This window comes from Numenius arquata, chromosome 4 (assembly GCF_964106895.1).
Source record: "Numenius arquata chromosome 4, bNumArq3.hap1.1, whole genome shotgun sequence".
NCBI classification, from domain to species: Eukaryota; Metazoa; Chordata; class Aves; order Charadriiformes; family Scolopacidae; genus Numenius; species Numenius arquata.
The window spans coordinates 3,860,853-4,005,031 of record NC_133579.1 but is presented as its reverse complement, the minus strand read 5'-3'; the positions used below and the strand labels follow the sequence as shown (position 1 = coordinate 4,005,031).

Below are 144,179 nucleotides of genomic sequence, written 5' to 3'. Positions count from 1 at the left end.
GGGTTTGTGCTTTATCTTGCACAGATTTTTTAAGGCACGATTTCACAGATACGGGTCATTTTTTTTTTTTTTTAAGCATTAAACAATACTTCGTGCTATGGCAGGTTAACGTAACAAGACAGGTTCACTTTATACTAAATTATAAAATAAATCTGTCCTCAGTCTTCACCTGGAGTTGTCATTTCCCTTGCTCTCTCTGTGTATAAATCGCAAAGTGGTAGCCTAAGGTAAGGCGTTTGAAGAGTTTCTGGGCTTATAAATGGTCTATATTATATTTTATATACGTGGGCAGCAGCTATAGTCTCAGCTTTTAGGCGTGATGGGAAGGCAATGGTTTCCTGCATCAGGGAGCCGCAGCTCCCGTCTGCAAGCAGGTACACAAAGCTCCCTTTAACGGGCTTAGAGGAGCGGTGAGATGAAACATGCCCACTGATGGTTAACAGATCTGTCCCTCAAGACTGCTTTTCACCGAACATGGCATTTGTTTACACTCGGCTAAAGCTTTTAGCATTTTCGGGCCTATAAGAGGATTTGGCTGGTAGCCCTGCTGCTGATTGTCATATTCCCTAGCTAGAAATGTCAGTTACCACTTCTCTTTCTTCTTCCGTTCATTAAACTTTTTGTATGTTTTCTCTGTCGTTCCCAGGAATTAGTGATGACATGTGCCATTTGCATATTACTGTAGTTCTTCCAGGGGATGTAAGTGCACACAGAGCTCACAGCTTTTAACCCACTAGGGATTCGGGGGACCAGGGAGCGACACAATATCATCTGAATATTATTTGTAGCATCTTGTGGGTAGAAAAACCTAGTGAAAAAACAAGAGCTGTTCAGCGGGAACTGAATATGCACACAGACTGCTTTTCTTTCATGACCTACCACTGAGCTTTTTCTCTGCAGACGACAGGAAGGTATTTCTGGAAATCCATCACAGTATAACTAACTGGAAAGGTCTTGCAGCCAAAATTGTTTAACCCACCCTTTTATTATCGTGTGGCGCTGAGTCCTCAGCGTGCCCACGCAGCTGATGTCTCAGATTTGCCACCGAAGAACCCTCACGGGGTCGTTGCTACGTGCTGCCTGCCTGAGAAGCAACCACGGGCTTTCTCCGTTCCTCTCCTCTGTGAACATACAGGGGAGAAACGCTCTCCCCCTTTCCTTAGGGAAATGGCAATATATCCCTTCACCATATACAGAATACTCTGCCAAGCAGGGCTGAGGCTCAAGCCCACAGAATTAAAGCTTCAGTCATGGTCTGATGATGTAGCCCAGCTGCTGCTGATTCACGTTTGGTGGTTTCCACCCCAGATTGCTCTCTCCAGCCATTTTTTTCCCCCTGGTTCATTCACAAACCCAAAGTTCACTGGCAACTGGTTACACCAGCAGAACTGAGGAGACAATAGCCTCAGGGAGAAAGGTAGGAGCAAGCAGCTGGGCATCAGTAGCAGATGACTTAATTTGCCTACCATGGTTGTCTTTGGCTTGTTGCAAGAGTGAACCGGAGGGGTTTAATTACACTGGAGTAATTTCACATACATCTACTGAGTTAAAAGTTATGAGCTTGTCCTAGCTCATGAGCTAAGGTCCCTTTGGTGTCTAGAGAAGAGACAAACGCTTCCAGAAGGAAGTCCATCTGTCTTAGGTGCTTTCAGAGCAGCTCATTTGACTCTGTCTCCCTGGGGGACGGTGGAAGCACAGATTAGGGCAACCAGGCTATATGGATTGGTCTGGGACACCCAGGGATCCAAGAAAGCTTTCAAGCCATTATCTTGTCCAGATTTTAATAACGCTACTGAATACCCTGCAAGGGGCTCATCTAGGATGTGTCTTCTTCCTTGATATGAGTCTTAGATCCACTTATTAATTTCAAACCTGCAGCGGGACAGAAGAAGACTTTCTGTCCATTGGGCTCCCCGACACATTTGCCGTTCTGAATATTAATCCCATGTTTAGAGCCAAGCCAGATCTATCTATCAAGCCATCTATCCCAGATAGCTAGATTAGACTATCTTTCTAACCTCAGATGGTTAAAATCTAGGGAAAGTAATTGTACTTTTAAAGGATAAACATTCCACACTGGCTTTATCTGAGTTAGCTCAGAGACATGTAGCAAGTAGCTGCAGCGGCAGGGAGCTCCACTCAGGCTGAAAAACCTGCCTTATTAAAAGTTCTGTCAAATACTCAAGCAAGCACTCCATTCAAGCAGGACTGTATCCACGGCAGTATCCAGTAGCTCCTCAAAACCTAAGGCTGTATCCCACAGGTTACCTACGTAGTAATGAAAAGTGCACGATCTTACTCCCTTGTCAGCCCCAAACGAGACTCCAGGTACCCTTTGACAAAGACTCTGCCCTAGAAAGGCTGTCGTTTATTAAAAGACCTGCAGAAATCTCAGCTCAATTTGTGGCCAGTGCTTGGCTTTTATGTATGATGAATTAGAAAGTGGGATGGTTCCTCCTCACACTACAGGTTTCATTTTACTCTCCTTTGTGAGGAATTCCTTCCTTTCAAACTCCAGACCTGGAAAGCATTTCAAAGCCTGTCCTGTTCATGCGATAGTTTAGTAAGTCCTCAAGAAGCGGTGAATTTAAGAAGTGACATGGTTCCCCACTTTCAATTCCTGAAGCATATCTCAGGGCCACTCAGGTTGTTTCCATTTTGCACCACTTCTGGAGTTTCAAAGATGACTTATTTGATCTTAGCTGGTAAAACAATGTAGTTTCAACCAGACCAGCTGAACATTTTCTGTGTCGGCATGAATACTACCAAGGGAAAATCCTCCTGACAAAATCTTTATTGAAAATGTCCTACAGAAAATTGCACAAATTGCAAGTCGATGCTTACTTATTCCAAACACACCTGGGGTTTTGGAGGTTATTTTTTCAGTGAAGTAGTCCCTTTAAAAAATGTTTATAACTATTTTTTTAATTGCAAACTGTAATGTGCATGCAAGGCTGTACATCCTCCTGTTATCCTCTGGACAGTCCAGTGAAATCTCTGCTAGACACCACACGTAACACAGCACAGCTGCTGTCGGATTCGGTTTCATTAGCCCCTTCCTGCGGCTCTGTGCCGTTGCTGGGACTCTCAGATATACTCCTTCCCTTCTTTCAGTTTACTCTCCCCTCATTTATTCTCAATAGAGTCATATACTGCAAAGTTCGTCAGCTCCAGTTCCTTTTCTGAAGAGTTTTCAAAAGAACTGCTGCTCTCCAAGCATGCACAGATGAACATATCCGGTTTCACAAAAGTATACATAAATTGATCGGAAAGAGGGAAGTTTCAGGCAATGGCCCCAGGGCCAGCAGGTAGCAGGGCTGCATCTGTGGCTTGCACATCAGCAAATTATTTACACCCCCTGAAAGTGCAATGAGAGCATTGATGGAAAGGGAAGGAACCACCATAATTTTGGAGCAAGGACACGACTGACGTGAAAATTCAAAAATGAGGGCATATGCTGAAACTGGCCACATTCTGCTCTCTGAGATGGTCCGCAAAGGCATTGAGCTTACAGGTTTCACGGAGTGCAGTTTGCCTTGCTGTGTATCCTACAGTAAGCTGTTTGCAGAGATTTGCTACCTTCAACTAAGTATGTTGTTGTACTCTACCTGTTTAGAACAGAGGCTTTTCAGTGCAGATGGTCTTTCTTCGTGATTATACATTATTAACCCAGTGAAAGTGGGTGGCTTGTCAATGCTGTATGATAAGAACAGTAATGCTGCTGATTTAATAGGAGCTTACAGCTGCCTAGGAATTTTCTCCTTTTACATTTCACCTTTCAAGCTGGATTAGACTCCTGAAAGAGTGTTTTGGTTTGTTCTTTAGTGTTTTATTTTTCCTTTTCCCATTCATTTACAAAACATGACCTATTAATTTTGAAGTGCACAAAAAATTTTTGATTTTATAAAACATATTAACACTTTTTTTTTTTTTTTTTTTAAATACCCGTAGCTGGTAAGTATTTCTTGGATAAAGATTTGAGTTTGGCACACAAATAGTTCCATGGTCTGAAATCTTCCAGCATTTCAACAGCCTGGAAAAAGGCCATTTTCTTTTGTCCAGATTATCACAGTTAAGTTTATGTGGCTTTTGTAGAAAGCACAAAGTGGTTGTTTTCCTAACTATCTGCCTCTCAGTTTTCTCCTGTCCCTGTGCATGCTTGTGTAAGTAACCTGAGATGAGTGTTCAGTCTCTGAGGCTACAACCATTCTAGCAAATTAAAAAGTGGCAAGGAGTGTTCCCAGGCACTGGGCTTCAATTGCCTCTACTCCTAAGTTTTTTAAAAATGGTCCCAGGGATGATTTTGGCTCACGTTCTCCCGGACAACACCCAGGCATGGTGTGAAGGTGAGCAAGGGACAGAAAGTCTTCCCAGTGGGTGACCTGGATGCAGAGACCTGGCTTTGGAGGGCAAGAAAGTACGATGTGAACTCAAGTGTCAGTTGTGCCCACTGCCCGAGAGCGGTTCCGAGCATGTCTAGATTATCAGCTGGGACACAATTTAGGTGATATTAGTGGACCTCTAACTCTTTGATATATGAAGGACCTATAAAATACCCCTCTCATTTCAAAGAAACTGCTAATGGACCCACAGAAACTTTGATGTAGCAAGACACTTAACCAAGTAAGTAGTTCTCTGACAGTCAGCAGCGTAACTCATACGCTTGAGGTCGGCTCCATCCTTGTCACATCGCTGGGATGGAGCCTAAAGTATGTGAGCTTTGAGTTATCTGGCCTCACTGAATTTGGATCTTCGCAGGGTGGTCTCTTGTTACATTGTGAAAAGTATCTGAGGCAAAACAAGACAAATTCAGCGCAAATTCAGAAAGGAGACCTTTTTTAGTACAACCACTCTCTTTATCTGTACTGAAATATTCAGTTTCTGGCTGCTTGTACATTACTCTAGCTCAATCTTGCATAGTGTAGAAAAAAAAAAAAAAAAGGCTTCAGGTGATGCCTCATCACCTGTCTCAGCAGACTGATGGCAACACTCATGATGTCATCCAAATTAGCATCTTCAAAATGGCACTGTTTAGGTACAAGGCCCATATAGATAAAGTCTAACATGGCTGACTTGAAACTGGCAGGTGTCATTCACATCCTAAATGACAAAACAGAAAAGTTAGTGCATTTGTCACTGATGAAAAGAGAGGAAGTTTGTTTCACTTAATTTTAATCATCCAAAAGCTAGATCTTGGATTTAACCAAGCGTTGGTTTTCTTTGAGAGAGAAACTGCATGAAAGGGAAGTAGCTCAAAACTTGTGTCTTAAAACACAGGGTTTCTGAATGCACCTTGAGTTTGTTGTGCACTAAGGACCCAGCTTTTACATTGCTAGAAGAGAATCTTACTTTAAATCCTTCCATCAGGATTTGGATGTCTTTCTGAAAAATAGATGCTGTTTCAGTTAGATATAATGGGCCTGGGGTTATTCAGTGGAATGGTTAGGTCTGTTTCCATATTAGAGGAACTTATCAGTACCTCTGGATTTGAAAGCTACTGGTCAATGAAATTTTGCAAACAGATGACTTGCACTGAATGAAAGAAGCAAGACACGTAAGTAGGCATCCTATACACACAGAGAGCTTTGCATGTTTGTATCTACCAGAATCCAAAGCCACATTCAAGCATCAGTATTTGACATGGCATCATTTGGTATTGGACAGCCTTTGTGCCAAACAGTAAAAAAGACAATGTCATTTTTAATGCGGGTGTTGTCTGCCTTCATTGCTGCTTGTTTGTGTGAGCAGAAACTTTTCCATAACACAAAGGGATTCCCAGGTCGATAGCTGAGCTTTGATCATCCTTTATTCTCATGAAACTCTGGATGTGTTGACAACTCTAACAGACTCAGTGTAGCCAAGCACTCACTCCAATAACTGAGCAATACAGCTCTGACCAAGAAGTAGGCATCTTCCTCTAGGATGGATTAGAAAGGCATCTGAGAAAGCTGAGAGAAGATTAGAAAATATAAACATTTTTTTACCACCTTTACCGTTCTTTATCAACAATGACAAACCTGCAAAAAGTGAACTGCAAACTTTGAGTCCCCAGAAGTGGAGAAACAAAATCCAGGGAAATAAAATCTGTAAAACCTACAGGGAATTCTGTTGACAGGGGCCAAAGGCAAAAGGTTGTTATGAAGGGAGGGCAGACAAAATACCTATGTCAAGAAAATGCAGCAAAGAAAAGAAGAGTCTGGCTCTTTATTCAGACCAGAGGAAGCCCTGAACATTGTGGGCTAATGTGGCATCCTTGTGAGTACCAGGCTGGTGGTGTTTTTCCATGGTATGTGCCTGCAACAGTTCCCATAACACCAGTTACAACAGGAACGGACTGGGTAGGAGGCACAGAGAGTGCTGGGAGTACCTGTCAGAGTAACAGGATAATCAGTCCATCCTGATATAGCAACAATTACACAGCAAATAGTCTGGGTGTGAAAGAATAGCCCTGCCAGAGCTGTAGAGCTTGATTATAAATAGCGGGGCACAGGAACTTCTAGTTTGCTGATGACACCAAACTAAGTGGGGCAATGGACACTTGGGAAGGGAGAACCACCCTACAGGAAGATCTGGATAAGCTGGAAGAGTGGGCTAACAAGAACTTATGAAGTTCAAGAAGGACAAGTGTAAGGTCTTCCACCTGGGAAAACATAATCCAGAAGTGCAGTACAGGATGGGATCTATGTGTCTGGGAAGCAGCTCTGTGGAAAGGGACCTGGGGATCCTGGTGGACAACAAGCTCAATAGCAGTGACCAGTGAGCTGCTGTGGCAAAGAAAGCCAACAGAATGCTGGGTGCATCAACAAGGGCACCACCAGCAGAGACAAAGAAGGCATTATCCCACTCTACTCAGATCTGGTGAGGCCATACCTGGAATACTGTGTTCAGTTTTGGTCCCCACTATATAAAAAAGGTGTGGACAGGCTGGAGAGGGTTCAGAGAAGGACCACCAAGATAACTGAAAGAATGGGAAGCCTGTTGTATAAGGAAAGGCTGAGACAATTGGGTTTGTTCAGCCTTGACAAAAGGCGCCTTAGGGGAGGACTTATCACAATGTTCTAATATTTAAAGGGTGGCTACAAAGAAGGTGGAGACTCCCTTTTTACAAGGAGTCGAACGGAAAAAACAAGGGCTAATGGGTACAAGTTACTCCAGGGGAGATTCCAATTGGACACAAGAGGGAAATTTTTCACAATGAGAACAGTCAGCCATTGGAATAATCTCCCCAGGGAAGCGGTGGATTCCCCATCATTGGACACTTCTAAAATTCAGCTGGACAGGGTGCTGGGCCATCTTGTCTAGATCGGGCTTTTGCCAAGAAGGGTTGGAGCAGATAGGATCATCTGAGGTCCCTTCCAACCTGGGATTCTATGATTCTATGATACTTATTAAAAACATTTTACCTCTCCTTCTGCTTTGGATTAAAAAACAGCAACTCTTTGGAAAAAAAGACCAACAACTCAGTCAGACAAGGATTTTCGAAGTCCGGAGAGCACAACAACCTCAAAGTGGAAAACACGAGAGTTAATTGCTGCTTCTCTTCTCCTACCCCTTCCCCTCGAACAATTTGTCATATCTGATTGAGGCTGGCTGATTTTATAGTGCAGATGACAGGTCTAGGCAGGCAGCACTGCTTGTACAGTAGGACTAGGAGGGAAGCCCAGGCAAATCTGTGCCAGCTCATGAAGTTAAAACAATTTTGCATATAAAAAGGAAACCATAACTAATTAACACCAGGCAGGTGGTCTAGCTGGAAAACTCAAATCCAAACTAGGTCACAAGGGAGTATGAGACTTGGCAGATGAAACTGTAACTGAAATCATCTTCTCAGACCAGCCAAGTGAGAGCAGAGCCAACTACCCTTATGAAAAAATATGCTTGTGCCAGTCATTTCTGGGAAAAACAAGCCAAGGACAAATGACTGCAGCTCTCAGAATGAGCACGATTGCATTTAGTCTTCAGGGCTTTGTTTCTAAAAGGCTTTTTTGTTAAATGCCAATCTTATTTGGTCAGATTCACAGTGAGATCAAAATCAGCAGGGAAGACGATTGCAGGGGGTGTGTGTGTGTGGTGGTACCAAATATTAAAACAAAGAGGAGGGTGTGAAAATTTATGTTAAATTGAGGTGGGGCTTGGAGGAAGCAATAGACCCTTCTGGGTTACAAAAGGGAAAGCAGATACCAGCAAAGTACAGAGCTGGCTACGTATCAACCACAGTATCGGGGATTGCGGCTCTTACCAAAAAGCCGGAGGGGGGTTGGGGGGGGAAGGTTTTGTTTGGAGGAAAGAAATGGAGAAAGTGAGATTTGTGAGGTGAAAGGCTCTGCTCTTATACTGAAAGTAAGGCCTGATCAAATACAAGTACAGCGTCTTAAAACTTACCATGAGTAGCGTTTGGGCTTTGGGAAACTGAACACCCAGATCACGTTTTCAATTGGTGGCCCGTAGGGATACGGAAATTATTCCCTCCCCTCAGACTCCTGAAATGTAATCTTTTGACATACCTAAATGCAAGAGCAGGCTGATGGGGACTTACCCGCACGCTAGAGAAATAGTTGATAGATTTGGATTTTAAAAAGCTTATGAAAGCTTGCAAATGTGTAATGTAACAGTATGTACAAAGCCCCAGCTTTTTCAGGTAGGTTATTCCACTCACCTCACTGTACTCGTGGTCAGAGTATGTGTAGTTCTCCATGTGAAAAACTTCAGCTGTGCATTTAATGCATACTAAAAATACAGCCTGTAAGGTCAATTGACTGTATTTTAATGGAGTCCTTTGGCAAGCAATTCAGTGAAGAGCTAATTGTAATCAGCGAGCAGGAAAAGTAGCTCTTTAGGTTTAATCAGCCTCATGGTACCATTTATACCTACTACCATAAACACTATTATGGTAATTCTATAACAATTCATGCTCATACTTTACTGAGATTATGATTGTTCTCCTTTACACTGCTCACACACAGTCGCTCACATATGTATAGCATTATACACACGTCTAAACTACAAAGGGCCAAGCTCTTAGCTGGTGTAACCCCTACTGATGCCAGGCAGAGACCACCAAATCCCCTCCTTGCAAATATTTTTCAGCCCTATTTAAATATGTACAAGGCAGGACATAAAATACTAAGGGACTACAGTTTGCTTGTAAAGAAAGTTTGGGGCACAGAATTATGTCTTCTGCCAAATCAAACTGGAGTACTTGAAGACCTAACTGTCCCTGTTTCTCCATTGCCAGCTCACTGGACCTTCTCCCAACCTTCAGCTCCTCGTTATGCAGGAAACTCAGGGTAAACACGGCCAGATGAGCTTCAAAACTCATCAAGGTGGTTTGAGCTGATCGACTAACCTGTCAGGGTGAGTAACATCTTCTGGCACCACAAGGTTTGCAAGGTAAATGTGTCACACATATAAAAGAAATGTGTCCAATCATAACAACGAGTTCTTCCCTTAGGGAGATAGAAAGGAGAAGTGGTTTATCACAAAAAGTAGAGAAAACAGCAGCATGGAGGGGAAAAACCCCCAAGATTGGGAGGACGTGAAAAGGCTAAAGTTAATGCAAGAAGTTGGAGTGGCAGCATGATAATATATTTTATAGCACTTAACGCATAAGAAGAGCTGTCAAGCTTCTGCACCAGGCTGGGAATAGACAATGCAGGAGCTAGCATCCATTTCATCAAGACAAAAGGAGAGTTTAATCCCCCTTTCATATCATGTTTTTACTAATTAACCGCTCCCAAGATATTACCCTGCTAACTTCTTTTCCTATGTCCCTGCAAAAGTCCTCAGTTTGTAAAAAATAACCTATTAAAAAAGAGCAATCTGACAGCTGTGCAGTCAGCATATCTTTGCACAGAATCACAGAATGGTAGGGGTTGGAAAGGACCTCTGGAGATCATCTAGAACCAACCCCCTGTCAGAGCAGGGTCACCCAGAGCAGGTCCCACAGGAACGTGTTCAGGCAGGTTTGGAATGTCTCCGGAGAAGGAGACTCCACCACCTCTCTGAGCAGCCTGTTCCAGGGCTCTGCCACCCTCACAGGAAAGAAGTTTTTCTGCATGTTCAGATGGAACTTCTTATATTCCAGCTTGTGTCCGTTGCTCCTTGTTCTGTCACCAAGGCACCACTGAGAAGAGCCTGAACCCATCCTCTTGACACCCGCCCTTTAGATATTGATCGGCATTGATGAGGTCCCCCCTCAGTCTTCTCTTCTTCAGGCTGAAGAGCCACAGGTGTCTCAGCCTTTCCTCATCAGAGGGGTGTTCCAGTCCCCTTGATCACCTTTGTAGCCTCCACTGGACTCTCACCAGCAGTTCCCTGTTCTTCTTGAACTGGGGGAGCACAGAACTGGACACAGTGCTCCAAATGCTTTCCATGTTCTACTTTAAGCAAAATACTATCCCTCCAATAGGCAAAAATCAACTCTGAATGGGAGATAAACCAGCTGAATACCATTGTTTCACAGCTCCATACCATCACTGACCTGCTGCAGGAAATTATCTACTCAAATCATTTGGGAGCCTTCTATAGTTTGGGCACAGAAGAATGATGGACTAATTTATACAGTCATCATAATCTCTATAGAAACACTTCTCATTGTCTTGAGGGAAACATCTGAATCTGTAAGAACCTTTATTGCTTATATTAAAACTATTCTCTTGGACAATTATCATACCTGTTGACTTGGGCATTCAGTTGAAACTGAGCTATTAAAAAAACACCCTGAGGTGATCTTTGTAAAACTTTTAATTATTGAGTTAAATAAAACATCAGTTGTCTTTTAATGAAATATGTCACTGCATTCAGCCTTTCCCTTGGGTTTACCAGGTGTGTTCAAATAGACACTTAGAGACAGCTCTGTTATTATCATTATTACATTTATAGTGCCAGATAAGTGCCTGTTGTATTCTAGAGAGAGACAGATAGTAGTCTGAGTGTTCTTGGACTATTTAGCAATGTAAATGAAAATCACAGGAAAAGAGGCTCTAGGAGAATGAAATAGAAGAAGGTCAGTGTGTGACTCCCATAGAGCAAAGCTGATAGTCTACATTGCAAACTAACATTGTGTGGCTGCAGAAAAACCCAGGCACTTTAATAATAATGTTAATTAATGTGATCAAAAAGGGTGACATCGCCGAATCCTGTTCTCTGACCAATTTCATAAAGGTGCCAGACCTGAAGTACTCCCAAAATACGGGAAAGCAGTGCCCAGGGCCGGACTGTTCCTCTGCCAGGATACAACTGCTGTTCATATGGCGCTGAGCCCAGGCACACTGAGAATCCCATCATGGCTTTGTTGTGCACAAAGTTCAAGGGAAGAGAGTGTCCAGAACAGCCTGGGAATCACATTATGGAACTTCAGGAGGTTTGCCCGGAGGCCTTAGATGCTCCCATCCCTGTTAGGGCACTGGAGACGGCCCCCGCTTTGCGAAGCAGGAGTGGTCCTCGGCAGGATGAAGTGCTTCACTGACCTAAAGCTTCTTCTCTGTCTTTAATGAGCAGCACGGTGACAGGGTAACGTCGTTGCTATCAGAGCACTGCTGTTTTGTAACCACTTAAAGTTAAAACAATGGTTTCCCTGCGAGGGAAGAAATATACGCTTAGATGATACATATGCTACTGCTGGACTTGACCCAAAGCACACTTTGGGTGAAATCAGAGTCATCCCTTTGGCCTCCCTGGGATTTGGATGATGCCAGTTTGGCTCCCTGACCACCAGGCACAGTTTGTCCTGTTCATGCAGATTATACTGTTACTCTTTTCAACTTGATTAGCTATGCAAAAAAAAAAAAAAAAAAAAAGCAGAGGCTTGAAGGTTATTCTCTTTAAGAAGAGAAATCGATGGTGGAGTCAGGTAGCTTTTATGCAGTTCTCTCTGGCTACAAGCCCTGTGGTCTTGAACCCAGATGGTATTAAGCAACGGCAGACGACTTTGGGTTTAGCAGCAAAAATTTTAGGGCAGCTTTTGCACAAAAGCTCTTTTTCCTCTTGATGACTCTATGGGATCAGGCCATTCAATGTCCTTTCTGCTTTTGAGCTTCCTGCCACTGTGTCTGCACAACCTTTTCTACAAGGAGCAGAAGCGCACACACACACACTCACAAATACATATACTATATATATATAGTACATATATATTTATATGCTATCCAACTATATCCCACTTAATGTAGGGCCAAAGCCCTTCTGCCCAAATTCTTTAGATTTTTGAGCAGAATCTTACACCCCTTTGAGTGGAGGCACAGGCTTGTGTTCTGCTTTGGGAGATCGCTATCATTTCATCTACTACGTACTCCCACAGAGGCACTTAATATTTTTTTTCCAGCCTTTTTAAATGAAGGGTGGCAGCTTAGTCCACTTCTTTCAGTGAACTCGTGCCCAGCCCGTTTCAGACCGCCTGTTTCCCTGTAGCCGTTTCTCAGACTGCATGATTCTCTCTATACATTGCTCTTTCATTCGGTATCGGATTTTCTGCACGTTTTGTGTATTTTATGCACTATGAAAATCAATAAAACAGATTGAATAATGAAATGTTAATGAATAACAACTGAGGGACTGCAGCTGTTTCATTTTAAGATGCTTTTAATCTCCATTACCACAGCCAACAGCATGCTCTTGAACGACAATAGTTACCCAGAGAGACGTACTGCCCTCCTCACTAACGATAAAAAACGATGAAAAACCTACTCAGCCGCAGCGTTGCTCTGAGTGGTGCGAGTCCGTTCAGGGAACCTCCTCCACCAAAATCAAGGAATGTCTGTGCAGGATCAAATGCCCAGATACGTGGAATCGTTCCACAAGGCAATTGAACCAGCCCAGCCCAGGCTCTTTCCATGTCTGCTTATCTGCCGAGGGACAGACGGGAAAGTTAAGGCAAAGCGGCACGAGGTGGGAAGTCCCTGCACATAAATTACAGCTCGCTAATCCCTTCCACAGATGCTCTCATTTAGGTGTAAAATGGTTTAAGGTTATTGAAGTTCCATGCCACCTTGGCAGGATTTATTTACATTTCCTGTAGGAGGCTGTGGTTTGATGTTACAAAATGGTCAACAGCGATACCAGCTTGAGAGAAATTTCCCCAGTCAAAAAAAAAAAAACAAAACATGGGTCGAAAAATTTATTTTAACTGATTTTGCATCCAGATCAGTTCACTGATCTTATTCACAATGCAGTCACGCAGATAGCATGCTAGCAGCTCTCCTTTTTTCAGATACAGTTTGTTCTGGATACATTGAAGTTTTATGTCCATGTTTTACTTTAAGCAGTTAAGGGTAGTCCCATTGTAATCAATCTCACTCAATTCCGCACTACTTAGTAACGCAGTAATTGCAAAAGTAATTTCAAGTGAATGCCCTAATTAGCTAAATATGTACATGCACAGTTAAGGCAGAAACAAAAGAATGTCCGTTCACAAGTTTTCCTCATCAGCCTGTATTTATGCAAACCCTTTAAGCACTTGCACAGTTGCAGTGAAACCCTAATGCAGAATCAGTGAATAACGTGAAGGCAGTGGAGTCTCCCTGGTTAATGAGGTAGAGTTCAAGAAGTACCTCAGAAAACACCTGGGATGGCAAGTCTCTGTGATCAGTCTTCTAGCTCAGAGACCGATGTTGAGATAAGAAAATTAGGGACAGGAAGAGTTGGAACCACAGTGTGGGTGAGTGTGTATGAAGTGGAAGGAAAGCGTGTGAGATACCAGTTTGGAGTGGTAGCACTTGAAACCCCTCCAGGAGCTCCAGGAAATGGGTCAGGGTTTGTCAATCTCAGGAATTAGACCTGGAGGTGATCCCTTCACATAAGGATGGACTGGAGCTTCCTCCTGTAGTAGGGAAAACCTCATTAACTCTACAGCAACACAGCAGGAACTACTGAGCTGGTACTGCCGGACCAAACAAGAGGCAATGACCTTTATTCTGCACTCTGCTGTGGTTGGACACACTGGATAAGTAATGGGAGATCTGCCATTAAGGTACACAGGACTATTCAGGAGTATTCATCTCCATTGCTAAAGAATGAGTCAACACAATTCCAGTGCATTTGAAAATGCTTGAAACTATTTAAAAATTCCCTGTCCCTAAACCTATTATCTGTTTAGGATTATTTCAATGTTAGTCAGTAACATTCTTTGAGTAATAGACTACTGTCCAGCTCCCTGGCAAAACTCACCTTGATCTGTATTATCATTTAGGCTCCACCTGAAAACATCATTAATTTAAATAAGCAATAGAGACTGAAATAAAATTCCATACATGCTTAACTCTCCAATGTGGTTTTGAAAAACCTTTCTTCTTTAGCCAGTCTTATGTTACATGGTGGATGGTCTTTGCTTTGACCACCTCATAAAAAAAGGCTCATAAATAGTTTTCATGTGTTATTTAAACTAGCGGTACTCCCTCAGGCACCATGCTTTTATTTTTAAAAATCCTTTGTGTATTCCTAAAGCATTTCTAAACCAGTAGCAGAGGTAAATGTGTATTTTAACCCAGGAAAGCCATGTTCTGTCGATATCAGGCCACAAATTTTCTTACTCCATACTGATAAGAATAAAACACTTCTAGCAACTTCCATCTGATTTATGGGCTTTCCTTCTAAAAATCATCAATTTCTAAGCATGAGTGAAAATAGCTGAAGTGATTTTTCTTGACTAGATGATTTCCAAAACCTCATTCCTGGTGTGCTACCACAGGCACAAGCAAGGGACCAAGAGCCTTACTTCTGCTTGGGAACGCTCTGAAGGAAGGACACAAGAAAGCACCACCTGGGATGGGCGAGAGCTTGCCTGGAGAAGAGTGGGACTAGTAGAGGTGTGGTGGGCAGTGACCATAGGCAGATAGAGCAGGTGGGTAGATGGGAACATAAAATTTCACCTGGTGTAAGAAATGGTTTGTTTTCCCCAGCGGACAAGTATAGATACCAGTAGAATTGAGTTCTACTGCAAGCAGAAGAACCTGGACTCACAAAGTGTAGGAAACAAAATATATACAACACTATTAATTTAACAAAATCAAATGTAAAGTAGGATTTAAACCAAAAAGATTAGAAACTACATAGGCAGAAGAGGCATTAGACAATTGGATCAACCCTGATATTCTGGAAAATAGACTACAGTGGTTCTTCCACGTTCCAGTTTTGCTCCCCGTTTATTCTTCAACAGGGAAAGAAAAACCCAACAAAACTCTCCTTGGCTCACAGCCTGAGCATATCCTTCCTGGCAATTTATAACATGTGAGCTTCTTTGTATGATCATGAATTAGGGCAGAAATGACCTCATCCCGAGCGAGACAGGTGTCCTCATCCCGGCCTCCTTGAAAGATCCAGGCTGTGGTGCCCACACAAAGATGCTGACAATAAAACCAAGAGAGAGAAGGCAGGATTTCTAAGCTGAATCTTTTCCTTGGACACTGCTGCTGCAGTGGGATCTCCTTCAGCACACGGAGCTCAGCTGGTAGAAGGGGTAAGGTCTTCCCTTTTGCTCCTGGAATTTGTAATCTCTGCCATCACCTGACAGGCCTTTAAAGGTTCACATTTCTTTAATGGATAAATCCTCGTTAAACCATTTTACATCCTTCAGAAGAACTGGCAAAGCACTAGCTCTAGCTTAGATAAATCATTAAGACTCACTTACAGCCTTAGAAGTAACTGACTTGTTAAATACTAAATTTTAGAACAAATGGTAAAGAAAAATCTTTACATGTTGCTTTTAACAGTTGTTTAATCAAACGCTTATATTGTCAAGACTTTCTTTCCATTTAGCCTCACAATTTTAAAAAAAATAATACTGAGGAAAACAAAATTGCCAACTCCCCTACTCCTTGCCCAGCCATCCCAATTACTGGGTAGCTAATGAGGCATGAAAAATATGAGGAAGAAAAAGAGATTTACCAAGAGTTGAGGATTATATTTATAAGGGAGAGAGAAAAGTGGTGTCAAAGCTGGTCTAATAAGATTGGAATTGAAGCAGTTTTTTCTGTATAACTATTTCTTCCTCCCTCTCTCCCACTCAGATTGTTCACTTCAGACAAAAGCAAACCTTTCACATTACTCATACCATTTATCTGGCACAGCAGTTGTAGGATTCAATTCCAGTTCAAATTTCACAAAATGTGAAAGGCTGCTGGGCTGTAATTACCTGGCACACACCTTAACGGTAGCCAAAGTGGGAGCCATGGCCAGGGGCAGAGGTGAGTTATGAGCTTTGCTTGTAGGATGATTTCTCCTCTGAATATCTTACCAAATTCAACGAGAGATGAGGTTCCTCCCTGCAGAGCCACCAGCCTTGAATTCAGAGGGGTGGGAGAGCAGGAAGTCTCATCTCATGATGAGTGAAGACCATGAGTGAAGATCCTTGATTCAGGATAGGGTCATACGTGGCCACGCTGCAGTCATAGAATCATAGACTGGTTAGAGTTGGAAGGGATCTGAAAGATCATCTAGTTCCAACCCCCCTGCCACAGGCAGGGACACCTCCCACCAGACCAGGTTGCTCAAAGCCCCATCCAGCCTGGCCTTGAACACCTCCAGGGATGGGGCAGCCACAGCTTCTCTGGGCAACCTGTGCCAGGGTCTCACCACCCTCACAGCAATGAATTTCTTCCTAAATATCTCATCTAAATCTCCCCTCTTTCAGTTTAAAACTATTTCCCTTTGTCCTATCGCTCCACTCCCTGGTGAAGAGTCCCTTCCCATCTCTCCTGGAGCCCCTTTAGGTACTGGAAGGGGCTCTAAGGTCTCCCTGGAGCCTTCTCTTCTACAGGCTGAACCCCCCCAACTCTCTCAGTTGGATGAGCCCAACTGCTCCTGCCATGGAACACTACCTGCTCTCCTTACCACTCTGGAGAGAGGTGGATTAAGCCCCAGCCAAAATATTACAAGATATTTCAGTTAATGTGAACTCTAAAATTGACCACAGGTGATGGTACGGCATGCAACATGCTCTCTAGGGCAAATCAGTTCCCCTAGCCTGGGTGATCCTTTCTCCCACACTGCTGCCTGTCTTTTAGTTCCTGGAAGCAAGTGATGATTGCTGTCTTTCCATCAGTTATGTTATTCAACCGAAACCATCTGTTTGTTTTATGCTTTTTGATCCGATCCTATCCTATCCTATCCTATCCTATCCTATCCTTTCATTTTTGAAGATCCAGAATGGTCGTTATTTATTGAGCATCCTCAACAACTCTTAAATGTAGAAATAGTAGACCATTTGCAGACTGATGCAGTCAGCATCTGGCAAGCTGAAATGTTGTGGCAAAGTTGCAGAGACCACGAGCTAGGTTTGTGGGCAGAGGCTTTTACCATTATCCTATTTGGTGTTTTTTTTTTTTTTTTTGGTCTTTGGTCTTTTTCAGCAGCTGTGGCAATTAGTGTTACTAGGACATGTTTCTTTTAGGATTTACTGTCTGTGCTACAAAGCTGAGGGTTTGGGGAGTTCTGGCAGAACAAAATGTTGGTGCTGATGGATAAATAAAATGACACAGTTACATGGGTTCAGCTTTTGGCTAAGTAATTTCAAATCATAGCTTTGCCTTTTGATTTATACTTGTTTGCCTTCCTTTTTGCAGCAAAGAAAACTACAAACCACTGTAGGTTTACAAGAATATGTAAGGATGTCAGAGTTGGTTATAGTCTGACAGCTAGGGCTCCAGAATTTACTTTTTCATGGGCTATATCTCTAACAGCAAGATTAAACTGTGCTTTGGAGAACCAGTGATTAATTTTATATATACACTTAACGCAATTGTTTCCTCCTAGCATTGTTTAGACAGGTTTAAATTTGCATGATGTTATTGTTAAGGAGTATTGTAATGACTTTGGAACAAAGTCTTTCTTCTAGCCATAGACATAAATACATGGTGTTATGTTTATTTTACCCAGGCCACCTTTGGGAAACACCGAACATGCAGATGAATCAGAAAATTCTCTTACAAGTGAACTTATAAAAAGAGTGAGATGTGAGGGTCTGACACGTGATTCAGTGACTTGACTTGAATTTAATGAACAGGAATCCAACCTGCGCAGCAGAGCCAGTGTGCCATGACAAGCCATAGCTCTGCCGTTTCACAGCTCACATTCTTACAGCCTTACTACACCCACTGTGAATGTTGGGAATTAATACTATGTAATATCAAAAGACCAAGACCAGTGGAGCTGAGGAATGTACTCTGCAGATACATGAAATAGGGCTGTTTATGGAATAGCTTGAAGCTGGCCATGGCAGAGCACTCCCTGAACATACTGTGTTTTGAGGAGGTCTACTGGGTTTGGGTGGCAAGGTTTTGGTTGCAGGGGGGCTATAGGGGTGGCTTCTGTGAGAAGCTGCTGGAAGCTTCCCCCATGTCTGATAGAGCCAACGCCAGCCAGCTCCAAGATGGTCCCACCACTGGCCAAGGCTGAGCCCATCAACAACAGAGGTAGCGCCTCTGGGATAACGTATTTAAGAAAGGGGTGAGGGAGGGGAACTCAACCACGCAATTACAGTGGGAGAGATGAGTGAGAATATGTGAGAGAAACAACTCTGCAGACATCAAGGTCAGTGAAGAAGATGGAGGAGGAGGTGCTCCAGGTGCTGGAGCAGAGATTCCCCTGCAGCCTCTGGTGAGAACCATGATGAGGCAGGCTGTCTCCCTAGCCCATGGAGGTTAACGAAGGAGCAGATATCCACCTGCAGCCCATGGAGGACCCTAAACTGGAGCAGGTGGATGTACTTAAAGGAGACTGCGACCCTATAGAGGGCCTGTGCTGGAGCAGGCTCCTGATGGGACCTGTGGAGAGAAGAGCCCACGTTGGAGCAGGTTTGCTAGCAGGACTTGTGACCCTATGGGGTCGCAAGTGGATCATACTGGAGCAGTCTGTTCCTGAAGGACTGCACCCCGTGGAAAGGACCTACGCTGGAGCAGTTCATGGAGGACTGTCTCCTGTGGGAGGGACCCCACACTGAATCAGGTAAAGAGTGTGAGGAGTTCTCCCCCTGAGGAGGAAGGAGCGGCAGAGACAATGTGTGATGAGCTGACCACAGTCCCCATTCCCTGTCTCCCTGTGTCACTCGGGGGGAGGAGGTAGGGAATTCATGAGTGAAGTTGAGCCTGGGAAGAAGGAAGGGGAGAGAGGAAGGTGTTTTAAGATTTGGTTTTATTTCTCATTACCCTATTCTGATTTGATTGGTAATAAATTAAATTAATTTTTCCCAAGTCGAGTCTATTTTGCCCATGACAGTAGTTGCTGAGTGATCTCCATGTCCTTATCTCAACCCATGAGCCTTTTGAAATATTTTCTCTCCCCGGTCCAGATGAGAAGGGGAGTGATAGAGCAGCTTTGGTGGGCACCTGACGTCCCGACAGGATCAATCCACCATAGGCTGTTAATGAATAAGGTCTTCTGATATAACAGAAGAAGAAGGTGATTGGTGCCTAAAATACTGATTTCTGCATAAATGTACGTTCACAACAGAGTCTATCTGAAGATGGGTGGGAAGGACACATGGTGGCCCTGGGTCCATTTGGGAACTCCTCATACCCACACTGATACTAATTGTGCAAATGATGCTGGAAGTGACATCTGAGTGGCTGGGAATGGAAACACACAGGTTAGGGATCTAGGACATACTCATTACATGCGTTTAAGCATGTTCATGTACTAGTTCAGCCAGAAACTTACTGCATCTTAGTCAGCTTTCCTCACTTAGTTACCCTCTTGTAGAGTAAAAGCAATGTCATTTGGTTATTTAGGTGGATTAGTAAATCAAAGGGCCAAAATCCAAATCTTAGTCTCTGTACAGAAACGTGGGAATAATTGGATTTAATCTCAGCCTGCAGCTGTCCCTCATTTTCGATTCAAAGTAGGATTGAAGGGGGTCTACTTTCCATTTCCAGTTAGGAGTGGATTAAATTATTTTTTTCCATTTCTGAGAGCCAAAATCTCCCTATGTCTTATGACTCTGAATGAATATAAATCCCTGAATCTCGCCTACAAGTCTAATAAAGTCTAATATGAGACTGATTTGAAAGCAGCATTCATAGCTCATCTTCAGATTTATGTTCTACAATGAAGCATTTACAATAGTCTATTCTTCCTTTACGTAACAGCTAGGTCATCATTTCAAATAAGATTTTTATTTCTACAAAATTATTGGCAATTAGTTTGTCATCTGGATAGTAAAACCATCTGTCCAGATCTATTCCCACCAGGAAACTGAGGGTTTAGAAATCCCATGTACTTCCACACTTTAGAACGATACCACAAATATTCAGCAGAAAGCCACTGTCTAAGAATTAAACCGGTGACTTGTGGAACAGACTCCTTTTGCCAGCATGTTTTCAAAATTACTAGAATGGTTTTAGAAACCTGACCAGAGACAACATAATGGTTCAAAGCCCTGCCAGAGACCTACACAAGGTTTGAACATCAGTCTATATTTGGTACAGATGAAAGAGTAATTAGAAGCCTGTGGAAAATATTAGTATCTCAACTGTAATTTTTTCTGCACATTTCAGGTACAGTATTCTCCATCTCCTAGCAGAAGGAATTGCATTATATACTATCATGGAAGTATTAAATAGCTTCTGTCTCAGATGTCAATGTTTAAAACATTGGGGATCATTGAATATGGAGGAGGACATTGGTCGCAGTAGGAAGAAGTTAAAATGGCAGGAACAGGATCATAGAAGATCAGTTCTTCACAGACAAATGTGGGAGAAAAGGTGGCTAAAAAAAAAAAAAAAAAAAAAAAAGGAAAAAAGAGAATAAAAGGGAGCATGAGGCCGGTATCTTCTCTCATCACCCAGCAGCCCAGCTCAGGACTTGGACTGCTCAGCAGGAAGGAGGAAATAACATCAAACCACATTCCTAAGCAAAACAAGGTTGGAGAAGCAAATGAAAGTCTTCAGAAAAAAGCTCTGGCTCGGGGTTACCATAGCAATCATCAGGTTGGTCTTGTTTCTATTCCTAGTGGAAAAAATATTAAGCAAAAATGCCAATAAGCTTTCAGGGTCTGCTACAGTTACAGATCTGCATCAATGCCCGTAAGTTTTATAGAAACCAATGGTTGTCCCAATGTCTGGGATTTGTAATAGTTTATGTTCAGATTTTGATGGAAATTTAGTCTTTGACTTCAATGGAAGTAAATTTACAGCCAACATACATGAATTCCAAGTCTGCTTATCTGTAAAAAAGAAAATGACAAAAAATAGTTCGGAAACTGAACTTCTTAGCCTGTTTTCTGTGTTAAGCAAGAACAGCCGATGGTAACAAAAGCACCTTCAGTCCCAAGAAGATATTAACATTGGCTCTGTTACCTGCTCTACACACCCACTTCCTCTTTGGGTCTTCTGCAGAAAAATGCCCAAAGACCCTCAGCAAAATCCTCAGACCTGCTGGTTCACACAGTGACCGCAGCGATGGAGAGAGGAATCACGTGGCAAGATTCTTGCTTTCCACAAGAGCAAGTATTTGAGAAAAGCTGGACCAAAAGATTTACAGAAGGGTGGATTTCAGCTGGATTGTAAGAACACAGAAAAAAAGGATCACTAATGTTCACAAGAAACTCACTTCTTTTTTTCCATGCAATTGCCATTTAAAAGGGATATTGCAACCTTGATTATTTCTGTTTTTATTTTATTTTGCTGAGCTTTCCTTGTCTTCTAAAGAACTAAGTATATAGTTCAGGGGTTGGTTTTTTTCCAACTTCTGTTCAAAAACTTTGTGTCTTAAAAAAGAAGCTCCAGGAAGGCTGTTACCGGGGATAAATTTGGGCCTTTTAAAATGCATTTCAAACTCTCACTTTATAAGAAAGCGGGAGCAGTCCTAGAGGATCTACCTACCATGTAATGGAGATATTACTGGACTAACCTCCTGTGACCTCAAATTAATGACAAGTACCAAATGGCATGTAAGTAGACCTCTGATATCTATGACAGAGATGCTCTACTGAATGTTCAGTGAGTCACATATAAATAATGACTGCATAGATAGATTTAGGAGCTGGAACACGAATTTAATGCAAGGTTAATAATCCCTTCTGGAATTATAGAGTTTATTGAGGTAAAAGGGAATGTCGTGATTTTGTCTCTATTCCGTTTTTCATCTTTGTACCAAGAATTGCTTTTGTTTAATCTGGAGAGGAGGGAAAAGAAGTATCATTGATCCTTCCTGCTGAATCTGTCTACCCAATGGATTTTGCTGGACAGCAAAGGGCATGACTGCAATTCAGTGGTGTAAGCACACAGCCCAGAGGTGGGAGCTCTGAGTTAAGTGCCACCTCCCAGGACCTTCTGTTTTTCCCATTAAGCAGCTATACAGAGGCAAAGCATTCTTGCTCTGCAAACACCATCCCCGTGTGCTTCTCTGAGGGCCTGAATTGCTCACTCACTCACTGGCTCCCTCTCTCCCATCTTCCTCCACTCCCAAAAAAATCCTCTGACTCTCCAAGAGTATTAGAATAATGGAATCATAGAATGGTTTGGGTTGGAAGGGACCTTAAAGACCATCCAGTTCCAACCCCTTGCCATGGGCAGGGACACCTCCCACCAGACCAGGTTGCTCAAAGCCCGATCCACCCTGGCCTTGAACACCTCCGGGGATGGGGCAGCCTCGCAGGAGTACAACATGTAGGCCTGGATAGGGTTGAAAGTGGGCTTGGATTAATCTAAGTCACTTGTATCCTGTGTGAGTGGTCACTAATCACTAAGTGTCTGCAGAGCAGGTGAGCAGCGGGAGCCATGTAGGACATGGTGGACCTCCCACCATGTGCCTCAGCGTGGGCAGCCTCTGTTCCTGCACAGGAAAGGTCTCCCAGCCATCAGTCAAGGCAGTGGGATGTGGTGTCCAAGCTCAGCGTGAGAACACCATTTCGTGCACAGCTCTGGTGCTGGTAGCTGGCTTCAGCAGCTCCTCATCGAGGCTCCAGGCTCACTCCATGGAGAGCATGCCCCGTTTGATGGCCAGCCACAGTGACACTTAGCCTTTTTGGGCTGAGGCACTAGCAACATGCCTGGACCATTCTGTGGCAGAGCCAAGACATGAAACTTGCTTTCCTAAACATTAAGTTAATTCACTCCATGTTGGACAACTCATCATTCTTCCCCACTCCTGGCTTTGGACTATTTTTCCCCAGGTTTATTATCTCACATTTTTCAAATCAAATTTCTTTTTTTCTTTCTTTCTTTGGATTATTTTTCCCCAGATTTATTATCTCACATTTTTCAAATAGAATTTCTCTTTTTTTCCTTTCCCTTCTTTCCTTTCCCTTCTTTCCTTTCCCTTCTTTCCTTTCCCTTCTTTCCTTTCCCTTCTTTCCTTTCCCTTCTTTCCTTTCCCTTCTTTCCTTTCCCTTCTTTCCTTTCCCTTCTTTCCTTTCCCTTCTTTCCTTTCCCTTCTTTCCTTTCCCTTCTTTCCTTTCCCTTCTTTCCTTTCCCTTCTTTCCTTTCCCTTCTTTCCTTTCCCTTCTTTTTCCCCAGATTTATTATCTCACATTTTTCAAATTTCTCTTTATTTCTTTTTCTTTCCTTCTTTTCCTTCCTTCCTTTCTTTCCTCTCTCCACCTCCTCCATATTGTATCTCCTGTCTCTGCAGTCCCAGCTACTGAGTTAAACACAATCTCTAGATCCCATCTCACTTCCATGTCAAATATCAAACGAATTGGCACTGAAGAAAATGAAGCAGACCAGGGCTTCCCCTGCAGATGTTTCACTTTGGAAAATAATGCTGCTTCTATACATAAGGCTGGAAACAGCACAGCGTCAAAGGCCAGCCCTTTGGGGAGTAGCAGTCAGCATTCCACCCAGAAGATTTCAAAGAGTGGGTGAGAAACAAAACCCAAGCCACAAATACCTCTTCCCAGCAAAACAACTGCCAGTGATGGTGAAGCAATGGAAAGGGCAGATCGCTAAAAACACACTTACTTGTGCCTTGGGCTGACTTCCACAAGGTGTTAGTTGGCAACATCATATGGCTTCCACGAGAGCTGGCAGGGCTGGATTTTCCTTTGGATAAATCCAAGTCTTTTGTTTTCCTTCTGCTGTTATTCTAACACCATTAGCAGGAAGTAATAGCCACTTAAAAACCAGAAATGGCAATGTAGAATATTAGTAGAGAACAAAAAATATGGTTTTCCCCAGTGTATCAGAATGTGAAAGTTTATTTGCGCTAAGATAAAACAAAACGCTGACAAACAGCTATAAAGAAGGACGATTTGGGTAAGACAAGTAACTTTTATTTATACCATACCATACCATACCATAGAATCCCAGGTTGGAAGGGACCTCAACAATCTTCTCTCTCCTGGCTCTGCTGGAGAACCAGAATAAGGGGTGTTCTCTATTGCAAACCATTTGCTTTAAAGTCAGTCAGTCAACAAGCTCAATGAAGAAGCATTTTAATTCCGCTGTCACAACTGAGCTTGGCAACGTGTACACGTGTGTCTGTGTGTGTCTAGGTTCACAGTCACAGTCTGTATGTGTCTAGGTGTGTGTCACAGTTAGTAGGCTGTGGAGGGACTCCAGGACATGTACCCTATAGGTCTCCATGTCCTCTCACGTTCCTGGCAGATGGTGAGAGGCTAAGTTGCCACTATGCAGAGGCAATGGGGGCAGGGCAAGAGGTTCCGGAGGAGCCAGAAGAGGGACTGCAACCAGCCTCCCCTTGATTTACACCATCTTCATCTTAGGTCCATCTTGAGTTACAGCACATCCTTGTCCTCCTTGTCGTGGCCAAGCTGGGCATCCAGACCATGAAGCTGGTGGGACAGGGTAGCCGAGAGACTGTGGGGCCTCTCACCAGTCCCTTGTTCCATCACAACCCTGGGCAGCTGCTGGGAGGCCACCTGTGAGAGCTGGGTGCTCCAATCAGTGATGGTCCCCGGTTACCTACAGGTCCTCTTTGGAGCCTTTCAACCTTCATATCTCTCCCTCTTGTTTAACCTGGGAGATGACTGTTTCCCCTGATTTTTCCCTTTTTCTTCTAGCCCTTTGCCAGCACAAGAGAGCTGGACAGTTTTGTTAGAGCCAGCCCCTGGCCAAATGAAAGGGTTATCACTGAATTACACTGAAAGGGTTATTGAGCATTGGAATGGGCTGCCCAGGGAAGTGGTTGAGGCACCACCCCTGGAGGTGTTCAAAAGACAGGTTGACATGGTGTTGGGGGACATGGTTTAGTGATGGTTTTTTTTCCTTTTTTTTTGCCAGAGTTAGGTTGATGGTTGGACTAGATGACCTTGAAGGTGCCTTCCAACCTAGATGATTCTGTGACAAAAGCAGCAGCTTTGCCATTGACAAAGAAGAGAGGAAGACTGGAGCAGGACTGTTCCTCTCCCCTGGGATACGACACAAAGAAACACGCCTCTTGACAGCCATCCCCTACTCATGTTGCAGGGCAGAATTCAAGAATCACAACACTGAGAGAAGCAGAAATTTGAAGGAAAAGGCAAAAGAGAATTTATAAAAAAATTTTATTGGCTTGCATTGCAAGCATTTTGAGGCAAAGATACCACTCACTGAGCATGCTTTCCAGTCATGAAAGACATAAATAATAATAATTACTATTATTAATTTTACTTTCTTGGTACTACTTCAAAGTTATATAGCTCTAATGATTTTGATGTAATTTATTCTTAGAACTAAAGCTATTACAGCTGAGCATCATTAGCTGTGAGCATCTAAGAATTGGAAACAATGGAGTACTGACATGTTCCAAAAAGCAAACCCCAAGCTACCTACATCATCACAGAATCATAGAATAGTTTGGGTTGGAAGGGACCTTAAAGATGATCCAGTTCCAACCCCCTGCCACGGGCAGGGACACCTCCCACCAGACCAGGTTGCTCAAAGCCCCATCCAGCCTGGTCTTGAACACCTCCAGGGATGGGGCAGCCACAGCTTCTCTGGGCAACCTGTTCCAGGGTCTCACCACCCTCACAGCAAAGAATTTCTTCCTCAGATCTCATCTAAATCTCCCCTCTTTCAGTTTAAAACCATTATGCCTCATCCTATGGCTCCACCTCCTGATCAAGAGTCCCTCCCCATCTCTCCTGGAGCCCCTTTAGGGACTGGAAGGGGCTCTAAGGTCTCCCTGGAGCCTTCTCTTCTCCAGGCTGAACAACCCCAACTCGCTCAGCCTGTCCTCACAGCAGAGGTGCTCCAGCTCTCTGATCATCTTCGTGGCCCTCTGCTGGACTTACTCCTACAGGTCCTTGTCCTTCAGCCCCCGAGCTGAATGCATATAATATGGTGCCCTTCGCTCTACAGGAATCCCTGCTTTCTTAGAAGATTTCAATTTAAGGAGGGTCTTCATATGGAGTCCCTTAAAAAAGAACTAATTTTCTGAGCATTGAGAGGCTCAGAAAAGAAAGCTGTTGACTTCAGAGGGGATTTTGGTGCCTACTGCAGCCACTGGTGCTGCACTGAAAACATATAGACATAATTGAACTCTGAGCATCCAACGTCCATGGCGGTGCCAGACACACAGCAGCACTTCCTGGGCTGGTCTTGGTTTTGCTTCCAGCTGTTAGGTTGTCAGCTTTAAAAGAAAGCGATGGAAATATAAACAAAAAGCTCAATATCATCTTCACGTTATAAGTAGAAGTTTGTAAAGCCGTAACTGTGATTTGCCACTGTAAAGTCAATGCTTTAATGGATTACAGCAGAATAATATATTGCATCTGGCTTCTTTTGCCTCAAAACAGCAATTGTACTGTACATATAATCATTTTAAGATGCAAAAGCTTAAACTAAACGAGGGCCCCGAGGCAACATTTTTTAATACGAGTACGTGTATTCCTGTATCAAAGGAGCTGATTCACGGTGTAGAATATTTAGGCTACATAACCTCCATCGCTAATGTCAGATCATGTTTAGCTACAGGCCTGCCAGGGTTCTGGAAGCAAAGGTTTGGAGCAAAGGAACGCTTACCATTTCACATGCTTGGTTTCAGACTAATCTGAGGCCAGAAGCAATGATGAAAGAGGATCACAGAATCATAGAATAATGGTTAGAGCTGGAAGGGACAAAACAACTGCTGCCCACCTAACTGAGCCTTTTGTAAACTAGATGCACGTATTTTCTCTCCTATTTAAGGTCTCAGCTGGGCTGTTGTGTGAACAGTGAACAACTTCTGCCTTGTGACAGCAAAGAGATGAGAGATGTCTCCTTGTTCCCAACCCAGAGGGCAGAAACAGTATAGACTTGCATACAAGACAACTGTTTAATACGTTCACAAATCAATTTTATTAATTTAAAACAAAATTAATGAAGAAAAATTCTGTACACAATTGTGGACACAACACACTTTTTGTACAATAGGGCCCAGATAAACTGTTTTTTTCAGTCCGCGAGTGACTAAAAATTAAAATTAAAAAAAAAAAAAAAAAGACAACCAACCCCCCATCACTGTCTACTTTGCTTGAGGAAAAAAAAAAAGCTAATTATAGTCTCAATTCTAAAAACTACCCACAACGTGCTTTATGTAGGTATGTGAGTACTCTGTGAATTCCAGCACTCATCCTGGGTAAAGTAAAGCACATGTGCAAGTCTCGGTGAGATAAAAACCTCTCTGTTGGTAATAAAGCAATCCACAAATATTGAATTCTAGCAGCAATATGATTCCTCCAATAGAGAAGAGTGTTGTTGTGTAGCTACATTGGTGCTTTGTAGCTCTGCAGGTAGCTGTTTCAAGGCTGGTGTTTATAGCAAAAGAAAGCAAGAAGAAAAGCTGGAGAATGAACCAACAAAGCTGAGGCTTCTTTTTAATGAAGAGATTGAAATCAGGTAAAGGGAATTGGTACAATTCAAGCCGAAAGTCAGACTAACAGTTTATCTGACCGAGTAGCTCATGGCCTTCAGGATTAGAAAAGTCACAAGTCACAGACAGACACAGTCTAGGTTTTTCCTGTAAATGGGTACAGACAAAAGCAAATTTTAACTCCTTGGTGATAACTATTTCAGTATTTCCATTGCCGGCAATGGATGTTATATCTTAGGAAAATCTGACTCCTGGTGGAAGAGGATTAAAAAACTTAAATGTATATGAGTATTCTTGTTCAATTTCTCCAAAATATTCCCATTTCTAAAAATAATGATGATGATAGTTTCCTTCGTTTTTGGATGAGACAAAAACTATTCGGTACCAAGATTCCAGTTTAAGTCATGTCTTAAAATATATTTGTGTTCTCTCTCTATTTCTTTAGGGAATTAATCTGCTAATTCATTTTTCAATACTTTAAAAAAAGGGTTAATATGTTAACTTTAAAAGAGGAAACAGAAGACAGCAAAGAACTCCTCTTCAGTTGTGTTTTATCTATATTTCCTTCGTGGGGGGAAAGAAATCAATCTTTTCATAATCAGACCACGTGAGAGAAGAAAAAGGTAGAGAAACAGCTGAGAAGAACAAAACCCAATTCTTATTGACACTTGACATCCATGCTTTTGGTCTTGACAAATTTATCTAAAAAAAATCCATTATCTACATATTTATATCCAACGCATTGATAAGGCACCGCACAACAGTTTGTGCACATGTGGCCTCATTCTTCACCAACAAGGCATTACTATCTTTCAATAGCATTTACCTTAACAATATGTAAAAGAATCATTCATTATTACAAATTTACACAAAAAATTCTTCCTGTACATGATTGTCTCAGTGATGTACCTATTAGTTTAAATTAGACATATTTTAAACTACTCTGTAATGTGCTAAAATCAAAAGTCGCTGCTGTACCATACGGCAAAGGCTTATAATAGCCTTTAATCCTATTATACATATCCTCAGTTATATGATGTCGAAATATAGTCTGTTCATAAATAAGTAAAGATGTACAGAGTACCCTGGGTATGAGAAACCAAAAAGTAAACCTTCTTTACAAGAAAATTACTCCACTGGTATTTTGAAAAATCTCAGTCTTCGTTGTGCAATCAAGTTTGCTGTGTTGAAGAAACGGTGTGTGTCACATTGAAGAGTCCAAAAACTACAAAGCATTTGCAGGTCCTTTTTTTCTTTTTTCTTCACAGGTATGAACCTTTTATTTCTTTTTTCTTTCTTTTTATTTTTTTTTCCCCTTCTCTATTTCTTTTTTTTTTTTTTTTTTTCTTTTTGGTAGCAAAGACGGTAAAGATGAGTTGTTCAGACATTTGCATGGCTTATTTTCGTTGGACTCGCAGTACCCGAGTCAACAGCTGTTCTGAAGAAAAAGACATGCTCCTCCGTTTACTGAAAGGGCAAGGGTTAAGACCAATTGCAGCTGTACGTCAACATGTTGAAATCACAAAGTTCCGTAGTCCAATGCTGACACAAGACACAGGCATCCCGGCCACGGGCAGAAGGAGCCTTTGGGGTTTCAAAGTGCTGCTGAGCTGCTACAAGTACTCCAGTTCCAAGGCATGGTGAAGGGCCATAAGGTCAGAGTGGCTCGAGATCCTCCAAAATGGCATAGCATGCTGCGAACAGCACAGACAACATGTAAAAATAACCCCAAGCATTCTGGTATTTAGACCCACCCATTGTCTTTCGCAAGGGCAAGGGGAACGCTGCGAGGAGAGAAAAATTGCTCTGAAAACCTCGAGCCCCCTTCACGTTTATCTCTGGTTTCTCTGACCCACCCCCTCAGCACAAATTCTTAATCATGGCAACCAATCTATTTACCAACACGAGCAACAGCACCCAGGTCAGGAGATAACAAGGAAGGGAGGGGTTTTCTCATCTCTTTGTAAGAAAAACAGATTTCAGCACGTTGCAGAAGGAAATATGGCTTCCAGGAAAAAAAAAAAAATTAAGAAAAAATAACCTATACATGAAGCACATGGGTAGGCTGAGGTAGGGAATAGAACTCGATTAAAAAACAAAAAATAAAGGAAGTGAAGGTAATATTTATTACCAAAACATGTTTGTTCCTAGTGGAACTATCCCTGGCAGGTGAGTTAAGAACATAGCCATGGTGATTCAGAATAGCTTATGTGTTGCTCACATCACTTTGAAAGGAAACTTATCCCAGCGGTTTGTATAACATCGCTCATTCTTAGCACTGATCTTAAAACATCTTTTCCATATGGGACAATTTTAAAATAAATACATATTTTTTTCCTATTAGCTGTAATAAAATCTGTCTGGAGCGCAAATACGTTTGCAAAGAACCTGAATAAACCAAAAACACAAATACCAGGAAAAAGCACACATTACCTCATCCATGAAGGGTAAAAATCTGATTAAGAACTATACCCTAAACCAGGGATTATAGCGTCAGCAAGAAATTTTGCATAAATAAATAAATAAAAAGATAAACATCAGCTTTCATCAGGAAACTATTCTATAAATCCCATGGGAAAACAGCTTAAATTCAACAATGTTCTGAAGGCTAACATGATCATGATCACCTTTTCATTGGGTCAGCTTATGCCCTGGCATCTTTAGGAGGCAAACCACAAGCAATTTATTATCACAACAGCTTCAGAGTTCCTCAAGCATTTTTATCTGCCACTTCTCAGAGAGGCTTTCTTCATCCTCCTTCAGCACTTCCTGAGTAAATTCCTAATTCTACTGAAATCGGTGGCAAAACTCCATCTCTTCTGATTATCACTTCTATGCTGACCTCCTCTTTTTCATTCAGGTCTTCTCCTCAAATTTTGCTAGAGGACAATTTGGAAAACAACGTGAAACTCTGTTTCCAGCTGCATGTTTACTGTAGACCCTGTAATTTTACCTTACAACTATCTCAGAAGGCAAACACTTCAGAATAGCTCCTGTCTGCCACCGTGAGAAAAGCACCCATAAGTAGCTGGAGAGCATTTGGTGAGCACCTGGACAATATATTGTTCTTTAGTTCTAACCAAAAGAAATCTGTTTGGCTTTGGGTTTTTTTTTCCCCTAAAAGCAGTCTAGGATGTTACTCAAAGCATAGAGAGGGGTGATGATTGGAAGGTCTGCTTAGATGTGACACTACTGATCTGAATTAAAATGCAATATGGATGCATCAACAGATGCCTACATTCAGAGCATGCCTAGATTTTAGAGCAAGGAAATTTCCTCAGGAAGAAAATAAAATGTTCCACAAGAAAGCACCACTGGAAGAGTTTCTGTTCTGCTTCGCTTTACTCTAGATTGTTACAAAGCTTTGAGAAAACAGCTGACCAAATCTCAGCTTGAAGACAAATGCATGAGCCATAGCTGCTTGTGGAGAGAACAAAACAAACAAACAAAGCAATTCAAGGAGTTGAGATGCTGTTGGAAAGAATGCTAATCGTATTTCCAAAACGCCTTTACAGATCAAACCTTTCTTTAAGAAGGAAGTGTTAAACACTGACTGTGACACCTACTATTTCTACATCTTCAATCTAGACTTCCATCGTACTGTCTTTACCCTCCACCAGCAACAGAAACTAGATGCAATTAGCTCGCTCAGTTACAACTCCACCTCCCAGTGTCTTCCCTGCTGCGTTATACGGACAGTCTGTCCTCTGCGATCTGTCAGGTCAGACACTGCCACTTTCCAACTCAAATCTTTCCTAAAGATTCATTTCTTGCACCACGTCCAGGAAACAAAACCAGCGAGAGCAAAATGAAATAAAAATCCCTAATCATGCTGTTCTCCAGACTCTCCAAAAGCTTCTGTGCACCTATCTCTCACTTAGGCTGCGAGATCTTCCTGGAAGAATTCACAACATCTGACAGGGGCATGACATGATGGGCAAAGGGGCACGGGTTTGTGCTTGCAGCAGGTCTGTGCAGTGTTTGCCAGGTGCCTCCTTTTCTCGCGTGGCTGCCGTTGTCCTCTTCTCTCACAAGCCCCCTGGCCAGGTAGGACCTATCTGCTCCCCTCGCCCCGCGCAAGCCATAGCTCCCTGCTTCTCTCCATCAGCTTGGCACCAGCTCTGCCTCGACCACGGGGTCAGGGAGGTGTAAATTAGCATGCCTCATTTACAGGTATTCACAGGTGTGGCGTAGTGAAGGGTTTGGTGGACACCGGCTTTCGGCTGGTGTCTCTGCAGAAGCCAAGAGTCAATGACATGGGCGCCCTCCAAGGTCATACAGCAAACTACAGAATCACAGAATCTTCTTGGTTGGAAGGGACCTTTGAGATCATCGAGTCCAACCACAAAAAAAAAACAACAAAAAAACAAAAAAACAACCAACCAACCAAACAAACAAACAAAAAAAATGGCTAATGAATAGGGAGAATTGTAGGAATAAATTCTTGGCTTCCAGCTCCCGCTTGGTGCAGCTCCAGCATTATACTGCTTCCCTGGTAACAACCTCAGCATCACAGAGCGTACACACACCAGGCAGGCAGGGCAGTTAAAGACCCTGATTGATTTAACAGGAGGCTCAGCTTCTGCTAAATCAAATCACAGCAGCTCTTGCTAGATGCCCACATGCAATATCAAGTTTTGGATTACCCTCAGCTGTTTATGGTCAGATTTTAAACCAAAACTTTAAGTGGTCATTATTTTGGCTATATCTTTCTATTTGAAACTTGCTTAAAGTGTCCTCCGCTTTATTTCTGTCTGTCTGTCTGTGAAAGGAGCGTACCTCCATCTACCCCGTGTAGTTACAGGAGCGAGGTGTGGAATGATTCCAGAGAGCCCCCATGAAAACAAAGCGGTTATGTAAACCTCAGGATTATAATTATTTTCGGTTCTCCTGCCTATAGGTCAAAAAATAGACCTCCGTTTGAGTAAATTTCCCAAGAAATCAAGCGCGCCAGGAAGGCGGCGGCTGTCGCTCTCTGCACAGCCAAACACGGCCCATCCTGATCTCTATCAGTCTGACCCTACGGCACAGCCTCCCCGGCTAAGAGGAGGGGAAACAACCCCGATATAGATCTATCTCCATATATCTATATGTATACATTGGTTTATGCATATACAGCCTCACACACGTATGTGTCCATACCTACGCATGTGTGCTCAGGGGACATATACGGTAATTTTCACCCTACCTAAGACAATAAATGATTTTACAGAACTCATTTAAAGCAACAAAATTATCATACAAAACCTTCTGCATTATTCCTGTGTTAACATGCCCCATTTAGCCACAACTACTCAGCCCTGTCAAAAGTGGCAACACACCCAGGAGACAGAACTACATTTTTTTCTTTACTGAATGACCGGGCAAGAGTTTCTTTGTGTATATATTCATTAAATATTGCGTTTAGAAAGTCAGCCCTGCCAACACTTAGCACATGTGTCATGGGCAACACGTGTCTTCTATTCTGAGCACACAGGAAAATGCTAATATCTCATTTGCTGCCGTGGGAGAAGAGATGACAAATGCCAACCGCTAATAAACAGGCGGTGCAACCAGATGCATTAGTATCTAATGAAACTATAAGAAAGCTTTTCTTACTGTATATTGGAGGAATATGCATCTAGACTGATAGTAAAACAATGGTTTTCTGTACTATTTCAATATCTTCCATGTAAATATGAAGCTTTTGCCTTTTAAAAAAGGTTAATTGTTTTGTAGAAGATGCTTTTTTATGATTTAATTTTTATGATATTTTGAAATTAAATATGGTGGCAAAAGTTTGAATTTGGCTTTGGTGTAAACAGCATGAAAAGTGAAGTTGTTATTTTAGAAAATCTAACAATTATAATAGTATTAAATAACCTAAAATATTAAGGTATTTTATTTCTGAAATAGAAGAAATATTGTTTTTCAGCATGTATTTACTAAAAGAACAAAACGTCAACTATTTTATTCAATAAAATAAAGTGTTTCTGTTAATACACATGCAAAACAAAGCTATTTCTTGATGGCAACACCGAAAAGCGCAGACTATCCTCCTTCCCTTAAATGAATACTTATTTATACAAAAACCTTACTCCTGAGATTTGTGATGGATTTGAATAGAAAACTCATCGGTTTCTGTCATCTTCCACGGTATTTTTGTTGTCCTCCTGCCAGATTTGCTAAGCGGTTGTCTCTACTTCCTACCCCAAACCTGACCAGCACAGTGTGACTGTGAGCTTAAAAGCAGTGGCATATTGGATACCCATTTATATTCTATTTATTGCTCCACAAAGATTTATGATTTTTCCTCCCAATTTCCCTCCGAGGCAGCATGACCATTTTGGAGACAAAAGGGAGAAGCCGATTTGCCCAGGCTCTGCCGAATCACCTGATGTAAAATCCAGCTCCTCGGTGCAGAGAGCCTCCTCCTTTGTCTCCTCTCGCAAATTAGAAATCCTTTGGAGGATTCTCCTAAGTAGAAAAACTCAGGAGTTGGGGTTTTTTTGGTTTTTGGTTTGTTTTTTGTTTTTTTTTTTTTTTCCCTGCTTTATGAGTATTTCCCGACTGCTTCTCCAAAGGCAAAAGGCACAAGATGAGCTCAAACAAAACTAAACACAAAACAAAACACAAAACCAAACCAAAATGCCAAGACAATGGAGTCTCTGGCAGGAAACTTATTCTGCAAAAAGCTGTGTCACCGCGATGGTACTGGGAGGCGGGGGCTCGGACCCACAGCGACACCGGCAGCCGCCCCCCAGCACCCCCTCAGCTCTCCCACCCCTTTCCCTCTCCCTTCCTCTTCCTCTTTTCCTGGGGAAGCTGATCCAAAGGCAGCAACCCCCGCGTGAACCCGCGGCGTCACGGTCACCCTCATCCGGGAGGGCAGGGTCATTCCTCCGTCTGCAAACGCAAAGCTCCCGAGAATTTTAACTGTCTTATAAAATATTTTGCTGGAAGTGACAGCGAAACAAAGGTGCTGAGACCATGGCTTGTCCCGTGCTACGTGAAACGCAAGAGCTTGTGGTTTCCTCAGGGTATTGTATTTATTTTTTTATCAATCAAAAGAGGCATTTTATGAAAAAACAGTCTATCCTAAAAATGCTTCTCAAAAGAGCAGTGATCTTTTAAATGGTATTAAAAAGCTGCTATTATTGAATTTTTACCACGATGACAACAATAAAAAGATTTTAAATGTGTCCCTTATTTTTCCTACTGCTGTGTTGACTCAGGCTTTTTCGTGAATGGCATAAATGAAAACCTTGTTTGATGATTAGGCAATTGATAAATTATTGGTAAATTATTTTTAATAGCAAACCTTAACTTTCTTACCTCCTAACCTGGAAGTTCAGCTTTTTTTTTCACCAAATGAACACAGAATAAAAAAAAAATCCCCCAAATTAAATAGGTTTGAATTTATATGCTCACTTAAAAATACTCATTATTGTTAACATGTTATCAGTGAAGTGTCTATTTAAAGTAGAGTGTACTGTTTACACTCTAAGGAGTGTAAAGGAACGTACATATGCTAAGGGCTTCACCAAAGGCCAAACCACCTCAGCACAGGGCTGTCAAGGGTTAAGATAAAAGCTGCCCCTGCCCTGAGGATATCACAAACCGATGGGAAGGAAGGCGGGAGGGGACCAGCTAAGGAGGTTCAGGGGACAAAGCAAGGCGATGGAGTACATCCTGGGACAGCTATGCCACTTTGGATTGATGGGCGTGGGGTGGTTTTGTGGGGGCAGATCTTCTCCTGGCTTGTCTGCAGCCTCTCCGGAGAAGGTCTGGGCTTTTACTATTTTCTAATACCCTTTATTCCTTAGGGCGTACGTCTTTTAATTGAAGGACAATATACACTAGGGTGCATTCCCATGCTCGCTCCTCCTAATAACCCTTAAAAACCACCTGGGGGGCAGAGAACCAAACAGGCACCATCTGAGTTGGGAGCAGCTCCTCGTACCACGAGGCACTTGTGCGGTTCTTGCTCTTGTGGGACGCGAGGGCCAAAAGTTAAGGCAAAACCCTGCCTTCACAGTGGGAAACGGCGACTTCTTTTTTGGTGGAGGAAGAAGCAGGACAAGAATCGCAGAAGCATTTTCCTTAATCAAATTAATAGTTTCTGCAGAAAGGCAGGGCTGCTGGTCTACTTATTGACTCCTCTGGCATGGCTGCAGCAGATAATTTAATCCAGAGCATCTAACATGCTTTGGATCTGAAAATTCCTTCCACCGACAAAGAATACACAGAAGTAATGGCACAAAGGAACTTTCTATACTGCTACTCCTCTTAGCGACTGGAAAGGCTTTCTCTTATGCTTTTCTGAATCATGTTTCCTGTTGAAAAAAGCACTGAATTAGATAATGTTACCGAAAGGACCACTCCTGCCATTATCATATACAACGCTATTTCACCGAGCAACAGAAAAGGAACAAAGAGAAGATTTTTTTTTTTTTTTTTTTCCTTTTCCCCCTGATCTTAAATGCAGCTTTTAAAATGTAATCATTTACAGCGGGAAAACATTTCTCCACAAAGATGAAAGGCATTTCTGAAGGAGAAAGGAGTAAACTGTTCCCCCTCAGTCCGCCAAAGGGATATCTGAAATGGAGACTCTGCGAAGCGCTGGGGACGAGCCGGGAACCTGCCCGCGATGCTTCGGGGGCGCAAAACCCGGATTTCATCAAGCAAAACCAGCCAACGGTTGTTAAAACGCCATACGGATTAATTAGTTTCACTTCTCCAAGTCAGAAAGTTACAATGGAAACCGATAGAAAAGTACCACAGGTAGTTTCGTGGCAAAAAAAAAAAAAAAAAAGAAAAAAAAAAAAAGAAAAAGAAAGCAGCTGTGTAAAAGCAATTTACCTGTAAAAGGAAGGAAGAACAGAAATGCCTATTTTCCTATTCTTTCTCCTATTGTTCAAATAGCCAGTATTATGCCTCATTCCCCTAAGCGAAGAGTCTGTATCTATCTCACTGAATTTCACTGAATTTCACTGAATTTTTAGAGTTGGAAGGGACCATAAAGATCATCCAGTCCAACTCCCCTGCCGAAGCAGGATTGCCCAGAGCATGTCAGAGCATGTAATTATCTATCTGCTACTAAGTACTAAGTACTATCTGCTGTACTTGGGTAGAACGGCAAGGCTAGGAATACCGCCTATTATTTTTCAGTGGGAAGTACTGACTTTTATGGAGTTTGCTCCACAGTGGGGGGGCGTGGGGGTGGGGTGGGGTGGAAAGGGGAATTTTTCCCTTCTTCCCTGAGGAAAGCAAAAAATAATAAAGACATAGTCAAATAATATCCTCTGCTCAGGTAACTGAGGTTATGAATGCAGGACAAGCCACAAGAAAACTGGAATTTCTGTACACCTACTCCAGTTCTTTTCAAGGTGTGACATATACGTATTTCATACAGTGAAATAGCACGCTGCCTTTGATCAGCAAGAATTGCCATTTTTTTGCTTATATTCATAACATCCTATGTGGTATTTTGGGGATGCCAATGAAAACAGAACTATTCGCTCTTGGCACAAAAGCCGGGGTCCGTTTTCTGGCTCCTTTTTGAAATACATCAAACATACAGAGCTGGCTTAACGTGTCTTTTGGAGAACAGCAGGGCACATCGTTATCTACAGGTTTATGCAGCTTTCTACTAGATATGGTCAAAACACATTTCATAAAGCAAAGATACAAAACCCAAATGTCAATGCACATGCCAAAGAAAAGACAATTTCGCTTTTTGGACTCTTGAAATCAACCCACACTGAAAAAGAGCCATTACCTTTTTTGCGCCTTGTTCTTCTTCAACACCATCCCCTATAACAACATACACTACTTTTCTTCCAAATCTTTGAATTATTCGCTCAAAACAACTTTCCTTTCCTGAAAGAAAAAAAGATCAGACTGTTAGGACAGGTGGTGATGGGATGACGCAAAATAAATCACTTTTTAGCCCCGATGTCTCCCATACTACTATAAATAATTAGAGGTACCAGGAGAGAAGAGCCTCTCCCGCTGGGCGGTACATCGAGGTATATCGACTGCAGCTTTACTCCTGCCACAGCAGTTGACAGGCAACCTTAAAATCTGCTCCGTGAGATCCTTTAGTACATACGCCATGGTGGACACAGCGGACTAGAGGTCCACAGTATCACCTTTCTTGTCTCCTGCCCTAATCTGAGACAGGTTTCGGGGGGAATTTCCCCTACCAGGAGAATTCTCTACCAGCTGTTTGCAGCCAGCATCCCGGACTGAGCAAATTGATTGAATCTGAGTTGAAATTCTAGCTTTTTCTCCACAACCTGTGACAAGATTAATCACAGCTCCTGAAACAGTAGTATCCTGCCTTAGAAGGTCACCCAAAAGATTTAGATTTAAACGCCTGTAATCCAATACATGGGCAAGGTCCTTGATCCTGCACTGGGATCCATTAATGTGGCTCATTACTTCACTGCACAGACCTTGGGAAATGATCCCAGTGCTCCAGTACTATACGTAGGTACCGATACTGGGAAGCTTCAGGTACCAGTACTGGGAAGTCAGAGGGCAAGCAAATGCTCAGAGCTGAGTTTTCTATGTACCCATTCTATAAGATCACTTTGGTCTGGTCATGGTACATGCTTACCCGTGTGAATATAGCAACTGACAAGAAAAACTGTGTTTTTCAAAATAGTTATTTCAGCTACAGAACAATACCAGCGTAAGAACAAATAGGTGGGAAATTAAGAAAAGGTTTCTAGCCAGCACAGAAGCCAAACTACTCAGTGACACCTTTTAGCAGTAACACCAGGAATAAGAAACACCCAACACTATGTTGAAATGGTGCTTCAAAATGATAAATTTTGTCATGTTACAAAAAAATCTCATGGTTTCCTGTGACAGTCATAGAATCATAGAATTGTCTGGGTTGGAAGGGACCTTTCAGATCATCTAGTCCAACCATCAACCTAACTCTGACAAAAAAACCATCACTAAACCATGTCACTAAGCTCTATGTCAACCCGTCTTTTAAATGGATGGTGCCTCCACCACTTCCCTGGGCAGCCCATTCCAATGCTTGATAACCCTCTCAGAGTAAAAATGTTTCCTGAACATAGTTTTGCAAAAGTACCCTGCTGTCCTGTGTACGTGAAGTCATAAGGGAATATTTATTAAAATATGTTCTAATTAAAATGTGCATTTAAAGTATTGTAATTTAGACTTTTAATTTACTTTACAGTTTTGACAGACGGTACCATAACATTTCTATCCAGGAAACTGTCTTAAATCTTTTATGGTAATACTTTCAGATTTGTACATAAAATTCTTAACCAAGTTTGGTTTTTTTTTTTTAAAAAAATACAAAACCAAACAAAAATAACCCACCATTTTTTCTCGGCCATTTGAGCTTCCTGCATTATAGATACTTAAGAACACATGAAAAATGTTTTCATGTAGCCCACAATTTTGAGGGAATCTGAGATAGAACAGATACGTCATAATCACATTACAAACTACAAGCACCATTGCCATCTGGTCCTGTGTACTTCTACATACTCAGAATAACATCTTTTATATTGAACCAGAAAACAGAAATAAACATTGGCCTGGCTGAAGCTTATTACAGTCAGCATGAATGAACTTAAATAATTACATTCTGCAGCAAAACATTCTTGCTTCTGGTAAATTGTTTACCAAAATTTGCTCCAGAGCCCATTGAGTGAAATGGAGCCAGACCTTACCTTTACAGAATTTCTTCTGCTGATCTGGGGAGACTTCAGCGTTCTGTACTTACAGTCTCCTAAAAAGCCTTTTCAGCTGCTACATAGCCTCACAGTTTTGAGAAATGATGATAAAAAACCAATTATATTTCCTCCTTACAGAGGCTGCTTCAGTGTTAACAGAGCGGTATGAAGCTTCCTGTGCTAGATCATGACAAGCATCTGAAAAGCGCTTTTAGAATGCTTCAGCATGAAAAGCGTTTCATGATTTCAGACACAACTGATCTCTATATTTGCTACAGTGAATGCACATAAGAAATAAATACAGACTACAATATCTTTTTATTTCGAATTACAGCTTCAAATGTATCAGAATATTATAAAAATAGCTCACCTATTTTAGTTGCACTGTAGATATTCTCTATGGGAAATACAACCCCTAGTCCATACAACAAGACTTTTGCCAGAGCTGGAATTAGCTGAGTAGTTGTTACGAGAATGTTCACACAGTTTGTCCTGTGGAAGAGAAGACACAAGCATGAGGAAAACCATATCCCTCCCGTCAAACCCCCTCACCATTATTATTGCCACGTATGAAGAAAAGCGTATTTCTTTTTTTCCACCTTAAAGCAGAGCGAGGTAGAGTGGCATGGTCAGACCAGAACAAGGAGTGAGAAGAAGGTCCTCCAGGTTCAGCATTTCACCCACCAGACCAGGCAGCATCTTCTAGATCATCATCAGACATTCTGAAGTTTCCCAACCACCCCGTGCCCTTCGTACTCACCTCGAATGAATAAGGGTGAGTGCTTTCAGTGCAAGTGTTAACCAAGAATCCGTCAAAGCTTCGATTTCTGCTCTTAGTTGTAACCAAGCTTCTCTTTTTGCTGGACCAAGGAGACCTGTGGAGCAGATAAGGGCATGTCTGCACCGAAATTAAGTAACATTCCGTCATTTTCCTTTGCTTTCATTAGCTCAGAGCCAATTTTCCCCACGCTGCCAACTAACCACTGCCGTGTTACGAAAGGAACAGAAACCAAAAGCTCTTCCCTTTCACTACTCCTCATCTACCGTTAAATACTTCAGAGCCACTTGCCTCCGACGTTATTTTTGTAGGTGTTATATATTTCTTTTACTCGTCTGTAGCGGAAGGCCAATTTTCGCATCCAGTCCACTCCTCCGCGCACCCCCGTCGCCAGGCACAGGTTCGCGCTGGTGGCGGCGGCAGGAAAGCCGTCCGTCCCGAAGTTATAGGTGCTGGTCAGAGAAAAGCAAAAAAAACCCAGGGTCAACAACAGGCAACATTCCCCCACCCAGCTACTCACTTCGCTGGGCTTGCAAAGGCTAAGACAGCTAAAAAGGCAGGCGTTACGGCACTTCATCGCTTTCCCGGGAAGGAACTGGCAAAGCAACGTTTTATCTCCTTAATTTCTCTTGTACCTTAAATCTTGACCGTTGTCGTCGGAAGACACGTCGTCGATGTGAACCTGGTCGCATTCCTAAGGCGACAAGAAAGACTTTGTAATTTTCTCGATCTTGCAAATCTCGGAAGTAAAGCTATAGAGAGCTACGAGCAATCTGCTCATCAGGGATATTTTTAATTGTGGAAATCAGTAGATGGCAGTCTTGTTAAAACAACTATTTTACCTATTCCTTGTGCTCATTTCTTAGAATAAATGCACACCATCATTAGCTACTACTGTTAAACGGCTTTCCAAAAACACATTTTTGTGTTTAGAAAGGAAAGTGGTTAAAAACAATTAGCATATGTGTTCCATAAACGTTCTTGTAGCCTTTCAGGTACCTTAAAACATCACGCTGCTCAAAGCTGATTCAGTCAGTGCATAAGTGTAACTGAAACCAGACATTTTGGTAAATGTAACATATTAGAAAAATTAAACCTGATGCTAACCGCCAATGAAATTATGACCTCTGATTGCTGTTGAGCCACACACCAACACAGCCTGAGGCCAGTGTTTCAGAGGAGCGCAGACGAAAAATCTGTTCCTAGTTTGCCATTCATTTGAGAGTTGTGAGTTTCCTTCTCTCTCTTTGGTCTTAGTGCATGAAAGCAGCATGCAAAGATGAAGAAAACCCCAACAGAAATAGCCGAATCAAACCATCTTTCTTTCAGCGACTTGTGCGCAAACTAACACGGCACATTCATAATTAGCTTTGTCCATCGCTAAATTAAAAATCGTAATGCATATTGTTTATCCACCAAAAAAAAAAAACCATTAAGACATTACTATTAACAATTTAACTCTTGGCAGGAAAACAAATAAACCTCTGGCACTCTACATCAATCTCAATTCAACGCTTGAAACAATAATGGATTTCAATTATTTTAATAATTTCCTCTTCTCTCTCTCTTAATGCGAAGTCCTATAACAAACACCATCTATTTAAAACATGAAAATACTGCAATCCTTTATTTTTGTGTTACTGCTTTCCTCTGAACAAATTTTTCTCTCTCCATGGATTTGTGAGGAAGGGAGGGAAGATAGAAGTGGAAAGAAACTCAAACCAGCTGTTCCCTAACAGAATTAAAATCATGACCCTCAACCCTTTTTCTAAAACATCTATTTTCCAGCCAACCCTCTCCCAGCAAGCAGCAAGCTCCAAGGAGGAAAAGACTTTGACCCTGTAACCTTCTCCTCCTCTCCTGAGGTCAACAACCTCAGATAAGAAAAAAGCTGAAGAAGTCTATTTGGCCTCACATGATGGCTGTGGATTCTAGATTTTTAAAAACACAGGTCTACGAAAAATACCTTCAGAAACATTTCAAACGCCTCGAAGAACAAGGTGTGGTTGTACCAGGACTTTGCACTTGTACAACATATACTTAGTCTTACTGTAATATGTTCTCTTTTGTATTTTAGGCATAGGTAGCTTGTGCTAGAGAGAGAGGTAAGAGCGACAACCAGCACAGGAAAGAAAATACTACATTTGCTCATATTTAACCACCATACAGTGAATTTCCTCCTCAGGCAGACAAATGTATTAGATGTACAGACACAGCTGAAGCTACAAGTGTGAACATATGTTGCCAGGCTTTGAAAATCAACTTGGCTAAAAAAAAAAAAAAAAAAAAAAAGCCAGAACCTTCTTCGGCGAGTTATCAAATTCACAGAAATTAAGCTTTTTTTTTTTGTTTAAAAATGAAAGGAACTGTCCATCCAAATGCCTACAAAGTTAACAGTTCAAATATGAACCGAGTGTAAGCTAATGAAGGGACAACCTCCTGAATCCATGAGTTTGCTGTTGTAGTTACTCTTCCACTGCTCAGTGACTTCTCAAAGTCTCCATGGACAGAAAACTTAAGCTTGAGTTGTCAACGTAGCAGTGAAAATTATTAAGTCAATAACCTCCTCCTCCTCCAGCTTGGAAACTATGAATGACAACTGGAACGAGTTGCTGGAGAAGAGGATTCAAAACAGAAATCTAGGAAAAAGAAACGATTTTTTTAGTAACCGCAAAACTAAAGGAAGGAGTAGACGATCAGCTTCTCACAGGAGCGGTTGAAAGAAGGAATAACTCAACAGATTTCCAAATTCAGCTCTCTCAGGCAAAAGATAGAGGCAGGAAAGACGACACCACCGCATCTTAGACCCCACAGTTAGAGAGGACCTAAGGACTTGGAATTTTAATTTACGCTGCAAGGTCTTGGGACCATCGCAAGCCCTGGGACGTCACAGGCATTATCCCCTTTTGTCTAACCATCTGCTTGGTAGGTAAAAAGTGAAAGCTGAAATGATACATAAGAAACAGAAATCATGGTATCAAAAGAAAGAGGGATTTTGGAGAGAAAAACCCAGAAAAGAAATCAGAGACTAAAAATTGGTGGGGTAAAGGTACAGAAACAGCATCAAGAAAGGAAGCAAAGTGAAGAAAAGGTCGCAAACGTCACAAATGTCAGGTGAAATACAAAGTATCAAGGAAAGAGATAGCGTTCTCTTTTGTCAGGAATAAAAGAAGAAAAAAGTCAGGAAGGGAATGAAGCAAAATTAAAGCAGAAGAGATACATGTTATAATTTGGAAAGGATTAAAGACCCATGTGATTGACGCTCTGTTACAACCAAAGGAAGGTCACAAACAGTGCACGACTGCTTTGTTCCTGCTGAGTGGCAGGACGCAGCTTTGAGGCTAAATGTGAGCTTTGAGCGCCAGGTATTTTTTCCCGCTGTCTCGCTGACTGGGGCTGGGGGCTCATGAGTGATGGGTGCGTTTTTCAACCCCCGGACACGGGAAGGAAAAACACGCATTTAGCCATTGCTCTTTTAGCAGTAAAGTCACTTCGGAACACCTCTTCAAAGAAGCCAATTACCTGCCCACCGTTAATTGATCTGGTCCAACCTCCCTTCGGAACGTTTGTTTTCACCTGCTTGCTTTGTGTGGAGCGTTTTGTCCTTGAGCAAAGCCTACCCGAGGCACTGTTCAGTCCCCTAATCAGTTATAAGCAAGCAACCCACACATTCAACATTTTAAAACAGCAGTTTACTCAATATGCACCATAATCAGGGATGTGCTAAAGTCACGTTTACCACTGACCAACAAAGTATGTGCTTCCAGCCAGTACATTTTTGCAAATATGTATTTTAATAAAAATACAAAGACTCATAAAATCCTCAGGTATTTCCCAAAAAAAGCTTCTGCGACAGGAGGGACCTTAGAGCTAAACAGCTGTTCAGAAAAAAAATAAATAAATGAAAATACTGATTTGTTTGCAGGCTTACCATTTCAAACTTTTACAGATATATTTGACACTTTTGTAAAATTTTCATAAGAAATACAATGCTAGTATTCTCCTCCTAATTCCTCTGGCAAAGTGATACCTGAAATTAATATTGAAAGTCTCCATAGAAACACTATAAATACATGTTATTTATTCAGATGCATTTTATTACGATAGAACCACTTTAGCAGTCCGCTCCAAAACAGAACATTAAAATTGTTGGATTCTCTTTTAAAATAGGCTGAATTGGCAAGTAAGAAGCAAAATATCCTGTGGCTTATGTACAAAGATTATGCAGCAAGCTGTGTTTTGCTCCTAAAGGTGTTGACCTTGCACCTTCAGTGTATCCAGTTTGAAATCTTCACGAGGGACTACAAGTGATGACATGTTTGCACTGGAGGTTTGGATTTCAGTCAGACAGGCTGAGATGCAGCTCTGCACTTTGGGATCAATCCCTGGAAAAGCAAAATGCACTTGGTATAGTTCAGGGATAATACTTTCAGAAGGGCAAAGCATCTTAGGCGTCTAAACCCTACCGACACATCAGTCTTCTAAACTGCTTTGATTTTAATGAAACCCTTGCCATGGTGCTTAATTCGTATTTCAAAATTAGATTTGGGCTACTAAAACATACAGAAACTTTAAAAAGATCTTATTCACAGTGCCACACACGTGTTCTGTGTATGAGGGCCAGAGGTGGGATCGGACAGGTATTCACAAAGGGTAATTGAGCCTAGGGAAGGGATGCTGCTGTGATTCAGGTCTCTGCTGCAGACCCCTTGCATCCCTGGCCAGCAATCACAGGGCAAGCTGGTCAGAAACCTGGAGCAGTTGTTTTTTTTGTGGTCAGTTTTCCGTGGGATCAGCACACGAGCTTGACAGCCGCTGTGGGAAACAGCAGGAGAAGCGGGGCTGGGCGGTGGGAGCGGGACTGGTCCTGCTGGCAGCTGCCCCAGGCAGCACCCTCAGAGCTACGGCAAATCAGTGCCGTCTGGAAGCTGGGGAGGCTTGCTCGAAGGTCTTCACGGAGAATTAAATTTTAAGTGAGAATTCGAGGCAGAGAGAAAATTCATCTTCTGCAAAGGGGGAGCATTTTCAGTTCAGGAACAGCAGCACGAAAGACAGCAAGCTGTGAAATGCAGGAGAATTTAAAAGCCTGTGGGAGGGAGACCCCAGCAAAAGCTGCTGTCAAGTGAGAGAAAGGAGACACCTTTCCTATACACCTTTAAAGTGCAAGTTTGGGTGAGGGAGGCTGCTGGATAGTTGATATAAAACACTTGCAACGTGCTCAAAGCAAGCTCAAAGATACGACGTTAAATGGTGATACTGTGGGTTGTCCGTGGGCTTACCAATTAGCCTAAGGGAAAATGAGTGTCAGCACGTAAGGCAGCAAATCTACCCCATAGTAGTTTAAGAAGTTTCTGTCCATGCTGCCCTTTGCTGTCCTCTGGCACAGCCGGCTTGCATGGATCCATGTGCTTGTGTCCCTCAGACCTTTCAGTGCCACCACTGGTAGCAGAGCTTGAGACAGATCTCCTGCAGCAGCTCAGTTAAACCAACAGACGTTGCACGGAGTAACTGGGATTTGTTTCTAACATTCCCTTCCATCAGCTCTGCTTTGGGGCTTTGAAGCAGCAGCAGATACGTGCTCGCAGGAGCTCTGTAAAACTGCTGCAATCATTTGCTAAGTGAAAATATGTCTCCAGTGAAATGCCGTAAGCCAAAGAAAAACAACAATTGAAAATGAATGACTAGATGAGTCTAGCCTAAGACTTGTACATGGAAACCTTGTGTCTTCTCCCTCCCCTGTTCCCAAAGCATTTGCTAACTCCTTCCTGCTAACTTTTCCGCCTTCTCTTTTCTGTTTTGGTATGACGAGCCAAAAACTCCCAGAGATGCTCCATAGTCATCATTCACAGCTCTTAAAATGCCTGGACCTATGTAGTCTTCTGGAATCCTTCCTTTAAACTAACTTAGGATCTTTAGAAAGATTCATATGCAAAGCATTAAGTTATGGCAGAAACGCTCTGCAAATATTTATATTACTTTGCTCCTCCGCTACCACCCGTCAAGTCATGCACTTCTGCCATAATTATGTAAAATATGCCTTACTACTCAATTTACTGTAGGAAAATTATTAATAATAAAAGAGATTAAGGCTGTTACAAGAGTTCTTCTTATCTGTGCCAACACTACATGCCAAGTGGAGTGACATAACGGCTGATCATCTACATTTCTGTGTTACAAAACTAACAAAAATAAATCTAATAATTCTGCTGTCTTTGAATAGGCACTGAGTGTAAGATAACTCTGGACAAGTTTGCACATTATGAAAAGGAATAACCTGAAAAATATTATGAACATAGCCTCAGAGGATGCCGAAGTATTACAGTCCCAAATTTGCTGATTATAGCTAAAATACATTTCCACATTTGGTTAATCTTCTTAATTTACCGTGAGAAAACTAACACCATGCTGTCAACTAATTGTTTCAATACCTTAGTCTGCAAAGTCAAATGAGAGAGAGAAGGGGGGAGGGGGGGGGGAAACCCCAACAACCACCCTTCAGAACAAGCTATTTTCATTTTGCCTTTACATCAGCGTGCCCATTGAGACAGCCTGGAAGCTGGCCAACTCGCAGGAAATGATTGCTGGGATTCTCTGTTCCTCTCCTATCTGTCATTAAGCAATTATATCCACTGCTTCATTTTCCCTACTGAACAGTAGAGAAATTTGGTCATCTACATGTGAGAACAGATCTGGCAAAACAAGTTAAAGCCGCAATCCTTTATAAATGTGATGGATCAGAAAAAAAAAAAGTAATTAAAAATAAAAAAAATCCTCTAGTGTACATTGCTGAGTTTTTATGCAGCTTTTTATGATAGTAGTATTTCTGTTTATGGCTTTTCCAGAAATAAGATATATATCCTTTCAGATTATTATCCGCTCCACAAATACTCATCACTTCTCTAAGCCATCACAACGTGCTTCTTTGGGAAACACAGGCTTACAGATTGTCAGAGAATGTTTTTCCAAGCATATTCCAAAGCTAGCTTGTGAACGACCATTTTTCTTTATAAATCAGGTTGTTTTCTACAACTTTTAACTTATAGCTGTGATTATCTTCCTGCAAAATAAAAAGCAGGTTGCTCAAACTAGTCTCTGTTCTAACTGTAGAAAAATAACATGCAAGGATCCCAACATTATTTAATAGTAGTCATTAAACTTGACAAGTAAATCTCTGTTTTTTACTTGACTAGAGGGCTTGCAAAATCTCTTAATACGCATACAGGTTAGAAAATTGACATTACATACAACAACACACCTATATCCCGTATGTGTGTGTGTATGGCCTGTGCCAAATGCTCCTCTACTCTACTTGCTAAATGTACAAAAGCCTCCGCGTTTCCTTTCAAGCCCGGGCAATAAAGGCTGAAGCTCTGAACTTCCTACCCCGTCATCGCTCCGTGGCTGTTACCTTACAGCCCAAACCCATGTGAAAAAGCAGAGACCACGGTTCGCAGGTTCTCAATACTGGCACTCAGCTGGCAGGACCTGTCATCTCCGTCTAGCCTGCACTTTGTGACCCTAACATTTTCTCTTCTTTCCCACCACAATTATTTGGCGCTGAAGAAGAAGAGAAAAAAAAAAAAAAAAAAAAAAAAAAGGTGCAGATTACCTGTGGGTCAGGCACAGGATATGAAGAACAAAGAGAGTTCTTGAAATCCACTTCATTCTGCCTGACAATTTGTGGATGAACAGTCAAGGAATTAAATCAGGCTGTGAAGGCTTTCAAAACACTCCCATTTTAAACTTAAGACTATAAAAAGAGAAGCTTATAGTGTTAAAAAAAAAAGAAAAAAAAAAAACAAAACCCAAAAAACCAAAGCCCACCTTTAAAATTGCACACCAAAACAAAAAAATAAATTTAAGGCTATTAGCTATATAAACTATTAGCTATTATAAGCACTGAGGACTAAGAACTAAAATTATTTAACAAACTCCTTTTCACAGCCAATGACTTAGGAGTGCTCTCCCGCAAGGAACGCGCAATCCTTTTAGAACACACAATGGATGCCATTCTTTTCCAATAGAAAAAGTGATTAAAATCCTATTTTGCTTGCTCGCACGAACAAGTGCATTTGGATTAAATACGATACTCCTAAAGTAAACAGTGTTTGCTCCAAAATAAATATAGATCTTACTCTGCAGCTTGTGTTTACTGAAGTAGCCACACTAAAATCAAGGTTTACATTTTCATCTCAGCTGCACCTTGTAACTGGAAGAATCCAATTTAAAATAAAACACGACCTACAGAAGTATCTATATAGCAACTATAACATGACAGTTACATTCCCACAGCGAAAGAAAACTCTTAATTTTTCTAGTTCTCTTTTCCTCACAAGTGTCATGAAGCAGATATTTCAAGAACCGATAGTGTCTCGGGATAAATTACTCGATACATTGAAATCTTTCTGTTGAAAAGGAAGACCGAAATGTAAAATCATACCTCTAGCACACGGTCAGCAGAGCCCAGGACGATCACAGTAAGTGCCGTCCTCCAAACCCCAGAGCTTTCTCGCTTGCTTTAGGGTGTAGATTTGTTGTTCGGGTCCCAGTTGAGAGATACTCCCTATCGTTCTGAATACGCGCGTTACATTCCAGTTGTTCAAAAAAGATAAAACATAATAAAACTACTCTATTTCTGTAATGTAAGATCTTACTCGGGGAAGCGTTTCGGAGTGCCTCTCTAACAACCAACTCTTGCTACAATGCTGACAAAATCATTTGTTATTCTATTTCTGTATATTTTGCAAGAACGGAGAAGGGAAGAAGAGGGTGTCAGAGAACGAATTTTACCCGTAGATAGAAATGGCTAAATATGACTCAAGTTTATGCGTTTGAAGAGTCTGTGTCACTCCTGGAAAGCACAGTGTTAAGTTCAAAATGTCAAATTCGCTTTATTTTACAAGTTCAGCACTTCGCACTGTAAATACCTCCTTTACGACATGATTCATGTTATCTGCGGATATATACTTTTGTAAAAAGGAAAAAATTCTATGACTAATGAAAGCCAGTGAAAATAAAATATGAATGTGTTTAAAGAAGTAACAAAAGCCACGAACCTGGTCAACATGTCATGAATTATTCCCAAATGTATTAACTTGAAAGTATACTTTTAGGAACATATACCTTTTATTGAAACTATGTACTAAAGGTTCAAATATATTTAATTTTTAAACAACGTCAAAATTAAACTTATGAAAAGAATGACTTCTCCATAAAAGCCTGAAAAGAATGTCTCATATCTCAGGAAATGAGGGTGCTCTTGTGGTTCACATGGAAATTTTCACAAAAAAGACGTAAAGGTCTCTCTTTCAGTCCTGCACAACCAACTCATTTAAATTTGCCGTGCCTTGGTGCTGTTGGTCACCTCCTAAAATCCATGTGTCTGAACGAAAGCTACAATCCTTTGGGCTGGAGAGTCTCCAATCCTTGTAATTATCTGCTAATGGGACAAAGACTGGGATTATAGTTCCCTCTGCTCACCTTGCCAGTACAGACCGCTAAAACTTTTGCTCCAGCCTGAAGACCTTTGCACAACACTTCTTCTGCCACCTCACAGACTTATGGTTAGATGAAGGGAGAAGCAAGAAAGAGAAAGTGATGCTACGAGCCTGGCAGGCTCCCATCTATTTCAACTGAGCCGTACGTGTGCGAAGACCATACAGGGTCTATTTTCAGTGGCACCTAGTATGAAGGTACCCATCGCTGGCCACATGAAAGAAGTTAAGTGGTTAATAAGTTGTATAAGCCTATAGGAATGATCTTCTCAAGTAAGCTAAGGAGGTATTTGTTATTCTTCATAGCTCCAACACTGACGGAGCCCAGCAGCACATTCCACAAGAGCCAGGCATCATGCATTTCGGATGGGTCGGAGCTTTGAGCTGGGTTTTGCACACACCAGCAAAGCCACAGTTTCTGCCTATGAATAAAGACTTTGTTTTGCATTTCTGTTCATTTACCTACAGCTACACGTGGGATGTAATTTAGCCCCGCATTCATGAAGTGGAACCTCATGAGCTTTCTGCAAGTCAACCCGTGGTTGTAGCATCACGCAGACGAGAAACTATTTCCAGTCATTCCCTCACACATATGAGGAAAAATTCCTTACCAAGATTTGCGTTTCCTTTCCTTTCTTTCCTTCCTTCCTGCAGTGAAACTGAGCTGTTCCTGGATTGCTACTGTGGAAAACTAAATGCAAATAGATGGGCTTTGTGTCTCAGCCTGAATGTGCTAAGAACGGCTGCGATGCCTGCTGGAAGGGAGTCCACAATTGTTCATTGACTCCTACTCTTCCTAGGACTTAAAGTACCTTAAAAATTAGGTTTACACCTACAAATAAATGTAGGGCTGTAAAAAAAAACCAACCTCTACTGAAGTTTTTGGAATAATCACATTTGGATTTCCCCAAACTCTCTGCTGCTAAAGGTGAATGATCAGAAGTTGAATCATGGGCTCCTCATAAAGCGTACCGAGCCACAGTCTGGTCGGGAGGCTCCCATTACAGACATTGCAAACATCAAGAGGACGTGCATTCTTATTTCAGCCAAATGAGAAAAGGCACTTTTGAATAGATATTCCTCTGTAGGGCCCTGGGTGATTCAACTCTGGGTGACCAGGGATTAGTTCAGCTGCCATCCTTGCGGTATTTGGGAGTGGGAGGGAGATAATTCAGCCAGCTCCGTCTGAAGTTTTCCTCTCCCTGCAATCATCCCTTATATCTCACCAGCAATAAGGCTTATTCAACAGCCTTTCCTGTAATTGCTTATTTTCTTGAGTTTGATGGCCCAGAAATCTATTTTCAGTATGTTCTACAGTCCCTTCTACCTGTTTTTGTAATAAGTGACTACAGTTGTTTCTTATTCAGCATCCAGCTAACCAGTTAGGAAGGAAAGGGCCAAAGGTTCGCCAAGACTTTCCAGGATCCATCCTGCAATCACAGCCTCATCAGACCAACTCCGCACAAGTCAGAGAGGTGCCTCAAGGAAAACAGCTATTCCCCACAGCAGCAGAACCAGACCTAGCGGTCCAAACATGAACTTCTGTCTGTTGTTCATTGCTAAATGAAGATCACCTGGCAAAACCCATCACTTTATGAATAGCTGAACTGACACGATCTCAATTTTTGTGTTACCAGCAATAAATATTCACACGACCAACGTGAATGATTACATTCAACAATCACCAAGAGCTGATTCTGCTTTCATTTTCTGCATCTTTAACTACTGCAGTCTTTTGAAAACTATTTACAAAACAAAAAGTATTTCTTTCATAGATTGTTTTTTAAATATTTCTAGCGAGGAAGCACTTCTTAGAATATTAAAGAATGCACATGCTATTTTTCTGCTTTGAGAGAATGTGAAACGCAATGTCCTTAAGAAATTTATTTTCTTTGGCATCATCTTAGTCAATATTTACTTTTGGGACAATAAACCCACCCCTTTACCTCAGGAGAGGCTAACCTCCACCTATCAACAACACTGTTGCTCTGTACTGGATAATTATGATTTTTTTTTTCCTGATGTTGACACAGGCTGATTTTTTTCCTTGCTGGTACATCATTGGTGATCCCAGCACAACAAAGGAAATTCACGCTTAATGCTACACCGAGGTCTTGCAATGCTCTGAGACAAGCTCACAAATGAAATGTTTTAAATAGAAGTGGGGTAATTGTGCATGAGGGAAACAAAGAGCAGGAAGCGCTCAAAGCTGCAGTGTTTACCTCTTAAACAGCTGCACCTATTGCTTAAAAAAAGTCCCAGCCAAAATAGTAACAAACCCCTCCATCCTCCAACAACTTTCCCTGTGAACGATCGAACAATTAAAACCCATAAAGTTGCTGTATGGTTTGGGAAGGATCGTTAAATTCTATTTAACTTTACTCCTCATCTCCAATGGAAGATAATACCAGCTCTAACAGCGGTGCTGCAGACTTAATCAATGGTTTAATCTTTCAAGCACGCAGAAAGCTTATCACAAACCAAACCTAAATGCAGTAACTGTTAATACCAGCTAAGTTCATTAATATATTAATGCATTCTCCCTCACGCTTTCCTTCTAACAATATTATTTCAAAAAACATAACGATGTAAAAAATAGACAATTGATACTAAGACATAATAAAAATGATAAATATTATAATTATAAAGAAGAGTTATAAAACAATATCATAATCTAATCAAAGGAGAAAAAAGGATCAAAAGGAGAAATTTTTTCTCCTTTCTCCTAAATTATTTTAATTCATACCTACCAATACTTTATGTTATCTCAAGGACAATGGTATAACTTTGAAGTAATTTTACTCATTTCTGAAGCATTATTTCATACCCCTGCAACTGAAAGCCTAGAAGTCTCACTTGCTTTACAGAGAAGAGAAATGGGAGCTACTAAACGATACACACAATCACAAGTAACTTGTTTTGGAACAGCAGTACTCAGAGGGGCATGACTCTGATTTACTGTTGTTCTGATTTCTTCTTTTTCATGGGTTACCCCATCATTCTGTAAACATAATTTGTCACCAACACCATCCAGAGTCCTCTGTAACTACTTTTTGCCTTTCTTTCAGATCTGTTATCCCTGCTGAGAGAATCTACTAAAGAAGAATTTTTCATACTGACACCAACTGTAGTCTTGCTGTGAATAACCACATTCCCATAAAAATCATTCCATTTATTGCAAAGTTGTTGGCAGACCATAGGAATAATAGTCAACTCAGGAAACCTTTTATCCTGAAATCACATAGCTTAACCCTTCGCGTGACCACATGAAGTTTATACATAAAAGCTATATTACCACACTGCTGATTTAATGCTTTAGTGAAAGCATTTTTGTTGTTGGCAAGTTTTGAAAACTATTTTTCCACAGTACTTCTTTTTACTAAAAAGAAAAGAAAAAAATAGACTGAACTGAAATCAATCAAGTAGTATCTGGGGTTTTTGTCTTAATATACAATGTTGTATTTAAAATTACAGACTCTTTCCCAATACATGAAATAATACGTTAGCATAGATTCTTAAGTGTGGTTTTGATTATAAACTAAAAATTTGCACTCAAATGAAACTTTTTTTCTCTCTTTTTTCCCTACCTCCCTATAGTAGGGAAAGACGTATGAATTTATAATATAATGGAACAATTAGAAAAAAAACCCTGTTTGCTTTATGATTTTTTGTAGAAGATATTTCTGTTAGTCATTAAATTTGCTTTGTTAAACACCAAACTAGTGAAGATTAGATTCAGGAAAGAGACATTAGTTTTGTTAGTCAGTTCTCTTTGACAGTTTGGAAGTCAGAGGTTGCTTGTATTCAAATTTCTGTCTGAATTTATTAAAGTGATGGAACAAAAAAAAAAAAAAAAAGGCGCATGCTTTCACTGCCTTTTTTATTCTGTTCATCAGCCCTTATTTGTAGGAAGTATGGGTTGATTTATGTTTTATTCATTTGACCAAGGCCATAATGGGAGTTTTGGACTTGTAAACACACCTTTAAGAAAAATATACATATTTTGTTCCAATAAATGAATCGAAATATTTGACTTGTGTTTTTACACTTTTCAGTCAGCGAAAAATCTTAGGAAATCTCTTACTTGAGTTATAACTGCTGCTACAATCGTCTGTCCCCCCTTGCCTACTGATGTTAGGGAAGGCGTTATTCCCCCGTGTATCCATATTTCACATTTGCAAGGCGAGTTATACAAACACGCAGCAGAAAAAGCAGAGATCTTTCAACGGATTGATTTTCTACAGCTCAGAAAGTAACATTTGCTTAGATATAGCTGATCTTTCTTGTGGCAATAAGGTTTCGGCTGAGCTCGGTACTCATGTCAGCAGCCTGTACTCTGCCTGTGAAGATGTAAGAACTATTGTCTCCCGACTGCACAATACCACAGGTAACGTTCAGAAAGTGCCTGGACTGCCCTGTTCTGACTGGACAAGGATCTTGGGGAAAAAAAAAATAATAAAAAAAAAATACTCCATTCCTTCAATACCTCATTGTTTCTTTTGTTAAGCTTTTCATTTATATTTTTTTAAATCCTCATTAAAACCTCACGCTTTAACAGCACAGGCTGAGATCTCTTTAGCCCACTACAGAATCACCCGGCTTCTTGGCCATAAAGAAAAATTTTAAAAACGCAATTAACGGCAGTCAAATTTTATTTTAAAACACAGAAAAATAAAAGCGATCCTGCAATGAGTAAAGGGAATAATCCCCTCCCCCTTTCTTTAAAGTTTCATTAGACCATTGAACAGGATGAAATTCAGATAGAGGCCTTATTGTAACCACGCTGAAACAGTAGAAATCTCCCGAGACCATGAAACTCAAACATTTTGGGAACCAACTTCAAGCACTCCTTTCGTGCTTTTAAAACAAAATGAATGAAAGACACTTCTTAATTTTTCTCCCGGTAGCAACATTTTAAAAAGATTCCTACCAAAAAACCCAGCATAGATCTCTTTAAAATATATGTGCATGCATATTTTCTCAAAAAAAAAAAAAAAAATTAAACTACAGTAGTAGCAGTCACACGTAACTACACCAGCACAAACTGCATGATGGCTCTCAAGATACCAAACAACTGCACTGATAACACTCTTAAATTCGTGATAAAATTAAATCTAGGCTGAAGAGGTTCACAGAAACTAATTACCATGCTAATGTGCTCTCATCCTGCAAAATGGCAAGTAAGGATGATGCTTAGCTTTGCCTAGCTTTCCTAAAATAGAAGGTACATCAGAGACTACTTTCAGAGACTAATCTACTCAAAACACCAACCCACATAATGCAAATCCGAGGTTTGCCCTTTAAGATGGTACCCAAATCAACAAGAAGAGAATTTTTTTTAATGGTGACTATTATGTCTCCTTTGTTTGATCTTCTTGGTTTTGCACTGGACATGCCCAGTGAGGGAAAATCACAGAATCACAGAATATTTTTGGTTGGATGGGATCTTTGAGATCATCGAGTCCAACCAACAAAAAAAAAACCAAACAACAACAACAACAACAAAAAAAACCCACCCAAAAAATCCCACCACCAAAACCAAAACCAAACCAAAACAAACACCCACAACCCCACCCCACACCCACCCACAAACAGACACAAACCAACAGTCTCGGGCACTAGAGCATGCCCTGAAGTGCCACGTCTACACGTTCCTTGAATACCTCCAGGGATGGCGACTCCACCACCTCCCTGGGCAGGCTGGTCCAGTGCCTGACCACTCTCTCAGTAAAGTAATTCTTCCTAATATCTAATCTAAACCTCCCCTGCCACAACTGCAGACCATTTCCTCTGGTCCTGTCATTATTCCCTTGGGAGAAGAGGCCAACACCCACCTCTCTACACCCTCCTTTCAGGTAGTTTTAGAGGGCAATGAGGTCTCCCCTCAGCCTCCTCTTCTCCAAACTAAACATGCCCAGTTCCCTCAGCCTCTCCTCATATGACTTGTTCTCCAGACCCCTCACCAGCTTGGTGGCTCTCCTCTGGACACGCTCCAGCAGCTCAATGTCCTTCCTGTAGTGAGGGGCCCAGAACTGAACACAGCACTCAAGGGGAGGCCTCACCAGGGCCGAGTACAGAGGCACAATCACTGCCCTACTCCTGCTGGCCACGCTATTCCTGATACAGGCCAGGATGCCGTTGGCCTTCTTGGCCACCTGGGCACACTGCTGGCTCATGTTAAGCCGGCTGTCCACCAACACCCCCAGGTCTTTTTCTGCTGGGCAGCTTTCCAGCCACTCTTCCCCAAGCCTGTAGCGTTGCCTGGTGTTGTTATGACCAAAATGCAGGACCCGGCACTTGGCCTTATTAAACCTCATCCCATTGGCCTTGGCCCATTGATCCAACCTGTCCAGGTCCCTCTGTAGAGCCTGCTGACCCCAAGCAGATCAACACTCCCACCTAGTTTGGTCTCATCTGCAAACTTACTGAGGGTGCACTCAATCCCCTTATCCAGATCATCAATAAAGATATTAAGACTGGCCCCAAAACTGAACCCTGAGGGACACCACTGGTGACCGGCCGCCAACTGGATTTCACCCCATTAACTACAACTCTCTGGTCACGGCCATCCAGCCAGTTTTTTACCCAGTGAAGAGTACAAAAAGAATGGTTTGCCTCAAAGTGGTGGGAACAGCACAAAATAACTGCATTACGTGAACAGAAAGGGTGGGCTGGGAAAGATATTTGAGTGTAAATTAATGTTGATTTTAGCTGGAATAACTTGCACTCTTCAGCACTTGCAGCTGCACCGGGGACTTGACTGGCTGTATGAGATTTTACACATCTGTCAGCTTAATCAGAGACCAAAACACAGAATCTACTGCTCAGGAATGTTACTTGAATTTGTGGAACTTTTTAGATTTTTAGGTTATAAACTAATAATGGATTACTTAGGAAACTTGTGAATGTGTTATGAATGAGTCATAACTACAGTATTGACATCTGCAGTAGTAGATGGGCTTTAGTTCAGCGGTATTCATAATATTTAAAGAAAATGTAAAAATCACTTTGTTCACGTCAGTTCCACGAAATATTACAAACTGAAGAGAAGTCTTTCTACACAAGAATAAATGGAAAGCAATACATTAATGAATAGCAACACTAACTGCTTTTACCATTAGTATCAACTATTTACTCATTCATTTGGCATCACTGTTTTATTATTTCAGACTTTTGGGATAATTTAAAGAGTAAAAAGAGCCTATTCAAATCTGAACTGACAATTCTGGCACTAAGAGGCCTTCAGGATGAATCACATCATTACCTGTTTTTGGATCTAACATGCTGAACCATCAAGCAGTGTATCATATCTGTGCTTAGGGCACTATCTGTGCTGGCGGAAGAGCTCTGTGATACATACTGGGGACTTTGCAGCCCCTCAAAAGTAAAAACTCATTAAGGGCAGGTGTTTATATGTATCCGCAATACATCATAAATCAGTGTTTTGAAATCTGCTAACGGATTGACAGTAAAAGCATGAAAATACACTGCAAACTTCTCAGTCTCTTAAATTTCTAACAGTGAGTTTTGCATCTCTCAGTTTCCATCAAGCCTTAGACAGGTTTTTAGAACAACTATACTAGTTTATTATTGGTTACAAGAGCATTTTCAAAGCACTGCCTCATGTCATTCATTTTTTATTTCCTGGGAAGGACACAAGAACTTTAATTTTGTCACTGGAAGGAACACCTTTGAATGTGCAATTTGGGAGAACACGTAGACAAAGCATGTCTTGTTATCTGATAGAAATGACTTTAGGGTACCATCTCTGAGATGGGTTTAACACCTTACAAGTCAGCTTGCTGTCTACCGCAAACCTTTTTTCACTAGCATGTGTGCCACCGACAAATGGGATACCATCCAGAGAGACCTGGACAGGCTTGAGGAATGGGCCAATGTGAACCTCATGAAGTTCAATAAAGCCAATTGCAGGGTCCTGCACCTGGGTCATGGCAATCCCAGGCACAAATACAGGTTGGGCGGAGAATGGACTGAGAGCAGCCCTGAGGAGGACTTGGGGATACCAGTGGATAAAAAAACTGGACACGAGCCAGCAATGCGCAGGCCAGAAAGCCAACCATAGGCTGGGTTGTATCAAAAGCGGCATGGCCAGCAGGTTGAAAGAGGTGATTCTGCCCCTCTACTCTGCTCTGGTGAGAACCCACCTGGAGCACCGCGTCCAGCTCCGGAGTCCTCAGCACAGGAAGGACATGGACATGTTGGAACAGGTCCAGAGGAGGCCATGAAAATTATCAGAGGGCTGGAGCACCTCTCCTTATGAAGACAGGCTGAGGGAGTTGGCGTTGTTCATCCTGAAGAAGAGAAGGCTCTGGGGAAACCTTATTGTGCTTATTGTGGTATTTCAATATATAAAGGGGGTATATAAGCAAGATAGGAACAGACTTCTTACCACGCCCCGTAGCCATAGAACAAGGGGTAAGAGGCAACGGTTTTAAACTGAAAGAGGGGAGATTTAGATTAGACATTAGGAAGAAATTCTTTGCTGTGAGGGTGGTGAGACACTGGAACAGGTTGCCCAGAGAAGCTGTGGCTGCCCCATCCCTGGAGGGGTTCAAGGCCAGGCTGGATGGGACTTGGAGCAACCTGGTCTGGTGGGAGGTGTCCCTGCCCGTGGCAGGGGGTTGGAACTGGATGATCTTTAAGGTCCCTTCCAACCCAAACCATTCCATGATTCTATGAAATGTTCTTTACTATACTGTACTTTGATTGTCAATGTATTTATTGCTTCACAAAGCATGCCTGCCTACACTTTAGCTCGCTCATACTACAGCAAAATCTAGGTATCCCAAATAGAATTCCCAGTACCAAACAGTAGATTATGTGGATCATACTGGTTACAAGCTCATAAGTACAAACACCTGAAACACTGCAGTGATTAGTGGTGACTGACAGCCTTCTGCTCTAAGTATTTTTTTTCTTTTTTTTCCCCCTGTGCTTTTAAAAAACAGACTTTACTTGAAATGTATGAATAACTCAAACTGGAACAATTACAACTTACAAAAATAATCTAGAATAAAAAACAGTAGAAAACAAATTAGCAAATACAATGGAAAACTGGAAAGTTTGCTCGGATGACTATTTGCAATGGTTTTTTGTCCTTTTTTTAAAAGTTGTTTGAATACACACATTTTCTAATTGTGTCAGCAGAGAGAGAGCAGTCATGTCAGAATGTTCCTGAAGACGAAGACGTTAAAGAGAGCAAGCTGAAGCATTGTTAGAAAGCCAACTGCAACTGTACACAATAACAGCTACCACAACCACCAGACTTGGCTGTCTCTCTTCCCTCTTGAGCGCTTTATGACAGAATTATCATCTTTGTATCTGTAGATACCATCCTTATCATCATCATCATCCATATCTGCAGATGAGGAGACTAAGGCACACTGATTAGGAATTACAAAGTAGTGGCAATTAGAAAAATGGACTTTGTGTCACTTCATTCTGCTTAAATATATATGTAAAATATTTGTACTAGACAACTGATTAGTATATAATGCCAGCAAAGGCTTACCCTGTAAATGTTCCGAGCTTGGAGCATGGCTTCAGACAGAAAATGATCTTGATCTGTTTTTTCTTGAGCTTGAGCAAGCTTTTCTCTCTGGTGATCGTGTATTCACAGTCCTCCTTCTCCACCTCCTTGGTCTGCCTGGTGATGCCTCTGCATCTCCCCCAACTCCCACCAGTGACCGGACCTCCACACAACTTAGTTCAGTTTAAATCCAGGTAACATCCTACCCGTCACGCCTGCCCAAAGCTGGCCCTACAACGTTTCCACAAGGTGCGAGAGAATAAAAGATGGGCTTCCACAGGGCTAATAGTGGCCAACCCGCTCTCCCAGCTGGCTCTGGAGCTTGCTCAAAGCCGGCACTTAAGGGCTGGCTTCCATCCAAGCAGTTCACTTGTCAGATTACTTGACTCCAGGACCAGATGTGCTAAAATGCTTTTGGAAAGAGGGAGCGCTTTACCCCACAGTGGTCATGGTTCTTTGAGATGTGCAATAACCTGCACACAACAAGCCTGCTGAATGTTATTATTCAATAATGTGTATTATCATAATGCCCGCGATCCCAAATCATGCTTCAGAGTGCTACTGTGCTCAAAGTTACCAGCCTAAGTCTGTGGCGTATTAAAGTATCAAGGTCTGAGGGGAAATAGTTTCCCTTCTCTCTTTCAGATTAAAGAAACAGAACATATGGCTGCCTTGCTTCAAAGGCATTCCTACAGGGCACTGCGTGGTACGCTGGGGACATAGCTGTGTGCACCGTCACTGGAGGACCTGGGAGGAAAGTCACTTAGCCTCCTGCGGTGTTACCCAGACCTACAAAGGAGAAAATTTCTCAGGCTGATGAAAAGAAGAATATGTTCCTGTCATGAAGAAAAGGTCTCCTTGAGGCCTAGAAGTGATTTATACGGTGCATTTGCTTCCAGCAGCGGGGAGGCAGCCGTGCATCACCTGTAAGAACGGAAGGCAAAGGCCAAAGAGGGACTAAACGCTGAAGCTTTGCTTTGTGATCAGGCTTCACGGTTGCCGTGCTGGGGTTTTGTGGTCCCTTTCCTCAGCCCTGAGCTCTCCCTACACTCTCCAATCCCCCTGGGGCACCTCTTCTCGGAGCAATCCCCGTAGTGCCCGGTGTTAGTACAGAAGGTATCACCACCTGCTTTAGCGCCACGAGAGCCTGCATCGCAACGAGGGCTTTAGAGGGGTCCTTTACGTTTCTTTAGGGAGCAGAAGGGTTCTGCATCCCGCTGGGTGTCAGACATCCCACTCACATTTCAAGCAGTAAAAGCTGCCGTCCACGCAGCCTTGAGGGAGAAGTAGCATTGATAAATACTGATAAATAAAGAGTCTGATGACCGGGAGCTACAAACAAGGAAAAGCAGGCACATCACACAGTAAATTAGGCAGGAAACAATCTACAAAAGCAGTTTTCATAAAAAAAAAAAAAAACAACAAAAAACCCCTGGCAGTTAATTTCTCCCTATCAACTTCTAGATCTGAGTAAATCCAAGCTAGCAGTCACAGACTTGTAGGAGCCCTGGAAGGATTTACTGCCATATGGGCAGAGGCAGGAGGTTTAACATGGCAAACACGGAGCACGGGAGTCCAAGGATGTAAATGCTGTTTATTCTTCGCTTTAAACTGTGAAAAGATGCGTCTAGGTCAGTCAGTATCCGTCTGCTTTATGAGAGCTGGGTGTGTTCCCTTATGTGTAATGTGTAGAATTTGTAAAATGGATTAATCTAACCTTATTTAATGGAGTGAAGAGGCAGGAGAGTCACAGCAACGCAGATGGCTGCTGCCGTATATTTTTTTTCCCCAAAGAACCAAAGTTACTGCTTTACAGTAATACCTTATAGCACTCCCTCATCTTGTTAAGAGAAATACTTCAACTAACATAGCTGAAAAACTCATACCATGCTGGCACTCGTGATAAAGTACTCCCATACACATAACTTCAATTTGTATATAGAGACGCCACAAACAGAAGTGAACTGTGAAGCCATGAGTGTGCATTATATATCCTTCACTGATGGAAGAAAAATAAACACTAATCATCATTACTGTGCCCTTATGCATTATTGCGCTTCTTGGAGGTGTCAAAATTAATTTTTTATAGTATCATAATATATAAAACCTTATTTTGAACCTCCTCCCAAAAGCCCACACCAAAAACCTGAAATAAACAAACAGTAATGAAAAGCCTAAAAGAAAAAAAAAAAAAAGAAATAAAACTACAAATTGATTTAATTACTTCAATAGAATTCCACAAAGACCAAAAAAAAAAAAAAAAGGTATCTTATTCATCAAAAAGCATTAGGTAAGATTTTTTTTTTAAGAAAAGGCTTCATAAGTGACATTTTCAGTGTCAGTAAATATCAGGAACAGGTCTGATGAGATGGTACCATTTTAGAATAGAGAATCTTTGAAAAAGATGTTCGTAATCATTCCCTACCAGCAATTATTCCTCTAACATACCTAGTTATAATATGCACCTGATACGCCAAAGAAATGAATAAATTAATCTTTTAAAAGGGTCAGTATAAATATGTAAATATATACTGCCTTTAAAGATGCAGATTGGTAGATGTCACGTTTCAGTCCTATCATCAAGTTGCTAATTTCCCTAAAGCACTGGAGCGTACATCCTAAAATGCCTAATACATGTAATTGCTCCATATATACTATTAAAATATTATGCCTTATTATCCCTATCACAACATAATCAGCATGTAAAATCACACATTCTCTTCTGATGAGATAACTCTGGTTCTCTTGAGAGCACTACATCAACGTAGTTACTTCCTCCTGCATGCAATTAAAATTCTACTATAGAACAGAGCGTGAGATATTTAAATGAAAATTGCCAACCGAAAACCTAAACTTCCTATTTTGAAGCTCAGATGCAGATTTTGGAACCTAAATGTTGAGAATACTGCAGTATTTTCTACTGTTTGGCCTCGTATGCTTCTATAATTTCATTATGATATTACTATTAATGCAAGAAAACATCGTTTACGATGGTACTTAGATCAAATTATATATTAGTAAACATTAATATTTTCCTTTCAGTATGTTAAAAAACTTTTCATACCCCTTTAACATGCTGTTTAAAAAAATATTCCTTCAAGATCTGAAATTATTTGCTATTATATCAATTTGGAATTAATTACTCCAAGAAAATCTGTGGAAAGTGAAAGAAATAGGCCACCTCTTCTGCTTTTACTCAAAGCAATTAACTAAGAATTAGTACAGACTGAGGGTGCAGTAAGTAATTGCAAATCTAGATGCAGCTCACCCATTCACAAACAGAATACAGATTTCAGAGCTAGATGGTGAGATCTGACTGAATTTTTTCATCGAGTTTGAAAAACACCAATTGCAAATACCATTATCATTAGTACATAAAGAGCAACATATAGGAAATTAGATGATTCATTTACCTGGCTGTATCCCCTACGAAATTAGGATGGGTAAACTAGTTTGCAACTGACACGTGTTGGCATTGATTCACTTTATACAGACTGAAAAATGACTGCTGAAGTTTAGAATTTAAGCTAATAACATTAAATAAATCTCTGGGTTGAACTTTGAAAAGCCAGTTAGGTCATACCCAAATCAAGCAGTGCTTCGGCGATCACTGCTGCAGCTCTGCCCTTTGCATTCAAAATGTTAAATCAGTCTTTAGCAGTTTATAAGAGGACAAAATACTTCTTTCCCCTTAACTCGGATAATAAGAGAGCTGTTCTGATTAGAGCGCGTCAGATGAGAAGAGGATTTTTATTAAAAAACATTAACTTGTGGTATCTGGAAAAATGTGCATCATAGGCCAAAGTTATGACAGATGATTGCCTGCCCGTAAACCCAGCCCCTCTATATGCCAGGAAGGGTTCCCTTTGAGCCTGGGTGAGCTGGAGAGCATCAGCTTTCAGGTTCCCACTTTGAATTATGCCTAGACCCAAATACATGTCTACACAGCGGGTTAGACCTGTTCCAAATCCAGCTTTGCCTGTCTTCATGCTATTTCTGGGCAAGGATGCTCAAGCTCTGTGGCTCGCTGGCAATGTCGCCTACAAACTTCTCCATTCCTAACAGCCCAGATGCTTATGCACATGAATTGGAAAGCTTGAGGCCTGAGCAGGGTCACCACTAGATCTTCCAGACTCAGTCCTTCATCAGCAAGAACAGATGCTTTGCGCCTGAGGCACAGCCAAGCCAAATTGCCCGCAGTTTTCATGGAAGTCTGCCAAGCTGTAGGGCAGCCTGAACTTCCAAACCACCAAGCAAGGATTTTGAGTTTCTGAGACGGATGCGAGGAATCTGTCTCAAGGTCACAGGCCTTGGGAACCAAGCAGGCCCTGCTAATAATGGTGACGCTCACAAGAAGGACAAACTGCAGCTCCAGAAGACAGGAGATTTAGATTAGATCTTAGGAAGAAATTCTTTGTTGTGAGGGTGGTGAGACCCTGGAACAGGTTGCCCAGAGAAGCTGTGGCTGCCCCATCCCTGGAGGGGTTCAAGGCCAGGCTGGATGGGGCTTTGAGCAACCTGGTCTGGTGGGAGGTGTCCCTGCCCAGGGCAGGGGGTTGGAACTTGATGATCTTGAAAGGTGCCTTCCAACCCGAACCATTCTATGATTCTGTGATCTGTGTACCCGGACATGAACACAACCGCTCACTCCTAAGTGCTTCTGTGTGTGAAGAAGACGGACCAGGGCATAGACACAGACTAATACACTTGAGTTTGGAGACGCAAAATAAAGTGGCTTGTTGTGGGGGAAACATAAAGAACCAAGCTCATCCAGTGAGCTCCTCTGCTTCCATGAACCACCTGGATCAGGATTTTTCTCATACACAACTTTGAAGCTCTTCAGTGAATAAATTGCTATGCTGTACTGTTAAGGCTGTACCATGCTAATTAGCAGAAGATAATCTACTGTCCATAAGATGCAGTAGATTATCTTCCATTAAAGTCGGTGATGCTGACAATCATGTAGGAAAGTGTAGCTACAAGTCTACCAGGTTATCTGGTTATGCACAGCAAATGAAAACACACTGAACTTTATTGAATATGCTGGGAAGATACAGTAGTACTTTCTCTTTCTGCTATGGATAAAATGAAATATAACCAGAAATCAGAAACAGATTTGGAAAACGACTAGCATTGTTTTATTTTCCTACAAATCTGAAAAATCAGTCCTATACATGCAACTCACTAATGGTGTTTCTTATACGCAAAACAATCATATCTTTACACACAGCTACCTTAATGAAAGAAAGCACTACTTTAAAATATAAAGAAATCATCTTTTTTATTGTAAGTATAAAAAATAAATACTCCACTAAGGAACGGAAGAAAAAATAAAGCACATTTTAAATAATTTCATTACATTCTAAGATGCCAAATCATCTGTGAGTGGTTTCTTTTTAGATGAAAAGAAATCAAAATATAGGACAGATGTTGGACAAACCACATTTGAGGTCTATCACACACTGGCATTTTTCAAATTATTTTGGCTCATCTATTAAATAAGGTGTATTTTGCTTGATTTTGAAAAGGGAAACATCAGGAAATATTTAAAGGCCAATTGCTGCCAATTAACTTTGATCAGCAAAAGTTGCATTTGAATCTTTTAGATTCTTTTGCCTGTCTGGAATAACACACTATTCTAAAATCTAGCAAAACAACAACTTGATGATTAATGTGTGTTGGCAGCCCCACCACAAGCTTGCTTAACAGTTGGATTTTAAATAAACAGCTGTCTTCATTACGATGGGAAAGAAATCTGACTGTTTTCATGTTTTCATGTTATTAAAATATGATCAGAAATTGCTTTTTTCTCCTTTTCAGATGAAACAGCCAGGCATTATGGTGACAGTCTCTTTCAGCAGTTGGGATAGTTTTAGAACGATCTCACAAGCGTCGCCAAACCGTAGCCTACGTGGGCTGAAAAAGCCCTTGGCACGTCGACGCCAGCTCCTCGCTGCCGGGGAGAGGCAGAGAAACCCTCACACTTAAAATAAATGGAACCTGCCACTGGGGAAGGCAGAGGACCCCCAGTAACAGGCCACTGAGATGTTGATGGTTGGACCAGGTGATCTGAAAGGTCCCTCCCAGCCTCAGCAATTCTATGATTCTGTACAACATTAATGATGTCCTTCAGGTTTAAGGTAATACTTGCCCATGGTGGGATGCAAGTGAAAAATCTGTACCAGCCATGAACTGTTTATAGGAGCGGAAGTTTAACATTTAATGGCCTATGCAGAATTCTAACATTTATAGGTGTTTTTGGTGTATACGCTTCTAAGACTTGTCCACTGTGGTCATAAATACAAAGATCCGTGAGGACAAAACCCTACCATTTAAACTATTGCAACCTTTGAATGCCAGTGCAGACGTTCAGTGTAGATACCGTTATATATCCTAACGACTAAATTATACAGATGTTTTCTAACTGTTTCCATATTAAAACTGTGAAACCAAAAATAACAGTCAATAATAGCCCAATAACACATAAAAAGAGACAACTATTAAATCACCTCTATGCGTTTTCAAAGAATCAACACTTACTTCTAAATCGTTAAAGAAGAGATGCGTGTCCGCCAAATTGAAAATCATCTCTTCCATTCGGAGTCCCAGAGACACAGAGGTGGGTGGATCCTTAAAGAAGAAATGAAGCGAGTACACTGTCAATACCATGCCTAACACACACCAGACTACAGTCTGGAAGAACTGCTTTTCAAGAGAGATTACTTGATGCGCTAAACGCAACATCCACTTGTTCAGTTTAACTTCAGCAACTCTCTAATCCTGTACTACAACGCTTACCAGTAACACTCGAAAATATGACCTTAACTCGACTGTTACCATGATTCTGGAGGGGGGACCTCTGCGGTCAGCCTCCCGCATCCCTGGCATGGGCTCTCTGCCCTCCGTGCAGAAAGGGCAGATCCGTTTCACCTCAAAACTCCTCCAGATTTTACAACTGTTTACAAGTTTTACGATCGACCCGGGGCACGATAATGCTATTGTTACTCGAAATAAACTCCCACTGGTCACAAGTGAAAGGATTCAGTCCTGGGAATACCTAGTGACTTTAAAGCAAATCACCGTTAATGTTTTATTTGTAAATGGCAATTATATTTAAAACCACTCCTTGATTCTCCACAAAACCATGCTTTAATTACGCTTTCAGTTGGGCCCACCCATGCAGAGTGAACAAATCTATTGTTTGTTATTAATACATAACACACTTTAACTTCTCTACAGAAATTACCATAACAACTTATTCCTTACTGAGCTAATAAACTCAAAAAGCATGTTCAGCATTGTGGTTACTAAATGCATTACAGATGTTTGTCTTGTTTTGATTTTTTTTTGGTGTTTTATATATTTTCTATCTGAAAAATGGAAAAGAATGCCTAATACATATACTTGATATAGAGTTTCTCGTTTATAATGCCAAGTATATCGAAGCGCCCAGAACCATGAGTCTGAAAGAAAATGTTACATTATCTCATGACATCCCCTATTAACAATGTTAGTTTGTTAGGAATTATATTTTAAATAGAACTGCAGAAGTGACAACCCATATTTTACTTAAAATAAGTTAATATTCTAAACCTGATGACAACCCAAAGTTAAAAAACAAGAGATGCAGTCCCTAGTTTCTTTTTCCACCTCTCAATCAAATTAATAGGTGTTTCAACATGATCTCTGAACTTTCAAACATTTTTCTATAACCACTGGTTAAAAGGCATAATGTGTCAGTAGCAGAGCTGGAAAAGAGTGGTGATTTGGCAGCTCGTTTGCCTTTTGGAAATGCCAAAACCCAAGTAAAACTAACCAGAAAAAGAATTTTGGAAAGAAGCATTTAGAAACAAAGCTACATAGAACAGACAAAACATCTATTCTTGCACTCACATACATTAAGAGTGAAGTTTTCTAGTGTCAAAAAAAAAAAAAAAAGCCCTTATAAATGGGAAAGAAAAATTGCATCATGCTATTTTGATGAACTTTGCTCTTAAAAATAAGCCTTATATTTAAACTGGCACTGCCAAAATAAAAAAAAAAAAATAAAAAAAAAAAGACTATTTGGCTCCTTAATTCAAATGGAAAGACTTTAAAATATGAACAAAAGTATTTTATCTCTCTGTTTTAATATTCCTCTATCTGCAAACCTAGGTCTGGATTTTACTTTTGCAGGCATGTGAGGTGGAAAGCAGGTGATGTTTTCTCTCTCGCTAGGCCTGAGGCTACTTTTCCCTCTGACATTCCTTCTTATCTCTGTGCCCAGTTACCACCCCACCATCCTTCATAGCTCAGCACCCTGGGTTTGGTTTTTTTTTACAACTAGACAAGGATTTCTCTTGTCCCTGAGCACTGACACAAATCTGCTCTGCTTATTAAAAGGAGTTAGATGGACTAAGGATCTAAGATGCAAATTAAGATCACTGGCTACATCTTGACTATCAACTGCTAACGTAACAGCGTAGAACTAATCCCGTTTCGACCTTCCACTCATAAAGAGGAACGCCATTTTGAAAAGCAGAATAAATCGTCAGACAGAATGATGATGTTGGTTATGAACCCATATAGCCAATTTTAAAAAAATGCCCATGAATATATATTTTAAGTTTCGATGTACGCAGGACTTAAATTAAACATTTTTATTAAACTTTTTATCACACTTCTGAGTCTGAAAAAAATGGCTTTTTGTAAATCTTTCTGTGAACCATTTCACTCCAAGGTATGTTTAAATGGCAGACAAAACAGAATGGTGATTTCTCTAAAGTAATATTAATATAATGTTATTTATTAGGTTAATTTAATTAGGAGAAAAACAAATAAGAAAATCATTGGCACCTACTGAAAATGTCAGATTAAATACCATAAAAGCTAAGAGAAGAAACAAAACAGGTTGCTTTTCAAAGAAACCTTAATTCCTTGATTAAACGCAATCTTTTTCTGTAGAAAGTTCTGCTTAGCATAAAAATTTTGTTAAGCTGCAGCTCTGGATACCCACATATTTAACAGAAGCAAAAGCCTTATCTGCATTAGGGTTTTAAATGTCTCTGCAGTCACAGTCTCGCAACTGCTGCAGTAAAAAGCACAAGAGCCCTGGTTTGAGGCTCAGCAGCAGATTGAACTCTGATGTCAGACATTAAAGGGGGGGGCTGAAAACTTTAAAAAAAAAAAAAAGACAAGGCTAGAATAAGGTGGTTTTTTTTTTTTAAAAATAATCCTATACTGAACCTTCTTTGGCAATTTTAAGCCACTAATCGCTAACTAATTATTGTGAGGTGTCATACAATGAGGAGGGAAGCTAACAATCTGTTCTTGTTGATTGGGATTTGCAGGTTCAGGTGGGGTGTCTTTTCAGGTATGGTCAAAATCAGGTACAAATCTCTGGGGGAGGCACAATTTAAGCTAAAGAAAAGAAATACCAATGTCAAACTGCTTCAGCAGGCCTCTTGTTTTGAATACTGGTCTTGGAGCCAAAACATTGTCTGTATGTCATTTCTAAATTCTACCCTCTTGATTTCTTTGTTTTGTGGAGAAACAAGAAGCTGAAAAACAGGAAAGTTCACTTTGGGTACAAGGCTTATTTTCCACTTAAGCCTACAGGTCACAAATGAAGGGTTAAGTGAAACCAGGCTTTGTTTTTCTCAATCTCTAAAATATATTAAACCACATTAAAATAGCTTATAATTTAAAGGAAAATTCCTTTAAAGCCTCTGAATATAAATGCTTTCACGGGGAATAGAAACGTACATAAAGACCACAGTATTCTAGTGCCAATGCTGAGATGTATTTCCACCTGCGCCAAGATACTAAAGAAGGGCTCCAACTTTTTCCAAATTCCAAAACTTAATCGGTTGACATGTGGCACAAAACACAAGTTTTGAGGTGTCAGAAGCCCTAGCGTTAATTAAATAACTGATAACTTTATATTTGACCAATAGAACTCTGTATATATTAAAAAAAAAAATTCCAAAAGTGAATCGAAATGTTTTGTTTTGTTTCGTTTTCTTCTCTTCTGGAAGGACAAATCACATTCCTGCACTAGTTTCATGCGTTTCCATGAAACTCACAAAATTCAAATCACCCTTAAATAAAAAGGTGGCAGCTTATACTATGACTGCGCAAACTGAAAACCAAAGGTATTATTTTGTTCCAACAAAGCTGAAGGACAAAAGCAGGGAGAAAGCAGAGCACAATAGCAGCAAAGGGAGAGCAGGTGATAAAAACAGAGGAGAAAGTAAGAATACGCAGAAAAGGGTGGCAAAGGCAAGAAGTTATGAGGAACGAGGTAGAGAATAAGGAAAAGAAAATCAATCCCTTCAGCAGCAGGGCTGCTCATCATTCATAGTCACTCACCATGAAACTCACTCAGGCATTAGGAAAAGAGCTGAACGCCCAGTTGCCAAATCCCCTATTATTTAATTAGAATATTTTTGTTTGTTTGAGGATCCAGCTTTTGTATTTTAACGATTATGTGAGCAGCTTAAAACCAACATTTAAAAGGGCATTTCTAGCCCTCACCACAGTGGAGAAACATATGAGAACGTGATGTTGGATCACTCAAAAAGCAGAACACAGGTGAAAAGAACAAAAATTCCCCTCGACAATTTTTTTCTTTTCATATTGACTTATGATCTGTATTTCTGATTTTAAAGGCCAGAAATCATCAGGAAACACTGGTTTTTTTTTTTTAAAAAAAAACAAAACCAAACACCTCCCATTGCTGTAAATAAACCCTACAATTCTCATATGACAGATACATGTTTTAGCATGTTTGCTTTGAACATTTGACACGATGTTCCTCTAATGTCTATGGAAATTGCCAACTGTTGTCTGAAGCTGTGAACAAGCCACGAGAAATTGTGATGTGAATGAGACTTCAAGAAAACAAACATGTGAGAGGGCACGCTTCCACGAGTGTTTCCACTAGACCAGGTTTCATGAGCAACCTGGTCTGGTGGGAGGTGTCCCTGCCCATGGTAGGGGAGTTGGAACTGGATGATCTTTAAGGTCCCTTCCAACCCAAACCATTCTACGATTCTATGACTGCACCTGAGAGCCAAGGAGATGCACATTGCTACCCCTCACCAAAAAGATGTAATCATTATCGGCACCATGAACACTAAAGCCGTCATCCCTCGTAACATCACGAGTTGGTTGACATCTAGCAACGCGTAAGTGTCCTGCCACATGCCATGGAACCAGAGCCAGCTGGGCAAAAGGTACATCTTAAGTAAATGGTGCCAACAGGGATGGAGCTGCAGCCAGGAGTCACACGTCTCCTCCCAGCGTACGTATTTCTATCTCTCTGCAGCTGGACACTCGCCACTTCCCTCAACCTCAAGCATCCAGCAAGAAAGGTGTTTATGTTCAGGCCTCAATTAATGAAACCACTATAGGGAACGAGTAACAAATGGAAAAAATACACTCTCACAATGTCCCCGTTTGAAATAAAACCGAACCAATTTTCTGTTCTGTAACTTTACATCCTAGCTAGGCCTCCTCTAACTCTCTGAAATTAACGGCATATTGTGGAGAAAACTGCTCGTTCTCAGAATGATAAGCCCAATGTTTGTGCTCCATGCCAAGGAACGGTGTGCAGGGAGGCCCTTGCTTATACTTATTGCTGTAACAACCAAGGGCAGCCAATTTCATTATTTGCCCCCTTAGAGGGTCGGAAACGGAAAAAACGTAGAGGGGTCACATCGGTGGGGAGGAGTGGACAGGAGAGGTGACCCAAACCTGACCAACTGGGGTATTCCATCCCATCTGCCCCACGCTCAGTATAAAGGCTGAGGGATCAAAGGGTCAGCCCCTTCCTGCGATGGCCGACGTCCAGAGAGGACTCTGTCTGTTCATCTGCCTTTGATCCCGATCCGTGTGTTCCTGACTCCAGAGCTGGAATCCAGTTCCCATCTATCACTGAGCCCAGTCTGGGACTTCCCCAGTGCCTGCCGGTGACGTGACTGTCATCCTGGGAGCTTGATACGGTTTTGTATATATTGTATCTATTTCATTATTTTCTTTTTTATTTTTATTTTAATAGTAATTCTTCATTAAAGTAGTTTAGTTCATTCTAAACTTCTGAATCTCCTTATCTCTTTCTCCTCCTCTCTCCTCTTTTTTTGGGGGGAAGAAGGAGGGGGAAGGGCCATCTGTCAGTCCGGTTTTGGTAAATTTGGCCGAAACCACGACACACAAGTACTGCTACGGCAGTGACTAATTAGGTTTTTCCAGCACGGCTCTGCTGCCCAAAAGCAAGTGGTGAGATTCTGTTGGCACTGAGGCTTTTTCTGAGCACTGGGATTTGTTCTCATTCTGAACTGAACTGTCACAGGTTTGGTGCTTTTGGGATGCCATGCAAAAGCTGGGACTGGCCTAAGGAAAGGCAAATAACTTTTGGTAAATGTTTAGTACCCTATAAAGCTGTTGTCTATATGTATCTATACAATAACTGTTGAAACATTTTAAGTTCTAGTGTCTTTTTACTATCTGAATTTAAACTAATAGCACCTAGGAAACCAAGGCTGCTGAATTCACTTGCTTTTCTGAAACATATTGAAAAAACCTAATTATATTCCTCAAATAGGGAAGCTTCTATTACAGCCAACACTTCTGAAAATGCACCGCACCTGAATAAGCAAGAAAGGTGGCAAAGCAGCACGGCTTTAGATATTTATAATGCAAAAAGCTATTAGGAGAAATTCAGAACCTGACCCAGGCAAGGAGTAAATCAGTAGTAGCTTTGCCCTTCACTCAACTGGGTGTAGGGTAAAACCTTTCAGCGATAAATATAAGCTTTACAAGAAGACAGAATGATTACACGAAGCCAAACAAAACTGCCGGTTCTTCTTTATATGTAGAATTTTTTAAGTTTACCAAAAAAACACGTTCTAGTTATACCTCACACGAGGTGAACATGAAATGGTGTAACAGCTGTTAGCACAAGCTGAGACATTAGCATTCAGACACAATCCTGGAAAAACACAGTTTGATCTCACAAGGGCGTTCCATTCATAAACTATTCCTATTCACCTAAGACCGTGTTCCCCTTCTGAGAATTACCAAGGAAACCCACAGTCTGTAGACATATTCATCGGTCTAGTTATGATTTATAGACTCTGCATAATAAAAGGTTTGGGTCATAGGCAGACGTTCAAAAAACATCAGTCAATATGTGGATTAAAAAAAAATTAAGGTAAAAAAATTCGAGACTAATCTGTCTGTGTCCAAAAGTGCTCTTCCTCTTGCCTTCTCAATACTGAGCACAGTCCACTGCCAGTCGCTCAGAACTAAAATGTTATTTTAGCAATCACTCCTGGAAGTTCTTCACTCTCCGAGGGGAGCTAAACCTTTGCAGATTTTGATGATATCAACAGGTTTCAGGCACTCTGTACCTACAATCCAAACCTCAAGCGGTCAAGGTATTACTCCCAACACTACTTAATTATCTACTGAATATAAGAGCTGAGTAAATACAAAGAATGAACATGTGAAACAGCTTTACTCCTTGATTTTTTTTATGTCTTGAAACACCAGTACCAATTTGCCTCTAGAAAACCAACTAATGTTCTGGTCTTTCTTGTATATCAACCATAGAACAGCAAATATTACTGAAAATTTCCATCAGTTTCTTGACACTTACCCTTCCATATCTGTTAGCGTAGGACCCTGTAAGCAAGGAATGGAAAATGATGATTGTCTCATCCAAATCCCAAATGAATACTCTCTGTAAAAAGAGAATCAAATCAATGTGTTCCTCTGTGAAGCTGATACTTGAAATGGAAAGTTAAAATTTGAATCAGTACAGCGCACAAATGAGAAAATTGTATTGAAATGGTTATATATTAAAACCATAGTTTCCTTGCCATTTATTTTCAGAACTAACAAGTTTTTTCCAGAATAGGGTAATACAATCTGTTAGCTTTTTACTACAATTGCTATTATATCAAATTATTCTATTAGAATAGAGTTATAGTTATTGTCAAATACACACAGAAAATGAGGTTGTACAATGTACTATTTTAAAGCCAGATGTGAGGTAGAAACTGAAATAAATGCAGAGAAGCCTCTGAAAATTAAATCTCTGGGGTCTGAATTCCGTATTTCTGCAAGTCTTACAAAATGAAGCTCATATAACTGCTCTTGAAAATTACCTCTAAAAAAAAATATAGCAAATTGCTGCTAAGCACTTAAATCCCCTCAATCTATGTTAATTTTTAATGGATTTTAGGCACCTGAAGAATGAAAATTATGAACTTTGATGCAGGCTGTGTAAGAATTTATGGCATCAGAGAATAATTCTTTCACTTACAGCCAATGGAAAATATGTGTTTTAAATTTGTCCTCTGACCACACACAAAATGATATTTCAATGAAAAATAAAGTGTTCAAATACAAGTATTTTAAATCCTGGTGAGACTGTATTTCCCATGACGACAAATGGGCCAGGCTTCTGGAAAGGAAAAGTGTGGACACCCGTAGCTGTGGTGTGTCACTGGAGATGTGTTCTCAACGTAAAGCATGGGCCACTGGGAGGAATTTGAACACAGCACGAGAGAACAAAACCCATTATTGTGTTGGAAGTGTCTCCTGGCCAAAAGCAAACCTTTCTTTGACTTGGGAAAAGCTTGATTTTTTTTTTTTTTTTTTTTTTCCTTAAATTAAAAGGAGAAAAAAACTCCCAGTATTTTTCAGAGGCTGTAGGCACTCTTCATGAACAAGACCCTTTAGAAGAAAAATTCTGTCTTGTACTAAAATACTGTCAGAAAAAAAAAAAGAAAGGGAGCTCCAGTGCCACTTTATTTTTGATGTGTAAATTATACTTCTCCGCGCAAAGTAATGGTAAAAATAAGAGTCTGCAGCAGGTCAAAGACATCTAATATAATGTACCTCAAGATCAGAGTCAGGTGGTGGTGAAGGATTATTGTTTCTCCTGCCACGTCCACGTGATTTCCCATCTGAGCTACGACGCAATCTATCTGAATCTGAATCTTTAATGGGTGTTGATGGACTGTGGATTGTACTGTATTCTGCTGTAGTAAAGAAATGACATTTTTACCTTTCAGCTTGAACTTCAAAATGTTCAACTTACTTTCTTGTTACACGTGACACTAAAACCCAGATGTCCACTAGAGAGTCCTAATTAAATAATTAAATCTACAATGATAAGTGGCAATACTGATACATAAATCAATTCAATCAAGTTCAAATTATATGTAAAAACAGAGAGGGAAATTATCTCAGTAAATAAATAAAAAACAAGTAAAAAAAAAAAATCTTCATTCCTTCAAATCATAAAGAAGATCATAACACTTCACAGACAAGATTAAACTTTAAATGAACAATTTTAAAGAATAACAGATTTTTTTTTTTAAAGAACATTGATTTAATTCTAAGCTTTCAAACATGCTTTAAGACAACCATTATGGTGACTGGTAAGAAAAAAACACCCAGGTGTGAAAATAATAACATAGAGAAATTGAAAACTTTTCCAAATTGCCTGGTTGCAGACACTGCTTTTGGATTGCTACTTTTGAGCCAGATGAATAGAATTCTTTCTAAATATGGCATAAAATAGAGTCCTTATTTTCCCAGGGCAAGTTTAATAAATAAGTTTTAAATATGCATCAACTATGAGATGAAATTTACAGTATTCTTCAAAGGCCTACTCAACACTGAACTTTTCCAATGAGTAACTTCAAGAAAGGACACAATTCTTTATGAACAGTATTGTACACTAATTATTATGCTCCAGTAACATTTATTTAATAAAATATTTACTGTTGTTGAACAGGTAAAAAAGAATGATGATTTACATATGTAAGAACAACAAAGTTTTCCTGAAAACATGCCAGATGGAAGATGTTTTGCTATTCTTAACATCCATAGTCTCAGTAACAGTGAAGCTCTTGAACATTAACAAAGCAGACACCCAGCATAAATTATCCTTCCTAACTCATTTAATCAGAAGTACCATGCAGCAGAAATGCAACAACATATTTTAAAATCTCTTTTCAAGACTGCCTTTCACAGTCTTAAGTTCACAGAGAAAATACTTTTATTTTGATAGTTATCGTTAACTTTTTTTTTCCTAAAAAAACCTATTTTTGTGAAGGCAGCTGAAATTTTCAGCATACTATATATTTATTAATTTCACTTCTCAGTTAACATTAGCTACTCTTTAGCGTTCAGTAGATGTGGATATTTGTATCAATATTAATTTCCTTTTTAATCAGCCTACACCATGGCACTCCCATTTGAACAGACAGGTATACTTCTCACACAAGTGATTCCTTCTCCTAAAAAAACATCCTGTCGAGGCCAAAGGTCAGATTAAGGAGGAGACTGGACATCTGTGTAACACCACATATTCACAATTACTCAAAATAACAACAGTTACTTGTGCTGAATGAAAGGAAAAGGTCTTGAAACTCTCACGTTCAGCCTTCAAATCTACACTTCATGAAAATTAGTATATATCATATATTTCACATTATACTTTTAACTAAGTATCTCAGGCTACATTAAACAAAGCAGAATAACAAGTTAAGATGTAACTCAAGGTAAAACAAAGCGTCTCAGAAGAGACTCGACCTACATCTGAAAGAGTGATTCTGTGTATGTGCCAAAAAACAAAAAAATCCATCCATGTCAGTCTCCATAAGTGAAGACAGAGGTTTAAATGTTGAGGATAATCTACATTCCGATAAAATATATTTTTTCCTACGACAACGTACACTTCAGAATATTTATTTAAACTATTTAGTCTTTGAATGCTGATTGCTCTTTCACCTCAACATAAATAAGAAATCATAAATCAACTAGTACAAATTTTCCTAACCTTTTAAACTTAAATGAGTTTATCTGCTACACATTCTTTTTATTACTAAAATACTTAATAAAAAAGAAAAATAAAAGAAAGAAAACAGTGCACAAAAGCTTTGAAATAAATTGTAACCCAGTAAAATAAACAGACCAGAATTTCTTCAACAGGTATATCAGCCAATGATGTTCTAAATATGCTCTCTAAAATTCACATGTAATGAAAAATTGCATTTCCTATTGACTAATTTAAATTAAGGATGCTCTTGGTGTCAGATAATATTTTTAGGAGTTTGGCTTTAGGCCCCAGTTTTTTAAATTCTTCTCACAGATTTGATATGCCTAAAAAAATATAAGTATTAAACTTGGGGTAGCAATAATAATGCTAAATAAAATAGGGAATGGCTAGCATGGAAAAAGTATAAGCAAAACTTCACAAGGCTGCGCCTCAGGGTGGAGGCTGATTTCAATCTTCTCTTCAGAGGTGAGAGTCATCCCTCTGGATGGGCCAGACCCCCACCGGACAGAACGACTCCCAGCCCGACCTCGGGACCCCAAGGTGGGCTGGGCACACCTTAGCCCACCCTTCTTGGGACCACTGTACCTGCCCCATTTCCAAGAGAGATTTGTCCACCTTGCTCTTATGGATCTCTCCGGGAAATCTACTCTGCTGGTTTAACAGCCGTGCCGTTAGAAACAGAACATACAACTGCAGCATCCATTGCAGCAATGTAAATTCAATCTGTGAAAGCGGGGGAAAAAGTTATTCCCTTCATCGTATTAGTGTGCATTTGAAGACTGTTCTCAGGTCCCCTTTGTTGTTAGGTGAACCCTTCCCTGATGATCCTCTTTTCCAGGTTCTGATTATCGGTCTCTATAGTATCTCCAAACTGGACACAGTAATCCAAAGCAAAGTCAAGCAAAGCTTTACTTCCCATGTACCCTTCCCCGGACACCCGGAGACAATTTGCATTTTCTGCAATATTTTCAATAAATCTTAGTTTCAGGATCCCTAGATCATCTTCCAAGGAGAAAGTGACATCTGATGGGTCGTTTCTCAAAGACCTGGCCAAATATTGCACATGAACTGGAGACAAAACATTGCCAATAGCCGGAGCTTCTGACGGAAAGCTTCTTCTACTCAGGAGACCCGTCTGTTACGAACAGGGTGACCGACGGCAGTAACCAATGGGGGGAAATGTGACATCGCATGCAAGAAACTTATTCCACATATGAAAAGGCAAACCATGGCATGTACGCTTTGGATTAAGGCTGTTCAAGAGGGCAGCCTCCATGTGCAGGGCCAAGTTACCAGCTCACTATCCAATGGTCGTTCTCAGGTCCTCATAAGGAAACCCAGTTAAAGAATCCAGTGTCCAGCTGAGCCCTGAGCCTGGACAAGCCCAAGCCTTGACAAATTACGGAGCAAGAAAAACAACAGCGGTTGAGGGTACTCGGTGTGCTGCTAATATTTGGAGTACTGAGAGCAGTCCATGGGCAAAGGTAGAGCCTGGAAGGAGCTGCCAACATTCCCCATCCCACATTTGTGCAGTTCATCATTCCTGCCTAAATGTATACCTCACACCTGCTCCTATTCAGATCACATCTCCATTTTTTGAGTTCTCACCCTGTCTCCAAAGAACTCACAGCCCCTCTCACCATGGTGTCATCTACATATTTAATAGGCAAACACATTCTGTTCCGTCATCTAAATGATTAATGAAAATACGGTCTGGTGCTGGGCCCAAGGCAGACACTGAGGAATGCTGCTGTAGCCATCATTCTATTTTAACACCGAGCTCTCACTGACTTCTCTTTGGACATGGTTTCCTAAACAGCTTTGTATCATTCTGCTGTAGTTTCTGTGGGGCTGCTTTAAGCCCAGTTGGCTCATAAGATTGTTAAAAGATTTAACCGTCAGGGCAGCAAAAGTCTTGCTGAAGCCGAGCTATATAACACCTTACATAGCAGAGAGCTACGAAAATGGTCAGAGGGCTGGAGCCCCTCTGCCGTGAGGACAGGATGAGAGAGTTGGGGATGTTCAGCCTGGAGAAGAGAAGGCTCCGGGGAGACCTTAGAGCCCCTTCCAGTCCCTAAAGGGGCTCCAGGAGAGATGGGGAGGGACTCAGACAAGGGATAAGAGGTAACAGTTTTAAACTGAAAGAGGGGAGATTTAGATTAGACATCAGGAAGAAATTCTTTGCTGTGAGGGCGGTGAGACCCTGGAACAGGTTGCCCAGAGAAGCTGTGGCTGCCCCATTCCTGGAGGGGTTCAAGGCCAGGCTGGATGGGGCTTTGAGCAACCTGGTCTGGTGGGAGGTGTCCCTGCCCATGGCAGGGGGGTTGGAACTGGATGATCTTTAAGGTCCCTTCCAACTCTAACCATTCTATGATTATCGTTATAACCATTATCCTACATTCATTGATAGGAGGAGGTTAATTTGTTCAACCTCAGCTGACTTCATAGCACCAGGCATATTGTCATATTAGCCATTATGTTTCTAAGGCACGGAATTTAATTTTATCTTATCCTGTTCTTGAGCATCACCAACACAGGGAAGTGTGGCAGAAAACCCAGCCCTCCACAAAATCATGAGTGGAAAAGGGGGTGAGGATCAGCTCTCCACTGCCTGTCTCCAGCACTAAAAGCAAGATCAAAGACCAAAGGAAGCTGGCAGCAGCCAGGTGAAACACCAGGCGTTCAGATAAAAGCCAGGAGAATTGTGGCACATTTTGCCAAAAAACACTAGGCCCCCAAAAGATTACAAGGGTTCAAGAGGAGCCTGAAGACATCCCTGAAGAGAAGCATTCAGGGGTGCTACAGCCGTGTCGCACAAGCAAGTTGGGTCTGTGGGATCTAACAAGTGGTGGCAACAACCCCAGGCTTCACTGACTGCTTCTGGGAGGTCATTTCATTGTAGGTCCAGCCCGACCTGGTCTCCTGAGCATCCTCAATAGGGGCTGGAGGAATTAGGAGCTGCCCTGGAGGACACCTTCCAGGTTGGTTTTGTCTGGGAGGACTCCAGCCGGGTGCTCCAGGACCGCTCTGTTGAGCCAAAGCTCCGCATCAAACCAGACTCCTGCTCAAATTAAAATGCTAATGTAGGCACACCCTAATCACACAAACAACAGCAGCTTTGGAAATCTCCCGAGATGAAAATATCTGGAAGTTGGAAAAGTTCTTAGGGCAAGTCTTATACAAGCTCAGCCTGTCCCAGCTTCTCCTGGGGCGTCTGCCGGTGGCAGCTGCGGCAGGTGGGGTATGGGGCCAATTGATCCATCTGTCTGGACCACTACAGCCATTTCTGTGCATTGCATATGCCTTCACAAAATTATATTAATAACGTAGCAACAGTTATTCTTCTGCATCCATTAAAGGACACATAATTTTAGCGCTCTCCACTGTGGCACCTCTCCGCACTCTGCCCCAGGCAGGCACGAAACCTCGCAGCTTGTTTCTGCTTCACGCACTCAAGAGTTTCCTCTTCCAAACCTTGACCAAGACCCGATCTTGACTTCTCCAGTCTGTCAGAAAAACATTTTAAACCCAGATTCTGTAAATGTACGCCTCCTTTTCCAGGTGTGACTGGTAGCCCTGGCAGTAACCCCTGTAGGGTATGGTGACACCAAGCCAGACAAAAACTACACATAACTGTGAGGAATAAAAGATGTTTACATCCTGGTTTACCTAAAATACATGAACCATACTGCAGCAGACTTTTCCCCATGCTTCAAAGCACCGTATTATTGCAACTTGACATGGTATTTCCTAAGCATATACTTCCCTCTTATATGTCATCATGGGCAATTTTGATGGTTTTGTCACACAGGAAAATTTTCCATCATCTCATAAATAAGAATATTTTGATTATTTATGAATAGACAACACAGCCACAGAGACTCCATTTGCAGCACCAAATCCAGTAATTCCTGTCTGTTTGTTATGGAAATCCCCGCTAAGTAATTCCTGCATTTTCTTGCTATTGATTTCAACGTACTATAGAGCAATATAGACAAATCTGGGGTAAACTAGCTATTCCAGAGATCCCCAAATCAAGTCTAGGTAAATCTGACTGGCAAGTGTGTGGACGGAGCTTTGCTGTTGACAAAGACATTGCAAATTTCATCAGACTTTTTCCCTACTACACTGAAAGGGTATGCAAAGAAGAGTAAAGGCACATTATCAAAGTAATCGTATCTCATGTCACAATGTAAATCACATGGACAAGATGGGTCTAGGAGAGCTTGTATAGTCAAATGTCTCTGCAAGGAGGTATGTACAAGTATTCTTCATTTAGATTGTGCCCAGATAATTGGGTTCCCCTCAAATCTTACACTTAATTTTGAATAAAGACCTTAAATCCTCATGCCAGTGTTACTGCAACTCCTGTATACCAAATAAAAATGTAAGGTACAGGTAGTTTGAATATGTCAGTCTCATGCTATGATTTTCTTACTTTTGCATAAATAAAGCTGACTTTTGCATAAAGCTAAACACAACATTTCATGAGCACTATACAAACTTCTTCCCATACTGCTCACATAAAATTGGACCAGGATTAAACAATGCAGCAATATCACATAGATATTTGGGGATTTGGGTTGGGTTTTTTTTTTTATTTCTCTAGAAAAAAATATGCCTATGACATCAGTAGTAAGTAAAAGTACCAAGTAACTGTTGCAAGAAATACAATAACGCCTGCTGGCAGGATAATAAAAGGACGTCTTTAGTGCTGTTTTGACAAAACGTCAAAACCTTCATCTGAAAACAAATGTAATGTTTGTCTTCTGAGGACTACAAGTATACTACTATAAACTTGACAGAAACCTTCAACAGTCTGTTAAAAATATTGACAAAAATGACTACTTATTTCAAGCCTTTGGTGACTTTTTGATTTAGGATTGTATATTCAGAATAATGACAAAATATCATATTAACTGTTTATCTTATACATAACAATATACATTAACTATGTATGACAACAACTATATTATCAAGACCTGCAGTGGTCCAGATATTTTTCTCCAACTTTCAATGCTGAAGAAATAAAGGTGAAGCAATCCCGTAACAGGCAGGTAGTACCTCTCTCCATTGTAGGCACTTCTTCCTTACCCGTTATTTACGCTTTCAAACAATTTGAAATTATTGAAACATTTCACAATTAGTTGAAAATACTGAAACAACGTGAAATCCGACTAGAACCAATGATGACCATCCTATTCATCTGTTTTAAAAAGTCTATTGAAAAGTGCATCATGTTTTTAGCCTCAACGTATCTTGTGACAGTGAGTCAGACTACATACTACATATTGTTGGATGCGATGCAAAAGAGCTAAAAGTTGTACATTGCTAATGTAAAAACAGGAGAACAACCATCATCAGAAAAGCAAAACCAGTGCTGTACTTTGCCATTCATTATTGCATCCAATCTCATTCCCGTTTTTACAGAATTTTCATTGAGCTTCCTTTCTACATAACAATATACTCTAGATTTATTCTTCATTTATATTTACGAGAAAAAGCATACAATAGAACACCAGTAACGTACTGCGAATACAGCAGTATTCATTTCCATATAGGCATTAGTAAAAAGTTGCCTATGTAGTTTTTTTGCTCTGTTTCCCTTTCCTGCCTCTAATTTATTGTTATGAAATATGATAAGGAGAAACTGTAAAAGGAGCTTTCCCCTTTTGCAATACTAAATGTGACATAGTGTTCAAGGAAAAAGAAATTTAGTCTTTAAGAGCAAAATGGTGACCCATGGCTGAGAACAATTTCTGTTGGCTAGCACAGCCCTTGTGGGCTGCATTTAATCTGCATTGTGAAGTATGTGAGTAATATGAAAAAAAACCTTCCAGTAATATTCCAAACATACTTATTGCAGAAACCAAGAAAACTGAAAGAGATCAAATCTCAAGAACAATACTAGTCTCTCTTTGAGAGAAACACTGTTTAATAAATTATAAATACAGCATCATACAAACCAGAAGGATAAATTCAGCTTTGATGACTGAATTTCTAAACAAAAGTTTGCACATAAAGAATTTTTTGTTACCAGCTGTGATGATGGAGTTGAAATATCGCAAGAGAAAATTATTAAAGCTTTGGAAAAAGTAGTCATTTTCTACATTAACTCCTAGAAATACATATTATTAATGTTGCTTTAATTATTTTAGAACATCAGGGTAGGGCTTTGATTGGAGAAACAACTCCATCTGTCCAGGATAAATTTCAACACTGGCCAACAGCAGGTGACTAAGTGACAGAGCATGAAAAGGACAGACACACACACACAGTGCTAATTCATCCACTGTCTCCAGTGATCTTTTGTGTCAAGAATTTCTTGAATTGATGGTGGAGTCTTTGTAAATCCAATCTTTTGAGTTTGTTGCAGCGATGCTCGAACTGGCATCAACTTTGTGCATCCACAACATCCTGCAGCAAGGAGCTGCGCAGCTTACCTATATGCGACATAAAGAAATACTTCCTTTTGTTCACTCTGAACCTACTTCAATGAATTTGAATATTGGAAGGGAGGGTGAATCTTTGCTCACTAATCTACTTTTAGTATTTTTTAGCATTTTAATTACTATTACTTCTCTTAGATACTGCAGCTCAGACAAAAAGTCAGCAACTCGCTGTTCGTACCTGGGACAATCTACTCATGTATGGACTCAAGGTTCATCCCAGAAGGAACAGAATATTCTATTGTTATTCTGGTGAAAATCATTTTCGTCCATAAAGCAAAAGTTAGGATTCTACAAGTGAAAAAAAAAAAACCCTTTGAAAATTCTTATTTTTGAATTGAAACAAAATTTTCAATGAAATCTGATGTAAAGCGAACATTAAAAATTTGAAACATCATACTGAGATTAATTGTCTTGTTTAGTAATTTTCTGATTATGTCACTGGCAAAAATACAGCCTTCTGTTCACAAGAAAATAACATTAATTGTATGTCTGATTTATGGAGACAGGGTCTATCAACCTCTGCGCAACAAAAAGGTTTTGCCACGACTGAGGTACAAGAAATTTTTCAGATCCCCAAAAGAAAGAGAAAGAAGAAACACTGAGCATGGAAAATCTCAGGTTCTTCTGCAAGAATCCCTGGACATTCCTGGATTGCATGGCAAAAAATTGCATATTTAACTAGGAACTGTGGGAAACCATAGAAGGATTATTTTTTATTTGGACAAGGAATTAAACATATTTTAAGTGAAATTAACTGAGCTTTCTGAGTCTGCAAAACTCTACTAAAAATGTCACAAGAGCACATAATTACTTTCTCTCTTTTCACATGTTTCTTACCAGGCTCTTCTGTTTCACTTACTGGCCCAAATTCACAGGAACCACCTATGTCTGTCAAATTATTCTGGTGCCTCTGCAAAGTCTGAAGGCTCTTCTGTGCTTGTCCTGGCACAGTTGGGAACCGCACAGATTACACGGGGTTTTTTTTAAACGCAGAAGATGTCTAGGGATATCAGCATCCAGTAAGAACAGCTGCAATTCAGCAGCTGGAGCCCATCCTGCCAAAGGGGGACAGTAGCCTCATGTGATGGCTCTGTGCTGCTCCCCACCATCTCTCATATGCAGAGTTCCAGCTGCGGCAGTAGCCTAACTTGACCAGATGTGGCAAAAGGTCCTACAGAAAGTAGACTAATTGTAATTAAAATCTGGTTGGTTTGCTCCTTTGTTCTGTGTTTTTGACTCAACTGTGAGTTTCCTTCTCTCTAATACGCCTTTCACTTGTCCCCACTCCAGCAGAATTCCCTTCCTCCAATGCTGATCCCTGTTTTCTTTGACCCCAAACTTGCTTTTGTCTTCTGAGCATTCTGAGCTCAGCTGAGGCTTCGCAATAAGCCTCAGAAAGAAGAAAGCGAACAAATTTACACTGTCCAAGGGGAAATGGCAGGCACAGCACTGGATTCACTGGCTGGTCCTCACTTCCCTTCTACCAGGGCTGAAGGTTTGTGAGGCAGCGAAAGGATCTCACCTAATTCTAGCCTAGGAACCCAACGCTGGTCTCATACCCGTGGAGAGGCTTCAGTTGGGATTAAGACTGTAGTTAAACCAAACTCTAAATAGAGGTACTCATCTCTCCCCACTCAACACAGAAAGAGCCTAAACGGGCTTGATCTTAACTTAAATTAAGTTACAGTACCTGAAGGGGGCTCCAGGAGAGATGGGGAGAGACTCTTGATCAGGGAGGGGAGCCACAGGATGAGGGGTAATGGTTTCAAACTGAAAGAGGGGAAATTTAGATGAGATCTGAGGAAGAAATTCTTTGCTGTGAGGGTGCCGAGACACTGGAACAGGTTGCCCAGAGAAGATGTGGATGCCCTGTCCCTGGAGGGGTTCAAGGCCAGGCTGGATGGGGCTTTGAGCAACCTGGTCTGGTGGGAGGTGTCCCCTTCCATGGCAGGGGGTTGGAACTGGACGATCTTCAAGGTTCCTTCCAACCCAAACCAAACCCAACCAAATTCTATGATTCTATGAAATGCTTGAAGACAAATGCGTAAGGATAAATGGAGAAATCCGGGTCTAGTCCTACACTTTCTGCCAACTGCGACCGTGTGGGTGAAGGGGAACAAAAAATGGATTCCATTATCTTCTCCTAATAGAGGGTGGCCCACAGTAGATCCTTCCCTAAACATGTCCCTGCCTGTGATACAGGCAGCCAGAAACTTTTCCAGACTTGTTAAACCAGTAATATAAGTATCTCTGGGAAAGAGGCGGCAGTCCCAGCAATGCCAGAGGAGGTGTGCACATGCCCAAGGAACGGCTATGTCTAAGCAAGCAGTGGCAGAGCACCCATGGATGTACAGCTTTCCATACAGGAAAGCATAAACTAGAAGAGGGCTCAGGTGGAAGAGCCATCCATGAGAAAGCCCACCAAAATTCTTTCCAATTTTTAGACAAAACTTTCTTAACGGGAGTGTGGAGGATTTGACGGAGAAAAGAAAGACTTCTTAAAAAGGAAATGAAAGAAAAGTTCTGACCAGGTTTATAGAACACAGAAAACTATTTAAATAGGGTGACAGCCTTTAAGCCACTAAGTTTGAGCTTGGGAAAATCATACCTTGTCTGTCCGTATATGTGTTTATTGCTTTTAGGAAGTACCAATTACTTTAAAAAAATATATGCAAAGATTTTACAAAAGATCAATATCCAGATGATACAAAGATTCAATTTTAGTATCTGGATAAAAGCTAAAACTTGATCACATTTGTTTTTGGGGGAGCCTACTGCTTCCAACTTAAAAAAAAGCAAACAAACCCACAAAAAAACAAAACCAAAAAATTAAAACCAAAGAAAAGCAGGGTAATTACGCAGACTCCTATCCACATCCATATATTCTAAAAGCTGCAGACTCCAATATGCACTCTTATACTTAGAAAGATTCCTTTCTCAAATACATTGCACACACATGTGATTTCGTGTATATAAACACACACCCCAGCTGTGTTTTCTTCCCTTCTTACTTTCAGCAAATGTACCAAAAGAGACAACACTCCGTACATTTTTTTCAGGTACACACTCATGCAGAAAGGCACCAGAATCCTAGCAAATTATATTAAAGCTCACATTGCACATGCGAGATCAGTCCCACCGAGTACTTCAGGAAAACAAAAAACAACTCTCCCTAAAAAAAACTCCAAAACAAAACCTCCTGATAACATTGCCAAACCCTCACTGCTCCTTATCGCGTTACTGAGAAACACATCTGCAGCCTTGGGCTTTCTCTCTGACAGATTTCAAACTTCTGCCATCTACTAACTACTGACAGGCTTGAACTGTTAAAAAATGTATATTTTTTTTATTTTTTAATAATGGGAAAAGTATTTTTCACCTCTCATTTCCAAAACCAGCTGGAGCAGTTTGGCATAAACGTTCGAAAAATATCTCAACTAGTAAAGGTCTGCCAAATTCCAGCAAGAAAGGTGAAATGACTGGGAAAAAGGACAAGCCACTGAAAATCTTTTATGAAAATGGAAACGCTTGTGCAATTTCAACTCCCCATTACAAGCATTATTACGTCCTCTGAAAGTGAAAAACACAAAAGCTCTCTTGCAAGTGGACAGTTGCGCTATGGTCTGAAGGCCTCTTGATTTCAGTCTTACTTAGGAAAAATCAAAGGAGTTTATCTTAATGAAGAGAGAGCTTAAAAGCATCAGGTTCTGGTTTAGCATTAAAGACTTCCCCATACCCTGCAATTTTTAACACAAGCATTTTAGAAATAAATAAAAACAACTAGTATTTCACACAAGCTTTAAAACTTTTACTGATCCTGTTTTTTCTTTAGTCTATTTGCTGTTAGAATCTGCGCAAGACGTGCCGCAGACTCGGGATTAAGAAATAATAAAAAAAAAATAATCGACGACTACACACACACACAAAAAAAACCCCAATTCAACCCCCTTTCAACTTACAAAAACGTGCCTCATAGGGACCATAAAATCCATGTAATTACCTGCTGCAGGATCTGTAACCGCTTGACTGGTGATGCCAGATGGTGGTTCCTGAAGCTGGTATGTTGCATTTGTGGAGGGTGTCGTTGGGCTGGTGTTGCTGTTTGTCATGTAATGGGAAGGATACGGTGAGCTATTATAATACTGTGCATATTGGCCCTGGCCAAAACTGGGATAAGAGGGATATTCCTGCAAGACAAAAAAAAAAAAAAAAGCAACTGAATAGTCCGTCAAAGTTTTGCTACTTTTTAGTTTAAATTCCAAAATATAACTACAAACACATGTCAGACTTTCAGCACGTATGCTTCCTGGACTGGACATTGTAGGACCTAAAACTGCGAGGCAGTAAAACAATATCTAGATTACACCTAATTTAGTACGTCTTCTCATACAAATAGTTTATTAGACACACTGCTGAAGATGTGTGAATAAGAACATCAACCCCAGACAATTAGTTCTACTATTGGAAGATGACAAATTGAAGAAAAACATTTATAAACATTAGTTTAACTTGAAAGGATGCTAATTTCTTTCAAAAAGCTCTTTAAGGGCTACATTTTTGCTGTGGATGAGAATTCTAACTTTGCCAATAAGTTTCCCCAACTCATATTTACAAATGTACCTGCTGTGAACTATTAAATCCAGTAGAATTTGTGAGTGAATTATTTCCTGCATATATTCCTGATGATGTTGTAAAACTGCTGCCTGAAATGAAATGAAAAATTACGTGAATTACTAAAACATAGTATCGGAAAATAACTTCCATCATGTGATTATATCATAGGGATATGGCATATTTGTAATATTTCCCATATGTTGACCGATCTGGCTGTCATCAGCTCCATAACATGTTAATATATGGAAAGTGATAATTCATCGTTCCTACACTCTGTGTTTCATTATTGCAATAACAAGGAAAACTTGTAATTTAGACAGGAATTTGGAGCCACCTCAGGTCTGATCGAATATTAGGCTATCCCACCCCTCTGAATAACCCCTGCTGTTGTGGGAGCGAGGGGGTTTCTTTACGTTTGGTTTTTGTTGAACAATAACGGTGAGCCTTGTCCCGAGAGATGCCATCTCTCCTCACTGAAGCCCACTAGCTCCTTTCCTCCTGCCACCCTCCAGAACCGGGTCCTCTCCCCTCCCTGAGCCTCAGCCCCTCGCAGGAACAGCAAAAGCCCTAATTCCCTGCTCCGAAGAGCTCAGCCCCACTGCGAGGCCATTAGGATCCGTAAATCGATCATAGACAGCCCTGGGCTGCAAACCTCCTTCTTTTTGATAAGTCTACTGGGTGTGACACAAGGGAAAAAAAGTAGCTCCCTGAGAAGGGAGACCCAAGATTGAATTTAGCCCCGAGACTGAATTACTGCCTTCACCTCCCTCCTCCCCTCAGGAGCCACCCAAAATAGACAGATGGGGCTCCGGTTGAATACCTAACCTGAGAAGCTGTTCCACTAAAAGGGCAGCAACCCCCCCTTTCAGCTGCTCTGCCCTCGCTGCTTATAACCCGGGAGTGACACCGCCACCAGCCGAGACATATGGATGCAGGGGGTGAAGCTACATGGGCCACCAGAAAGTCTGTAATGAGGCAACCTATTGAACTCCTCCAGCGGGAGGGCAACAGCCAGCCAGGAGCCCCCATTAGAGCCTGCGGGTTGTTTACAGCCTCCCAAACCCTTCACGGATATCCCCAGACCTTGGGAGTTAAAAAAAAAACCAAGCTTGCAGGTGAGCCAAGGAGGGATGGAAACCAACAGGGGAGCCAGGCGTAGAGATGCACCCACCCTCTGATGTACCCGACACAACCCAGTTAACCACCAAACCCTCGGCAGCGGTTTCTCCTTGGGAAAAGCGACGTTCCTTCCAACTCCAAGCAGCCAGGAATGCAGGCAGGGCTGCATGCTTGGTACAACCCCTAAAGGGCATTTGTGACCTATTTACTTTTTTTAAACAAATAAAAAAAAACCAAAAAAAAACCCCCACCAACCCACCCCCACCACCCAATAGGTATCCTAGCTATAAGAAGTCAGAAAGAAAGATATTTAAACGCTTTGATTGCAAAAGTTACCAAAAAGACACACAAGTTCAGCCTCAAAGTAGATGTAAAGTACATCCAACAGCAGCGGGAGTAAAAGATGAGGCTTAAACTTAACGTGGGATAATGACTGTAAACATTTCTCTTGTATTTGCTATTAGTGCAAAACAGTGGTTGTTGATAGATGCTACTAATCCTGTGAACTAAAATCAGATTACTTCAGCAGAAGAGTTGACATCCAAGTTTAGCAGATAGTACAGATAAACAGTACTAATGAGAAAAACATGCTGTTTTAAATTTAATTTAAAATTGGAAAACAGATGTTATTTTTTATTATAACAAACCCCAGAGCCAAAATACAGCTGAAAAATATTTTAAATTGCAAAACTTTGAAATGCTATTTTATTTCTAAGAGTGCTTTGGCTGGAAGAATGTAAGTCACTGTGTCTCTTTCTATTTCTGTAGTTATTTCTGGGCGATGCAGTAACGCATTCAAACACAAGTTTTATAGGTGCATGGTTTGAACCATTTTGAAAAGATCTAAAAGGCCTCTCGTGGTTATAAGAAAAAAAAAAAAAAAATCCAAAACTTTTTTTTTTTTTTTTTTGAGGGATACGTTATCTTTCCACCAAAAGTTTGGCAAATAATTTGCAAGAGCAAATGAGAAAAGTAATTCCGTGGCAGCCAGCATCTCTCCCTCCCAGACAAAGACACACACATTCTAACGCCCGGATCCCTCCCTTTCATCTCCTGGTCAGCGCTGGCTCCTACGGAGGAGGGGTAGGGGTCTCCCAGACCGTAACAAACACGAAGCAGGTTTCTCAGAAACGGCTCCGTGGGCCACCCAGAACTACTGGCCTAAAGTTGTTTTTAAAATACTCCCAATTTTGCCATTTGTTTTTTAAATAAGCGGCCGCGGCGCAGGGCAGAGCTGCCGCTCCCGCCTTAGCTGAACTAACACGAAAATAAGAATCTCCACAAAGTGCGCGCCTGAGATTTACTGCCCCGAGCTGGCCGGCTACGTAGCTTTAAAATGTGATAAAAGCTGTAAATTGCAGGTCAAAGGTCTATTTTTGCAAAGAGGGCCGACCCCACATTAAAGCTGGGAATCCCGGTCAGCGTCGGAAGCTGGCTGGTCCCTGCTGGGAGCAGGGCTCGGGCTCCAGGCGCGGGGCTCGCCCCGGGATGCCGTCCTCCCCCGGGTATTGGCCACAGAGGTCCATTTGCCTTCGTGGCGGCTCAGCCTCCTTGCCATGGGCTACGTCCATCATCGGGGTACAATGTCTGTGGCAGAAGTTTAGTGTGGCTCTCCTGGGAAAGCCAAAGACGGCCAGATGGGCTATTTAAGCTCAAGGTTTCTTCCGTTTGCTTACAGCATTTAAAAATCCTTGGCAGAGTCCTCCTTGTTGTCCTAGTAACTGCTTAGCCATCCAGCACAATATTTTTATACTGTATAATAATAACTGAATACCTTAACGTTTACTTTTTTTATGGACGAATTCCCAAACCAATTGGTTAGTATATTCTCAAACATCACAGTCCTTGGTAACTAAAACAATGCTGGTGCTCATCACAGGTCTAGCACCCTTCCATCTATGAAGCAACTTACAGGAAAAACAGCTTGAGGAACATCCTCAGTAGAGTAAGGGTGGGGGACAGTGGGGAGACACGGTGGCAGAACCACCTGGGTCCTCTTCCCACCCTCTCCCCTCCTCACCCCCCCGTTATAGGGATGATAAATCTGCAACAAACAAAAATCCAATTACCAACATAACTTTAGCAAGGAGTTGCAGGAGTTGCAGGCAGCGATTTTCCTCATCATTTTTGAAAGCTGGCAGTCTCCCCCCTCCGCTATTGTTCGGTAACTAATCAGGCTGTAATTTTAGCGGGGTCGGGAAAAGCACTGGGTTTAATTGGCTGCACACGCACGGCCAAGGCAGCGCCTTGACGTCGGCATCGCAGGGAGACATTTGCCCCCGGGGAGAGGAACCAGAATAACTCCCCAGCTTTTGGGCGCGAGGTAACCCCAACCAGGGAGCAACTGCAAGGCCACTAGGAAATCCCCATTACTGCAGGCAAGAACTCCAGTGGGGCCCCGAGAACGCCGTCATGTAACGCTGGGCTGCAGAGTAGGTTGTGGGATCCATCATCTCCGTTTAGCAGCTCAGCAGCCGCATACAGGAGACGAAGAACGGCTATCACAGGCTACGACAAGGCTGGAGATGCATCTGCCCATGTACTGCCGGAGAGGAAAGGGAGAATAAACTCATTTCCCCCTGGGGAGGTTTCTGCACAAACAACTGAACAGCAGCAGCACTACCCCCGTCTTCTGCCAAGAGAATCAATTTTGTCCTTAAATAATAGTTGAAACTATGAATAGGTTCTCTTTCCAAAATTAAATGAGGAAAGGGAAACAAATGTTCCTCTTTACTTTTAACATCTGTCCAATCAAAAGGAAGAATTAAGTCAATTTAAAGTTGTTTCAAATTCGCAAGTTAGCCTAATGAAAACATTAAAAGGACATATATCCTCATACTGTCAACGTTCAACTGCAAAAAAGACCTGTTCAGCAACGTGGTTCTTTTCTACTTAGCTTCTAACAACTCCACCAATATTGTAATTAGAAATATTCTCCTAATTTCCACTCTTATAGTCTGTAAGGTTTCTGTAGGGGATCAGTCCTTTCCTCATCCACACACCATGCTGTTTATGAACCCAAGAGAAATGACACGGACACCACTGGCAGCCCCAGGCTCTCCTACTCTGACCTTGGGCTCTTCCACCCAAGCCGGACAGTCATTGACCTGGTGCCTTCCACGGGTGGGCAGCTCTCAGCCCAGAGTCGACCCCCTCCTCCCTCGGCCCTGCAGATAACCAACGCCTCTGACCCACAGCTTCACAACTGGGTCATCTTTGACACGTTTCTCTGGCAGAATATTTTTAGATCCCTGCCTTTCAATGCATACAGCTGAAATGCTTTCCAAGATCTTGCCGTTCCATCTCTTGACATCCCCCACCCTTTCATGTCCTTGACAATTCTGATCTTATACACATCGTGCGTACGGCAGAAGACAAAGCAATACCCTTTATGGCAGACCTCTGTGTTGTCCTTGACTGAGTCCTGGCTTTGCTCTACTAATGCCAGAATTCACTGCTTACTCTTAAAAGTTTCCAACAAGCACTCTCTCGCATCATCCCGTGCTGCTCCCCCTTCCCTCCCTCCATCGAATGAGTTTCCCATAGACATCTGCAAAACTACTTCATTGTCCGCCCTAAAATCCCTTTTTATTGACATCCCTCTGCTCTGTATCTTAACAAAAACCCCCACTTTTAGAGCTGGTAGATAACCAATATGGGGTGACGACTGTTTATTACGCCTAAACTGCATCAGCTTTACTGTTATGTGTGTTTTATTTTACCCTCTAACTTCTATGGGGACTATATTTTAATTTAGCTGTATCACTTAGCCCAACAGGATCCTGATACATAACTGTGACGTGAAGGCACTACTGCAATAGAAATTATAAGGCAACACAGACATGATTTTTCAGTAACTCCATTTCCTAGTGACCGTGAATTATCAGTTCCTCAAGAGCTGGAATGTTGATCCAGGAGTTCCTCGTAGCTGCTGCTGGCAAGTGTTTTGAGCTCTCTCCTACAGAAGACGTAGGATGGGGTTTTTTTTGGGGGGGGGAAGGAGGGGGAGGGGAGGATATGTGTATTTGTTTTTTTTTAGTGTGGCTACCTGCAGAAAGCAAACCCAGTAACCTGCTTATGTTTATATTTGGTTATATTTACCCTGATGAGCCGAAGATCACCGGTATTCAGCAAGGAGATGAAAGTTTGCAAACTACTCTTATACTGTCTTCTTCTTACTTGTCAGAGCACACTACAAGTAAGCAATACTTCAGATGTCAGATGGTCATTTCTGCCCTACGGAGCTACTCAACACACGGTTCAAAAGAGGATAAAAAAAAAAAAAAAAAAAAGAAAAAAATCCCAACTATCTCTTGTGTCTGGGCAAAGGACTGGATCCATATACCCTTAAAGCTGTGGAACAAAAGCAGAACCTCCTTCACTCGGTCTCTGAAAGCACTTCGGCCTCAAGACATTTCATGGAGCGTTTACACGCTGGGGCGGAGTTTAAATGGAGCATGATGACAATAATAAAGAGGGGCGCTAAACTTGTAAAAAACGTGGTCCAATTCCGTGAGCGAGCACTTATTTCAACAATTCTAAAATCTGCAACACACCTGATGTCAACTGTCAAATTCAGGGGTGAAAGGTCCTGCAAGCAGACAGCCAAAATTAGCTGTTTGTCGTAAACAAAGATTTTTTAAAAAAATAACGCTTAAAGTGGTGGAAATCCAGAATCAGGCATACCCAGCGACTTCCCAATACAGGAGGGGAGAAAGGAACTGGGAGAACAAGGTGGAAAGATATTAAATAAACTAAAGGGGCAAGCAAGGCTACAAAATATAATTGATAATAATAGCCCGCGCATACAAAGACTTACAGCTTTTAAATAGACTTCAAAGAAACAGACTTCAATCATTACTTAGCTACCTCCACAGCTGCAGTCGGTATTTTTATCTTCTTCTCCCTCCCCGAACACACTCAGGTGTCAAATTATATCTGGCACTTCCTAAATTCATAATCCGGACACGTTTTCCAGGACTCCCTTTGTCGCATTCACTATTTGTTAAACTACGGCTGTTTGGAGACATATTTTTAGGGTAATAACACTACAACACTTCACCATCTGAAAATTAATGAAGTCACTTAAGCACGGGATCTTCCAAACTGCCGAGAGCTGACCCGTCGCTGCTCTCACCAAAGGCAATCATCATTTCAGCCCCAACTGCAATAACATCGGAGGTAAGCGCTCCAGCAAACACCCATTTTTATCCTAGGAATGTAAAGAAATAAGGGGGGGAAAAAACCCCACCCCGCAGCGTCATCTATATCTAATTAATGGTAATATCTGTTTATACAGACCTTGCATCTGGTAGCTATAGGGAGCCTGTCCGGGTTGAGGTGTGCTAAAGCTGGCACCGTAGCTTAGGAATCCTGTCTGTCCGGGTGACTGCGACTGTGCCAATCCACCTTCTGTCTTGATGCCTGCCCACAATGCACCTAAATCAGTCAGTGACAGCAAATCTATTTGTTCATATTCAAACAGGGATGGAAAATAAAGATCACTTCATTAACAGCATTTTTTAACGTACACCTCCTATTGCAAGCGTGAGAGAACGAGTACCGAGAGCACGCAGAAACGCACGGGGTAAGGGCACTCTAAAAGCACAAATAGCACTGAAGTTCACTGGGGAGAGCTTAAACTCAAAACTGTGCTTCCAATAACTGCAAAAGAAATTTATACACGAACAGGAAGTTGCATTATTCCTTTTTTTCCTTTCCTGCCAGAGGATAACTTTTCCATATATTCATGACATTTCACAGAGGTAGATTAGCAACTTTATATGATTTTAATGAAGCATAGCGTAGCCAAGCTCTCCTGCCATCCACCCATTAATGACATAACTGAGATTTGCATTGTGTAATATTCCTACGTGAAAATTTCATGGCTCTGAGTGCAATGGGAATTAAAGTGGATAAAGAGAACTAGCAGCATTAAGCGTAATGATGATTTTCAAAGCTAATTAAACACTATAGGAGGCATTTAGTCCTTTTAACAAACAAACACCTAATAGACAGGAACTATTCCTGAAGGAATCTCCCAAACTGGGAAGGACATAGCAGAGAGTCATTAATCTGCACTGACAGGGAAATCCATTACACATCACATTACCCTCTCATTTCCAAATTTAGTAATAAAAGAATCCCAAGGCCAACTAAACGAACGACGTGCATCCCAGCTTCGGTGATTCTTCCCCCAATTTGTAAGGCAGCAAGCAAGTAAATGTCAGCAAGTGAAACACTGAGGAAACGCACACAATTCAGCCTCTGTCTCTTAGTTTTAATTATAAGGTTGTCCCAACATGAACTACCATTTAAAAATAATTATAGCCAAACCAATGGAAAAGTAATACAATACTCTAAGGTTTCACTGTGGCATTCGGTGATACCTCATTGTTCAGAAACCACCCTTATTTGAACTGAATTAACTAAGTGTGAATTAGTAACATTCCTTTGAAAATGACTGTTAATCTAAGTCCTTTTCCTGGTTGGATTTTTTTTCAATAAAGCAATATTCAAAAACATTTGAAGGTAGGAGAGAGCTGAGAAGTTACTGTGTTTGCAAAACTTTGGTATCTCCCCATATACAAATGGCAGCGTACTTTTTTTTCTGCCACTTAAATCATTATTTTTCAACTGCTGTCATTAATTACCCTTAATTCCTTCTGCCAGACCTGCTAACTGCCAGACTAAGCCTGTTTGCTTGTTTTCCCCTGGTGCTTACTTGCTTCTTCTGTTTCATGTTACAATTAAACAACCCCAATGACGAATCTGACACCTCGTTTCCAAGGGGAAACTCCTGCTATGGATGTTTTGGCATCAACCATCTCTATTTGTTGCCTGTTCAAGGACTTCTGAAATGCCAAATAAATACCGCTTAGAGAAAATTTAACTAAATCAAGCATAAAATTTCTAGTCCAGCTCTAAGGGCCTGATTCAACTCCCCATCTCCGACGAAGCGGGAGGAGTTGATCAAAGGCAGCGGCAGGAGGATGCCACTTGAGTGAAGACAACTTGGCACGGACGTGCCCTTTTGCAAACCTCCACGCTATGACGAGCCTTTCATCTCCTAGGACTTATTCTTCCCACCTGCTCTCATCTAAGGAGGCCTTCACTCATCAAACCTTGATGCTCCCTTCGTCTCCCAAGACTAATGGATGCAAAGCGGGAAGGGACGGTGAGAGAACATGAGGGGGTCTGCCAGTATCTGGAAAGAAAAGAAGGTAGTAAGCGAAGCCTTTGCGAGATGCTGGTACTGGAGCAGGCAGGAAGAGGGAGCTTCAGGAAATTCTGCAGCCTCCTCGGGGGCTTTGCAGATGAACCAGAGCCAGGAGCCCCTGGGAGGCAGCTGCCAGTGGCATTCCCCTCCACCCCCCTTCCTGCCTGCTCCGCTGCACCACGGTGGAGCTGGGGGAGTGTAAAAATGAAGAAGCTGGAGGTGCCTTCGAGGCAGAACCTTCCCAAACTCGGCCCTATGGAGAAAACTTGAGGGAATGTTAATATGTGAATTCATGAATACTTTTCCCCTCAGTAAGCCCCAGAGTGTGTCCAGAGAAGGGCAACGGAGCTGGTGAGGGGTCTGGAGCACAAGTCTTGTGAGGAGCGGCCGAGGGAGCTGGGGGTATTCAGCCTGGAGAAAAGGAGGCTGAGGGGAGACCTTCTCGCTCTCTACAACTCCCTGAAAGGAGGGTGTAGCCAGGGGGGGGTCGGTCTCTTCTCCCAAGGAACAGGTGATGGGACAAGAGGAAACAGCCTCAAGTTGTGCCAGAGGAGGTTCAGATTGGATATTAGGAAAAAATTTTTACATGGAAAGGGTTATTAAGCCTTGGAACAGGCTGCCCAGGGAGGTGGTGGAGTCACCATCCCTGGAGATATTTAAAAGCCGGGCAGACATAGTGCTTAGAGACATGGTTTAGTGATGATTTTTGTCAGTGTTGGGTTGATGGTTGGACTCGATGATCTGAATGGTCCCTCCAAACCCCAGCAATTCTGTGATTCTGTAAGTATCCTGTCTTCATACCTGCTGGAAGCTCTCTGCCCGGAGGAGAGACAGGCAAGGCAGGTGGTACATGGGGTCTAAGCTGCAGACCCAAGAGGAGAATTCTGGCTCTAAGCAAGGCTTCAGTTCTTACCTGTTGCAAATGAGCATCCCAGTGTTCCCCTTATAATTTATTTTGGGAACATGGACTATATGATGTGCCTTAAGTATGCAAAAATGTATATGGTGTTTGGTCCCAAAACTTTTTAATGTATTTTTGCTTTTGAATATCACTGTATAAAGTACATAATTAAGGAGAACCTTAGCCCCAGTCATGAGACACTGTGTGAAAAGAGCAAAATGCATTAAAATCCACTTGTCTCCAGAGCCAGGGGGTTCAGTGGCCGAAAGTAGCTCTGCAATGTAAAATGTTAGGCAAAATTATCCGGAGTCCCAGGCCTGGGGGATGGACTGGGCAAAAAAACCAAACCAAAACAAAAGAGCAGGCAGGCATGTTAACCCCCCTGCCCTGAGCAGTTGCCAAGTAACTCTCAATTATAGCTCGGACGACTGAGATACAGCTAAACTCAAGTAGTGAAATCAAAGCCTTGCTGAAGTCAGTGGGAGTTTTATAGTTGACTTCAGTGAGGTCAGGATTTCATCCAATTCAGGTTTATAACCATATTTTTGGCGGTAAGCAATCAAGGCTGTAGCCTCAGGATGAATGCTTCCTTACATCATATTTATTAGATGATATATTAAGGAAACACATTTTCTTAAAGTAAAGGGAAATAAGAATCTATTTCTTGTACCTGTTGCCCAGAGTAATCTGCTGTAGGATATGCTTGATTGGATTTAAACTGGCAGATCTTTAGGATGAAAGATTCACCAGTTTTGCACTTAAAAGTTTCAATGATTTTTAAGGGGCACAGCTTTTACTGTGGGTTCTGTCCTTTTGGTATGAAACTTACATTATCTGAATGTAAGGCGATGTAATCTTTACAAAATATATTTCTAAAAGCACATGGGTTGTATATTTTCAATATATTCCCCCAGAGGAATATAAGACCTATTTTCTAATACTGCATCCTTGCTGCCGGACTCCTACGAGGTATGCCAGCAGACAGTCTGGCAGCAAAATGGTCTCACCCACAGCAGCTTGTTTTTAAATTAAATTTTTTTTGGAAATATTTGCTACTTAGTACTATCTCCTTCATCAAGCAGACAGAGCTTTAGTGGCAATTTCCCTCAGTTTTCACCTCCAGGGAGTTTCAAAACATTAAAAGCGAGATATTTTTTTATTTCTTTTTTTTTGGTGGGGTTTTTTTGAATCAGGTTTTCACCTGCTGAAAATCTGCGCAGCTTCGCTGCTTCCCTTGGGTTCCAGTAATCTGGATCAGCCGAAATTCAGACCTTGATGTACCAATGAACCCTACGGCATTGCTGGAGAGCAGAGCTCCTCGGCAAGTCACCAGGAGCTCCGCCTGTGTAATGGAAGTCCCATAGATTCCCACTTCACTGCTGGTTGGTTTTTTTTTTTTTTTATATCGCCAATAAAATCCTAATGAATCTCTCTCCTTGATCCCAAGAGAGAATCATCCTCTTGAGTAGCTTCTTAGCTCTATGATACATAAATTAAGCATCACTCCAATGGGGAAAATTACCGGTCTTGAGAGCACTGAGAGCAGAGTCTTGAGTCCCACTAAGCACTGAGGCACGGGTCACGCAACCTTCTTCTTAAAAATAGTTACCTCTGGAATAAAAACAACACGGACGTGGTTTCTTACCATACGACGGGATTCCATAGGGTTGGCCAGGCTGGGGGTAGGTGGCATAAGCTGTAGCTTGTTGCATCCCCGTTGTAAACTGTGTCTGCCCGTACGCAGCCATCGTTTGTGAGGAGGGGGTAGGAAGGATATGTGGGTATGGTCTGCTATTGATTACAAATGACAGAAAATAGGACAGACGCTGCATTAGACAGACATGCGTGTGCTTATTTTTAGCCTTATTATAATCCTGCTACTTCATTAACACATAATCAAAGGCTGAGCTAGACAGCAGAAACTATAAGACAAAGACAAAACAGCAATAAGAAATCAATAATAAAAGAATAAGTAAAATAAGAGCTTTCCAAATATTTTTCAAATACATTTTTAGCATTAAAAAAAAAATATTTTCTTTCCCTAGAAGCTGCTGCGGTTTAAATTATGACTTAACAGATGGACCCAATTATTATTTTAAATGAGGTTAAAATCTGCCTATTTCAGTTATTATTATTACTACTACTATTATTATTTTTAAAAGATATCATACTTGGAAGGGTAAATCTGTGGTGGGGAGAACTGGTGTGTTTGTCTTGGGCTGAAACCACTGCTTCCAATTGCTGCACCAAGGAGAAAAGAAAGCACACAGAAGTGTAAATACACACACCAAAGAGAAATATTATTTTTCCTAATAGAATTTCAGAGTATTAACAAGATTTTAATTAAATTCAAATATCATTGATACCTTAGATAGAAAATAATATTTTATCAGGAACTATACAAGAATGCTTAACATTAAAATCTTGATTACGAATTTCAAATACCCCTTTGTACAACTCCTGAGCGGTAGTTTATTCTTTGCTCACACACAGACAACATTTTCAATGCAAACAGCCTATTTCCTAATGGAAACATTTCCCTTCATATTTTCAAAGGATTATTGATATCTCAAGTGCAACATTTTATTAACTTTTAGAATTTTTAAGACCTACATTTTATGAAGGAGCTTTATGCGTGCCTCGATTGAAAACACATGGCCAGCTTCAGAGCATGTGCCTCTTTTTTTTATTTAAAAAAAAAAAGAAAAAGAAAAAAAAAAAATCCATAATGCAGCTGATGTATTACCATATTACACTTCCTTCTCTCTTCCCTCCCCGTCTTAACTGCTTTCTAAAATGCTTGCAGGCCTTCCAAACGCTCAGCGTTGCGTGAAGATGTCATGAGCAACGAGAGGAGAGCCGGCTTCTCCCCCCAGCCCGGCCGCTGCTGACACGCAGCTTTACGCCAACCCATCCTCATTTCTTTGGGTATTTTTGGGTGCCCGGCGTGCTCCCCTGTGGGCGTTATTTTTGGGAGCCCTTCCCTCTCTGGTTCCCTTTTGGGCGCCGTTTCTCCTCGAGGTCCCAAGGTGGGTTGGGAAGCCTTTGCCAGGAAGGGGTCAGCGGCAGGTTATGAGACTACTGTAAAATGGGGACAGCCGGAGAAACAACAGGCGCTATCGCTAAGTACTTGGAAATAAACAAGGCACGGATAATTACCCTTCGCCAGCTACCCCTTTCCCGGCCAACTACAGGGAAAATCCATCATCTTTACACTCCGGGAGCGCTCGGGAAGCGTGGAGGGAAGCAGGGAATCTCTTTCCGTGCCTTCCACACCTGATAGATTTTCTTTTCCGTGGCCTGAGAGGCTGCAGATACATCAAATGTTGCGGTCTGACCTTTAGTCGGATCACCACAGATGTACGTAGCTACTGCTTTTTCTTCTTTCAGAGATTTAAAATACCCTAGAAACCATTTTTATATATTTTTTTTGTGCCTGTCAAGTTGGATGCTTTCCTACTCAACAGCACGCGCAGAAAATGGAGAGACAAGACCAGAAAAAAAAAGTTGGCTACTTGGAGCCTGACTGGTTGTGAGATGTCAAATTTTGCTACTCGGGAAATAATAATCCCATGACAGAGTATTAGATCCCCCCCTTTTTTTTTTTTTTTATTTTTTGATTTGCACCATAAAAACGATGTGCTAGAAATACCACAGTTAATCCATAGGTATGCAAAACTGTGCAAACATCTGAGGATTTTCTCACGGTGTTTGTCTCCTGTACGTTTAGCAGCTTAGATCTGTTTGGCTCCCAGGAAGAAAGAAAAAAGAAAAAAACAAAGCCTGACAAAAGAATGAATACCTTGATAATAATAAATTACAATAAATGAGGAAGACCTACCCCTCAATGACAACCCTAATCACAGAGGCAGGTATGTTTACTCACAGAAAACAAAAGAGTAATTACTCTGAACCGGAATATTCCCTAGTGAGACTCCCGCTGAAGACACCAATGGACATCAATAAGGCTGATGATCTAAATGCTCCTTACTCGGGGAAAACTCCTATTGACTTACACTGTCCGAGTAAGATGAACAGAAATAGGCATAAGCTGCAAAGTGCATGAGACTTTTTAACAGCCGTGCACAGGTTTAGACCACATGGGAAAAGAAAACAGTAAACGGAAAAAAAATAAAAATGCTGAGCTTAAAACCTTTGTTTATTCCTTACCTGATCCTGAGAAATTGTCTAAAGACCCGTCTGTGGTAGTAGTAGTAGCAATCTCACTGCTGCTCATTGGTTCTGTTTTAACTATAGAAATATAAATAAAATATATTCTATATGCACCTAATATTCTTGCACACGCATGCACACACACCCACTACAGCCACAAACTCAACACCACAAAAATCTGCTGAAAATGCTTTAAATCCTGGCTATCGATAATTTGCATTTTATGTACTTGTGTATACAAACAATGCAAAGTACTGGCAGCCATGATTTACACATACATATAAAATGATCGAGAGGGTTATTTCTGTCCCCAAGGAATAAGAGCCACTGTCACAAACCAGAAGTCCCCATGCAACTCCCTGCACCTGTCCTCATTCCTCTTAATCCCGCAGACCCAACAATAAGGATCCACATTTAGATCAGGCCACAGGCTTGAAAGACAGCAATTTGAACAAGACAAAAAAGGAAATAATTTTTAAATGGGTTTCTCTGAGGGCTGTTCATGTTCACTTTTTTTTTTTTTTTTTTCCCCATTCAAATAACTTTTCAGAGGAAAACTGAGAATTCGTGATTGTGAGGTAAAACACTTCCCTCATGGTGGGTTTCTCCTCTCAAAATGAAAACCAACTTTATACTCAGCAACCCTGAATAAACAAAGGGGACACAGTCCTCACCAGGTTCTTCTAAGAATGCTTTTACATTTTATTCCCTCAGCACCCGCAACCCAACACGGCTGTCAAAGAGTGAAAAAGAATGAGAGTAAGAGAGGTTCTCTCCCGGCTCAAGCTGCTTCATAATTAATTATTAATTAATGACTTTTATTAAAGCCTCAAACAAATGAACAAATTTCCCTTTCTGTGCCTCCAGCGCAACCTCGGTAACAAGAGGGTTCCCATCCACGGAGCAAGGATGGGGCTGACCTGTCATGGATGCTCAATACCCGCTCCCAGGGAGTTATCACGGCAATCTCTCAAAGCCATTTTTCCATACCCAGCTTGTGGAGTTTCAGCACACCGCAAGCAACCGAGGATGACGCTTCAGAAAACAACGGAGAGGATTTTGCTACCAACAATCCCACCGCTTCGGCTCTCGTTGCCACACACCCGTCACCTCTTCCCACGCACCGGCGCCGGTGCATTCCTGACCTTTCAGCCGGGCAGTCCAGTAACACCGCAGAACGCGAACCCGAGAAAACCAAGGTAAACTGCACCCCATTTGACGTGTAAAGCCTTAGTGTCATCCTGACATAGGTGTGCATGTATGTTTGTCTATACAAACATACTCAGGAATTGCAACCATAGAATCATGGAAAGGTTTGGGTTGGAAGGGACCTTAAAGATCATCAAATTCCAACCCCCATGCCCTGGGCAGGGACACCTCCCACCAGACCAGGTTGCTCAAAGCCCCATCCAGCCTGGCCTTGAACACCTCCAGGGATGGGGCAGCCACAGCTTCTCTGACCATCACTAGCAGAAACCCTTCTGGTGCCAGGTTTGCCGAGGGTGAGGGAGAGGCACTTTCCCCTTTTGACAAAAGACCTTTCCTTTCCTTGCCAATCCAAATTCTTATTTTTGCATGCCTCCCTGTTTCCTTCACCTGACCTCATCCCAGGGATTTACATTCAATCTCTCAACATTTTACTAATCGCCCTCTATTTTTCTTTTGCTTCTCATGCAGGATGTTTTGTCTGCACATGCTAACTGGTGCCCAGGGCAGGCGGGCTGGAACTCAATGACCTTTAAGGTCCCTTCCAACCTGAATCATTCTATGACTCTCTGAACTCGGGAGATCAATACTAGCTCCACACAAAACTCTGCCACATCTGCATTAGCAAGCAGCGCAGCCCAGTAAGGAAAGTTTCATGGAGTGAAACAGTTGGTGCAGAGGGTCCAATATCCATAGTTCAGGCATCAGAGGGGGGCTACTTCATGCTAGGTTTAGTTTTGTCCCAAGGAGGGGAGCACCCATCAGCAGCTGGAGAACGTTGTTGGCTATACTCCTGCAGAGCACCTTTTCTGGAATAAGTGAAGTCCGAGGGACTCCACAAGGTGAACTAAAGTGTGGTAAGAAAAGGTGGCCGAGAGGTTCACTTCAAGAGTGCACTCATGAGCTGAACTACAACTCTAATACAAATATATTTCTTAAAAACAAAGCATATGACACATCCAACATCCATTTCATGACTAAATACTGGAAGCCTAACACACAGACACAACAAAGTATTTGTAGCAAAGTGTCTATCCCAAGTAATTTTCCAGAAACTACCAGAATTTTACAGCAAGTTCTACATGGTTTGTTATTCTAGATAGCAAGAATTATTGCATCTACATTATCCTCTACTTTTTCTATACCACAGCAACATTTTGCAGTCAGACTAATACTTCCCCCATAGATTACCCCAGCTTTGTCAAAAATCTGCAAGTCTTCTGAACCTAATTTCCGTAATGCAATTATGCTTTTGGAAATAACAATGAAAGATGCTTTTCTCTAGAGCTGACGGCTGGGGGAGGCGGGGAGGAAAAGAGAGGAAGATGAGACAGATCAACCTAATTTGGGGTAAAGGGTGGGAGACTTCAGTCTGTGCTTTTTCCAAATTCTTCCCTTCTTTTCTGCTGGAGAAACAATTCTTCTAAATTACTTGTAAAATGAAATATTGTTTGTATCACTGCAAACTAGCAGCCCAAGGACTACACTGAGCCACCTCACACCATTTAGAGACCCGTTTGTTCTAGGTAAAGATTTCCAGGACAATTTCTTTCTAAGTGGCTGTAAATGCCTCTCTTAGCATGGTTTAAAAGCCTACTTCATGTGTCTTTGCCACTTAGCTGGATCTCACATCCTTGTTAAAGGTACCGTTTTGGGAAAAACCTCATCAAAATGGAATTTCTGACCCTATGACTCTTGAGCAATACTTCAGTGCGACCACCTTTGTAACTGAATGCTGTTTGCTAAACATACGATACAGGAAAACCCATACGAAATACACTGCAGTGCTTTCTTCATGGAAATGAATTTTAGTTGCTGACTGAGATGCTTACAAATTTTTCATAACAACTGTTCCTTGTATCTCCTCTCTCAGCCATTGTATTTCCTGAATATATGAAAAAAAAAAAAGGGATAAGAAAGGTTGTTCACATTATTCCTGTGATAAGGAATTAGTAGGGTGATAATAAATAAGCCCTATCATGCCGTCTTTAGAAACAACTGTGACCTTAACAGACCTTGTGCCGCAGCTACTTGGGAATTTAACTAAGACGGATAGGAGCTGAAAAACCCTCTATTCCCCAAGCATTTTAATCAAAATGCCAGAAAATGACTGCGTATTTCCTTCTATCACCCGGTCTGGTGGGAGGTGTCCCTGCCCATGGCAGAGGGGTTGGAACTGGATGATCTTTAAGGTCCCTTCCAACCCAAACCATTCTATGATTCTATGATCTGAGCCTAAACATACTTCAAGAGGATGAAAGCTTGCTGTACAAAGAAATAAACTGAGAAGAAACAGCCATGGTTTTACCAGCTGGAAACATTCACCACTGGCTTCCCACTGCAAAGGAAGGTCTCTCCATTTGCCCAAGACAAAAACTGACCTGCACTGGAGCATATTTCCCCCCAGAATCATGGGGAAAGAGAGCCGCAAAGAGTTCTCCTAAGGCTGCAAGCCTTCCAGTCTGTCTCAGTAGCACGTCAGTAATCCATGTCTATCATGAGAGATGTTCTGAGCTGTCCAAGGAAGCAAAGCTTTGGACAGGCACGGATCTGGCCCCACGACGTGCTCCTTAAGCACGCTCTGGGTTTCAGCTCTCCGCATTTCCCATGACAATTAACATTTCTGCAACGTGCCCTAAGCTTTCACGGGATGACACCGGGCAATTAGTGGGAATATTGCCACAGCTCACCAGTAACTGCCAGCAGCCCCCTCGGTCACGGCAGGGACGGCAGAAAATGAAACAGGAGAGGTCCCACTTCTGCTGCTCCTCTACCCAAACAGAGGTGCAGAGTCATCAGGCTTGCATTACAGAGACAGACTCTGATTTAGCAAAATGCTACTAAGTTTTTGTGCTGGCAAAATCACTCAGGTGATAGATCATCAGTAAGAAGTTCAAGAACAAATCTAACGTATTCCTAATCTGCTGCAAAAAATCAAGTTATTTAGAATTACTGATACAGACTTGTTTTATATACCAAGGAGCTTAAGCTATGTCAAGAGAAAGACATTTTTCCTCCTTATTCTTCTTTTCTAGTCATTTATGAGATTCTCAAAACAGGATTTAAAAAGAAACTGTGTAAGAAAACAACACAACAAAATAACAGAAAAAATAGAAGTAGGGGATAATAACGCACATGCTACCTCTGAGAAAAGCACAAAAACTCTGAGATAGCATAAAACTGCTGATCCAACATCATATCGATTGTCAAGATACTTCTTCTTAAGACACTCAGAGACGGCAAGTGCAGTGTGCCCTGTTTTGTCAGCCACGCTACAAAAGGTGGTTAAAAATGGCTTACGTGGCCGTTTCTGAACTCCACTGAGAAAGAGAACTTCAGACCAGAACCCACAAGTTTACATGCTTCATTGGCCAGCGTCAAGCTGTGAACTCAGAAAGTTGTTACTTGGCCAATTACGAGTGCTATGAGGAATGAGATGCTGGCTGTTTTAAACATAGATTTAGAGTCCTAATATTTGGCCATTTCTAACACAAAAGTCATACGAATACATCATAAAGCTTGCACCTTCAAGCAAGCAAAAAGTAAGGTTCTTAAATATCTTTTTAAAATTACTTTGATTATCTAAAATACATTTAAGGCTTGCTCTACTGGACCAGTCTTTTTTAAAAGCTATGCCATATACATTAAACCAACCATAGTTGACTTAGTAAATTGGTTTTAATTTTCCTGTTTTAAGGCTGAATTAATACTATAATGTTATATTCTTTGTATTATACGAATAAGTGGGCAAAATGAAATAATTCCTGGCTGACAGCACTCAGTGTTCATGAGGCACAAAGAGTCTCAACAAAGTAAGTGAGTTTGTTTATAGACATACCTATAAATACAATCTCTGGCCCAATTTTGATTTGTCTCAAGATGACGTCTTCAAATAACCTTAACAGCTAAACACCAGGCAGATACTTTGGTGAAGTATTTTATGTATCCATTACTACTCATACACCGTTTTTCTTTATGCCATCCTCTTTCTGTACCCACTAGAAGCCCAAAGCACAAAGATAACTGACACTAACAACGGGACAACAATTCTACCTTGAATCTCTAAGTTTGATGGTATTTTGAAGACGTCCCTGCTCATTACAGGGGGGTTGAACTAGGTGAACTTTAAAGTTCCCTTCCAACCCAAACGATTCTATTTTGGGTTGGAAGGGAACTTTATAATCTATATCATCTAGATTATATGATTTTCCATTATTTTATTCAAACTCTCCTCTGTTTGTACTGAAGAATCTTGCAGTTATAAATAGGTTACTAAGGGTTACAGGCTACTTATAAACAGGTTACTCAATTGTACTAATTCCTACCCAGGACATCATTTTTTCCTTTTATATTAGACTATCAAATCATCAGCTCCTGACCACAACGCCCGATAAACTTGCTTGCTTCTGCTTCTCAAAGCGGAGGACTCTTCCTGAATCTCATTTTCTGGAAATTACCAGGAGGTAATTACTACAAGGTAATTTCCAGCCTAAATTTATGTTTAGTTTTCAAAGAAAGCCCCTGCTCAGAGCAGCACATTCTGGTTCAAGCCCAGACGGTTTCCTGTTCTCCCCTCCTTTGAGGAGAGAAGGCTTCAGAACTTCTGCAGTATTTGGGCTGCAGATACCACCCAATCTTCCCTGCCTGCACAGATCCCCCACGACCCTCATCTTCCTCTTATACATTACAACTGAGAGAGCTTTAACATCATTGTAGCCGCTCATCTAGCAGTAAAAACCCTAAATTTAAAAAAAAAATGGCATCACCACTACAGTGCAAAATCAGAAAGAAAATTCAAAACAATCTGTGTGGAAACAAGTTTTGACCGTATTTGTAGCTGCTAATCAAGATTTAACCTGGATATTCATCTGACAAGTACATAGGCTATTTGAGTCAAACTAATGTTCCTACCCCTTCACACTCACTTGGCAATTTATACTTAACGGTTGTATCTCTCCTGTCCAAACAGGGGCAGCATATATATAGAAACAATCATTTTAGAGGTGTTACAGCCTATTTCCCTTTTTTTTTTTCCCCTTCTTAAATCCTTGATTGGGAACCTGACCATGGCAATTCCCCTGCATGTGACAGTTTGCACAGCGTCCATATATCTAAAGTACTCTTTAACCAAAGCCAGACAGAACAACCACACATCACAGCCCCAGCCATTAATGGCAAAGAAGGTCATGTTCCCAGAAGGCAGCTGAAGATGGAGGGCTTCACATGAACAGAGAGTATCATGGATAAGTCATAGAATCACAGAATGGTTTGGGTTGGAAGGAACCTTAAAGACCATCCAGTTCCAACCCCCTGCCATGGGCAGGGACACCTCCCACCAGACCAGGTTGCTCAAAGCCCCATCCAGCCTGGCCTTGAACCCCTCCAGGGATGGGGCAGCCACAGCTTCTCTGGGAAACCTGTTCCAGGGTCTCACCACCCTCACAGCAAAGAATTTCTTCCTAAATATCTCATCTAAATCTCCCCTCTTTCACTTTAAAACCATTCCCCCTTGTCTTATCGCTCCCCTCCCTGATCAAGAGTCTCTCCCCATCTCTCCTGGAGCCCCTTTAGGGACTGGAAGGGGCTCTAAGGTCTCCCCGGAGCCTTCTCTTCTCCAGGCTGAACATCCCCAACTCCCTCAGCCTGTCCTCATAGGAGAAGTGCTCCAGCCCTCTGAGCATCTTCGTGGCCTCTTCTGGACCCACTCCAACATGTCCGTGCCCTTCCTGTGCTGAGGACTCCAGAGGTGGACACAGTAGTCAAGCCTGCTCTGCCATGTGGGCGTACAAGACACAAGACTGAGACACAAAGAGAGAAGCTGAATGACAAAGCAGGTAGGACCTTTCATAAGTAGGAAATAATGCTACTTTTGGCCAGGATCTGAACTCCAGGACTGCCAGACTTAAAGCCAAATTCACCGGGACGTAGAGGGATAGTGTCAGCTTGCATTCCCCTCCACCCAGCAGCAGCAAACTCCCCATCCTGTCTCATCAAACCAGGTTACACAGGTACCTCACTGACCAACCAGTGGTCAGATGACACGGCTAACCCTGAAGTGTTAACGAGTTTCATGATTTTATATCTACCTGCAATAAGCAAAACCCCTCAGAAGATTACAAGATGCAAATGCAAGTGCTAAATCATCAAGTCACAAGTCTCTGAAGCTGCTAAGGCTCTTCAAATATCACCCTATTGTCTATTAAGGTGTGATCTTAGACTAAGATGTTCTCCCAAGTAACAAGAGATAGGACAAGAGGAAACGGCCTCAAGTTGCGCCAGGGGAGGTTCAGATTGGATATTAGGAAAAAATTTTACACAGAAAGGGTTATTAAGCATTGGAAGAGGCCGCCCAGGGAAGCAGTGGAGTCCCCATCCCTGGAGGTATTTAAAAGCCGGGCAGACATAGAGCTTAGAGACATGGTTTAGTGATGGGTTTTGTCAGTGTTGGGTTGATGGTTGGACTCGATGATCTGAAAGGTCCCTCCCAACCCAGGCAATTCTGTGATTCTATACTCCTGTCCCCCGGAGTTTCTGCTGGTAGACACCAACAGCAGGGGCTGAATTTCCTTCTCATCTGTGTTCCTGGCCAGGCGGATGATATTTCCATCTTACACTTACTGCATGATTGCACACATGCAGATCGTGGTTAAGAGGCTGGTCCCACTGGAGAGACACGGCACCGAGCATGATGTGTTGCAGTTACAGTTTTTGGTGAAGCAGTGAGTATCTTCACAGGTTGTTGTCATCCCACAGCCTGTGCAAAGCCACTGTGCCAGAGGGGCTCTGGGACCCTCAGACACACTCAGACGGGGCTCTCGCACCACCACGCTCCATCCACAGGGCGGAACGGCATATGCTGTGAACATTTTTATGAGAAGCTTGCAAAAACAAATTATATTAAAATAATGGTGTTTCCAAAATGTCCCATTCATTTATATTTTTTTTAAGTCATTTATCATATTTTCCTTCCCTCAAATGTCTGTGGGAAGCACTATTGCTATTAACTTTTCACTTAAACGAGGTCCTTTCTTTCAGGAAAATGTTATGGGGGAAAAAGAAATGCTGAAGCTTTCACAGACAGATGCACATACACACAGAAAAAACCAATAAATATATAAATATTTATTAGCCAGTCTCCTCCTCAAGACCTTGCAATGGGAGTTTCTGGACTGAGCCAGCAGAGGAGTAGACACGTTCCTTCACTGGCCAAAAAACTATGAAGGAGGAATAATAGAGCATTATGCTACATGTGCTCAGAGCAGACGGAAGGACCCCTGGGGAAGCAGGAGAATAAAAGCACAGATAAGACAAAAAGTTTGAAAGGATGTAATGCAGCAAGAAATAAAAGGCAAAGAGCAGGGAAGAAAAGATAGTCCAAGTCAGCCCCTTGCCTTCACATAAAGGGGCAGTGGTGGGTATCTGATTTTTATCCTCCAGAAGTGGCGGCAGGTTGAAGACTATTACTACCCCCTACAGACTCCCCAGGTCTCTTGTGCCAGTCCGGGCCCTGGGACCACTGCAGTCTCTGCCTCTGGCCACACAACCATCCTCCTGCGCTCTTCTGGACTGAGTAAAGAAGTTAGCATCAATAGGTCTTCATACTAACACCCTACTAAAAGGCAAATACTAGATTTAACTTTACTGCGCTACTACTTGAGGATGTCTTAGATACGGAGATGTCCCTGCATCAATTACAAGCTTCATACCACCAAGCTCTTCGTCACAAACACAAGTCTAGAAACGTCAGCAGGCGTAACTGGCAGAAACTCCAGAAATGAGCAGTTCAAAGGTACCACCAGAACACAGACATCTCTCAAAAGGAGGACCATTTTGTCTGATTGCCACCAGCTACCACAACTTTGCACCCCAAAGTACACGAAGTTATGAATAACTATAAAAAATTATGAATAACTTATACAAGGCTTGACTGCACCACTGAAAGACTATTTTGAATGCTACAAAGTATTGTTAGAATTGCAATGAATACTCAAGATATAATTTACTTACAGAAAACTACATCATGTGCCGTAACAATGACCAGCTCATACCTTCTCTATGGATTTCAACATCTCACTCCACCGTTACCTCAGAAAATACTGAAAACAATCTCTTCTCCCTTCTATGATATTGCAACTCGACAGCAAACGTACTACACAGCGATGCCTTTTGAAATCCTGAAGATGGATTTACGTTCACCAGACTTAAAACAACCTTTCTAGTGGCCACCCATCAGATAGTCCTGTAGTGGGGAGCTCTGACTGCCTTTGTGTGGGATCCCATTCTCATGTTGCAGCAGGTACTTAAAGAGCAAGAACCCTTTTTTTTTTTTTCCAAAGGAATTTTGATGTCCAGCTCCCTTTGAAGCCTCCCTTCCTATGTATCTTTGAAAATCTGATCTTCAATTTGTTACCCGTTTTCCCTTCCCATTTGATATGAAAAACGCCTTCTCTTCGTCCTTCTGGACACTCAAAAACGAGGGCAGAAGCAGCTCCACACTCCTAACCTGAATGAAGTGTTAATTGCTTGGAAAACCACAGTCCGTCTCCCAGTCTTCATCTATTCTTTTCCATTCCAGTTGCATAAAACACCATCCCGATGGGCCACAGGCTTCTGTGCAATCCATCAGAACTGATTTACATTCTTTAGATAAAAGTAAAGCTCACTGCAGGCAGAAACGGGACGCAGTTATCCGCTGTGGAAAACAGCTTTGCTACTCCTTTCAAATTTATTGATAACCCGCAGCCTGTCCCCTCTGAAGTGTATCTGCCCAAGCGGGCACTGCTGTCGGAATAGCCAGCAGCTGTCTGATAAAACCTAACGAACGGCAATTTTATTAGCTTCTGTTGTTATTGTTTCTTTAACTCCTTCGGTATCAACCCACCACAGCAATTTGCTGACAAAGGAAGATTAGAGATAAGGCACAACTATGAACATTTTGATCCCTACTTCAATTCTCTCTCTTTTTTTTTTTTTAACGGATTTTCTGAGGCAAGTCATACAGGGCCAAATTTTTAATGGTGTCCAGTGTGTCCTGTTCCCTGCAACAGAGGGCATTTTGTGGAAAAACACTTAAAGAGATCATGGAGAACTCAAATACTGCAGTATTTCTATCATCAGCTCCATCTTGGCACACCAGAACTGATTTTTCTGAGTGTCTTTAGACAGATATTTTCGTTTTACTCCCCTGCATTTGATCCTGGGAAATCTCTGACTGGTCAGGGTCTATAATTTCCTTGTTACTTCCCCACCACTGGTTTGAAGGCTGTGCTGCCTGGCCCAGAGAAGAGGAATTAAAAAACCAAATACCAGCAAAGCAATTACTTCTTATTGGCTATGACTTTTTTTTAATCAAGATGTTAAGGAAATGCTACTTTTCCCCTCACCACACATACACCCAGAGCTATGAAGACTGTCTCATGATCTGCACCAAACTTAAAGAATAGTGTTTGTTCTACAGAAACCACTATGCTTTAAAAGAATCCCGTGGAGAAATTGCTATCTGAGACAAGAAGTAGTAAATCTGACTTGTTTAAAAATGTTTAGATAGAAGGAAATAAAAAGCAGTCACCCAAAACCCCCTGAATTTCTTTGGCTGCGGTCCTCAGCCAGCACCACCTGGTCTGTTCTGCACTACAGTGATTTTGCTCTACTAAAGTGAAATTAAGCACACAAAGAGTTATTATATCAAAGCTGCACACAGAGATTAATCTCGGGCTCAATCACACAACTAAACCTCCATTCAACGCTTTGAAAAATTTACCACTACGTGTGAAGCTCAAAATATTAGCTAATAACAGCGAGCTATCTTCCAACCACATCCTCTTGTAGAACATCAACAAGAGACAAGCCTGAAAATGTGCCTTAGAGGAATTAATAAACATTTGTTTGAAACAGGGCCATTTCACTTTGGGACAGGTTTTTTGGTTTTTTTTTTTTCCTCCTTGTTTTTTTCCCCTCCCCCTCATCTAGCGAACATTTCCTGCACTTCGGGGTATGGAAACTTGCCTAAATCGCACCCAATAGTCAAATCAAATTTAACATATCTTTACGAGATATTTATGACATGCAAATATACCTGGAGGCCGTGCCTCTCCTTCACATGAAGGTCCCTTGCGCCAGCAATGAAGGGCTCTTTCATGTGAGCGAGGAGGAGCGCGCAGCAGATGATTAGACGTTGGTTTCACATATTATATTTAACATGTGAAGCTTCAGCAACCCGCGTCTCCACTCCACGTGCAGCAAGCAAAGCAAACCACACCGCAGCGCCTTAAGAAAGGAGCTTGGCGAGCCCTCACGGCTGCATCCTTACAATCTGCCACTTGTGCCTCAGCAGGATTCTGCTTCAAGAACCTCAGAACAAATAATTTTACTTCGCCTTTCATTAAAAACAAATAATAAGGAAACCCTCGCTTCATTCACTCCGGTTTTAATTAAGCCGGTTTGAGCAGCTCAAGGAACCCAAACCAAACCTTTTCTCAAGGTAAAACAGATGAACAGCAAAAAATTCCACCTTTAGATTCTTAGGCATCTGCTTTGCTCACAAATTTTGTCTCTGGGCACACACCTAATTCAGAAATAAATTATCCAATTACGTCCCTTTCACAAACTTTTCCTTATTTGCCACTTAAGAGCAATCAGAGACAGGGATTTTCGGTTTAGGAAGTTGAGACCAGAACCGCCGAGCACAAGCTATTTCTCGGGAGGGCTTTCTGGACAACATGTGAAAAGGCATGCTCGGGTTCCCACGCCTGCTGCACCCACCGCAGCCCCCCAAACCTGCGGGGCTCTGCGCGCGAGGGCTTAGCAGCCAGTCTGCCGTGCTCAGCAGGGTCATGTCACCTGGGGGGAAAAAGGGCAAAGAAAAGAAAAGCGTTTGGCTTCGTCTCAGAAAGGAAACGTGTACGGCAAGTTAGAGCTTTCCGGGTAGAATTCGCCCAAAATTAATAAGCCTGAACTTTTACGGCAGTTAAATAAGCTACCATGGTTTAATTTACTATCTGCGATAAACTCTTGAGAAATGGGGATATTATTTCCCAAAATTATTTGCTACTTGAGGTCAGTCCACGAATAGATACGCTATCCAGCTAATTTCCTGACAAAGTGATATTAAGCACCCCGTCTTCCAGGGTGTATGCCTGCACGCAACAGCTACTGGGAACAAAAAGTCGAGCCAGATGGTGAGTGTCTTTCAGTGTTTCAAGGAACTATCCCTATTTTTGTGCGACTAAAGAACCTTCATGTTACACAGAAGTTACAAAAGCTGGTGAAGTTTGCAGCAAAGGTTTTGGGGTGAGCAAGAGGAATTTTAATTTCAAAGGGTCAAGCAATTTTATCCTGTACCAAAACTGGTATATACCTGATAATATGACATAAAAATATAATAATATACTTGGGTATTAAACAGGAAGAAGACTCATCTGTAGAGATGAAATATTTTTTCTACTTAAACTACATGAACACATTATATTTATTCTTTAAAAAGCTGCTTTTTTTGTTTCTTTTTCAAATGGCTTAAAATTGGACTGCAGCAACACTTATCCAGCAATAGCAAAAAGTAAATTATCCACAACTCTGGCACAAACGCCTGTTAATCTGATAACCCATAAACCCTCCCCACTACAGAGGACTCCAATTAGAACGAATAACAGAAATGTTTGGGGAATTGAAGGGGAACGACATCTGTTTGATTGACATGTGCCTCTCCTGGAAGAATGCAATGCATGTCCATAATCCTAAAGAGTCTGACAGCACTAATATGACCCAGTTCTTTGGGAAAAAAAAAAGAAAAGAAAAAGAAAAAAAAAAAAAGGGCGTATCTTCTTTGCTACAACAGTTGTTAACCGTACATTGATATTGAAAAGTAATATTTGAAGCCGCGTGACTCTCTTTTCTCGTAATGCATTGAAATATCTGTTCACGTAGCCAAATGTCATGTACGATCTTTCCTACTGTTGCCACAGAAATGTCGCAGGAACGAGTATTTTTCGCTGCTTATTACATAAACCCTTCTGCGTTTCATCATATGTATTATTATGTGTATTATATATGTATTCTATTACCAGCGAAGCTGTTAGGTTCTTCTGCTGTGAGTATTCTACTGAGGACAAACATAACTTATCAACTGCCTGACTGCTCCTTGAAAAATAGGTATCAGTTTACCCCATTGAATTACTACACCTGTTTGAATTTTGGCCACTCCATCGGAGCAGCAAGCTTGCCCGAGGAAATTTCAACACTTAGTTTTATTAGCCTGCTTGACAAAACTTTCATAGCCTTAGGAGCTTGCAAAAAGTGAGAACCCAAGGAATACCGAAAAAGACTGAAAGACTGCAGTTCGTAGTACGACAAAGGTAAAAAAACCTCGTTTTTTTCCCTCATCACTAAACTACCCTTTTGGTTTGGGGGGATTTTTTTTATTTTTTCTGAGCTCTGCATATACTACCTGCTCAGTCCGGTCGAACCCCATGAAAGGAACATAAACGTGGAACGAAAGCTATTGCTGAAACTGGATAATAGCGACTACTGATAAGCACTGACCGTCGCCTCTATACACCACACTGCAGAAACACCTAACACCTAAAATAGTAGAACATTTTCTCTCTGTGGCTTACTTACTGCAAGAACACCAACGCAACAAGGGGAAAAAAAAAAAAAACAAAAAAACAAAGTATGAAACAGCGAAAAAAAAAGGTGGCTCACCTTCTGTGCCATTGGGTGTCATGGAATTATTATTTATATGGGAGTTATCAAGTTTTGGACCACTGGGGGATTCGCTACTACCACTTAGTCGGCTGTGCGGGCTGGCTAGATCCTGCATTTCCATAGACCTGGAAACAAGATGCAACTAGTTTTAGTGACATATTCAACGTGGATTACGGCGGAATTACCTAAGGGAGAGGCAGCCCGCTATTAATTAACCTCCTGAAAATACTTCGTGAAAAATGAACAGCTTCTGCCAACCTGATCTTTTCTAGCACTAAACTCATTTTGTAGCCCCACGCACCACTGACCAGCTACCGTAATTATTTTTGCAGCTGAATTTTTTGCGGAATAAAATTTAGATACGAAGCAACGTGCTTTAAACGTCCCTGTCACGTTGTGTTTTCAGAGACGGAGTCGCCGCTGTACGCAGACATATATTCTCTTAACAACAAATTAACACTCTGCTTTTTCAAGATTTACCACTCAGTGGCAATATAATGGGCCTCCAAACCAAATAAAACACTTGAAGCAATTGTGGAGACCTATCATCTCCTGACAGGGAATGAGATATTCCTGATGTATGTGTTTACTCTGGCAAACTACTTAATTGTTCCTCTGTTTCCGTTGAAACAAATGCAGCATTAAAACATTATTATGTCTGCTCGCTTGTTTGCTTTGTGGATTACACAAAAGCGTGCCCGATTGGAAAGGGATCTGACCAACACACAGGGAATCCAGGCGGGCGTTAGCGTGCCTTAGCGCTCTGCTGCACCTCACCGATACGAGAAGAAGAGAGAAATTCCGACTCAAAGCAAAAACCCAACATTTATACGGCGCGCCAGCAGACGAATAGTTCCCATTTGTGTTTTTAATAGCCAACAAGCGTTTTTAAAAGGCCCACAGCCGCCACCACCGTGACATATCCCTTGGTTCACGCTGGGGAAGCTTGTGTCTGAAGAGCCCTGCGCTCCTGCTTCTTTATCCCTAAAACTTTTGATGACGTTATTTGATGTACTCAGCCTAAGTAATTGCTCCCAGAAGAAATTTCGGAGGTTACTGCGCCTCCAAGGCATCTGAACCAGTAATTTTTCTGCTTAAAAGAAATGCTTCGGCTCCTTTAAAGACTATTAAAATTATATAAAAGATTCCACCCACAGTAACGGTATAAATATCCTTAGGCATTAAGTGTCATTTCAGCTACAAAGTTTTCACATTTTAACTGGGATTTTAGCACCCGTTCTAAACACAAATCCTTCATTTCGTATGTCATACCAATTTCATACCATTTCATACTTCATAAACCAATCTACACGTAAGAAAGGATGATATGGCAATGAGTTAGAAAAGCCAGTACCTAGAATAAAATTGAACAATTTCGAGAAAAATGTACGTGCTCGTGGTTTACAGACTTGGTTGCATGCACGTAAGAGCAACGCTCCAGCACCTACTCATCTGCTTAATGCAGAAAACAAGAATAAATAGGTACTTATCAGCTGCACTAAAAAAAAAAAAAAAAAAAAAGGAATAAAAGACTTGCAGAAAATTAGCGATTTTCAATTAAATCCTTACCTGCAGCTTGAGGAAACAGCAACATCTGAACCGGTTTGGGACTTCTGCACCTGTAAACCAGGGAAACAAACAGAAGCCTCTATTACTCCGCTTTACTACGAGGCCTTAATTTAAAGAAAGTATATCACCGCGGATGACAATTCTGTCCTTTAAACCCAAAAGGAGAGGAGGAGGGCGCGGTGCCCGTGAAAGGCATATTGTCTGTAAATTGAAGGCTCAACTGTTGTTTCCCCGGCAGGTCTCCCTCTCCCTCCTCCCCTGCGCCGGGGGGACGGCGGCCAAGTGACGGGGCAGTGATTCATCAGGGGCCCGTGACAGCTGCAGAGGGGCTCACTCCTCCCACGGCACGGCACGGCCGCGCTCGCCGGCCAAGGTAGCCCCGCTCCAGCCCCGAGCCCCCCCAGCATCCTCCAACCCTCTCGTTATCTCCGGCCGGGTTATCTCTCCCTCCCAGCCCCTTAACTCTTGACAGCTTCTCGCCCTCATCGCCTTGGCTCTCCCTCTTCTTCCTCCGTGCCGGGGCAGCAGGGAACCCACAAATCAGCTCACCCAAACCAGCTCACCCCAAAGGCAAAGTGAGATGGAGAGGCTGACGCTACTTGGTTTTTTTTGGGGGGACGGACGGACACAACAAGGGGCAGGTCTACCTCTAGTAAAGATCTTCAGTCTATGACCAAGAGTATTACACAAGCCCATCTCCAACCGGGGCAAATTAAAATAAATAAAAAAAAAAAACCCCGCACGTTATTGCACGAGGTCTTACTCGTAAAAATTCCAGTCGCTAATGAGATTTCTGATAAAATGACTTAAAGGAACACTTCTGGCTAAATAAATGGGAGGAAGCTGTAGCGTTTACCTCTGAGGTCACTCAGCAAGGAAAGGAATCTGGTTGCACTGGGAAGCCCAGCAATAATTTTCCAGTTTAATAAAACAACTCCTTTTATAACTCAGGTGAGTAATAGATTTTCATATGCTATTAGAAAAACACCGTTGCTTTGCCAACAGACTCTTCTTTCTCTGTAGCCAGTAACGATTGTCAGCAGGTGATAAAATTCAGGTGAAGATACAGTGTTAGCTTAAAAGCACACATAAGCTTCTCCAGGCAAGGTATATATATCCCCTTAATGTCTGCATTGAGAATCCTTCATGTGCGCTTCCATTCAACCTGAACTGACATCTCTTAAATGATCACAGAGCAAAGACAAGAGAGATGAGGCATTTTAAGTGCCATAAAAATCATCCGAGCAAATCCTACTTATGTGTCTGTAGGGTGGGTTTTGGTTTGGTTGGGTTTTGTTGGGGTTTTTTTTGGTTGTTGGGGTTTTTTTTGGGTGGGGTGGTTTTTTTGTTTTTTGTTTTTTTTTTTTTTTTGTTATTTTTAATCACAGACAGAATTACTACCAGGCAAGAGTAAACAACTGCGAGGGGCAGCCAGGCAACGCACGACGTTACAAGCCATGTCAAGAAGCATGCAATAACGCACGCTGAAAAACATCAATCTTTTTATAACCGGGCACTTAAAAGTACTGCATAATGTGCTTCTCAATACATCGCCGCACGCCAAGGCAAACTAGATGAGCCGATCCGTTCAAAACTGCATTTTGGTTTAAGGATGTATTTTTTTTTTTTCAGGTCTTTACCCCAGAAGCTGCAGCAGAGTGCCTTAGGATATGTTTCTGCTCTTGCTTCTAAACACCTGGAAAAAATTATAGGTGAGAACTAAGTTTGCTTACAGAGCTATCTTCGCTCCCTCTTGCATGGGATCCTTAAAAACATATCTTTTATAATAGAAAAAAAAAACTTCCTTTTTCAAATAGATGCTTGAACTGATATTTTGCGAAGTGCCCTGCAGTATTATTCATACGTCACTAAACTCTAAAATACAATTAATCCTTGCTATTTTATTTGCCCAAATTAAAACAAACAAAAAAAAAAAACTAACTTCCGTACACTTACAAATATATACATATATGTGCACGTGTCTGCAGAGTGAGAGAGATTTCATTTAAGGATTCATGGGAGAGAGCCAAAAAAAAAATAATCCAGCTCATTCAAAGTGAATTAAATATATACTTTATACGTCCTCTAACACTTTATGATTTGTGAAAGTTCATATCCACAATCTTCATTTTCATTAGACATACTTTAGATATATTCCTTTGTGTCTCAAGGATTATTTAAACCATGTGTTGCACGTTACCATATTTAAAAATGACTCTTTAATCAAAATAACTTTAAAACAACTAATCCTCACTTAGGCTGGTCAGCTGAATCCACAGAGTGGTCCAGGAAAAATAAATCTACTCTCAAGAATGCGAATGCAGACAACAATTAGACACAGATGTGAGTGAAATTAGTTACAGTTTACAAAATGCTACACTTCACATGCTTTCAGTTTTTTATGTGTAGTACAAAATTACAACGTAGTAAGGAACCACACTTATGACGACCAGTTCACAGAATAAAAACATTTCTGGGTGGCGTGTGCTCGCTCTCATACATTCTCCCATTTTTGCCAACAGATTTCTGGATAATTGAAGTTCTGCAACATAACTCGCATATCAAACAAAAAGTGGAAAAAAAAAAAAAAATAATAAAAATGCAATGGCCTTACCCGGCCAGGCAAAGGGGCACATTGAAAAAAAAAAAAAAAAAAAAATCAAAAAGAGAAAAAAAAAAAGGAGCTGTCACTCACCCTTCATGCCCTGTGCTCTGCTTAAACTAAAAATGCCTTGTATGATAAACGACATACGTATTCTCCTTAATACCTCCGAAATACTACTGCGTATAATTTGATTGTTGTACGTAACGTTCACATCTTTCCCCTTTACAGGGATTGCAGATCTGGGCACTACACAGCACACGGTGAGAAAAAAAGGACAATGACAGCAAAGCTACTTAAAATTCATCCATTTAAGAATCTTAAATCAGTAACATCAAATTCTGATTAGTTAATGAGGTCTTTTAAGTTTGCCTTTTTTCTAATTAAATTTATAATTCTTCACAGATGTAGGTTTTGTTGATGTTCAATTTGTCTCTCTCATTTTGTTAAACCTCACATAGTACTCCACCAATCCATTGAATAGCCACATTAAATCTGTTAATACCATGCTCTTCAACCCCAGAAATTATTTCCAGAAGGCAAACTTGCTTTGAGAGATCATCAAACAAGACTTAAGGTACACATTTTATCACATTTTCCCTACCACAGAGCTCAGGATGCGGAGGAAAATTCATGACTTTTGCACTGTTTATTATACTTTGCTAAATTACAAATCAAAAGCATCTGACAGAAGATCATGTATGAAGCCAAAAAGTTAATAATGTTCTGTGAAAAGTAAACTGTAAATGGGAAGGGATTCTAAATTTCAGCAGCACAGAGAAAATAAAATGTAGGTACTTGTGTAAATTACAGGTTTTCCACAGTACTTTTGCTTGCTAGAAGCAATTTTTTTTTTTTTTTAAACGGCTATAATTTAAAACATTTTTCCAGCTGAAAAGAAATTTTCTAAGTGAAAATAAGAAGTTAACCCAGAGAACTAGTGAGCACATGCGCTTTCTCTTAAAACAGCTCTACTTTAAAGAAGCAAATTTCAAAGACAGTGGCAATTTTCAAATCAGAGTGTTCCTCCTTAGGAAAAAATAAAAAGAAATTAAAAAAAATTTTTAAAAATCTGTCATTTTTAGCAGGGGGTGGAGGGAGGGAGAGAAAAGGACTTTTTCCCCTAACAGCACTCTTTGCTTCCTTAAAAGCACGATGCAATCAGTTATCTACAGCCGTGATGGCTTCACCAGCCAAAAATGTTACAAAACTAAAATGCACATTGGTTAAAAAAAAAAAAAAAAACAAACAAAAAACCACCTTGCTGGCAAGGCATAAAACTTGGTAATACTTTCACTCTTCCAATAATCCTACGGCTGGGCTCTAAGTGAGGAGGTAGAGCTTTTTCACTGGCTGCTCACATCAAAGACAAATTGCGCTTATTAAACCAGAAGCAGGTAATTACAGTTATTTCATTTTTAATTACTAGTTTAAATTCTTCTAAAAGTGCTGTCCTGCGTGCTCATTTCGCACGCTTATGAATGAAACGTTTCTGAACAACCCCCCCCACCACCACTTTCTTCCCTTTAAGAAAGCAGCACTACAATGTGACAATGCTCCTATTATGACCAGCCATTTAAGAATGCCTTTCTGCTTCTCCAAGATTTTTTTGGCTCCCGAGAAATATTTCATACTTATTGCCATTCAAACAAAATGATTACTCATTCTTTTTTTTTTTTTTTTTAGTTTTTTTCTTTTTTTTTTCTTTTTTTTTTTTTTTTTTTCCCCTTTCTCTCCCTGCTCTCTCCAAAGGCGAAGCGTGATTCCAGCCGTCTGTCACCGCGCAGAACTGCTGAGAGGGGATGGCTGCTCATTCCCAGACCCGGCCAGGCCTTGGGAAAAACTCCCGACAGCAGCGAGGTGCTCGGCTACATACTGCATGTCACGAGCGACACGTAAAGCCCTCTGCGCGTACGTGTTCATATACATAAAACCATACGATGTGCATGCACACACACATATATATATATTTACAGACACGTACAGGCACCGTTAATTTATTTTACACAGCAAACCAGCGGTCTGTGTTCTGGCAGATGCTTTGCGAACCGTCTCAGTATGGGATGGAAAATAAAAGATTCTTTATAAACAGTATCTAGCATTAAAAACTTCCAACGATACGCTACACAACATTTGCACTTCTTAGCCCGGATTTCCCTCTCTGATTATTTTTAAATTTAAACAAACAACAAGAAATATACTATCCTTTTTTTTTTTTTTTTAATTCTTTGTCAAAGCCTTTATCTCTTCTGCATGCCTCATTTTTAAATATTTACTTACCAAAAATAACCCCCCCCCCAAAACCCAACCACCTTCTAAGAAAACACTTTTAAATGCACTAACACCTTCATTTTTCCAGAATAAACCTCTCACTGCAAAAGGACAGTCCTTCCTCTCCTTGGGGTTTCTCAAAAACATCCAGAGAAATACCTACTTGGGAATGTTTTGTGGGTCTCGGTCGCTCAAAAGCAAGATGTAAATTTAAGGAGACTTCAAAAGGTCCTTTAACTTCCTCCTTCTAAGATCATAGTTCTAAATAAGCCACCTAATATGTCAATAAACGTCAAATATTTCAGTTGTGTCGATGTTTATTCTGTCATCCTGAAAAGTTCTCCTGGGGGGACCTGTGTGTTTTCCTTGGTGTTCGGAAAACTTAAACATATTAAGCAAAAGGATTTCCTGCTTCGGAAAGCGCTGTCAAAATCTCTGTCAGGCATTCTTCCTTCCAATTTTTTTTTTTTTTTATGATTATTATTATTATTATTATTTTTCTCACGCTCTCACGGCTCTTTCAGAAAGGTCTAGGGGTTTCCTACACAACGTGCCTGTTTCTCCCCCTCACCCCCCACCCCGTTTAACATCTCACCATCACGTTATCCCCGTCCGCCGGACCATCAGCGCTCCAGGAAATCAAACGGGAGAATCATCCTCCCCCCCCCCCCCCAAAAAAAAAAAAAGGAAAAAAAAAAAAAAAACCCAACCAAAACCCCAAACCCTGGCCCATCCCGATAAGCAGAACCGCCGAACATCTGCTTTGGGGGAAGCCTGCAAACCCCAGCCTGAAACCCGGCCAAAATTCCCCGCCGCACCTAGCCGCTTATAATTGCGCGCTTGCGCTGCCCCGGGACGGCACAAACTCCGCGCCCCCTCAGTCCCCTCCGCGGCGGAACTCCGCGCTATGGCAGTTTTCCTCCCATTTTATTATTTTTTTTTATTATTTTATTTTATTTTCTCCTGGTTTTTTTTCCACCCCCGTTTCGCTTCTCCCGCTGTCACCGCCCGCCCGCTACTCACGCTGCCGGGGGCGCCCCGTCTCCGCCGGCGCGCAGCCTCCGCGCCCGCGGGCTCAGAGCGCAGCGGCGGCGGCGGCGACGGCGCCTCCCATGGCTCGGCGGGGCGGGCGCGGAGCGGGGGCGGAGGGGGGCGGAGGGGCGCGGAGCGGGGCAGAGACAAAGCCTCCAGCCCCGCCGCCTGTTTGCTCAGCCGTGTGGCTCCGCGCAGGCAGCGCCTGGGGGCAACGCTGCCGCTCCGCGCCCTCCCTCCTCCTCCTCACTCCCCTTTTCCTCCTCTTTTTTTCTTTTTTTTTTTTTTTTTTCCCTTCCCCCCCTTTTATTATTCCCTCCCCCCTGCCCCCCCCCCCCCCTCCTCCTCCTCCTTTGGGTTTTGTTTTTGTTTTTGTAACGCAAACCGCAGCTATTCTCTCGTCCCGACCTTATTGGTTTAAAAGCAGCGACTGCTTTTTAAATGAGCCTTGCGCGGTCGGAAGGGTTGGGAACGCAGCCGCGGGGAGGGGGAGCGGGGGGAGGTGTGCTGCCCTAACCGCGCTGCTCCGCCCGATTTGCGCGGGGGGCTGCGCGGAAGCAGCGCGGGGGGCTGCTCCGCACGCAAGAGCCCCCCCCCACCACCACTTATTTTATTTTTTTTTCTCTTTTTTGCACCTTCAGATCAAGTCCCCGAATTCCCCTCGGGTCCCTTCCTCATTTTAAAAAAAAAAAAAAAAGAGTTTTAATTGCGCGGAGATGCGTGTCCCTCTTAATAAGGCGGGTTTAAACAAAAGCCGTGCTAATAGAATAACTGGAATTAAACCAACATTATTATTATCAATGAGAGAAGCTAAATCGGGATACTCACAGAGGCTCCTAAGCGTACAACCAGCATGCACGTCCGGACATGCCGTTTTGATTGGATATGTAACAGATTTGTTCTCAAATATCTGAGATTCTTGCAACCTTGTAAAGAAAGGGTCTGCTAAAACTATTTAAGCCAGCCTTCTCCAATTTAAAGGTATTTATTAAATATAAAGTATCTGGAACTTTTTAAATGGTTTAAACCATGCAGATACGTGAAATAGCTGCACTTCTAAAAAACAACTGTAAATATAATCAAATTTGTATTTTAAATTATTGCTACTGACCCACTAAAGTTTTAAAATATAAAACTGTGTGAAGGTCCATAGACCTTACAAATATTCTCAAAGAAGAAAGAGATGGTTGCGCAGAGTTAAATTTGTGCATTAAGTAACAGTACATCTTTAGATCTTAGCTTTTACCAGTCAATAAGTAATTAAATAATTTAATTAGTAAGCCATTAAACTGAAACGGGTTTATGATACATTTCTATTACAGCACTTTTGGTTGCTCATAATTCAAAAAAGCCTCTTTTAAAAATATAAACATTATGTTAAAAAACACTATAACATACACAATAACTAAATTTGACTGGGGCTCTCCAGAGCACTTCCACTTTGTAGACAATATCTTTCAATTCAGGTAACGCTTATTTTTCTAGGCTTTTTTAGTACACGTAATCCAAATATGATGAGGAAAACAGCATCATGATTTGCAGTACCAAAAAAAAAAAAAAAAGTCTTAATACTATGCCAGGTCTACAGTACTAAATAATAATAAAAAAATAACTTTATACTGTATAAATAGATTCAAACAGAACTTTTTTTTTTTTTTTTCTTTACAAAAATCTGTGGTTATTCGCTGCTAATATAGCCTTACCTTCAATTAACTAATCTGTGACTGAAAGCAATACTTCTAGAGGAGAAATGTCTTCTGGCTACTACATCCCAGTAAGCGAGACATGATTTTGTAGCGAGTACATTGGGAATACTTCGGGGAAGCGGATCGGTTTGCAAAGCTACAAGTCAACCTCGAGCTGAGAAGGTACCTAGGATTTCATTTTGTTTAGCGGAGAAAAGGGATCCTGGGACAGTCACACACCATATATGGGAACCCGGGTCAAAATAAGCAGCTTTCGATTGGGCCCGTCTGCGTCGCCAGCACAAACACAATCCCTTTCCTTCTTTATATTCACAAACCGGATCCCGTGCCAAGAAAACTATTTATGATGTTCTATATTAAACTGTGAAAGGAGTACAAATTACTTATTACGGAGACATGCAGTTTTGTCAGGTAAAACTCACTGGAATCGGGAAGTACAAGGCAATGGCATCATTCTGAACGATGGGGCTTTTCGGAACACCTCCGGAAAATCCTTACCAAAATGCTTACCACTGAAGTCTTTACCAGTGTTAATAAGATCATTTTTAGTCCTGAGTAGCAGCCCTGAGTAGCATTCTCTAAGCAATCCTGCTTCAGCAGGGGAGTTGGACTAGATGATCTATACGGTCCCTTCCAACTCTAAAAAAATTCAGTGAAATTCAGTGAAATTCAGTGAAAAACCCCTCCCGAAACCTATATAGAGTTAAAAACACATGTCTCGCTTCGCTCTCTCTAGGAGCTCCAGCTATTACACGAAAAAGATCAGGCACGTACTTTTAGGAAGCAGAAGCTCATTTTTTTTTCTCAAAAAAAAAAATCTCTCAAAAATACCGTATTGTTCTTGTGAGGTACCATATGACACTGGAAAATGTAACTCAAACCCCTCAAAAATAGTGATACTTAAATGATGCTATGGAAATCAAGAAATTATTTAAAAAAATACGACTGCGACTTCCAGCGAAGCGTGTGAATTTTTGCATAAACCTATTTCGTTCCATTTTTGAAAAAAAAACCACAAAATAGCACAAATATATGAATAAATTTCACTGTTTTGAATATAAAGCTTACTGAAAGAGGTTTACTGTTGGTTAAGAGCTTGTAGCCCCTAAAGGGAGTTTTGTCTGTGTAATAACTTTAGGAGTGTGCCCAGTCTCTGTATTTAATTAAACTAAGACAGATCTCCCCCCCCACACACATACAGAGCTTGATGATGTGATGATAAACACGGGATAAATTACACAGAGGCTAAGATGATCAGAAAAAGGGTGCTGACGATGCACTGCAAGAAAAGAAGCGGCTTTGAATTTTTAATCCCTTCTGTGGTATGGCATGTAGGCAGTATGGGAACTGAAGCCACATAAATGATCTAGATGGGGGCTATAAGATAAAGTAGGGTCCCGTGTGTTTATACAGCCATTAAACAGTGCCTTAAAGTTCTTTATCTGCTGTCTGAAGATTGGACTTCAGATTAGTGTATATCATTACCCTGTGGTATGGTCTAACCTATGAACTTACCCTACAGCTGATACCGGGGACCAGATCCTCATTCGGTTTCAGCGAGCGCGGGTTTGTTTTTTTTTTTTTTTTCATTTCAATAGCTAATCTAATTACGCCAGCTGAGCAGCGCACCGATTATGAAACCCGTTATTTGCAAGAGGTTTGTGCGCGTGGCTTTTTTGGTTCTGTTCGCCCGGCTGACTGCCCACCGAACGGGTGCGGGCTGGGCTGTTGGTCGCTGGCACCCAACCTCAATTTTAAACCACAACCGCGCCGGTTTTGGAACGGAGGTTTCAGTGGGATTTGTGTGTGTTTACATCACGCCTGAATTTGCCCCGATTCCACGTTCCTGCCGATGCAGCTGGCACCTCCAGAGTAGTCAGAAGAAGTAAAGGACCAGGCCTATTACCTGATATCAAACGCACGACGAGCCCTTGGGTGTGTTTTTACAGCCGTTGCTCAGGCGATGCGGTTTTAACTCCATGTGCAGCGTCACACACTGGTTTTAGCACAAGCGAAGCGGGTCCACCCTGAGCGCTGTATTTACCGGGTGCCTGGATGGCACAATTACGAGGTGTGCTGGTAATGAAGAAAAAGTAGATATGTGTTTAAGAGCCGTTTAGATGTGGTGTTGGGGGATATGATATAGGGGAGAACTTTGTAGTGTAGGGTAGATGGTTGGACTCGACGATCCCAAGGGTCTCTTCCAACCTGGATGATTCTATGATTCTATGATTCTATAAGACGGATACGGAACAGTGGGGTGTTTGCACTTTTGTCTCCAGGCAGAAGATGCCACTGAAATACGTAACATCAGGGAGACCCCCACTTCGCAAAGGCAAAGGACGCATCCCGTCGGTCCCCAAAGCCATCGCGTGGCTCTTCCCACAACAACTGCCGGGCAACGACAGACCCCGCTGAAGCCGGCAATATCCCTCCCGTGTCTCCATACAAGTTTTATCTTACACATAGCAGCTGTTGCCTGGAGACGTCCCTGGCTGGAGCAGAAGTTCGCAGCATTTGACAGGAGCCCTTATTGTCTCATGCTACACATGTGGGCAAAAGCAGGAAGACCTTGGTAGCCACAAACCAAAAAAAAAAAACCCAATAGTGTCAGAAATCAACCGTTTTAACTGTTCTGTCCAGAAACTATTGAAGTGATCGAGAAGGACAATTTCATTACGTTCTTTTGAGATGCACTGGATAAAATTAATAATGAATTACGTGCAATGCATTACAAAAAAAAAGGCGCATGCTGCTAACCATCATCCTTAGTCAAAACGTGGGTGAACTCCTGGCCCCGGTGACATCTTTGCTAGTTTGCATGCAATTGGGCTTGGTTTAAGTCAGCGACTTCAGTATGAAGTGCAGGATTATTTTTGTATCATTTAAAACAGGGAACAGTAGACTTTATTGATCTTAAGTAGATACTGCTTTAGATTTTGAATGAATTCATGACTTTATAGGACTCTGAAATAGCTCTTGACAACTATGACATAATTGAATGCAGAGATTTTTCCACGGAAGAAGTGGGCAAACTCTAGTTTAATAGCAAATACCTAGTGTTTCTCAATTTTTCACTTTCCAAAATCAAGGTATGCATGTTTTTTTAATAGATTTGTTGCATCTCAAAAGCATTATATAACAGGGGAAGAAATATATATATATATATATATAGCATATATATATTTATAGACACAAACAGTGTAAACTATAAATATGCTCGGTACCCTAACTGCAAAATACATAAGTAGTTCGGCAGGGGGAAGGGAAGGTTTCCTACATGAAGGTTAAGTTTTAAATACATCTAACAACATTTTCTCTCTTTTGAGAACTTTGTAACACCCAACTGAAAACTCCCTACATCACTGTTCTCTTCTAGTAATCTCATGAAGGTAATTATGTTTACTGTCACCACACAAAAATACTGATAAGTTTTGGACTCTGGATCAGCTGAAGCAGATGCTCTACCCAGAAGCGATGGCATCGCTTTTCCCTAAAGGTCCGTGACACTCTGAGGGCAGATCTCTCAGATCTACTCCTGATTTAAGAGTAGTGCTGTAGCTTTTTTAACTACAACAGCCTTCATTTAAGCCACGTCTTATCTATTAAATTGAACTACTGAAGATTACTCTCCGTTTCCCAATAAAGTTCAATAGTTTTACCGGGGGATTTTTAATCCTGTCTATGGTACCTAAGAATCGGTGAGAATGTCACTTTTTTTTTTTTTTTGCACAAAAACCTCAGCTCAAAAGATACATAAACATGTTAGTAATGATTTCTAAAAGCAGTCCCATTGAAGGCAACGTAATTGTCTTTGAACAAAGTTATTTGGAGAACTAGCTGGTTGCAAAGTAGGGAGTGAAATGAAATGAAAAATTGCAACCTGTGAGCATTCTTGAGAAAGAGCTAATTTTTCTAATTTACATTCAGGCTTTTACTCCAGCTCAGCATGGAAACATAACTGCCTAAAATAAAAAATTGAAAATAATCATCTTTCACTGTGATGTGTGAATAATAATTTGCTTACCCAAATGAACAAGCCAAATCAAATGCACCCACGATGATGAGGAGCAGCTTGTAGCACTCCAGCGGGCGATAAAAGCTACACTCGGTGGTTCCTCAGAAGACTGTGTTGCACGAAAAAACACAGTACAAAGGCGAGATTACCAGCGAGCTGACAAAAATAATCAAGTCCTGTTGTTCTGTAAAGGCTATAAAACACATCATTTCACACACATGCCGTTTTCCCCTAGTTCGTCCTCCCACAACTATTTAAGCCTTCCTCATCTTTCATTTAGTGCTACCAGAAAAAAGGCTTGAATATACAAACCATTGCATTTTTTTTTTTTCCTTCACAGCAACAACTTAAACTTTTGCCAGTGATATAAATACAGGGCACTGTATAGCATGAGTCAGCTCAGTAACGCTAGACTGTCTTTTCTCCACCTATTTTCCATTAACATGAACAAAACCAGTTTTGTCAGCACCTCCCGTAAGGTGAAAAGGGGGATGGAAAGTTCCTCTTTGTTTTTGCAGCTCTGAATTAAAGTCGTACTCAGAATTCTTAATTCCGCAAGAAAAATATGTTTGTTCACTAACCACAGAAACAATAGGTTTATTTGTTGCAAATTCCATTTTGTTATTATTTCCTAAATGCGTTCCGTATTTTTTTCCTCAAGCGTTATTCATGTCACTGTTCAACAGTAGATGGAGCAGTGGATCATTACTGTATTTTAGTTATTTGTGTCAATTATTGCATAATTTTTCAGCTGCTGGCATGTAAGACCGGACAAGAAAATAATAATTAAAAAAAAGATACAGAGAAAATAATTGTTAAATAAAACGTTTAGAACTCTGAAGAAAATGGAAAGAACAGCAATCCAAGCTCACTTTGACAAATTATTAAGACAAGCCTCCGTTTATGACTAATAGAAATGATTCACAAACACACGTTCAAATCACAAACCTTGTGTTAGCCGCGTACAGTAAATATGTACGTCCTTAACCTTGAAACATTCAGTCACACACATTTTTCTTAGGACGAGCAGGAAGGGTGAAGTGTCTTCTAAAAGGGAAGTTCAAAATTATTCCACATTTTGGGCCTTGTAATGAAAAGGAAAAAGTGGAAGTCTGAGTTAAAATGATCATTACAAGGGCAATTTATTTTACACTCGCATCATTTGCTTTTCCTGTAAACGGTTTTTAAGAAATTTACCACAATAAATTCTTTTGAACCTTACAGTAATGATGCCGTTTACCCTCATTAGTTCAGCGGGGGTTAGATTCTCACCCAACTGTAAACACCTAAAATTGAGCATGTAGTTTAAGATGACCACCCCAACCCCCATCTTCAGTGGAGAGAGACAGACGCTTCCAGCCGATGTGTCTAGGGGGGGACTCAATTTTCATTTTTTCCCTTCCCCATGGACACAGATGATGGGTTTAAGGCAGGTCCCAGGTTTTGATGGCTACGGCTCCCCCCAAGAATCCAGACTTTGTGTAACCCAACGGTAAACACTATAATTTCCCTTAAAATCAATTGGGTCTCAATAGTAATTGTATTCACAGAAATTTCAATTGCCGCATGCTCTATTTTGAAACTTCGTATAATTACTCAGAGTCAGGCTGCCAATATTTGTTGTTACAAATCAAGGCCAGAGGAAAACTTCTCAGATGGCTTCAAAGTCCCAGTTCTCATCTCCAAGCCCGGCTCCCTCCCCCGCTTCCTTCCAGCAGCATTAACTTTTTCTCTGCAATCTCACAAATCGGAAAAAGAGTAACCTCTAAAGCTGTTTTAGACTGAAGGTCAGAATTCAAAGGATTGGTAACTTTATCCACAGAGCCTTGCAATCACATTGCTATTGGAAACACACCCAGAAGCACCAGCACTTGAGATGTTTTTATTAAGCAATGTCAATAGGTACAAAATTTGAAGGTTTGTTTTTGTTTGGGGTATTTTTATTTTTTTTTTGCCATACTGTAAGGTTTATCGAGACTCATATTTGCCAGAGATCAAATTCCTTTCTGCCACTGAATTTTAGTTTAATGTTCTCCGAGGTAAGGAAACTGGGCTCTGTGTTACATGCTAATGAAAACAGCAGCTTTGGTTTGTTTATCTAAATACTTAAAGAGAGGCACCTCTTGCAGCCAAAATGTAAACAAAGCTTAAACTCTTTTTACTGCTTGGATGCTTCCAGCCTACTAATACGGATTTTTTTTTTTAATTAAGTGCATTATACAGATTTTCTGCATGTATTTCCTGCTTGACAATCTACCTTTCCAGAGAAATATTTAATTCCGAAACCAATTATTCATAATTACACCTATATTTTCAGCCCATGAACATAAGATGACAGATCCCTTTCAAACCTAGGCTCAAGGGAAAAAAAAAAAAATCACTGAGGGCAGTCAGTACTTTTGTCCCTGCAAACCTGTCATTAATTTAGAGGGAAATAGGTTAAAATAAGGATTTCAAGAGAGTTTCACAAGAATTAGGAACAAGCAAAAGTTTGATTTCAATATCTAAAAAAAACCCAAATCATACGCCTTGCCCCTCTGACTCGTACCACATTTTCACACACAAAAGACCGAAGTGTTCACATCCAGCCCAGTGATTCACCTGGTGAAGTTCAGAAAATGTGTCTTTAAGGATGTATTTTATTCTCTATACCAACCTCCATTAAGTAATGTTGCCAAAGTAGGCACAAACGAGAACACACCTTGCACTGGGTGACAGTTTATATAGAATCATACAATGGTTTGGGTTGGAAGGGACCTTAAAGATCATCCAGTTCCAACCCCCCTGCCATGGGCAGGGACACCTCCCACCAGACCAGGTTGTTCAAAGCCCCATCCAGCCTGGTCTTGAACACCTCCAGAGGTTCTTGAACCTCTGGAGGTGTTCAAGACCAGGCTGGATGGGGCTTTGAGCATATCCTGAGAGACACAACCCGGGCACTGCACACCAAGAGGAGGCAGAACGCTTCTCATGCAGTGATACCCAAAGAATGCAATGACATAAGGAGAAGAGGATGCAAAGATACACCCAACAGAACACAACTGTATGAAGAACTTGAAACACAGGTGGATGAGCAGGGATAAACAGTTTTTAACTCTTATAATTCGACTACTTGAAAAAATTGCAACTTGGCAGCTTTCAGTATAAGTAAAGTAAATAATCAAAAATGCTTGTTTATCTTTGGTGCATCTGGTGCCACTGTCATTATATCCACAAGCACGGTACCTTTGTGTACCTAGACTGATTTTTAATACCACTTCTGTAAAACAGCAAATCCTAAATTAGAGACACCTAGGAAAATTTCTCTCTCGACAGGCTGAGAGAGTTGGGGTTGTTCAGCCTGGAGAAGAGAAGGCTCCAGGGAGACCTTAGAGCCCCTTCCAGTCCCTAAAGGGGCTCCAGGAGAGATGGGGAGGGACTCTTGATCAGGGAGGGAGCCATAGGATGAGGGGGAACGGTTTTAAACTGAAAGAGGGGGGATTTAGATGAGATCTTGGGAAGAAATTCTTTGCTGTGAGGGTGGTGAGACCCTGGAACAGGTTGCCCAGAGAAGCTGTGGCTGCCCCATCCCTGGAGGGGTTCAAGGCCAGGCTGGATGGGGCTTTGAGCAACCTGGTCTAGTGGGGGTTGGAACTCGATGATCTTTAAGGTCCCTTCCAACTCTAACCATTCTATGATTCTATGAAATTTAGTAGATTTAGTAGCCTAAAAATGCACTAGCTTGAAACATACTCCACCAATGTACTCCATGCAGATGACTGCTGCTTGAAATAAGTTATACCACTGGAGACTGAATGCTCCAAGTGGATGTCTTATGGTGCCTGGTACACAAACAAGGGCTCCGTTGCCCTGGCTGAGGACACCGGTTGTGCTGCCGCCTGCTCCACCAAGCCCCAACGGGCTGTGGCCATACGGAAAAGCATCCCTGGCCCCCTCCAGCCACCGATGAATTGCTTCCCCACCCCTCCCTGCAAAGGAAAACAAGAACCCAGAATAAATGCTCCCCCTCCTGAACCTTCATGCATATCTAGAAAGGGTTTTGAATTCAGAAAGCATCTCAGGAACTGCAGGGTGGCCACAGGTGGGAAGGGGGAAATCCAAGGTATGGAGAGGGGCTGCCCCTCAGCTGGGTACAGCTCGAGCACCATAAGGCTCTCGTTCCTCTGTGAGACCCAAAAAAGCTCCCACAAACCAGCAACGATACCCCTACAGTGCATTTCTCTTCCCTCCTGTCTGCCCCCTCATCAAACCCTCGTCATTTTTAGTTCTAATTTTTTTTATTTTTTAGTAAGAAAACACTATTAATATTTTCACCTCCAAAATACTAGAAAATATTGTGTATGCATCTCCAAAGCTTGAATTAAAATAGGATCAACATCATGTTAAGTTTCTTTTTAGGGAATTGGCCTCAGACATATGTGGTATACCAAGCACAGCAGGAGCTTTATACCAATTATTCTCTATTAGTAGATGAATTCCAGCATTTGGCTCTTGTTTTTCTGGTCAGTAAGTAAGTAATAATAAAAAGTTATGCAGTATGCATCATAAAGTAACAACTGTGTGATGAGAGGTGGAGGTCAGTCTCTTCTCCCAAGGAAAAGGCAATAGGACAAAAGGAAACGGCCTCAAGTTGCACCAGGGGAGGTTCAGATTGGATATTAGGAAAAAATTTTACACTGAAAGGTTTATTAAGCCTTGGAACAGGCTGCCCAGGGAAGTGGTGGAGTCACCATCCCTGGAGGTATTTAAAAGCTGGGCAGATATAGAGCTTAGAGACATGGTTTAGTGATGGTTTTTATCAGAGTTAGGTTGATGGTTGGACTCGATGATCTGAAAGGTCCCTTCCAACCCAGGCAATTCTATGATTCTATAATTCTAACTAGAAGGTCAAATATTTTTTATGGTAACCTAATATGGGGATGCCTAAAATTGTTTTTACCATCTGATGAATGTGCAGTATGAACTACGATTCAGCTTGTCCCACGTTAGGAGGTTCCCATCAGCCAGTGTTGGGGTCTACCTCTGCCCAGGCCACCATCCTGCAAAGGTGGATCTGATCCAAAGGTGGGCTGTGGTACCCATTATCCGTCCTGACCCCAAAAGGGCTGTATACTGGTGTTGGAGTCTACCCTCACAGCCCAGGATCCAGGTCTAGTTATCTCTTCGTATTTGGATGCCCAAAAGTCCACCAAGACATCAGTTTCTCAAATTTGACTGGGTACATAAAATGACTTGAAGTGAATAGCAATGAATAAGTAGCTGAAAGTTAATACGCAGTAAAAAATGCTTCCTATTAATTTAGTAAGAGAAGTGGACTTTAGAGACCCTGAATAAGAGGTTTGAAGGCTGCTGTTTACATTTGGTTTAGAAATTCATGACTATGAATAAAAAAGGAATAAATCACAGTGATTTAAGAGATTGGTTTGAGACACTGATTTGCTAAATCTTTACACTCACCTAAGCTCGCTTGTGACTTTGCAAGACATAAGTTTCTTTGTTTTAATAAAACTGCACTGCACAGCTTAAAAATACACGCCAAATTTCCAACTTTAGCACATACATGCCTTTTCTCTTGCTAGAAAGATCCATATATAATACCGAAAAATTCTCGAACAGCTGAGAACTAATAGTAATGGGAACTATTAGCAGTTAGAAAGCAGTGATGTCATTTAACAGTCAACAAACATGCAAGTACACGTGCAGACATCAGTGGAAACATGATAACCTAATAAATAATAAAAATGGTGACATCCGGACTTTATATGATTTCCACATATCAACGTGCCATAAGCACATAGGTGTCATTTGCTCAAGGGCGTGACTAACTCGTTTGATATCTCCTTTAGCATATGAAAATGTGTTTCTTTCCTCCATCCTAGAAGAACTATTAATCCACAGCATCCTTCCCAGCCGAACACCAAATGCAACAATGTCCAAATGAACATGGGTGGATTCTACTGAAAGAAGAAATAAATCCAAGAAGTTTTGTTCACTTGAATGGAACTTGGATTAGCTCCATGATTTGAATATCCCAAAGAATTTACTCCTTACTCTGCTTGCTTTCTGAAATGTGCAAATGGACTCACAAAACAGAATTAAAAAAATAATGTATTTTGAAACATCCTTTTATGAAAGCTTGACAGAAAGAGGTATGGTTTGAAATGTTCAAACTGATGTTGAACTTTTAAAGCTGATTTATAATACCTGAACTCTGGTATTCCAGACACAGATGGAATACCAAGTAAAGGTTGGCATTGTATTGATGACTGTTGTCTAACAGTTACAGTGAAAAATAAAATTTATGACAAGGTATTACTATTATGTGCAATTATACTGGATAATTATGAATTGGATCAGCAATGTGAAAGGAGTATTTATTCTTATTTACCAGAAAAAAACCCAAACACAAATACCCCCCAAACTGTTCCCAACTCCATGAATCTGTCTTAGCTTTCAACCTAATTTCCAACGCAATCCAAACAACTATATTGGACGTCATCTAAGAAATATGAAGTAACTAACAATGTCAGATTGGAACTGGTCCTTAAATCGTGGTACTGGGCACGCTGGGTGCCCTGTCTCCCCTGGCAGAAGTCAGCACTGCACTTTGGCTGCTGCTCTCTGCTGCCTGAGGCTGCCGGGATTCAGAAAACATCACAGCTCCCGCATCCTCACGCAAACGCAATTTGTTAGGGCCAGACACTGCAGCATAGCAGAGTAGCTTGGCTTGATGGTGAAGAGAAAACTAATTTTTTAGGGAAACCTCTCCTCCCCCCCCAAAAGAGCTATTCCTAAAAAGAGTGTTTTAAAAATCTCCCTTAATTTTTTTTTTCCAAACATCTGTGCTGAACCAAATGAAACCCTGACTTCCTGCAAGTCTAGAAAACATAAATACTGATTAATCATTTAAAATTTGTTCAGTTTCCCCACCTGCCTGCAATCACAACTCTGACTTCATTAGCTGAAACCTGCTAAATGCATCCCCAGTCATCTTTTCATAACGTTTCATTTCTTCACTCTCGATCACTTTATTTGATTATTTCTCTATTTACATAATTTCTTGTTAGCTCCGGAAATTACTTTTCAGAAACTGTGTTTATCAGAGAAGTCCACACACTGTCCACCACGCCGGTGTCTCACCCCTAACCACATTATGTGAATACTTCCCAAGGAGTCCGCTCTCCCACGCCGGGGCGACTGCCTTATTGTGGGTCAGGGGCTGATTTCCCTCCTCTTGACTTTGCAGATGAGAGAAGGGAGTGGATGTATTTATGACATCTCTGGTGCTCACTCTATCAGCTCTCTTGATCTGAGCCACCGAAGTACGAACCACAGATATTCTGAACAATACTGGCAGCGGGGTAGTCCCATGGCAAAAGGAGCCAGCTGGCTTTTTTTTTGGAGCAGGTTCTGCCATCGGAGCAGGTCCTCAAGCCGCCGTCCACAGCTGAGGATGCCCAATTCACCCAGCACCCTTTCCCAACCCTCTTTCCCCCGATTTACACAATCTGTCCTTCTTTACACAAGCGAGTGAAACTCTCCTCCTCTTGGGGAAGAACCGCACATATTTCCCAGGGGAATCTACTCTCTTAGATTTTCCATAGGATTGAGAGGGCGTTTATAGAATGGTTTGGATTGGAAGGGACCTTAAAGAGCATCCAGTTCCCACCCCCCTGCCCTGGGCAGGGACACCTCCCACCAGACCAGGTTGCTCCAAGCCCCATCCAGCCTGGCCTTGAACCCCTCCAGGGATGGGGCAGCCACAGCTTCTCTGGGCAACCTGTTCCAGTGTCTCACCACCCTCACAGCAAAGAATTTCTTCCTGAGATCTAATCTAAATCTCCCCTCTTTCAGTTTAAAACCATTCCCCCTCATCCTATGGCTCCCCTCCCTGATCAAGAGTCCCTCCCTATCTCTCCTGTAGGTTTTATATTTTGCTTGTGACACGTAAGGGATCACTCTGGTGCTGATCACCTTGTTAAAGATTTCTCCCTTTAACCATTCCTATGCTGGGTATCACCAGTAATGGTGTGAGGGGCTCAGTCCCACTGGTGATGTGACTGTTTCCTTTGTCAGTTTGGGGTCTCCAGGAGGAATTTCGCTGCTTCACAACTTCAGGGGAGGAGGATGTTTGGGTTAAGGCAGGGTTATACAGAGAGAAAGCATAACATTTCTTTTCTCTTGATCTTTGTTTGGTATCCAGTATTCAGTCTATAGGGCAGGGAAGTTAAGATAAACTGACAAAGGCTATGACAGACTAATTGGTGATGGAATTATTTGGCAGAAGATTGCTGCTCAGTTTGACAAGACTTCAAAATCTAGAAACCACTTGGCAGATGGGGAAGCACAGAGAAAGCTGCAGAATATCTGCTCTTCCTGACAGGTTTTTTAAAGGTTGTATTTGTTCAGAATTATACTCATTTTGTAGGCATTGCTGTTCTTTGACCTGCTGCACCTGTCTTGGGAAAGCAAAGGTGGTGCCGTAATACCAACAGCTGAAATTAGTTCCGGGGGTCTTGAGTTTTGGATGGGGTGCAGACACTATATGGTATTTTTTTTTTCAGTCATGACTGCTTCATCTTTCATTCTTTCCCTGAACTGAACCGACCATCAGGAACCACAAACCTCACTAGTTACCTGGCTTAGGATTTACGCTGTTGAATAAAAGATCAGCGGATAATAGAATGAACACCATTCATGAATTACTTAAAGACAGGCACCCTGTGTCTTTTAGTAAGACAGTAGTAACTGGTCAGAGGACACTGTAGATCGGTGGGATCTTAAGCAAATGCCTACCCCTTTCCTTTTACCTCCTGCATCTTTCTCATACGATCCTTCAGTCTTCAGAACACAAAGAACTAGTTTAACCCAACATTTAGATCAAATTAAGACTCTTGGAACGCTACCAGAAGGTGGTTTGATACCTCGTGATCCTATTGACATAAATCTCTCCTCCTGATTGATGCAATCTTCTGTCTTTTTTTTTTTTTTTAAATATATACTGGTATACAGATTTTCAATATCTTTGTTAAAATTGCAAGCAGGTTTAGTGAATTATTTGGAAACTAAATCAGAAAAGTATTTCTTCTTTAAATAATTGCTGAAACTTTTCTTTTGTGTTTAACTACTTTCTTCATTCATATGCATTTTTTATTACTGGACAAAAGTGGAGTTTATGTCAATAATTAAAAACATGTAAATTACATGATCATTTTGTATTTACACTGGCTTTTGCTTCATTGTCTGCATTTTATTTCTGATTGCATAAATATTCATAGAGAAACACCTAGGGAAATTTTCGAAGTGGTGCATAGAGACTAAACTATGCAGTTCCTATTAATTTTAATGAGTCACATGGTTACGTTCTCACACTCTAATTTGAAAATTCCCCTCCTGCTTTCCACCATCTAGAATAATTGTCTAATTCCAAGTGTGCCCTGTCTGCATCTCCCACTCTGCAGTCTATAAATACACAAGGGACATGCAGACTTTTCATATAGATACTTCAGGATGTTCCGGTGGCATTTTATACCCAAAGGAAAAAGTCCCCAGCCTAATCAGAGTTACTAAACTCCTCATGCTGCTCCTAATTCTCCTCTCTAAAGACATTCCCGTTAATTCCTTTGCTGAAATGCCTATTTAGGTACATAGAAAATTAATATCCTGGGAACCTCTGACATAATTAAAAGTACAATTACAAAAAAAAAAAAAAAAAGTAGGATCAAAAGAACCACTAAAACCAGAAAAAGACATAATCAACCTGGTAACCATTCAAACAGTCCCAGAAACTGCGCTTTGACATTCCTCCCCCAGAAGCTAATGACAGCAAGTTATAAATGAAAGATTTTTGTCATTTGACTATATTTGAACTTTCCCCACAACGTGCCAGGAAGGTCAGCCAGGGTATTTTAGAGGAAGGCTGTGAGCAGAGAGAATTACAGGCTTAGAGTTACGGTGTCTTGCCAGAGATTCCCTCTGTTTTATAGCTCATTGGCTGCACTTTTCACAGTTGCTGCTTCTAACCAGCTTTTTTACATCTCCTGGAAACCAAGAGCCGGGAAAGGGAGGAACTTTTATTTCCCCCCCAACAGATAACCTCGAGAGGTTCAGCAGCCACGGAGGCATGGGCAGCAAACATGGGCAGCCAGCGGGAGCACGGCTGGCTCCAAGCAGCACCTTAAAACAGCCTGAAATCCAGTGGTGAAGGAGCTGCAATGGATTTGAAGGTTCCCTGTTGGGAAACTTGAAGAGGAAGACCATGGGGTGGTTTAAGTGAAGGGAACCAAGAGACGGGGAAGAAGGGGGAGTTTGCTGATGAGATTTGTGTAGCTCCTAAGAGGAAAGGGTCTGGCTTCCGAGATGCAAGTTGCTTAAAAATGCAATCTCTGGGCTTGGGAACAGTGAGGGTGGATGGCTTAGGGCTGGCACAGACCCACCATTCACCTCTTCACAGAATCACAGAATTGTAGGGGTTGGAAGGGACCTCTGGAGATCATCCAGTCCAACCCCCTGCCAGAGCAGGGTCACCCAGAGCAGGTCCCACAGGAACGTGTCCAGGAGGGTTTGGAATGTCTCCAGAGAAGGAGACTCCACCACCTCTCTGGGCAGCCTCTTCCAGGGCTCTGCCACCCTCACAGCAAAGAAGTTCCTCCTCGTGTTGAGATGGAAATTCCTCTGTTCCAGTTTGTGCCCGTTACCTCTTGTCCCGTCACTGGGCACCACTGAAAAAAGACTGGACCCATCCTCCTGACACCCACCCTTTACGTATTTTTAGGCCTCGATCAGATCCCCCCTCAGTCTTCTCCAGACTAAAAAGACCCAAGTCCCTCAGCCTTACCCCAGTCTGGGGAGAGGGACACACGATGAGCTGTGCCCACCAACAGCACCCCCAGGGCCAAAAGGCAGGTAGCCTGTACTGAAGACCCTCATGCTTCCAACCTTTCCATCATCAGTACAGGGCAGCCCCATCCTGCATATTCACAGATGTCTACTTGAAAGATACATTTATCTTCAGCCTTTCATCAGCCAAAGACATGTGTGCGTTCTCCACAACCCCTCTGCCTGTTTTCATAAAACTTGAAGGATTGTGATATTTTTGAGGCTGCTAGCTCTCTGTCAGACCGGGCTGATTTCCTAACAAATTGATACGTTGTTATTAGGAGACATACAGCTAGACAGACATGTACAAAGAATGTGGTTGCAAAAGCCTTTTTTTTTTTTTTTTTTTTTTTTTTCGGGAAACCAGGTTATAACAACAAACTGCCTCATCTCCATTTACAGTTCTGTTCAGTTATTTTAATGAACTTTTTCATTTTGCTGACAGAGCAACTTCGCTTCACGTAGAAAGACAGTTCCCCAGAGGGTAAGATCTGTCAGTTGTCACAGGAAATCCTTTCAGTCCCTACCTATACCAGCAAAGCTGTACCTCAAGAAATCAGGTTCATCCTATAGAGCTGCTGAAGGAAGGAGAACAATACTTACAGACTCAAAATCCCTCCCCGGTTTGATTGCGCTGTGCCTTCTGTGGCTGCGATCAACAAGTCGCCTCTTCCCCTACCATGGATCGCTTGAACTGTGTTTTTTTTTTCATCTCAGGCCTGATGCTGTACACAGCTGGACTGCCCTGTCTCATCCGTGGGCCAGATTGACTTTGTCTTCATCACGACGTAGCAGCAGGTCATGAGTAAGAGCGATACCAGTGAAGAGGATCTTCCTTTTTTTTTTTTTTTCACCCATTCATTCAGAGCACTTTGATGAACACCAGAAAATAAAATCAAAGGCAGCGCAGGAATGGGGTGAGGGATGAGACCACTAGAAAAGAAGTAAAAGCCACAAGAATGGACACCACATATGAGCTCATGATGAGCCTGGTTTTACATCAAGTGGGTCTTGGAAAGGGCTTTGATACACAGCCTGCTGGAAAGCCTTAGGCTGGCAGCTTGTTTCAAGGAAAACGGGAAGAGTTTTGGCAACCCCAGGGCCTAAAATGATGGGGAAAAAAGGCTTTGCATCAGGGATAGGGGAAGCAAGAGTCTTTCTCCCTGGCCTGATGTCTTGATGATTTCCAGCTATGGTTATCTGTATTGGGAAAATGATCATGGTTCTGTTGAAAAGTAATCTTTTCCTGAAACAAGCAAATCTCAAATCAGAAGTCTTTTCACCCAAACTAAACAAAGTCTCCCTTCCCTCAAAATATTTCAAAAGCTGTAAGAATAAAAAAAGCTTAAAGGTCTTTGCGTTTAAAGTCTCCTAAAAATTTTACTGCATCCTGCAATTTTCTGAAACCCCACGTTTCCCTCCATTTTTAACATGTTTTTCCTTTTTAACCTAATTTCCCGGATACAACGTTATTTTTACTCCTTTCTTAACTCCTCCACAGAAACCTGTTTCTAGTTAAACAGTTATGGAAAGGGAAAACCATAAACAAGCAACAAAGGTGGAAACTCCATGCCTCTAAGTGATATTATTATTATTAAACTTGATATCTTCCTTTTAAAACATTTTTAAACAATATTAACTCAGAACTATAGTAAGTTCCTGCTGTTCTCTATTAATAAAGACATGAGACCAAAGATTACCAGTGCCTGTACTCGGCACTGGTGAGACCCCACCTCGAGTACTGCGTCCAGCTTTGGGCCCCCTACCACAGGAAAGACATTGAGGTGCTGGAGCAGGTCCAGAGAAGGGCAACGAAGCTGGTGAGGGGTCTGGAGCACAAGTCTTACGAAGAGAGGCTGAGGGAGCTGGGGTTGTTCAGTCTGGGGAAGAGGAGACTGAGGGGAGACCTTATTGCTCTCTACAAGTACCTGAAAGGAGGCTGTAGAGAGGCGGGGGTCGGTCTCTTCTCCCAAGTTACAGATGATAGGACAAGAGGCAATGGCCTCAAGTTGCGCCAGGGGAAGTTCAGGTTAGATATTAGGAAATATTTCTTTACTGAAAGGGTTGTGAGGCATTGGAATGGGCTGCCCAGGGAGGTGGTTGAGGCACCATCCCTGGAGGTATTCAAGAGAGGAGTTGACATAGTGCTTGGGAATATGGATTAGTGTTGGGTGGTGTGGTGGTGTGTGTGTGGGTTGCGTGTGTGGTGGTTTTTGTTTTTGTTTTTTTGTGTTGTGTGGTTTTTTTGTTTTTTTTTTTTTTTTTTTTTTTCATTGGTTGGACTAGATGATCTTAAAAGGTCCCTTCCAACCTCTGTGATTCTGTGATTCTGTGATTCTGTGATTATAACAAGCTAAATTGGGTCACATCGTGCGTTTTCACCATCAGTGTTAAAAATAAAGCTCAGAAAGTTACCCAGCTGAAATTAGTAGCTTTTTAACATATTGATACCTATGCAGTATCCTATTAGTCGTTGTCTTTATTAAATATGAAAGCAAAAGGATGTTAATGAAAGTTAACAAGTTGTTAGCAAGCTGTAAATGAAAAGCACACCTACAAGTTTTTGACACCAGTGATGAAATCATCACTGCCGTTCTATTTTTCCTCTCAGATCATGCCTTTGCCCAGGTGAAACTATCAAAACTTATATCCAAAGAATTAAAAAATTGGTATCCAAAAAAACTGCTCCACAATATCCCTGGAAGTACAGTTTCTTTAATGTTTCAGCATCTGAAGCTCTTAGAAGGCTCATCTTTCAGGTACCACTTGGGAAAAAAAAGATATTATCACGTGTAAAAGGAAGAGAGGATTATATGGAGACTTGCAACCACAGCCAGTTTGCAAACACTGAAACCTTGATGTAATATAGGTATAAAAATGGAGTATACCTACCAATGTATCTGGCCTGATGGGACAGATACAATTTTAGCAGGTGGCTGACAGATGTCATGTCTCAAGCACGCTTTTTCATGTTCATTTTCATTTTAATCTCATTTTCATGTCTCAAGTATGCATTCAAATTTATTTGCTAACGTGTTGTGGTGTGCAGCCTGTACGATCCTTGAAGGAGGTTTCAAAGCCGAGTTCAAAGCTGCCAGCTGATTATACAATGGGAAAAACGGGAATAACCGTTGCCAACTTACCAGCCCCCAAAGCAGGGCTAAGAGGGGCTGTTCCGCCGCTGACCGAGCCTTCGGAATGCGAAACACAGCAATCGTCACATCTTTGCCAAAGTTAAAATGAAGGTTTTGCTGTGACTTACTGAAAAATATATTAAAAACCTCCTTTTAGGCTGAGGAGATGTCAAATGTAACTCGCCCTTTCACCATCCAAGAGTTTGCAGATGGTAATCTCATTGCAGTGCAATGTTGCAGAGGTTTGGGTCTAGATATTAATTTTTTAGCTTCACTCAGAGGTTTGGTTCTGCAGAGGACGTGTCAGAGACCAAAAATACCAGTCAAGGTACCACCACTCGCTTCTTCTTCATAGAAAAAGAAACATATTTGTGTGTGACCACGTAGTGATCGTACATGTGGGGCTTCCATGGGAACACATCTACTCAAGTGGAAGATGAGGGGCTATTCTGGAAAATAAGAGGTAAGTCCTTGGCTGGCAAAAAAGCAGCATATCAAAAAGTAAAACTTCAGCTCTGAATATCATCTGGAGAGCTGTCCTAATGAATATTATCTCCCTCACAGGAATAAAACCATCCTATCAAGCCCACCAGGGTACACTAAGATTTAATTAACAGTCCTGACTTTCAGGAAGAAAGTACCAAATAATAACAACCAGTGATGTTGATAAAGTCATAAGTACAAGATACGACTGTTTTGCCAAATACAAGCAGTTCTCCTTTGTTTTTTATTAACAGATGCATCACGTCTCATTCCTTCAAGATGAGGATTGAAATGCTCTATAGTAATTTGTGTGAACTTTGGGGCACATTTACTTAAATCCTCTAAAATATGCAGTCTATTTGGCCAGTGAATTTCAAAGTTAATGAAGCAAACATCCTCTTACATGCATAAGTGAGGAAAAAAAAGGACATAAATCTTTCTGTCTGACCCCCATTCACATCTGAACATGAAACATGAGCACTTTTAAAGCAAGGCAGAATTTTGTAATGTATTAAAAGCATCTGCTAAAGCCTCCTGCTACTCAAAAGCCTACTGCTCCTCACTTTATCACTGCACTGCGTGTGCCACCTCGCAGGTGTCCATGAGGTTTTATATACACGCTATTTCTAAATGGGAAAAAAAAAAAAAAAAGGAAAGGGAAAAAGTAAAAGCAATCTTATGATGACCTTGCAATTTATAAAAGAAAGCTCTCTGAAATGCTGCCCTGAGCCACACAGAACTCCAGTTGAATAATTAATTACATATCGACAAGGTCTTATAAAAGAAAAGCTCAGAGCTGTATTGACGTTTATATCTTCTTCTTAACATTCATCAGAAAATGTCATTCTGCTTGAAAGAATTATTGGTAGCTTATATGTTTTTGCCTTCATATCCAAATTCTTATCAAGAAGGTATGTGACTGATGATGTTTTATGGCTATACGCATTAACAATTTGCCTAGAATTAAATTAGATCAACTAATTTATATGAAGAGAATATTAGTATCTTCTATAAATTAATAAGAAATTCTTGTATGTACATAGCCACAAGCCACAGTGTGCTACAAACATTTCTTTGAACTATTCTAATTAGGCATTATGTCTGATTTTTGTCCAATTAGGAACCATTAACACACAAAATACAACCAAAACCATGAATTAAAATGACTGCTCGTGAACTTTACTAGGAAGGATGTAAAAAGAAGAGGCACCAAATAATTGCAAAACGTGCGATTCCATCAGCGTGCTGTATTTCAAAAGGAAAGAGAGTAAATTTTCATATTTCTGTTTTCCTGTTTCATTTGCAATTAATTGAACTAGAACGGCATGCACATTTCTGCTAGAGCTCTTCTGTTACAGTACTTCAGATGCACTTAATAAATTGCACCTTCCATGAAAAGAAAAGGTGATGGATTGAAAAATGTTTAGCACAACCATGCATAATTGATAGGTTCCCTAGTGCAAATAAGTGTCTAATAAATAATTAAATTTAATCTCATTATAAGAGTTTTCATAATGGGATAATTTAATTAAATGAAAGCCAAAGGGTTTCTAGGGGTTGAAAGATGCTGCTGTTGCTATATTTGGCTAATGGTCTGGGGAGAGTATAGTGAAGAAGGGTAATTCACATGGGTGCATGCATTATTTAATGAATCCCTCTGAGATGGAGGAAAGGACAGATCAATGATAACTTGTCATTTTATCATTGCTTACAATGCACATTTAAACAACCTGGGAAATGTTAAAAATGGAGAGAGAATCCTGCAGCCCTTTGCAGTGCATCAGGCCTCTCTCCCTGCCAGGCACACGCTGAGCGTGGTCTTTTGCAATACACGGGTTCGCTCCCATCTAACATTGTTCGGGTTTTTTTTTCCTTCTTTCAGACCAAAAACAAGAGCAAAGCCTTACAAGCTCCTGTACAGTTAGGGCAAGCCTGCCCCTAAGTGAAAGTTATAATGGATACAGCATGTATATCTGATACTAAAAAATTGATAGCTGTGTCATGTGGGACCCATTAACA

At 41.4% G+C, this 144,179-nt stretch overlaps 1 protein-coding gene across 13 annotated transcripts; it reads right to left on the bottom strand.

The window, feature by feature from the left end:
• Window positions 1-29,072: 29,072 nt before the first annotated feature.
• On the bottom strand, window positions 29,073-116,080 carry EYA1 (EYA transcriptional coactivator and phosphatase 1). 13 transcript variants are annotated; one of them, XM_074146829.1, is made up of 20 exons: window positions 116,037-116,080; window positions 114,465-114,592; window positions 112,542-112,604; window positions 107,852-107,869; window positions 100,557-100,637; window positions 98,558-98,627; window positions 98,032-98,174; window positions 93,568-93,729; window positions 87,154-87,236; window positions 86,561-86,720; window positions 83,371-83,379; window positions 74,131-74,273; window positions 72,884-72,967; window positions 65,785-65,874; window positions 40,836-40,894; window positions 40,492-40,652; window positions 40,183-40,297; window positions 39,793-39,914; window positions 37,481-37,581; window positions 29,073-29,414 (listed from the first exon to the last, which is right to left on the bottom strand). In XM_074146829.1, the coding sequence occupies exons 2-20, from the start codon at window positions 114,586-114,588 to the stop codon at window positions 29,334-29,336; spliced, it is 1,869 nt and encodes a 622-aa protein (XP_074002930.1). In that variant the 5' UTR covers window positions 114,589-114,592; window positions 116,037-116,080; the 3' UTR covers window positions 29,073-29,333. The 13 variants fall into 13 exon arrangements, with proteins under 13 accessions (XP_074002930.1, XP_074002929.1, XP_074002931.1 ...); XM_074146828.1 differs by lacking the exon at window positions 83,371-83,379 and having other exon boundaries at window positions 86,534-86,720; XM_074146830.1 differs by lacking the exons at window positions 107,852-107,869; window positions 112,542-112,604 and adding an exon at window positions 109,900-109,914.
• Window positions 116,081-144,179: the final 28,099 nt, after the last annotated feature.

Bases quoted from the DNA above. Each gene is read 5' to 3' on its own strand.
- EYA1 (XM_074146828.1), bottom strand. From the start codon at position 114,588: ATGGAAATGCAGGATCTAGCCAGCCCGCACAGCCGACTAAGTGGTAGT. The intron at 40,653-40,835 runs GTACAAGAGAAA...TTCTCTGACCAG, and splicing joins GACAACGGTCAAGATTTAAG to CACCTATAACTTCGGGACGG. The intron at 40,298-40,491 runs GCAAGTGGCTCT...TCTGCTCCACAG, and splicing joins CTACAAAAATAACGTCGGAG to GTCTCCTTGGTCCAGCAAAA.